Source organism: Moschus berezovskii, chromosome 3 (assembly GCF_049115385.1).
Source record: "Moschus berezovskii isolate FMDL1 chromosome 3, NW_MosBer_1.0, whole genome shotgun sequence".
Lineage (NCBI taxonomy): Eukaryota > Metazoa > Chordata > Mammalia > Artiodactyla > Moschidae > Moschus > Moschus berezovskii.
In genome coordinates, this window is record NC_142462.1 from 74,217,656 (window position 1) to 74,361,834 (window position 144,179).

At 48.5% G+C, this 144,179-nt stretch overlaps 1 protein-coding gene across 2 annotated transcripts; it reads right to left on the bottom strand.

Annotated features, from left to right (window-relative positions):
- Positions 1 to 47,339: 47,339 nt before the first annotated feature.
- On the bottom strand, positions 47,340 to 110,143 carry ADCYAP1R1 (ADCYAP receptor type I). 2 transcript variants are annotated; one of them, XM_055420922.2, is made up of 17 exons: positions 109,882 to 110,143; positions 98,116 to 98,254; positions 96,294 to 96,399; positions 79,622 to 79,729; positions 77,530 to 77,550; positions 76,260 to 76,301; positions 73,715 to 73,824; positions 72,976 to 73,073; positions 72,347 to 72,479; positions 71,304 to 71,457; positions 70,815 to 70,875; positions 70,177 to 70,246; positions 65,899 to 65,990; positions 58,397 to 58,480; positions 54,916 to 55,045; positions 53,485 to 53,526; positions 47,340 to 52,262 (listed from the first exon to the last, which is right to left on the bottom strand). In XM_055420922.2, the coding sequence occupies exons 2-17, from the start codon at positions 98,215 to 98,217 to the stop codon at positions 52,074 to 52,076; spliced, it is 1,542 nt and encodes a 513-aa protein (XP_055276897.1). In that variant the 5' UTR covers positions 98,218 to 98,254; positions 109,882 to 110,143; the 3' UTR covers positions 47,340 to 52,073. The 2 variants fall into 2 exon arrangements, with proteins under 2 accessions (XP_055276897.1, XP_088690722.1); XM_088834596.1 differs by lacking the exons at positions 58,397 to 58,480; positions 109,882 to 110,143 and having other exon boundaries at positions 98,116 to 98,287.
- Positions 110,144 to 144,179: the final 34,036 nt, after the last annotated feature.

The following is a 144,179-nucleotide window of genomic DNA, read 5'->3' on the forward strand; positions in this document are numbered from 1 at the left end:
CAATATGCATAATAGATGACTAATCTCACCCATTCATTCACTTTCTAGGCTAGCCACTATGCTAAATACCAGAAACACAAGGATGAATAAAACTTAGGCCACTTTCTTTGGTGAAAATGATCTAGCAAAACAAGATAAACTCTTGTTTACACTATATGGTAGGGGCCACAATAGAGGCATGAAAAAACGTTCTGTGTGCCAACTTAGAGAAGAAAGCAGGTAAGTCTATCTGGGGAAAAAGCAATGGTCAGGAAGGCTGCACAAAGAAAGTGACATCTGAGTAGACCTTATATGAGATTAGTTCACCTGGTTGGGCAAAATATCCTTCCCAGGACGCAAGGATGCAACAAGCTTGGAAACAGAAGGAATAGCATCTTCAGCCTGTCGCTATAACTTCACAACCTTCCTTATCAGACGACTTGTAGCTCTGATTGTTGTCCCTCCCAAAAATATGCTTTAGGTCACTCATAAGAATTATTTGGTTCATGCCAACTCTTGCAATTATTCATTTATGGGCCAGTAATGGAATGAGCAAGATATTATAAATCCTCCCTTTAACTTACAAAAGTACAAGAAAATAAACTTTTAAGGTGTGGAGCTAAAGTTTGTAGTTGTTTAGTCACTAAGTCACGTCCGACTCTTTGTGACCCCATGGACTGTAGCCCGCCAGGCTCCTCTGTCCATGATATTTTCCATGCAGGAATACTGGGGTGCATGTATTTCCTTCTCCACAGGCTCTTCCTGACCCAGGAACTGAACCCGTGTCTCCTGCATTGGCAGGCGGGTTCTTTGACACAGAGCCACCAGAGAAGCCCATGGAGTTAAAATAGTCACTGTTAAAGTCCCTTCCAGTCAGCCCTTAGATGCATCAGAAGAGAAGAAATATTTGTGGTCAACCCATGGATGGAGGAGCCTGGTAGGCTGTGGTCCGTGGGGTCGCTGGGGGTCGGACACGACTGAGTGACTTCACTTTCACTTTTCACTTTCACACATTGGAGAAGGAAATGGTGGCCCGCTCCGGTGTTCTTGCCTGGGGAATCCCTGAGTTGGGGGAGCCTGGTGGGCTTCCATCTATGGGGTCACACAGAGTCGGACATGACTGACGTGACTTAGCAGCAGCAGCAGCAGCATCAAAGGCATTTCATTAGGATTAGGGGAAATCCGAACATAAAATATAAAGCACATATCCTTCTGAACATCTCACTTCGTATTATTGCAAGAGGAAGGAGATTATCAGTAGCCAGAGTTTTCTCATTTCCCACACAAATTTCCACCTACTTTGGGCAATCAGCTTGGATTGTTCTGTCATGCCATTTTTCAGAAAAGGCTCATTACTTCCTTATCCCTTCTTGTTATGCTCCCTGAAAAATTCTATTTTTATTTTAAATGCTCATTTGGGAACTTTAAACTTTGTTTTGCTAACTCATTTGTAACTGAAGCTGAAAAACAGCATATGATCCGAATTCTATAAATTTTCCTCCTAGCTTCAAAGACATCTACTCCCAAGAGCTTGAACTCTGGCACTTTATACAGCCACGTGCTCAGAAAGCTTTGGAGAACTCAGGGTCAAACTTTCCGTCAGAATAGCATTTTGAGCTGAAATAGTCCCACAGTCACAATGGGGGCCTCCCCGCCCTTCTGTCTGGATTTTTTCTGGCCTCACCCAGCCATCCTGGTTCCCACAGTGACCCCAGTGGAAAAAAGAGCTAAAAACAGAAGTGGAATATAAAAAGACTGTGGATGTTCTCTCGTGATAGTCATGCATAGAAGCTGCCAAATAATAGGGTTTATTCACTGATCTCAGTGTGCCAAGTGTAGGGAATACCATGACAAAAAAACAACAGAGTCTGGGTGTCATGGTGTAGGCATTCCTATAAGGAAGATACCATCATGTCAGTTGCATAATGAAAAATGTAAAGCTGGCTGAGTGGGCAGAGTGATGGTGTGGGTAGAGCTTATTTTTGTTCAGATGATCAGGGACAGCTTCTTTGAAGAGCCAATATTTGAGTGTAGATGTGTCTGAAGGGAGGAAGAATCCAGATGAATATCCAAGAGAAGTTGCTGAACCACCTTCTGAGAAAGACAAGTCTAAATGCCTAAGCCCAGAGTCGAGGGATGGAGGTTAAGGGACTCTGGTTCCCATTAGTGACCTGCCCAGGCAGAAGCGCTCCTGTTAAATGGTGGTCTACTTACTGTAAGAATTCCCAGTCTGCATCGAAAAAGTGCTTTGATTGGGTCAGTGCTTAAGATGAGTAGGGTTCATGAGTGCTCAAAGCACCCAAGGGAAAGGAGTGATTCTGAGTTTCTAAAACCAATCATCTATCCCAAGGAGAGAAGACTCCATTCAAATTCAAAATGAGATAAACAAGATGGTTATCAGCATGTGTTTCCAGGTCCGTGCCTTAACCATCCCTGGACCTGTTATGGGAAAGTCAGGCTGATATTCAAATGGAAACACTGAGTCAACAGGTAGCTGTGAGTCTGGAGCCTGGAGTAAAGATCAGGGCTATGCTTATGTATTTGAAGGCACTAATATGGACATGGTATTAACAGCCAGGGAAATGCACGAGCACACCCACCATCCTGCATACAGATAGTGAAAAGAAGGCTTCTATTCTGCTGGAGCAGATTTCCAGGGCTGCACCCATCTCAGTTCAGTTCTGTCACTCAGTAGTGTCCGACTCTTTGAGACCCCATGGACTGCAGCATGCCAGGCTTCCCTGTCCATCACCAACTCCCAGAGCCTATTCAAACTCCTGTCCATTGAGTCGGTGATGCCATCCAACCATCTCATCCTCTGTCGTCCCCTTCTCCTCTCGCCTTCAATCTTTCCCAGCATCAGGGTCTTTCCAAATGAGTCAGCTCTTCACATCAGGTGGCCAAAGGATTGGAGTTTCAGCTTCAGCATCAGTCCTTCCAATGAATATTCAGGATGATTTCCTTTAGGATGGACTGGTTGGATCTCCTTGCAGTCCAAGGGACTCTCAAGAGTCTTCTCCAACACCACAGTTCAAAAGCATCAATTCTTCAGTGCTCAGTTTTCTTTATGAGAGAAAAGCTCTCACACATGACTATAGGAAGAACCATAGCTTTGACTAGACAGACCTTTATTGGTAAAGTAATGTATCTGCTTTTAAATATGCTATCTAGGTTGGTCATAGCTTTTCTTCCAAGGAGTAAGCATCTTTTAATTTCATGGTTGCAGTCACCATCTGCAGTGATTTTGGAGCCCAAAAAATAAAGTCTCTCACTGTTTCCTTATCTATTTGCCATGAAGTGATGGGACCAAATGCCATGATCTTACTTTTCTGAATGTTGAATTTTAAGACAACTTTTTCACTCTCTTCTTTCACTTTCATCAAGAGGCTCTATAGTTCTTTGCTTTCTGCTATAAGGGTGGTGTCATCTGCATGTCTGTGAAGTTGCTCAGTCGTGTCCAACTCTTTGTGACCCCATGGACTGTAGCCTACAAGGCTCCTCTGTCCATGGGATTTTCCAGGCAAGAATACTGGAGTGGGTTGCCATTTCCTTCTCCAGGGGATCTTCCCAACCCAGGGATCGAACCCGAGTCTCCCACATTGCAGGCAAACGCTTTACCCTCTGAGCCAGGTTATTGATATTTCTCCTGGCAATCTTGACTCCAGCTTGTGCTTCATCCAGCCCAGCGTTTCACATCATGTACTCTGCATATAAGTTAAACAAGCAGGGCCCCAATCTACAGGTCAGCAAAAGGCAAGGGAGAATGGGAATATGTGGCCAGTGAAGAAAGGGGAAAGTCACCTCATTTAATGGAACCAAAATGAAAAGGAATTCAAAAGGTGGGCAACGATAATTCTGACAAATGTTATTAAGGGATTTCTTAGAACTGACATTTGAATTCAGTATCATGTTCTTTGGTGATCCTGATGGCAATTCGGTTATATTTAATCAAAGTACGTACTTATTTACACACACACACACACAGAAAGTCAAGCAATTTCACTTATATTAATAGTGTGTAACCCAGAGAAGTTCTCTCATTGTCACATGGAAATGTTTATTAGGATTCTCACTGTAGCAACATTTAGGGTGAACAAGGAATTGGCAATAACAACAGGAAAGTGAATAAATAAAATAGGAGTTTAAGCAGGAGAAAATACAATATATCAGTGAGAATAATGGACTAAATTATGTATGCTCTTTGGAGAGATTTAAAAAATATTATTGAGTGAAAATAAAGTAAGAAAAAGTTATTTAAAGCAAGAAATAGTTAGATTTAGAACATGAAATACTACTAAGTAAATTTTAAAATGACAAACTCAAAACAACAGGACCTGTTTTTAAAGAATATTAGGAAAGTGTGCTGAATGGACATAGCCTGAATATACACACATATGGGTACATATGCAGTAAGAAGAAAACGATGAAGGGGGAGAAGAATATTAATAATAACCAAACCAAAGAGAGCCTTACACTGACCAATAATGTTCATTGCCACAGGAGTCTGATAAACTCAGTTCTGTTCACTTGTGGCCCTTACCTCACATCCTTGCAACAAGAGGTAACAGAGCTAGGAAACAAAGGGCAGAGTGAGAGGGTAGGTGATTTGTCACAAACTCATTCACTTCACTGGCATCACCACCCCAATCATCTCCCTCCTGTCCTCCTCCTCTTCCTGATCTTTCTAAAAGCACTTCTGGTCAACCCCCACTGCTGGCTGTGTCCCCACCTTTGCCCGCTTGGGGCCTCTTCAGAGGTTCCCAGGGGAAGCCACTCTCTTCTTAGGGCCCCCAGCACACACTCTGTATAGTGTCTTGCATTGATATTACCAGTACTCACCATACTGTAAGTGATTATCTGTTTCTACCACTACCTGCCTATTCTGGGCTGCCCCCAGAGCTTTCAGAGCCCAGTTAGGAATTTTCCCAGGGATTCATCTAACATTTCTCCACTAACTGAGAACCACATTTATTCTTTACCCTTTAGCTTTTTCACACAATGCCTGGCGCATCTGTAGCCGTAACTGAATTTTAGGTTTACGGAGTTATGGAGTTTAGGGAGTTTAGGTTTAGGTTTATGGATTCACAATATATGCCTCAGATGGATAGATTAGTAACAGTGGACAAATGATACTATATCTTTCTTTTAAAAGCCTTTATACTATTGCTTTAATAGTTTTTGAAAAGTGATTTCTGTAGGGGAAGAGACAAATTTCCCATACAAAAGAACTCCAAATCACTGATGTAGATACCTGGCCCTCAAGGAGGAGAAGCACACTCACCTGCTCCTTAGCTGTGGTCCATGCATAGTGGGTTTGGAAAATTATAACTTGACAGTACTAAAATCTGACAAACACTGAATCATCTAGTTATCAAGGTCAATGTCAGCAGTCATAAATCACGTTGATAGACTGTACCTTGGTAATGATGTAATTAAAATGGCACTTTACCTCTCTGATCTTCCTTCCAAAGCATATAATCCCAGTCTAATCACAAAGAAAACCCAAACATCTGGCAACTGTTTCTCAAAACATTCGAGGTCATCAGAAACAGGGAAAGTCTGAGAAATGGTCACAGCAAAGAGAAGCCAACAGAAACATGACACCTAAATATAATATGGTATTCTGGTTAGGATCCTAGAACAGAAAAAGGACATTAGGTAAAAACTAAGGATATCTACAAGGCGACCAAACCAGTCAATCCTAAAGGAAATCAACCCTGAGTATTCATTGGAAGAACTGCAGCTGAAGCTGAAGTTCTAATACTTTGGCCACCTAATGAGAAGAGCCGACTCACTGGGAAAGACCCCGATGCTGGTAAAGATTGAAGGCAGAAAGAGAAGGGGACAGCAGAAGACAAGATGGTTAGATAGCATCATGGACTCAATGGACATGAATTTGAACAAATCCTGGGAGATAGTGGAGGACAGAGGAGCCTGGCGTGTTACAGTCCATGAGGTTTCAAAGGGTCAGACAAGAGAACGACACAAGGAAATCTGAGTAAACTATGGATTTTAGTTAATACTAACATAAAAATATTTGTTCACTAATTAATATACCAAATGTATTTATATATAACAAATACACCATATTGATGTAAAATTTTACTAACGGGAAACTGGGTATACAGTGTATGGCAACTATGTACTATGTTGTTAGTTTTCCCATAAATCTAACACTGGTCTAAAAAAATAAAGTCTATTAAAAAATAAATTGAATTTCTTAAATCGATGCCAATACAGTAAGAAAACGGTTATGTGCTTTCCATTATTATTAGCACTGTTGGCCAATAACCATAGGCTACCCTCTCCTCACTCCTCATCCAGCCAATTCAGCCCATAGGTAATGAACATGGTCACTCATCTATAAAGCTGATACAACCAAAAAAATCGAGAAATAGATGCTGAGGAAACAAATTGACCCTCTGGCTCTTAGAATGTAGGGCAGGATCAGGACTAGGAAGCCCCCCAGCCATACAGTCAGTGTATGAGGCGAGTCTCCCCTCAGTGGAAAAGAGATCCCAGCTACTTCACTCACTAGTAGGAAAGAAATGTAATTCCAGAGAGGAGTGATAAGAGAGAGACCAGGAGAAACAGAGATAGAGTGACAGAGAATAGAGACAATGTATTAGTAAGGGTTCTCCAGAGAAAAAGAATACATATACACATATATATGTGTGTGTGTATATATATATATATATATATTTCACATTTTTGCAAAGACAATCACATGTTTCATTAGGCTTAGGGGAGATCTGATTGTGAAAGCAGTTTATAAACTGTGATAAACTATTCACAGATCAGTCAAACTGTGTGTGTATGTACTCAGACATGTCCGATTCTTTGGAACCCCATGGACTATAGCTCATCAGGCACCTCTGTCCATGAGATTTTCCAGGCAAGAATACTTGAGTGGGTTGCTGTTTCCTCCTCTAGGGGATCTTCCCAAGCTAGGGGTCAAACCCAGATCTCCTACCTTGGCAGGTGTATTCTTTAACGTTACTCCTTCCTTATTAGCATCTTAAGGTAATCAACAGAACCAGTATACACTAATCGACAGGCTCATAGCTAACAAACTTTTGCTGATAACAACTAAGAAACCTCAATTTGGGAAAGCCACACTGGGAAGCCCAAGCAAGTTACGTAAGGAGATTAAGCAAGTTAATGTAGAGTGATATTGGACACTTAGGCAAAGAGACTGTCCTTCCAAAGCAGATTTGAGAATTAAGCAAGGGGAAAAAAAGCTGAGTCAGAGTAGAAGTCATTTTTTTCATTAGTAGAAAGTGTTGATTTTATTTCTTTTTTCTGGGTCGTTTCCTGCAAGAAAATGGACTGTTAATAAAACAGCAAGATGGTACTGGTATTTTATGTAGTGTTAACAGAAATATAGAAATGTAATCATTAAATGCTCAATGTGAGACTAGTTAATAAAACCAAACCCTCCTTTTTCCCAATAGCTTTTCAGAAGTTTTCTGCCAAAAAAACAATCATAACAGATAGCACCAAGAAGTATGCAGTTACTATGCAAGGCTCACTCCTGCAGTTAGCTGACATCAAAAGCATTCAGCAGGAACGGAGAGAGTGGCTTTGGATGCTCAGAAACAGAGATGAGTTTTTGTACTTGGAAATGTGACTGCTTTTGATCTCTGTGGTTTCCATTTTGTCACCTGTTTCTGCGGCTGTGTAGGACTTGATGGTGTTAGGCCAGGATCGAAGGCGAGAGAAATGAAGCTTTGTGAAAACAGAATGATCATTCAGAGACTTCCCTGTTGAATACTGCAAAACTCTAGGGGAGGGGTGCTGGAGAAAAGCCGGTGAGGAGTCCTCATCCCTCCGTTCCAGTCAGCTGCTGTGTTCCTCCTCTCTCCTCGAGTTCCTTTAGGGAAAAGGAAACATCCACTAAGTGCCTCCTGGCAGAATCTGAAACACCTAGTAAAGTGAATCCCCAAAGGTTAGAGCTAGATGGTTCCTACAATCAGAATGAATTGGTTTAATAACTTTAATTGTTAAGGGTATTTTTGTCTTGCTTTGTTTTGTTTTTCCTTCTTAAACTAGCTGGTTCCTGTTTGTGAATGAATGTTTCTATCTGTTCCAGCTTTCTTCTCTGCACAGAAGCTGGAGGAGGTCTTAAAGCAGTATTTCATAAACTTCTGTGAGGTAATGCATCACCCTTCTGAGAACCTAAATCTCAGGACTCTTCAGATCTCTTCTTAGAGTGGTATGCACACACACACACACACACATTCCATGTAAAAAACTCTTGCTGCAAGTAATTTTCCCCAGTTCCTCATATTTTCATAGTTTCATATGTTTGGTGTGCATTCCTATAAGCTTATACAAGCTGCAACAAAATTAAACACTTTTCTAGTATCCTTGCTGGGATCGTTCCCACAGGCATACAAGTGCAGGTGTGAGCGAGAAAACGACACTAGGTGTGAGTAAATGGGGCAGCCCCGCCCAGAGGCTAATGCATGAGTCTGGGCTCCCAGGCTAGCTGACCTGCTGTGGCACCTTGGGCGAGTTACTTTGGCTGTTCCCTCAGCTATGAAAAGAAGATAAGCTAGCACAGCCTCACAGGATAGGTACTGCCCATCCCTGCCAAGCTCTCAATTAAAGTTTGCCATTATTATATATGCTTTAATTAATTCAAACTATGTTTCCTTTAATACTTGGCTACTCTATTCTCTTTCTTCTCCTAAATCTTAAGATTTGGAAACACAGATTTATGAGAAATGGAAGGGAATGGAGACTCCAGTCCAAGGACAGCCCAAACATAGGGTTGTCCTGTGTACCCAGTGTTTCCTCTAGGACAACTAAGATCTCTGGTCATGCTACCCTGCCATGAGACCCAAAACTACCCTACCAGGAGGTCACACAACAGGAAGACTTGCTGTCTATTTCCATCTTGGGAGAGGTGTGTTTATAAAGGCCCTTTTCGTTTTATTAAACTGAAATTGTCCTGTCTTTGAGCCACCAGTGTCTCTTTAGAAGCATGCAGAATCAGTCTCATTTTCCTTCCCGCATGAGAAGTGTCCAGAAAGCAGCATATGTCCATATTCATCTACCCATCTCAGGCTGCATGCACAGGATGGGCATGAGCTGGTGCTTAGATTTTTTTTTAATTCACTAAGGTTTTAAAGATTTGGAAGTAGCTATGAGGTACCTCTCTTGAGAGTCCCTTGGACTGCAAGGAGATCCAACCAGTCCATTCTAAAGGAGATCAGTCCTGGGTGTTCATTGGAAGGACTGATGCTAAAACTAAAACTTCAATACTTGGGCCACCTGATGCGAAGAGTTGACTCATTGGAAAAGACCCTGATGCTGGGAAAGATTGAGGGCAGGAGAAGAAGGGAACGACAGAGGATGAGATGGTTGGATGGCATCACCGACTCGATGGACATGAGTTTGGGTGGACTCTGGGAGTTGGTGATGGACAGGAACGCCTGGCGTGCTGTGATTCATGGGGTCGCAAAGGGTCAGACACGACTGAGCGACTGAACTGAACTGAACTGAATGAGGTACCTCCACGGCCTTAAGTATCCCTCTTGAAATCAAACTTTCCTATTTCTTCAAAATTCTTCACTAACACGGTTTCTAGACCTCCACCATCTCAGTGGTCCTATGATTTGAGCAGAACATTCCAGGTGCAGTCTGGCCAGGTCAGAGAAGGAACGTCAACATCCTTGTTCTGTTCACTTCATCCGTCCACTTGCACTTATTATTTCTGCCCCTGAGAAATTCTTGGAGTTCTAAAAATGGGAATTGTATCTAATACAGCCCAATACACTTGACTATTGATGTATCTCTGCATTCCCTTTAGGGACAAGCTCTCCTGGTTCTTTCTAAATCTGTCTTGGCATTAATTTCAGCTCACGTGGACCATCACTTCATTTGCTGCTCCTCGCTTTGGGCACTGAGCTTTTTTAACTTTCCTGATTGACCTAATATTTCTCTAAAATTAATTTTAAGAAAATAAAGTTTGATTTCTTCCTTTCACGGTTGTTTCTTATTCCTATGTCTAATTTCTTCCAGTTCTCCCATCAGTTGATGTCCAGTGTTTATCTCATCCTCCTTTTTGACCTACGTAGTGGCAGAACATGGCAGCCATTCCCAGAGGAATTTGGCCTTTGGATACTAATCACCAGGAATGACAAGGTCAGGAGAGATAAAAGGAGAAGTACCTTGCTAACTTGAAATTAAAAGAAACAAAACCCTGCTTCCATACTTTTGCAGGCAAGTCAGCTACACAAATGCCTGAAACTTTGTGATTCTCCCAAGGAAGAGCCGACAAGTTTAATTTCAGCACAATCCTTGAAAGAGCTTAGGGAGCTCAGGATAACGGGTATGCTGTAAACCCATGATACAACAGGACAGGAGGGGTGGGCATTCCCTAATAAATATTGATACTGGTCCTCAGATTTTCACATGATGATGGTTTTCAAAGAGAGAGTCTTTTATCTGAAGGATCAGATTGACAGGTAATTTTTAGAAGCTCTTTCATCAACAAAATGGGTGGAGAAACACTAGCATAATTAACTCATTTAGCTGCTGTTTTGTCTTTTTTTTTTTTTTAAGTTTTTCCACAACTCTCAGTTCGCTATTCTCTTTCTGAAGTAAGTTCCATTTCCCAGGTGGTCAAAGAAGGTCTACCTACATCTTCAAGGTCAAAGTACAAACCAGCGGGAGGTCTGAAGTCAGGCTGCTTCTGTGTGACTGTGGCTGAGTGAGAGGAACATGGGGGTGGCAGGTGTGACCCTCCATGGGGCAGTGAAGGTCTAAGGGCAGCCCAGGAGGGGGCCGGTGTGAAGACCCTGAGAAGTAAAATCGACTGTCCTACAGTCTGTGCATAAACACTTGGGAGGAAAAGTTACCGAAGCACCTCAAACCCACAGCCTCCTCTCACTTACACGATTTCACAGAGAACAAACACAAAGCTGGGAGAAATGCGGAGCGCAACCTCAGGGGATCTCAGTGGAAAACAGAAGGGAATTCAGGTGGTGTTTTCATCTCCTCCTCCCTAGAAAGTTTTGATTCTGGAAGAGAAAGGAGGCTGAGGTAAGTAACCAGCTGGACTGGATTTTAAGGTGCCTCCTACAACGCCAACATAATGACTACTGGCGGGAGTACATCTAACAGAAACTGGGAAGACATCACTGGCAAGAGAATTCTGAATAAAGGGGCTTTAAATCAAGCAAGACAGAAGAGTGCATACATGACATGGTAAAAACAGAGTTGATAGAAGACAAATTCACATTCACATATGAAAAAGAAGGGCATTTCACTTCTGCAGAGAACATAAAAATCCTAAACTCTTAATATTATTGCTCTTATGAAATCTTTGTATAAACAATTGGTAGGATGTCTTGAATGCAGCAGTGGAACAGTACATACATTTCCCCTTTCAAATGAACTTTATTTTATTTTAACAGAACCAAATGAGATAATGCATACAAAGGGCCTGTCAGCTAAAACTCTGTGTATTCACTTCTTAATTTATTGATTCTATGAAGATTGACCGCTTAGCACTCTGTGTTAGATCCTGCACTATAGACACTGCAGCTACTTAAGAAAACTAAACATAACTACTTCTTGCTCTTTTAAAGCTTACTAGCTAGTAAGATCCCCATAGTACATGTCATGTCAGAAAGAGATAGAATTGAAGTCAAAGAGGGGGGAAAATTCCTTTCTCTATTCTGAGATCCACTCCAGGATCCTCCATTAATTTATGTCCATTTATTGCCCATCAGTTTGTGATAATTCCTCAATCTTTCTTTGTCTTTCATGATCTTGGCCATTTTGAACTGGTCAGTTATTTCATCTGAAGTTTACCACTTAGGGTTTGTCTGGTAATTTCTCATGATTATACTGAGACTATCCATTTTTATAAAAACAGTTAGAAGTGATAGTATTGTCTTTTCAATGCATCATATCAAGGATTATCAAGGTGTCAGTATGTCTTATTACTTGTTTGCTAACTGATTCCCTGATTAAGTTGGTGTCTACTGGGTCAATACAAAGTCGCTCTCTTTTCCCTTTGTAATCAATAAATTTCTTGGGGAAAATACTTTGAGACTAAGCAAATATCCTGTTTCCCCTCAAAATTTCATCCACTCTTTTTAGCATCCATTGGAGACTTTGCTTACAGTAAATATTATGGTGTTTGTCTAATGGTAGCTTTCTATTGCCTTATGTCTTCTACATTTTTCAATATTTATTATTTATTTTGTCTAGTTGAGTCTTCATGGCATGCAGGCTTAGTTGCAATATGTGGGGTCTTAGTTCCTTGACCAGGGATCTAACCTGGGCCCTTTGCATTGGGAGCATGGAGTCTTGTTCATTGGACTACCAGGAAAGTCCCATCTTACTACATTTTAAAATGAGTGTTCTTCTGCAATATAAGGAAGAGCTATCCATCTTCCCATTTTTCAATTGAGCCAATGATTTATTTGTATCAGTATGAGTTAATAGTTATTCATTTTATTCTGTGGGCTATAATCCAATATGATCATTATTTACTTTGTTGCTCAAACTGTTTTGGATATTGGGAGCACCATCTGATTGGCTTTTGTGTCCCAGAAAAAAAGACTTCTTAAAAGAGACATAAACATCACTGTTAAAGAAAAGATTTAAACACCAAAAATGAAACAAACTATATTTATCAAAAGAGATCACTAAGAGAATGAAAGGTAAGCTACAGAGAAGCAGGTTTTTGCAATAACTATTACATCCAGAATAAGTAAAGGGCTCTTAAGTCAGTAAGAAAATATCAGTTGACCAAGACTGGAAGACTGGAAATGGCACTTTGAGAAGGAAGAAATTTAAGTAGCTAATAAACACATAAAAGGAGCTTAACCTCCTTAGTAATCAGGGCAGGACAAATTAAAACCACAATGAGATGTCACTACACATCTGCTAGACTGCTTTAAAATGAAGTATAACCACTTTGGGGAAATGGTTGCATTTTTCCAGTACCTACAAACTATTATGAGTTAATTCTATTCCTATACCTTACAGAAATGTATGCTTATGTGTTCTATATATATATATATGATGACATTCATAGAAACACTATTCATAATAGCCACAATAATTGTAAAGAATCAATTGTCTATCCATTTAGAATGGATAAGTTATAGTATCTTTACTTAATGGAATACCATATAGTAATGAAAATGAATAAAATATTATTACACATAACACATTGATGAATATTAAAAAAGCACTAGGCAAAAATTTTATATATATGTGTGTGTGTGTGTGTGTGTGTGTGTGCATACACACACAGAAGTAGTGATAAGTGCTATGGTGAAAAATGAACTAAATAAAAAACTTAAAAATAATAAAGATGTAGAAAAGGTAGATTAGCCATGAACCCTGAAATTATACAATTTCAAATGTTTAGTGGATTATAAAGTATAAACATGGTAGAAAATGAAATACAAATGATGTTTTTAAAAGAGAAAATATGTAGTAAAAATAAAATGATCATAAATCAATTTATTCAAGTATTTAAACATTAAAAATCATTATTCGGAGAAGGCAACGGCAAGCCACTCCAGTACTCTTGCCTGGAGAATCCCATGGATGGAGGAGCCTGGTAGGCTGCAGTCCGTGGGGTTGCTAGGGGTCGGACACGACTGAGCGACATCACTTTCACTTTTCACTTTCACACATTGGAGAAGGAAATGGCAACCCACTCCAGTGTTCTTGCCTGGAGAATCCCAGGGACGGGGGAGCCTGGTGGGCTTCCGTCTATGGGGTCACACAGAGTCGGACACGACTGAAGTGGCTTAGCAGCAGCAGCAGCATGTGTTATTACTCACAAATATTAAAATCACAAAATTAATAATCTTACAATAAGAACAAGCCCAGTAATTTCTGTATAATTTAATCTTTACTATTTTATATATTTTAGTAATGAATAAAGTCATTCCCCTTTGTCTCTCTTTACCAAATCTTTCTTGGCAATTTCCTTCCATTTATTATTATATATGATTTTTTAAGATCATGTTGTCACATTCCAAAAAAGGCACATATTTCATAAAACTTTTCAAACATATGATCATTAATCAGCTCCCCTTAAATTTGATGGCCAATATCCTTTTCTAATTTCTAACTCTGTCTCTGTGTTTTCTTTTTTCTTGACAAAATCAGCCAAAGACTTAATTATATTACTTTCTCTTTCAGTGAAATAACTGTTGGGCTTGTTTATTGGTTTTGCTTATTTTCAATAAAGAATGTTAATTTTTATATTCATGTTTATTATCATTTTCTTGTTTGCCTTAATTAACTAGCCACAAATTGGGACATCTTCATGACTCCCAATAGTAGCATGTATCTGTGCAATTCCAGTGCCTCCCCGAGATTACTGTAATTGTTCTTAATGTAAGATTATTAATTTTATGTTATTATAATAGACCCAACCCCTGGTCAGAGGACTCTGCACATAATTCAACACATCCTGTTAACTTATTCTCCTGTCCACATTGGTTAGTCCAGGAAAAGCCAGTCTGGATTCATCAGAATTCTCCCGGATTTGCTCTAGCTCTGGGGAATGAATCCTAGTCACGACAGTATTTGACTCATTTCAGTGAGGTGAGGTTATGCTATAGTGTGTGCGTGCATGCATGTTTAGTTGCTCAGTCGTGTCCGACTCTCTGCTACCCTGTGGACTATATAATCCGCCAGGCTCCTCTGTCCATGGGATTTTTCAGGTGAGAATACTATAGTGGGTTGCCATTTCTTCCTCCAGGACATCTTCCCAACCCAGGGATTGAACCCAAATCTCCTGTGTCTGCTGCACTACAGGCAGATTCTTTACCAGCTGAGTCATCAGGGAAGGGAATGCTATGGCAACAAAGCTCAAAATTCGTTTCTCATTCAGATCAAGTTTCCAGCAAGTCCATAGGGCTCAGGGAACCTCTCACAATTTGTACCTTAAGGATCCCTGTAGCTTTGCTTCTTAACAAAGCACTTCCAGGGTCACTGTGCAGGGGAGGCGAGGAAAAAAAGAGAACTCTTAAGTACCTCCAGCTAGATGTGGTTTGTGTCTCTTCCACGTAAAGCTCACTGACAACACGGCCCCAGACTAACTGCAAAGGAGGCTGGGGAATGTCATAGTCCTTTGTGCAAGGAAGAGGCCACAGAGTAGTGAGTGCATAGTGGCTTTCTCTGCTATAGCCACTGAGACGGTCCAAGCCATGTCGCCCTCCGAGAGAGAAACCCTCTGTACATTGAACCAGATTATATGGGCCCTTTCAGGTCATTTTAAGGCCTTTGGAGGATTTTAAAGAGAGGAGTGTTATAGACTGAATTATGTTCCCTCAAAATTTATATTCTGAAGCACTAAATGTGACTGTATTTGGAGATAGGGTCCTTTAGAGAGGTAATTAATATTAAAGGAAATCATAAGGATGAGACTGTAATCCGATATGACTCGTGTCCTTATAAGAAGAGGAAGAGACACCCGAGATACACACACAGAGAAAAAGCCAGGTGATGACAGAGGCAGAGGCAGCTATCTGCAAGCCAAAGAGGTGTCAAGAGAAACCAGCCCTGCCAGTACCTTAATCTTAGACTTCCAGCCTCCAGAACTCTGAGAAAACAAATTTCTGTTGTTTGAGCCAACCAGTCTGTGGTATTTTGTTACAATACCCCAAGCAAACTAACACAAGGAATGACATGACCTGACTTCCACGTTTTCTGCTGGCAATCATTTCTTTCCCACCTTCCCCTTTAATTGAGGATATCTCACTGCAGCTCTTCCAAATCTTCATCTCTTTCCTACAAGGATCTTGGGGTTTTTGGAATGGCCTAAACATGGACTGATTCTTTGTGGTCTTCTGTCAATCTGCCATTTTAAAACTTGCATAAAATTTCTTTATGTTTCTGGCATGGGAGAGCATCTTCTCTAGTTTCCAAAACTGTCATATTTCAGCCCTATTTTATGTTCAAATAGCCATTTCACTGAGAATCTGCAAATATGGTATTGTTTACACATACTTCTTCAGTTCTCCAGGAAGTCTGATGGACAGCCTATTTAAATGAATATTGGCTATAGTAACAGATTTGTTAAAGAGTTTTTGATGTAGCAAGGTTATGAATTTAATAGTCTTTCTAGTTTATGAAAATCTTCTAACCTATCTGGTAATGAAGCAGCAGACAAACAACATCTGGGCAGATATTTATCTTGTTAAGTTAAACATGCACCTGGCCCCTTAATTATCAACTGTAATTGACAACTTCATCATCGCAGAGTACTTTTCTGTCCATGCCACAGTGCTGCAAGTAATTAGGTAATAATTAATGATTCTTTAAGTGCATTATTTCCTATGAGCTCAATTTTCACTATATGTATATTTCAAGAGCAACAACTCTGTTTGTTTTACCCTTATAGATAGACGTTAAAAAGAATGAAAATCACTATGCTTATCCTAGGTATCTAGAGGATCATCTATAATCAATTCTGACATTTTATCTACTCCATGTAGTACTTATTTTATTTTCATTCAGCCCTACCAAATAACCATAAAGTATCAGAGCTAATTATAGAGTTCAAACGAATATACATTCACAAAGACACTTATTACTATGTTACACATAATAAGGAAATATGTAAATACATAGATGACCAACACTGGAGAAAAGGGATAAGCAAATTTATGGTACATGAGCTAAACAAAATATTATGCAAAATTTAAAATAATTTTGAAGACTGTAAAATATAAAAATTTTCTTAATAAATTCTGATTACAATTATATAAAATATGTATGATGAAAAGCAAATAATGAAAGGAAATAAGCAGGTCAGTAAAGCCTACAAATGAAAATGACTTTACTAGAGAATAGGAAAATGCATGCTTTATTTTTTTAAATATTTTACTTACTTTTCTGAATGGGTAATACACACTCAGAGTATAACATCCAAAACATACAGGAGGATATGTTCAATGTCTGCCTTGAATCTGTCATTCAATAACCTTGTCTCATTCCCTAGAAGGAATTTTGTAGAAAGTAGTAACTTTTAACTAGTTTTTATATGTATTCCAGACAGTTAATGCATTTATAAAAAGTATATGTACATGTTTTTTTAACACAAATTGTAGCAGTAATGTCATATTCACACCTTGATATTTTCATTCAATACATCTTGGAATAGTTCCATATCATTACATAGAAAGCCACCTAATTATTTTTAATGGCTATGATGTTTTATTATGTGAATTTATCATAATTTATTTAACCATTCTGTATTCATGTCATTTAGGTTTATTCCAATCTTTCACTATTTGAAATAAAATGTTCCAGACAAAAGCCAGTGTGATTCATTTAAAATGAAAATGAGATTAGACTTCCGATTTGAAGATAGCATTATAGAGTTAGAATTTCTTTCTTCATCTCCCCATAAGTCTTTGTAAAGTAAAAAGAACAGAAAATACAAACACAGAAACCATAAACATTTTCTTTGTAGCAGTGGATAAAGAGAAAAACCTTACAGATATCTATCAAGTTCATAGGAAAAAAGATAAAAGTAAAATGAATTTATATACCAAATCCTGGATCATAAAGAAAAATCTACTTTGATACAGAACCCATACTTATTCTCCACAGAAGTCTTATTAAAAATCCCATCCAGGAAAGTGATATATACTTCAAATATTAGTAATTAGAAGGCATTGGAAGGACTGATGCTGAAGCTTAAACTCCAATACTTTGGCCACCTCATGCGTCGAGTTGACTCACTGGAAAAGAGTCTGATGCTAGGAAGAATTGGGGGTGGGAGGAGACGGGGATGACAGAGAATGAGATGGCTGGATGGCATCACCGACTCGATGGACATGAGTTTGAGTGAACTCCGGGAATTGGTGATGGACAGGGAGGCCTGGCGTGCTATGATTCATGGGGTCACAAAGAGTCGGACATGACTGAGCAACTGAACTGAACTGAACTGAATGCTTCTGATAATTACAGAGTAACTGGTTTCAAGCCAACTTTCCCACTAAAATCAACCAAAACCAACACTTGGAAGATGCTTTTAAAATATGTATTTGAAAGTTCTTGAATAGCTACAAAACAGTGAAGATTTGCAAAAACAAATTCTGAAAAGAATGAGTTTGCAATGAGGTGAGCTTGGCATTAATTTCATAGTGGTTTTCTGATCAAGAAATTTGATGATTCACAAGTGGTGGCTAAGAACAGAGAGACTGAGCAAGTATTTCCTACACTTCCATAAGACTTGGGGCAAAACAAGTAGAGGAGGGGCCCTAATAAACACCCAAGAATTTCAGTTGAGAGCCCTAAAGGATCTGTGTTGTAGAAGTAGAGATGAACCCAGAAAATAGTCCATCCCTTACAACGACTGAAGCCTAGTTTCAAATTAACTCATTACCTGACTGGATTAAAATAATTCTATCTTACCCTGGATGCCTATCAGGGCAAAATAAACCCTTTCTAGGTATAGATAACACCATCCAGACCATTTCCAAAATATTTTTATATTCAGTGTTGGGACTTAGTTAAAACTTGCTGCTACATCAGAAAATAAAGCCAGATAGTATAAATCATGAGGGGGAAAAAAAAGAAAAACAGGTAACACACTGAGTCACAGGTGACTCAATATTGGTTTTATCAGACACTGTTTCTAAAATAAGTGATTATTGGTGTTCAAGAAATTAGGTGACAAGTTGGTAGGTTTAATTAGAGAACTGTAAACAGTACAACAGAAAAAATAGAATTTTAACTTAAAAACTAAAGTTCAAAACTCAAAAGCAACATATATATACATACATATATATGTATATATACGTATTTATGTGTTTATATTATATTAATATATTATATATTATTGTATATATGTGTGTATATATACACACATATGTGTGTGTATATGTATACATATACACATGTGTGTGTGTGTGTTCAGTAGCATCTGACTCTTTTTTGTGATCCCATGGACTGTAGCGCTCCAGGATCCTCTGTCCTTGGGATTCTCCAGGCAAGAGTACTGGAGTGTGTAACCATTCCCTCCTCCAGGGGGTCTTCCCAACCCAGGGATCCAGCCCACGTCTCTTTTATCTGCTGTATTGGCAGGTGGGTTCTTTATCACTAGCACCACCTGGGAAGCCCTGATTGCATGTAGAATACTTTAAAATTTACAGATAATTAAGTAACAAAAATTAGAAAGTAAAATTTTAAAATATTATGCCATCTTCAAAAGTATCAAAAAACTAAATACCAGAAACAAATCTAAGAAAAGATGTCATCTCTTCACAGAAAACTATAAAATTTTACTGAAAAATATTTTTTAAAAAAGAAGAAATGGCTCAATATTATCATGTTTATTTTGGGAGACTCAATATTGTTGAAGGTGTCAGCTACTCACTCCCAAATGGACCTAAAGATGCCAAGAAATTTCAGTCAAAATCCTAGCCACGGTGCTGGGTCAGCTGAATAGCCATATGGAAAGACAATGAATGTTGGCTTTGACTTCACATTATAACCAAGCGTAAACTTGAGATGACTCAAAATCTTAAATGTAAATGATTTTTAAAAGAACATTAAAAAGACATGTAGGAGAACACATTCATGAAAGTGAGATAGACTAAGATTTCTTAAATAGAACCCTGATAGTAACCAAGAAAAAGTACACAAGAGAAAAAGATTAGTAAGATGGCCTATATTAAGAAGGTCTATTCATCAAAAGATTATATTATTAAGAAAGTAAAATTGGAAGTCACATAGTTGGAGAAGATATTATCGAATATATATATAACTCTCAAGAGATTTGTATCCAGAAAATATTTTGGAAACACCTCCAAATCAATACAAGAAAGGCTGTCAACTCAATAGAAAAATAGACATAAGATTTGAGTTGGCATTTGAAAAAATATAATGTCCAAACTGTCCAACGAAATACATAAAAATATGCTTAGTGTCATTATTAAACAGAGAAATGAACATTGAAACCATAATGAAATATACTATTATATACCCACAAGAATAACTAAAATTTTAAAGATTGATGCTAAGTGTCGGTGAGCAAATTTAAATTCCATATACTGCTGGTGGGAGTGTTATGTTGTACAGCCAGCCACTTTGGAAAAGTATTTGGCAGTATCTCCTAAAATGTAACATATACATACCTTACTATGAGGCATCCCTGGTGGCTCAGTGGTTACAGAATCTACTGGCAATGCAGGAAATGCAGATTCAGTCCCTGGGTCAGGAAGATCCCCTGGAGGAGGGCATGGCAACCCACTCAAGTATTCTTGCCTGGGAAATCCCATGGACAGAGAAGCCTAGCAGGCTACAGTCCATGGGATCGCAAAGAGTTGGGTACGACTTAGGGATTAAACACCACCACCTTCCTAAATCCCTGATTTGGGAGATGACTCTTTCAAGTTCTGTGTCCTCATCTGAAAAAACAAGGATATGAAACAAAAACGTTCCTATTACATAGGGGTTGTTGGGTAGATGAAAGGTAAAAATCTTATGGAAAGCTTAGAACAGTGCTTTGGTATGTAAGTTTAATTCATCTATTTATTTGTTTAAGGAAACGAATGACTATGACTACTTCTAGTTTATTTTGGAAGGATCACAGCATATCAATATTTTTTCTACACGAGGCCTGGACAAGAAGGCCTGGTTCAAATCAGTGGCTGAAATTGGGCCTATTCACTTACTAAATATTTCTGAGCCTCCAAAGTTCTCACCATCGGCTCTCAGTGACCCTGAGAATAAAGTCTGCAGTGGCACCAGTGGCTTCGAGAATTGTCCATTAGACATGGGGACAGTCTAAACTCCTGAGTGCAGCTCTACACACTTGAGTCCCTGGCCACCTCTCCCCAGCACTCCTTCCCATCATAATAAAACCCTTCCAGTGCCTAGAAAAGCCATGTTCTCTCACCCCTCGGCTGCTGCTTCTCTCACAGGGTTCTCAGCCTCAGCACTAGTGACCTCTGAAGGTGGATAATTCTTTGTCTTGCGGACTGTCCTGTGCATCATAAAATGGTCAATAGCATCACTGGCCTCTACCCACTAGATGCCAGTACCACCTCCCCCTCCCTCCAGGATGTAACAACCAAAAATGTCTATTCAGTTCAGTTCAGTTCAGTTGCTCAGCCATGTCTATAGACATTACCAAAAGATTCCTATGCGGCAAAATCTCCCCTTGTTCCCAGCTGGGATCCATTGCTCTGTTAAGAATGCTTTTACCCACACTTGCCTCGCTAACTTCAACTCATCCTTAAGATTTCAGGTTAGACGTTACTGTTGAATCCCACACACAGGTGATCAGACAAATAGCAGCATCAATCAGTACAAACACATAGAATGGGAGGACCGAGGAGGCAAATGTGAAGTGAACGGGTGATTGGTAGCATGCTGCATAGGAGGGGAGAGGATGAGTTTGAGGTTCCTAAAATGATTGGGTTGTCAGAGTGTAATAAATCAGGAGGAAACTAGAAAGAGAAGATTGAGGTTGGAGAGGAAGGCAGAAGGAGAAAACAAGTAACGTTTTTGAAACAATAGAGGTGCCTGTGTAACAGCCCAGTGGAGATTCTCAAGAGAGGTGAGAGCAGTGAGTACTTGAAGTTTTATCTTCTTTCTTGTCCAGAGCTGCATCTATGTCCTTAGAGGGCCTACAAATTCCCTCTCCCTCCCCACAACCCCATTCCATCACACACACTTCTTTTCTGCCTTCAGAATCATTTAAAAATTGCTGCTGGAATAAACCTATATTTTAAATGGGGTTGGGATGCAGTGAGAAGATGGAGGGAAACGTAGGAGAAAGAATGACAGTGGCAGAGAGGGGAAGCTATCTTCAGATCCTGCCTTCTTTCAAAGAGGAAGGACCCGCAGAGCGGGGACCAATATAGCACTTTAATCTGAACAGCTGGTGCCATCTTGTGGCTGATTCTTATAACGAGTGGACCTGATACCTGCTGTGAGGATCAGAGCCGGCAAAGGCAGCCAGAGGGGAGGAAGGTGGGAGTTTCAGGAATCAAGGATGGGTAGTGATTGGAAAGGCAGACATGAGATATTCTTCAGGGACCCAGGATTCATACAGCCAGCTCAGAGCCGGGCATCTGAACTATATTCTGTCTGCCCACTGGGTGTCTCCCGCCTGCAGCGGTCCCTCCCTTGGGAGGCTGGCTTCTCAGAGCTATATTACTGCCCTATCGCATGAGTGCTCAGTCGCTAGCATCTGACTCTTTGCCATCCGAGGACTGTAGCCTGCCAGGCTTCTCTGTCCATGAGATTTCCCTGGCAAGAATACTGGACTGGGTAGCCATTCCCTTCTCCAGGGGCTCTTCCTGACCCAGGGATAGAACCCACGGCTCCTGCATTGCAGGCAGATTATTTACTGTCTGCACATACAGACAATAAAGAACTACCAGGGAAACCCTATCATTGCCCTATATCCTCCCCAGACCCCTGAACCCTTATCTTTGCCTGATCAGAAGATTACTCATGTCTGATTGATGTTGTCCTATTCTGATGTTTTCTTCCTGATTATTAGCAATTTTTATTACTAATGCCAGGATATAGTAGTTCTTGTTTGGATATCCAACAAGCTTTCAATTAGAGAAGCAACAGGAAGAGATATTAAGCTGTATTAATGCAACTGGAAACCCAGCACAGCTAAAAGAAAGATAATCTCATAGATAACAACACTGTTGAAAATTACAGGGAACAGCTTCCAGTAAATAACTAAATGGAAAATCCCGTAGAGGGTCAATTGTTGTTATTTAATATTTGCAGCAAAGTACAGCACTTAATAATGCAGCTGTTTCTTATCCTTGTGGAAGGCAAATAACAAGAGCTGGGATTTCCAATTTAAATTTTAACTCTAGTTCTTTTTAAGAGCCCCAGGTCCTGCAATAATGAGCGTAATAAAAGTCTGTCTTAGAAATAATCCTTTCACCATTGACTCCCAGAAAAAGGATCTCTAAGATGCTTTTCATCCCAAGAAATGCCACAAAAATGACCTTATATCAGACATCAGATAGACACTGAAATAGGTTGTCTGCAAAAATGGTCACAAGTATTCTTCTCCCTATATTCATTCCTTGAGTCCTAGCTGGTTTTGACATGTTTTGTCCCCCCAAAACTCAGTGGAAAACACTTGCCAGTTCTGAGTCTGGATCTTACAAGGCCTTGGGTGCTTCACCTCCATCTCTTGGAACCCTACCAACTGCCAAGAAAACTGCAGGCAGCCTGGTTGGAACTTGTAAGAACACACAGAGGAGAGACAATCATCCCAGCAGAACACCATGACACATGGGAGAACCCTAAGATGAACAGAGTCATTCACAAATCCATGGGAGGGCCCAGTAGAAACCAGAAGGTGAAAGTGAAGTCGTTCAGTTGTGTCCAACTCTTTGCAACCCTGTGGACTGTAGCCTGCCAGTCTCCTCTTTCCATGGACAGGCAAGAATATTGGAGTGGGTAGCCGTTCCTTTTTCAAGGGGAGTCTTCCAGACCCAGGGATTGAATCCAAGTCTTCTGCATTGTAGGCAAATTCTTTACCATCTGAGCCACCAGAGAAGCCCAGTAGAAACCAGAAGAACCACCCAGTTGATTTCAACCCAAATTGCCATTCTTCAGAATCATGAGCTAAACAAATGCTGATTGTTTTAAAAATTCTTTTGGAGTGATTTGTGATACAATTGTAGCTAAGTCATAAGTATTATTGCTAAATTACATCTTAGAAAATTTATATTTCCTGGCTGAATAGGAAATCATTAAGAAAAGACATTTGAGGGATGGACCAGATGGACTGAAGGAAGCTGGTCCTCCTCATTCTGCCTCTCAGAGGACTCCTGATTTCCCTCTGGAGTCACCCCACCCTGGCCTGGAGTAACCCTATGTAAGAAGTAGTACATTCTAGTTAAGCAGAGAGATAAAATTTTAATAAACTACAATTCCTGTTGTTCCTACACTTACCTAAATTGTTCTTTATTTCATACCTTATTTATTGTAACAGGTGATTTTTCTTAGTCTAGAATTATTTGTACTGCAATTTATATCATTGTCTACTATCAGACCAATTTTTGTTTTAATTCTCTTTTAAGATATTTCTCACCTGCACAAAATCCTTCAGAAGCCATTTCCTTCTGCACAAAATCCCTCTGAAAATAATATTAGTAAAAATAAATTTAAAGATTGATAAATTGGACTTTATAAAAATTTTTAAATGATTGTTTTTCTAAAAATGCTATTAGGAAGATAAGGACAAGCCACAGACTGGGAAATGCATTTTTAAATCATGTATCTGATGAAGGATTTGTTTGAAAAATGTGTGTTTTTACCACTCTAACAACTCAATAATAAAAAACAGAGCAATTTTAAGGGGGAAAAGATACAAACAGATTTTTTTTTTTGGTGTGTGATTCCATTTTTTTTTTAATTTTTATTTAATAAATGGTACAAAGCACAATGCCATAAACATTAACAATTAAAATTTCACCAAATGAAAAAAACACTACAGAATATACAGTTGCAAAAAGCCACATCAAGTTACCCTACAACTGCCTCAAGCTGCAAAAAGAAAAAAAACCCAAATCCATACCTAAGTTATCCCTCTCTCAAAATAATGCCATTTTTATTATAAACCACGAGCTCCCCATCAAAAAATGGGAAATGCTTTTGTTAATTCACATATATATATATATATATGACTGTATCACTTTGCTATACAACACTGAAACAAACACTGTAAATAAAATATAGTACAATATAAAATAAAAATAAGTGACAGATCTTTGGGGCTTTACACTGAGTTAGAGTTCCTATCAGAGGGATACAGCACCACAGCCGCACTGGATCCTCATGAAGGAGGCACACGAATGACTGGGTTACAAGAGTTACAGGAATGAGAGCTGCTCATTTCCCAGAAACTACAGCTCACAGAAAACCGACAAAGGCATGAGATACAGACCATTCACTTAGGAATGTGTAAAACTCAAGAAAGTCCACAACACGTCAAAAGTGCCTCAGAATTCACACCATACCAACTTTCTCATGGTTCTGGTTAAATCACATATACCAATTTGTAACAAATGGCAAAATCTGTAACTCTGTTCAAAGTTTTAAAAGATTACTTAAGAATAGTATCTTGTATTTCTATGCCACCTTTATAGTTCTGGTATCTCATTTCTTAATTAGTAAATTCAGCGTGCAGGTTCTATCCCAGGCTAATTTATACACTTCCGGAAAGAACAGCCTCTTAAATCCAGACTGTTGAGGTGGGGAGCCTCCAACCACGTCAGATTCGTTTCACATATGATAATATACATGTTTCAATCCATTCTCCCAAATTATCCCACCCTCGCCCTCTCCCACAGAGTCCAAAAGACTGCTCCACACATCCAAGTCTCTGCTGTTGTCTCGTACACAGGGTTATCGTTATCATCTTGCTATATTCAACATATATGTGTTAATATACTGTATTGGTGTTTTTGTTTCTGGCTTACTTCACTGTGTATAATAGGCTCCAGTTTCGTCCACCTCATTAGAACTAATTCAAATGTATTCTTTTTAATCGCTGAGTAGTACTCCATTGTGTAAATGTACCACAGCTTTCTTATCCATCCGTCTGCAGATGGACATCTAGGTTGCTTCCATGTCCTGGTTATTATAAACAGTGCTGCGATGAACACTGGGGTACATATGTCTCTTTCAATTCTGGTTTCCTCGGTGTGTATGCCCAGGAGTGCGATTGCTGGGTCGTATGGCAGTTCTATTTCCAGTTTTTTAAGGAATCTCTACACTGTTCTCCATAGTGGCTGTACTAGTTTGCATTCCCACCAACAGTGTAAGAGGGTTCCCTTTTCTCCACACCCTCTCCAGCATTTATTGCTTGTAGACTTTTGGATAGCAGCCATTCTGACTGGCATGATATGGTACCTCATTGTGGTTTTAATTTGCATTTCTCTAATTATGAGTGGTGTTGAGCATCTTTTCATGTGTTTGTTAGCCATCTGTATGTCTTCTTTGGAGAAATGTCTGTTTAGTTCTTTAGCCCATTTTTTGATTGGGTCATTTATTTTTCTGGAATTGAGCTGCAGGAGTTGCTTGTATATTTTTGAGATTAATCCTTTATCAGTTGCTTCATTTGCTATTATTTTCTCCCATTATGAAGGCTGTCTTTTCACCTTGCTAATAGTTTCCTTTGCTGTGCAGAAGCTTTTAATTTTAATTAGGTCCCATTTGTTTATTTTTGCTTTTATTTCCGCTTTTATTTCCAATATTCTGGGAAGTGGATCATGGAGGGTCCTGCTGTGATTTATGTCGGAGAGTGTTTTGCCTATGTTCTCCTCTAGGAGTTTTATAGTTTCTGGTCTTACATTTAGATCTTTAATCCATTTTGAGTTTATTTTTGTGTATGGTGTTAGGGAGTGTTCTAGTTTCATTCTTTTACAAGTGGTTGACCAGTTTTCCCAGCACCACTTGTTAAAGAGATTGTCTTTTCTCCATTGAGTATTCTTGCCTCCCTTGTCAAAGATAAGGTGTCCATAGGTGCATGGATTTATCTCTGGGCTTTCTATTTTGTTCCACTGATCTATATTTTTGTCTTTATGCCAGTACCATACTGTCTTGATGACTGTGGCTTTGTAGTAGAGCCTGAAGTCCGGCAGGTTGAGTCCCCCAGTTCCGTTCTTCTTTCTCAAGATTGCTTTGGCTATGCGAGGCTTTTTGTATTTCCATACAAATTGTGAAATTATTTGTTCTAGCTCTGTGAAAAACACCGTTGGTAGCTTGATAGGGATTGCATTGAACTTATAAATTACTTTAGATAATATATGCATTTTCACAATATTTATTCTTCCAATCCATGAACATGGTATGTTTCTCCATCTATTAGTGTCTTCTCTGATTTCTTTCACCAATGTTTTATAGTTTTCTATATATAGGTCTTTTATTTCTTTAGGTAGGCATATTCCTAAGTATTTTATTCTTTTCATTGCAATGGTGAATGGAATTGTTTCCTTAACTTCTCTTTCTATTTTCTCATTATTAGTGTATAGGAATGCAAGGGATTTCTGTGTGTTGATTTTATATCCTGCAACTTTACTGTATTCATTGATTAGCTCTAGTAGTTTTCTGGTAGAGTCTTTATGGTTTTATGTGTAGAGGATCATGTCATCTGCAAACAGTGAGAGTTTTACATCTTCTTTTCCTATTTGAATTCCTTTTATGTCTTTTTCTGCTCTGATTGATGTGGCCAAAACTTCCAAAACTATGTTGAATAGTAATGGTGAGAGTGGGCACCCTTGTCTTGTTCCTGACTTTAGGGGAAATGCTTTCAATTTCTCACCATTGAGGATAATGTTTGCTGTGGGTTTGTCATATATAGCTTTTATTACATTGAGGAATGTTCCTTCTATTCCTGCCTTCTGGAGGGTTTTGATCATAAATGGATGTTGAAATTTGTCAAAGGCTTTCTCTGCATCTATTGAAATAATCATATGGTTTTTATTTTCAATTTGTTAATGTGGTGTATTACATTGATTGATTTGCAGATATTGAAGAATCCTTGCATTCCTGGGATAAAGCCCACTTGGTCATGATGTATGATCTTTTTAATGTGTTGTTGGATTCTGATTGCTAAAATTTTGTTAAGGATTTTTGCATCTATGTTCATCAGTGATATTGGCCTGTAGTTCTCTTTTTTTGTGGGATCTTTGTCAGGTTTTGGTATTAGGATGATGATGGCCTCATAGAATGAGTTAGGAAGTTTACCTTCCTCTGCAATATTCTGGAAGAGTTTGAGTAGGATAGGTGTTGGCTCTTCTCTAAATTTTTGGTAGAATTCAGCTGTGAAGCCATCTGGACCTGGGCTTTTGTTTGCTGGAAGATTTCTGATTACAGTTTCAATTTCCATACTTGTGATGGGTCTATTAAGATTTTCTATATATTCCTGGTTCAGTTTTGGATAGATATATTTATCTAAGAACTTGTCCATTTCTTGCAAGTTGTCCATTTTATTGGCATATAATTGCTGATAATAGTCTCTTATGATCCTTTGTATTTCTGTATTGTCTGTTGTGATCTCTCCCTTTTCATTTCTAATTTTATTGATTTGGTTTCTCTCCCTTTGTTTCTTGATGAGTCTGGCTAGTGGTTTGTCAATTTTATTTACCCTCTCAAAGAACCAGCTTTTGGCTTTGTTGATTTTTGCTATGGTCTCTTTTGTTTCTTTTGCATTTATTTCTGCCCTAATTTTTAAAATCTCTTTCCTTCTACTGACCCTAGGGTTCTTCATTTCTTCCTTTTCTAGTTGCTTTAGGTATAGAGTTAGGTTATTTAGTTGGCTTTTTTTTTTGTTTCTTGAGGTATGCCTGTATCACTATGAACCTTCCCCTTAGCACTGCTTTTACAGTGTCCCACAGGTTTTGGGTCGTTGTGTTTTCATTTTCATTCATTTCTATGCATTTTTTGATTTCTTCAATGATTTGTTCGTTACTCAGCAGTGTGTTGTTCAGTCTCCATATGTTGGTATTTTTAATAGCTTTTCTCCTGTAACTGAGATCCAGTCTTACTGCATTATGGTCAGAAAAGATGCTTGGAATGATTTCAATTTTTTAGAATTTACCAAGGCTATATTTATGGCCCAGGATGTGATCTATCCTGGAGAAGGTTCCATGTGCACTTGAGAAGAAGGTGAAATTCACTATTTTGGGGTGAAATGTCCTATAGATATCTATTAGGTCTAACTGGTCTATTGTATCATGTAACTTTTGTGTTCCCTTGTTAATTTTCTGTTTAGTTGATCTATCCATAGGTGTGAGTGGGGTATTAAAGTCTCCCACTATTATTGTGTTAATGTTGATTTCCCCTTTCATACTTGTTAGTATTAGTCTCACATATTGTGGTGCTCCTGTATTGGGTGCATATATATTTATAATTGTTATATATTCTTCTTGGATTGAGCCTTTGATCATTATGTAGTGTCCTTCACTGTCTCTTTTCACAGCCTTTGTCTTAAAGTCTATTTTATCTGATATGAGTATTGCTACTCCTGCTTTCTTTTGATCTCTATTTGCGTGGAATATCTTTTTCCAGCCCTTTACTTTCAATCTGTATGTGTCCCTCATTTTGAGGTGGGTCTCTTGTAGACAACATATATGTGGGTCTTGTTTTGTATCCATTCAGCCAGCCTTTGTCTTTTGGTTGGGGCGTTCAACCTATTTACGTTTAAGGTAATTATTGATATGTATGATCCTGTTGCCATTTTCTTTATTGTTTTGGGTTCGAGTTTATACACTCATTCTTTGTTTCCTGTCCTTTAGCATTTGTCAGAGAGCTGGTTTGCTGATGCTGAATTCTCTCAGCTTTTGCTTGTCTGTAAAGCTTTTGATTTTGCCTTCATACTTGAATGAGATCTTTGCTGGTACAGTAATCTGGGCTATAGGTTATTTTCTTTCATCACCTTAAGTATGCCCTGCCATTCCCTCCTGGCCTGAAGAGTTTCTATTGAAAGGTCAGCTGTTATCCTTATGGGGATCCCCTTGTGTGTTATTTGTTGCTTTTCCCTTGCTGTTTTTAATATTTGTTCTTTGTGTTTGATCTTTGTTAATTTGATTAATATGTGTCTTGCAGCATTTCGCCTTGGGTTTATCCTGTTTGGGACTCTCTGGGATTCTTGGACTTGGGTGATTATTTCTTTCCCCATTTTAGGGAAATTTTCAACTATTGTCTCCTCAAGTATTTTCTCATGGTCTTTCTTCTTGTCTTCTTCTTCTGGGACTCCTATGATTCAGATATTGTGGCGTTTAAAATTGTCCCAGAGGTCTCTGAGATTGTCCTCATTTCTTTTAATTCGTTTTTCTTTTTTCCTCTCTGCTTCATTTATTACTACCATTCTATCTTCTAACTCACTTATTCTATCTTCTGCCTCTGTTATTCTACTATTGGTTCCCTCCAGAGTGTTTTTTATCTCATCTATTGCATTATTCATTGTATATTGACTCTTTATTTCTTCTAGATCCTTATTAAACCTTTCTTGCATCTTCTCCATCCTCGTCTCCAGATTATTTATCTGTAACTCCAATTTGCTTTCAAGATTTTGGATCAATTTCACTATCATTATTTGGAATTATTTATCAGGTAGATTCCCTATCTCTTCCTCTTTTGTTTGGGTTGTTGGGCATTTATCCTGTTCCTTTATTTGCTGGGTATTTCTCTGCCTCTTCATCTTGCTTATATTGCTGTGTTTGGGGTGGCCTTTCCGTCTTCTGGCAGTTTGTGGAGTTCTCTTTATTGTGGAGTTTCCTTGCTATGGGTGAGGTTGGACGGGTGGCTTGTCAAGGTTCCCTGGTTAGGGAAGCTTGTGTCAGTGTTCTGAATGGGTGGAGCTGGATTTCTTCTCTCTGGAGTGCAATGAAGTGACTAGTAATGAGTTATGAGATGTCAATAGGTTTGGAGTGACTTTGGACAACCTGTATAGTCACTTCCAAGGTGGTTCCCTCTGTTTTAGCTTCTGTTTGCTGGTCTCTTTAGTGTCTAATTTCTGCCCTGACACTAGGGTGTGGTGGTGGACACTTTTTAAAGCTCACTTGTTCAGTCCTGTTCTGGGAAGGAAGGAACACTGCAGAGAAATATCTCTGGCGTCTGTGGGGAGTGCTCGCAGTGTCCCAGCCACACTGGGTTTGCCCCCGCTCACGGAGTGTGTGCTGTCCCAGTCTACACTGCACAGGCTCTAAGTTGCTCTGCCGATAACTGTCTGAGGCCAGCGCTGGGTTGCATGCACGTCCCAGGTCTAAGCCACTCAGGTTCAGGTACTCCGGTACTCCACAAAGGCACAGACTTGGTTGGGCCTGCATTTTGTGCCTTCCCCACACCAAGCAGCTCAAGTGACCAGGTGTTTGGCGAGCACAGTCACTGCGACTTATCACCTCCCCGGTCCTTCCCGCTCGGTTTTCTGTGTATACAACTGGCGCACCTTCTCAGGCGGATGTTAACCAGCCAGAAACCCCAAAAGTATTGGTTAACACTGAAGCCTGCCTGCAGATTGGTATCGGATGCCTCTCTGGGACTGCGATTGCCCCCTTCTGGCTCTGACTGCCCTCCCCTGCCTGTCTCGGCGGGGGATGGGCCGTCCGCAGCTGGCTAGCTCTGCTCAGTCTTTTGTTCTGTGAGCAGGGCTGACAGAGTCCTAAGTTAGGGCTTTTCGCCTTTTCACGGGGTAGCTACCCTACAGTCTGCTCTGCTATCTCCAGTCAGCTCCCCCAGATGGCCCTCAAGGCATTCAGGTCCAGTCCTCCCTCTAAGCAGTTCAGCTGGCTCCTCCCTGCCCAGGCCCCGCTTGTTAATGGCGGATGCGGGCGTCTGCTCTGCTTCTCTGCTGGGAGTTACCTTTGGACTCGTAAGCTGTGAGGTTTAATTATTTATTTATTTTTCTCCCGGTTGGTTGTGTTGTCTTCTGAGGTTCCAAAGCTCGCCACAGACCCCCCTGTGAGAGTGTTTCCTGGTTTCAGAAACTTCTCTTTTATTTTTTATGCCTCCCTTCCCTGGACGGAGCTCCGTCCCTACTTCTTTTGTCTCTCTTTTTATTGTTTGTGTTTTTTCCTACCTGCTTTTGAAGATAATGGGCTGCTTTTCTGGGTGCCTGATGTCCTCTGCCAGCATTCAGAAGTTGTTTTATGGACTTTACTCATTGTTCAAATGTTCTTTTGATGAATTTGTGGGGGAGAAAGTGGTCTCACCGTCCTATTCCTCCGCCATCTTGTTTCAGCCTTCACAAACAGATATTTAACCAAAGGAAAGAGATGAATAGCAAATAAACATGTGAAAAGTTGTGTGTCAGGATAATTCATTAGGAAATACAAATCAAAGCTTCAATGGATATTACTGCTACTGCTAAGTCACTTCAGTCGTGTCCGACTCTGTGTGACCCCATAGATGGAAGCCCACCAGGCTACCCCATCCCTGGGATTCTCCAGGCAAGAATACTGGAGTGGGTCGCCATCTCCTTCTCCAGTGGATATTACTACACACCTATTAAAATGACTTCAAAATAAAACTAAAACTCAAAAGGATACATGCACCCCAGTGTTCATAGCAGCATATTTACAATAGCCAAGCGATGGAAGCAACCTAAGTGTCCATCAGCAGATGAATGGATAAAGATGTATATGTGTGTACAATCAAATACTATTTAGCCATTAAAAAAAATCAGTTCAGTTCAGTCTCTCAGTCCTGTCCGACTCTTTGCAACCCCATGAATCACAGCATGCCAGGCCTCCCTGTCCATCACCAACTCCCGGAGTTCACTCAAACTCATGTCCATCGAGTCGGTGATGCCATCCAGCCATCTCATTCTCGGTCGTCCCCTTCTCCCCCCGCCCCCAACCTTTCCCAGCATCAGAGTCTTTTCCAGTGAGTCAACTCATCGCATGAGGTGGCCAAAGTATTGCAGTTTCAGCTTTAGCATCAGTCCTTCCAATGAACACCCAGGATTGATCTCCTTTAGAATGGACTGGTTGGATCTCCTTGCAGTCCAAGGGGCTCTCATGAGTCTTCTCCAACACCACAGTTCAAAAGCATCAATTCTTCAGCGATTAGCTTTCTTCACAGTCCAACTCTCACATCCATACATGACCACGGGAAAAACCATAGCCTTGACTAAACGGACCTTTGTTGGCAAAGTAATGTCTCTGCTTTTTAATATACTATCAAGGTTGGTCATAACTTTCCTTCCAAGGAGTAAGCGTCTTTTAATTTCATGGCTGAAATCAGCATCTGCAGTGATTTTGGAGCCCATAAAAATAAAGTCTGACACTGTTTCCACTGTTTCCCCATCTATTTCCCAAGAAGTGATGGGACCAGATGCCATGATCTTTGTTTTCTGAATGTTGAACTTCAAGCCAACCTTTTCACTCTCCTCTTTCACTTTCATCAAGAGGCTTTTGAGTTCCTCTTCACTTTCTGCCATAATGGTAGTGTCATCTGCATATCTGAGGTTATTGATATTTCTCCCGGCAATCTTGATTCCAGCTTGTGCTTCTTCCAGCCCAGCGTTCCTCATGATGTACTCTGCATATAAGTTAAATAAGCAAGGTGACAATATACAGCCTTGACATACTCCTTTTCCTATTTGGAACCAGTCTGTTGTTCCATGTACAGTCCTTACTGTTGCTTCCTGACCTGCATACAGGTTTCTCAAGAGGCAGGTCAGGTGGGCTGGTATTCCCATCTCTTTCAGAATTTTCCACAGTTGATTGTGATCTACACAGTCAAAGGCTTTGGCATAGTCAATGAAGCAGAAATAGATGTTTTTCTGGAACTCTCTTTCTCCATGATCCAGCGGATGTTGGCAATTTGATTTCTGGTCAATTTTTTATAACAGCTATAAATGGAACATAATCTTTTGTGAATCACTATATTGTACCCCTGTAACTTACGTAATACTGTATATCAACTATACTTTAATTTTTTAATTAAATTTAATTTAATTTTTAAAAAAGTGGAATATTGTGGTATCCAACTATTATTACTGAATTGTCTACTTCTCCCTGAATTCTTTCAATTTTGTTTCATTTGATATTTAGTTATTAGGTTCACATACGTTTATCCTTGTTATACTTTCCTGACTGACCCTTTCTGCCTCTCCTTACATATCTATCTCGGTAGTATCAGTAGAGCCACTCCAGAATTCTTGTGGTTGCATTTGTATGGCACATCTCTTTTTTCATCCTTTTACTTTCAATCTGCTTATTTCTTAGAACCTAAACTGTGTCTCCTATAAGCAGAATATAGTTGAATCGTGTTTCACAAAGTGAAAACATGGCAGAAAATATTCTGGCCAGAGAGGAATTTAATAAACGGAGGGAGATAATACCCTCAGTTCCTTCCCACCCCTGCTGTCTGCCAGAGATAATGCCTGTTACCATCATGGAGTGCCAGTCAGACTGGTGTCTGAAGACAAGAAACAGATAAGTTCTACACTCCACCCACCAGACACAACTTTCAGAAGCAGAAATCAAGAAAGTAGTCACCCTTTCAGTTAACAAGGAGAGGGTGTGACAAACTAAGAGAGGAATATTGACAATACACACTATGTATGTATTCTCGGTCGCTCAGTCATGTCCAACCCTTTGCTACTTCCTGGACTGTAGCTCCTCTGTCCATGGAATTCTCTAGGCAAAAATATTGGAGTGGGTAGCCATTCCTTTCTCCAGCGGATCTTCCCAACCCAGGGGTCAAACCCCGGTCTTCTGCATTCACAAGCAGATTCTTTACCATCGGAGCCACCAGGGAAGCCCCAAAGGCCACAATACAGCATGATTTGTGGAACTGAAGAGCAGAGAACAGAGCTTCCAGGAATCAGATTGTCAATCAGCATTTTAGAGAATCCCAACACTAGAAAATGGGGGTCAGGATATACATATCCTCAAGAACAGCCCCTGGTTTCCAAAACCACGCCAACAGGAAGTGAGTGACTAAAGTGTAGCAGAACCTGGTGGAGGTACTCCTGAATCTCGCTCTCAAATGCAGCCATGGAAAACAAGGCAGGAGGGGGTCCCTTGGGCAAAGCTTGAGGTCAGTCAGGTATGGTGAATGGTGGGTCGCGGGGAAAAGGAAGGCACAGAGGGCCACAAGGGTCTGGGAGTGCCATCCTTTTCAGAAACATGGAAGAACATGAGCTGCCTACAATGTGCTCCTGTTTACCACAGACAACTAGTCTCAGCTGAGCCAGCCCAGCCCTAGGATCACCATCTCCTAAACCAAGTCTGACCATCTGAAACTAAGACTAATGGGAAGGCACTGAGATGGGGTGGAAACTGCAGAGATGATCATGGGAAAGGACCTGTGTGATGAACTCTAACAACCAAACGAGGAAAAGTTAGGGACACTCAGAACATCCATGGCATTTGAGGGCGTCTGCATATCCAGCCCTGAATCACAGGTCCTTTGTTGCCATCAGAGATAAAATCATGGAAAGTTAAAGTCACTCAGTCATGTCCAACTCTTTGCAATCCCATGGCCTATACAGTCCATGGAATTCTCCAGGCCAGAATACTGGAGTGGGTAGCCTTTCCCTTCTCCAGGGAGCTTCCCAACCCAGAGATCGAACTCAGGTCTCCCTCATTGCAGGTGGATTCTTTACCAACTGAGCTAGGGTCAGGTTAATCATGCAGCAGGTGCTAAGAAAGAAATCAGCTTAACAGAATCAGCTTTAAAAATCAGCTCAACAGATTTTTAAAAGAAAGCTACTTTTAACTATTAATAAATCGATGCTGGGTGGTAGCGATTCTGAAAAAGTATACAACAGAGTCCTTCTTAGAAAACATGGAGCAAAAAGCCAGCATCTGTGGGCTACTTGGAAATCTTGCGGGGGGGTGGATTTTTTATCATCATAGCAATTGGAGTTGGGGTGCAACTGGCATTTACTGGGCAGGGGCCAGGGACAGTAGGCATCCTGTAATACACAGGGCAGGTGCATACTAAAAATGAATTGTCCCATATCCTGCACAACTTTCCAATATCCTAACAGACCTTTTGCCTTCTGTTATGTAGGCAAAACATGTAGGTTTTTACTTAAAACCTGGGCCGACTGTAGGTTACATTTAAACCTGGACCAGGAACACAACTCCTGTTTATACTTAAACACAAAGTATTTGGACTGTAATTTCAAAATACGTTGCATTTTCTCAGGAAGCCAACTGCTTTGTTAATCAAGAGAGGATTAAAGTCTCATCAAAAACTTTACTGAGATTTGTTCCTATTTTTAGATAATCATGTCAACGACAGTAGTACTGCCAGTGGTGTCTGAGTCACTGGCATAGCTCTAAGAGCTTGCATTTGCAGCTGCTGTATTCCTAGTGCTAGGGTGGATAAGGACAAACATCTCCCTCTTTCTGTCAGCCAGTGTCAGCTGAGAGCATTTGCTATTGAATATACATCATTACAGTTTGCTGCTGCTGCTAAGTCGCTTCAGTCATGTCTGACTCTGTGCGACCCCAAAGACAGCAGCCCACCAAGCTCCGCCATCCCTGGGATTCTCCAGGCAAGAACACTGGAGTGGATTGCCATTTCCTTCTCCGATGCAAGAAAGTGAAAAGTGAAAGTGAAGTCACTCAGTTGTGTCCGACTGTTCGCGACCCCATGGACTGCAGCCTACCGGGCTCCTCCATCCATGGGATGTTCCAGGCAAGAGTACTGGAGTGGGGTGCCATTGCTTTCTCCATCATTACAGTTTAATGCCCCTTTATTTCACCCTCATATTTCAGTTAGACCATTATTTAACTCCTTTAAATTAAATAAATATATATGCATACTATATGTATATGTGTATGTATATGTACATAGGTATATAGGGCTTCCCTGGTAGCTCAGTCAGTAAAGAGACCACCTGCAATGCAGGAGATCCAGGTTTGATCCCTGGGTTGGGAAGATCCCCTGGAGAAGGCAATGGCAACCCACTCCAGCATTCTTGCCTGGAGAGCATGGACAGAGGAGCTCGGTGGGCTACAGTCCATGGGTCACAAAGAGTCAGACATGACTGAGCCATTAACACTTACGGGACTTGTGGATATACATATGTATAGGGGCTTCCCTGGTGACTCAGATGGTAAAGAATCCGCCTGCAATATGGGAGACCTGGGTTTGATCCCTGAGTTGGGAAGATCCCCTGGCAGAGGGCATGGCAACCCACTACAGTATTCTTGCCCGGACAATCCCATGGACAGAGGAGCGTGGCGGGCTACAGTCCATGGTGTCCCAATGAGTCAGGCACAACTGAGAAACTAAGAGCAGTACAGCACATATACATATAGACACACATGTATACTATTAATTTCATTTTAGGAGACTAAAATGGGTGCTTCAGTCATTATGAGCTACATTCTGTGGCAGAAATGAGCAACTCTGGGTTAATCCCTGTGACTTAAAACAGCCCAAGTTTATTTCCAATGCAAATTGTAGGTCCATATTGTTTGCTCCAGCAGAGGGAACACAAGATGACAAATCTTACAGGACTCTCGAATACTTCAGTGGCAAGGTGGCCGAGCTCCCTTCTGCTACAGTTCATTAGCCAGTGTGTGTCACATGCCTATGCCTGACTTCAAGGACTTTGCAGTTGGCATCCAACTCTGTTCTTAGAAACAGAAGGATCAGGATACTCAGGAAAGTCTAACAGCCATGCATTATGTAAAAGGAATATTGAATTTCACAGGAGTATTTGCCACAGCATTGGGAAGAGCCAGTCCCATGCAAACTAGAGAAAAAAGCAGCAGCAGCAACTGGTCCAAAGGTCAGTCTATGTCACAGCAATCATGGGAGCCTTTTCGAAGGGGGTGAGATTTGAAAGGTAGATGCTGTTTGGTTATGAAAATAGAGGACATTTCAAAAGGAGACTGGGTAGAAGATGGACGAGCTGGAGAAAGACATACATTGAGTGCCTACTATGAACAGGCAGGAGTGGACACTGTGTATAAGGTATCTGTAGGAGTCATCTGCTCTAAGTCATACACTTGGGGATTCCAGTGCAGGCCTGGCTACCCTAAAAGCCCAGAGGTTTCTTTCAGTGACCCAGTTAGCCACTGAGCAGGAGAGTAGGCTGCACAAAGGCACAGTGGCTTAGAAAGGGCTTGAGATTTGTCGAATGGAGAAAGGATAATGGCCTGGCTATAAGAGACCATGGATAGTAAGGCATGGATTTAAAAGGGGCCTGGAAATCATGTTTTTCCACAAATGTCACTGGTTAAGCTGTGCAACAGGCTTTATTTGTGCCCTTGGGACACAGGAAAATGAATCAAACACTCTCTACCTGCGGAGACCCCACAGGCCAGAAAGAGGCGATGTTAGCGCCTAAGGCTTGGAGAAGGAAATGGCAACCCACTCCAGTACTCTTGCCTGGAAACTCCCATGGACGGAGGAGCCTGGTAGGCTTCAGTCCATGGGGGTCACTAAGGGTCAGACATGACTGAGCGACTTCACTTTCACTTTTCACTTTCATGCATTGGAGAAGGAAATGGCAACCCACTCCAGTGTTCTTGCCTGGAGAATCCCAGGGACGGGGAGCCTGGTGGGCTGCCATCTATGGGGTCGTACAGAGTCGGACACGACTGAAACGACTTAGCAGCAGCAGCAGCGCCTAAGACTACAGGCCTTGGGAAGGCACACTGGATCAAAGGTGGTCCTGGAACAATGCTGAAGAGAAGGGACCTGAGTCATGCAGGACAAGTCAAGCCTGAACTCCCAGGAAAGCCAACTCCTCATCCCCAGAACCATCTGTCAGGCAGTTACATGTATTCATCTCCAGCAATACCAGGGGCTTGCCTCCTACAGTTTACAGCATTCCCAGTCCTCTAGAGGGACTCTCTACTCTGAAATCAGACTAAATGAAATTCTTCAAGGCTTCAATTATGGAAAGCCAAAAGAATGCTCCCAGACCCCAAATTCAAGCTTTGGAAGTGTTTGAAAAAATGTTTGGGGTCAATGCTAAGGTTTAAAATAGCCATCTACAATAGGAACTCAGTGGGAGTTGACATTGACTGAAATCTGAACCACTGGATGTAAAGAATTAGAATTGCTAAGAGAAAGGTTGGATTACCTGTTCCCATAGGTTTTATTTTTACTACAGGACTTACCTGAATTCATCTAACCGTCCATTATTTGTGTTCTTATTTCTTTCCTTCCCCATAGAATGTAAGTGCCAGTGATAACAAGACTGTCATGTTTGCTGTTGTGTCCCCAAGGTCTGGACGAGAGCCCAGATCATAGAAGGCACTTGTCAATATGTGTTTGTGGAATGAATGAACGGCTCAAGTGTGCTCAAATCTCAACTAATCTTCAAGGCACATTTTCCCTGATCCTGACACTAGACATCATCTTTCCTGGGCCTCTTTGATAGCACATGTTTTTGTCTGGATTCCCAAGAAGTCGAGTCTGAAACAGTTTCTTCAGCAAGTGACTCATGGAGGGCCGGCCTGGGGAGAAACTAGAGAGGATGAGGAAAGCAGGGAGGGGAAGAGGAAGGAGGCAGGCAAGGACATTGTTTCAGGAGCATCAGCCTCCTCCCGACCCTGCAGTGCACACTGCACCACAGAGGCTGTTCCACCCAGGGGCCTGGGCCACAGAACCCCTATGTGAATCAGTTTCCCGCCACAGGCAACCATGGATAGGAAGTATGGTGTGGGGTTAGTGTCACCCCTCAGGCATGCCCCAGTGAGCATCTGGAGAGGGGACAGATGCGTGCCATTAGCAGCCCACACCTGCAGCAGCTGGACTGGCCAGGAGCCCAGCCGGGCACCAGTAGCGTCTGGACAGACGTCTCTGCTTGCCTTCTTTTAGATAGTTCTTAACTTCCCTGCAAACAACATGCTCCTCGACACCAGCATCTTTATCTTTTTCACTTTTGTGCTCCCCAGAGCATTGCGGGGAGGACATGTCAAACATCTCATTGAAAATCTGAGGAAGGAATGAAAGGATATACGCGACCACTCATGCTTACAATGAAATGTGAAAATTCTTAGACACATATTCATTTCCTAAATGACACCGAACATATGTTTCTTATATTTATGTGACCTTCAGAAATAAATAATAAATTTTCTGTATGATCAGGAAAAAAAAATATAAGGGTATGCTTCATCTACTTCCCTGGTGGCTCACTGGTAAAGAATCTGACTGCAATACAGGAGACCAGACAACTTGGCAACTCATTCCAGTATTCTTGGAGAATTACAAGGACAGAGGAGCCTGGAAGGCTACAGTCCATAGGGTTGCAAAGAATCAGACACGGCTGAAGCAACTAAGCAGCAGCAGCATGCTTCATCCACAGGGAATGCAGAGGGTTAAACCCATTTCAGAAATCTCTCTAGGCCACATTCTTTCCACAGGAGACTTAAGATATAAGTTTTTCCACCCAATGTTAATTATAGTAAATATTTTAACTTGCTCTTGCCCACATGATCTCATTTATGAGTCACTGTATGGAAACAAGCCTGGTGAGCAGAACACTCGGTGCTGGGAAGAGTTCCTGCATTTTCCAGGTTAGGGCAAGGCTGCCCATGCCAATAACCAAGTGACCGACAGAGGGCAGCACAGACCTATGCACCGATTTTTTTTACCAGGACAAATCAAGATGGGAGATCTCACCCACAGACATTTTGGTTGGCGTGGGGAAGGATTGGCTCTTGGTTCCCAGGCCTTTTATGTTTGCTGCTGCCTCGCCTAATTTAGGTAAAATGACTGGTTGTGTCAGGACCTGTTTTCAGTTTTTCTGTGCTTGTGATGCAAATGAAAGACAAGGCAGGACCACTGGCTGTCTGCAGAGCCCAGGATGCCTATCTTCTCCCCTCTGTGTGCTTCCACGTGGCCTACCTGTGGACCAGGGCCCAGCCTCAGGTCTTGGGTTGCTGGGAGGCCTGGTGCAGCCTGGGCATCACATAGGCCCTCAGAGCAGAAACCTTGGTGTGTGGTTGCATTCAGGGATGGGGCTCTGGCTGGTCTTGGGATACTGGTCAAAGCTAAAGAGGCAGACATCTGGGGCCAGGGCTGGATCCAGTGTTCTAAGTGCTTGAGCTGGCCACATAAGGCACCATTTCCTTGCATTTGCCTAAAGACAAAACCCATTGAATCTTCAACTCATCTGTTACCCTGCATCCCTTTCACTCCAGCAAAAGGATTGCTTTCCAGCAAAGTTCCTTCCTGGGAGAAAATAAGGACCGAAAAAAGACCAGTCCCTTTGCCAGCAGGGCCTTTCCACCACCATCCCCACTGGTTCATCCAGAGCTTGGTTCTCAACCTGGCAGTCTCCCCTCCTTCCTTCAAGAAACAAGGATGCGGAGTGGACTCTCCATTGTTTCTACCAACACTAGGCCTGACCCAATCCATCCTGGAGGAAGATAAGACTTCTAGCTGAGCCCTTCCCTAAGCCAGCTGCCAATTCTTCCTACCCAGCCCTTTCTGCTGCATGGACTCAGCTCTCTAAGAGGGCAGGCTAGGACAAGTCCTGCATTTTGGTGAGAGAAGCTCATGGTTCCTAAAGGTACTGGAAACTGCCCATAATAACCAGGGTCAATAAGGACTGCAAAGTGATCAGCTGCCTGTCCTGCCACCATCAGGTGACTTTTAGGTCACAAACCCCTGGGAGGCTGGGATGAGCTCTCATGTGAAGAGACCGCTTGCCACCTGCCCTGTGGAGCATGGGGTGAGGGGTGCTTCCTAACAGACCCCTCCTTCTCCCAGTCGGCCTTTGGTGTCTGTTCTAAATCGCATGCATAGTAACAGTTTAGGGACATATTTGTTTGCCTATGTATTTTCTGCTTTCTTGATTAGAATGTATTCCCTGTACGAAAAAAGTCTTACCTCTAACTCACAGTTTTAGTCCCAGGCATCTAAAACACATAGACCCAAGTAGATAACCCATTAACATTTCTTGTATAAATGCTCAGAATTCAATGTGGCTTCAGTACAGAATTTTATGGGAAAACATCAAAAAGGCATTTAACCAGATTTAAGCTCATGAAAAGCTATTTGGAAGAAAGTGAAGAAATCTTTGCTATAATTTCTCTGCCTCTAATTTTTTTTTCTTTTTCTCTCTTTTTTCCCCCCATCATTAATACTCAAGCCTAAGAGCAAAGTCTCATGGAAAGGTTTACTTGCCAAACCCCTCCTGCAGCTGCATCAGACGTCTCTAACAGTCAAGACACAATATGCTACAAGAGACCAAACACGGAACACCATCTCACATGTGTGGGAATGTTGGACTGACCATGAGCACTTGGGAGATCTGCTAAGGGGAAGTTATGTTGGAGGTAAACTTTAGGTTACAATTAAGTAGTATACTATTACTTCATCATATAGACTATTAACATCCTATATTCCACTTAGCATTACATACAAAGATAGGTCAGAGATCATATCATAATGTGGAATATTCTACAGTGTATGGCACTCTGAGTAATGGTAGAGACACAAATGTTGACATATATAGAGCCAGGCTTTGGAAAAATTTTCCATTCATCAGATATGTAAAATTTTAAGTGAAGGAGTCTGTTCTTGATGCTGAGTCAAAGCTATGAACAATAAAACACATATTTTGATTAATCATATGACTGAATTATATTTCAATTATCTGTCTAGAAAACAATATAAAAACTTTTGTCCAATGAGGATGGAGTCAAAGAATATACTGCCAAAAAGTAGGTTAAAACTGTCATAATTAATACAAATATTATTTTCCTGGATTTTGTAATATTTATGATAGCTGTCAAATTTTCTCTTTCTAAAAAAATTCATTTTAACACCTAATCCTGAATTTTAAATTCTACATTTTTTTATTAAAGAAGACCTCCCCAAATTACATGTTTCAGGCCCCATAAAACTTAGATGTGTCTTTGTTCACATAAGATAAATCGGCCACAATATGCACTCAAGTAGGTACAGTGTCCTGGAACTGTCTGTGGTGCTGGAGCCAAGTTCACTCAGCTCTCTCCATGGTACTAACTGCACCGGCCCCTGCCTGTGCCAGTAGCTTGTGCTGGGAAATAAAGAGTCAGCATTACCAACTGAGATCAAGGTTAATGCATAGGAACGGATGTTTCTGCCCATGGAGAGAGTGTCTAAAGAGAATAAGGTTGAGGATAAAACCACAGAAAATTCCCAAGTGTCAGGGAAACTCAAAAGACAGGAGCTCCAAAAAGTATCAGCTCAAGGAAAACATTGACCACCCAGCCATGCCTGAGTCTAGATCAAGTGCAGAGATGAGGGACCCAGGATGAGGGAGGAAGGGATGTCTGAAAGGGGAAGAGAGAAGAGAGTGACTGAGTGGGGTGGGCTGGGAGAAAGCCCTGAGCTCCAGAACAAAGATGCTTCCCACTGAGTTTGTGGGGGATTAGCCAACTAAAGCTGAGGCATCACTCCCAACCCCTAAGAGAGTCTATGTGAGTCAGAATAAAAGATGTGAATGACGATTTTATTTGCGTCTTCTGGCACCCACGAGTGCATGTGGCTATTGGAACACTGTTTTGGTTTGCTTTTGTTTCTGCTTGGAAATGCGCTGTCAGTTTCTTTGACAGTTGGGGTTGTTTGATCAGTGAGAAGTGTGAAGAAGACTGATCGCCGAAGAAATGATGCTTTTGAACTGTGGTGTTGGAGAAGACTCTTGAGAGTCCCTTATACTGCAAAGAGATCCAACCAGTCCATTCTAAAGGAGATCAACCCTGGGTGTTCATTGGAAGGACTGATGCTAAAGCTGAAACTGCAATACTTTGGCCACCTCATGCGACGAGTTGACTCACTGGAAAAGACTGTGATGCTGGGAAAGGTTGGGGGCGGGAGGAGAAGGGGACAACGGAGAATGAGATGGCTGGATGGCATCACCGACTCTGTGGACATGAGTTTGACTGTACTCCGGGAGTTGGTGATGGACAGGGAGGCCTGGCGTGCTGTGATTCATGGGGTCGCGGAGAGTCGGACACGACTGAGCGACTGAACTGAACTGAACTGAATTGATCAGTGAGAGAAAGTCGGTGTTCAGCCTGCTTGAATGAGCTTCTTCCAGCTTCACCAGCTGAGACTTAGCCCTCTAAAGATCTGGATGCTGCTGTGTAGCTTGTGATCTAGCAGGTGATGGAATATTAGGAGCCAGTCAATTTCCATGAGAAATACTCAAAAAGGGACCAAATCAGGACCAGGGTGAGTTAGGGCTGATATATGTTTTTCCTTTTTATTATTATTATTATTAAAACCCATCAGTGGTGCCAGGAAGTGACTGTGGGTGAGAAGAGGCTGTCACTCTATCTTGTCCCACATATCCATCATCAACTCCCATCTCTTCCATATAATCTCAGTCAAAGCATTGTGAAGTTTGTGAAGCTTCAGACTCTCTTTCCCTTCACTGGGCACTGAACTGTGTTCCCACCCTCAACCCCCAAAGACACACTGAAGTCCTAACTCTAGGTACCAATCAATGTGACATTATTTGGAAATAGGGATTTTGAAGATGTAATGAGTCAACATGAGGTCATATTGGATTAGGGTGGGTCCTAGCTTTATTTTCTTCATAACATTTTCCTCTATCTGAAACTGTCTCTTTTCTTCTCTACTTAGAATGTAAGTTCCTGAGAACAGGGACCTCACCTCACTGGTGATGCTCACCAGTGACAGAACAGCTCCTGGCACATGGCAGACTGTCAAGGAATAATTGGTGAATGAAAAGTTAGATGCTCAACAGGTTTTTGTTGAATAAATGAAAGGTACAAGCCTTATTGCCACCATCCTCCTTCTAAAAATATTGACACCCCAAGCCTATGCTTTATAAAAGTTTAGGAAACAACAATTTCAAGAGGCCAAGAAAAACTATCTTCATATGAGCATTTACAAGACTACATCCTAAAAGTTAGAAGAACTCTTGGTGACTGAGTTTCACGCATCAAATTCTTAATCTCATATCTAGGATTGGGCTGGGGAGGGAGGAAGGGGACATTGATCAGAAGAATGGCTATGACAGGCATCCACCAAGGGGCAGTCTAAGATAGTTGAGAAGTCCAGAAGCTCCTAAGTTGGGTTCACTTGAGGACAACTGACAAAAATTAAAAGACCGAAAAAAAAAAAACAAACAGAACTACATCACCACTCTGATGATCCTCCAAATTAAAAAGAGATGAAATAATGTAGAAGCCACAAGGGAGCAGAATCCACGCAGGAAATGCAGGCGTGGGAGAGAAAGAAGGATGGAGGAAACCAGAAGTGACGCAAACATACCCTCATACCTCCCACTTCACACCAGAGTAGGTTCCTGTGAGTGCGTGTAAGCAGCTCCCTCAATTCTGACTGGGGACCCTCTCTAGGTATTCTCTGGTCCAGGTTGGAGACTGCATCCTCCAGTTTGTTCTCAGTGGTATATCAGTGTCATCAGTTAGCCTCCAGTTTCCCCCAAGTGTAGATAAGCTCAGTGACCACCACCTAAATTCTGAAAGACCTGGGGTTTTGAGACTACAGTACAAACTATTGTTTGCCAGCCAGTATCCATTCTCTCTCCCAGTTTTCCCTAGGCGGGGGGGCATACCATCACCTGTGTTGAAATATGGCCATGTGATTAACTGTGAGCCAATGAGATGTAAGCAGATCTGAGGCTTCTTCCAAAAAGAAAATTTTAAAAACTAGAAGGAAAGACCTTTTGCCTTCTTCCACTTTCCCCTGAGTCTGGAGGCATCCAGATCTCCAGGAGACATTCTTGAACCATGAGGTGACCTTGACCCTGGAAGTCATATGCTAAGGATGGAGGAGCAGAAAGGGAGAAGCTTGAGTCCTTGGAGAGACCACACGGCTACCATACAATTCTGGAATGTCTCTTCTGGACTTCTCTGATGTGAGAAAAAGTAAATTATATGTTCTGGAAGTCACTTTTCATTGGAGTTTTTCATCTATAGCATATTGAACTCGATCCTAGTTGAGTCAGAGATGGTTTTATACTTACTTTAATTGAAAATAAATGGGGAAAAAGAAAATAAATGGACATCCATGGGCTGATTTTCTCTTGAAGCTTTCTGCTTTTGGTCCCTAAAACAGTGGCCTGGGAAGAAAAAGTCAATTAAAGTTCACATTGTGGATGTTCCTGTTTGTCCTCCCCATAGGGGGGAGTTAATCACTGTCAAGCTCCAAGGTTTCCTAAAAGGGGCTAAGATGCCCAGCTCCTGTCCTCAGATATAATAGGTAGAATGTCTAGGAACTTCTTACAGTTGCAAATTATCATGTCCTACCTCAGACTTGGATCAGAAGTTCTGGAGGTGGGCCCAACAATCTGTATTTTATTAACCTCCTGGATGATTCTGATACACGCTAATACTTGAGAACCACTGAGTTCCCAAAGGGAATTGCTTATACTACTCACAGCAGAGAGCATCATCAGGAATAACTAGGGTTGAAGGTACATTTTATGGGGTCTGGGAGAAAAGAGAGCTGGAAAAGTTGATCAATTGTGGGGAATGGATAAAGGAAACAGGATTTAATAAGTACTCATCGGTACTAAGTCTTTGGGTGATCTTCACAATTGCCAAGAAATTCAAGTCTAAGATGGAATTCAAGATTATCTTTATTTCTTGAGTGTGACCTCTCTCTGAGAACAAAACATATAGAGTCTCAATGTATCATGGTCACATCGGTGAGAATATTTTTCTAAGCTCTAGGAGAATGAAATAGCAGCAGCCTGGAGAAGAAGGAGCAGGGGTGACTCCAAACAGCAGAACCAGCCTGCACCCCAGCTGGGAGACCTGGGAGCTTTCAGTGAGTAGCCTGTCCGGTTGTAGGAACCACATGTAGGTGGGTTGGGATTCATCCTCAAATTGACTTGACTTCTTCAGAGTGGCCCACCTGAACACTGGAGGGAGCTGGCTCTGCAATTGCCATAGATCTCAGGCCTGTGGTGGTAGGCATTTATTATTTCAGGAATTTTAAACACTATTGGTAAATCTAGAAATTCTCCAGATACATGAGGCTGATTTCCCCAAGGTAGAACCCAGAAAAGTCAAATGTCCAGCCTCACTGTGGAGAGAATGCAGCCAGTCTGATGAACTCATGTGAGACTTTGATTCAGACGTGAGCAACTGGAGGCAAAGGGGCTGCATGGGGAATTGAACTTGCTGGTGACAGTGACAGCAAAGCTATTTGCTATCAAAAATGGTCACTGGGAGGTTGGCTCCCTAGCATGGAACAGCCATCCCTTGGTTGAGAGCAGCAATAGCCGTCAACAGCTCTGTCATCATATCCAGAAGACAGTAAGGCTTGAGACACCTTTTCTGGTTTCTCCAGCCTCAAAAGAATTCTACGAGCTGCCCAATATTTTCTCTCCTAAACTGTTTTTCTGATCTATCAGCCAAAATGATCTCCTGTTGTTAGAAACTAAAAAGTCTAATATAACTATGGGCATTAGAAGTTGTGGAAATTAATAGAAGCTCAAGGAAAAGGGGGTTCCATGGATTGCTTATCTGTTCTGGTGGGGCTGATGATTTGAAGCGCCCAGAAACATTAGGGGTTGGGACTCTGGCAACCTGTGGTTACCTATAGTGCTAATGAAGCGCTCAGTGCAGGCAATCTTTGGAGATATTCGGGGGCCACTCACATAAAAAAAATATACATATAAAGGCCATGAGGCAAGGAGGACTGTGAGGTGAGCAGGTTCCATTTCCAGGAGCCCCCAAAACATCCAAGTGACCTCAATTCCACTCAGGTGGCATGATCCTTGCAGGTCCTTTTGAGGTCAGGACTTTACTTTTCCAAGTCCATTCTAAGCCCGCTGGAAAAGGCCACAGGACCTTGAAGACTGGATTCCTCTGGGGGATCAGACTTCCTCCCCTTCCACCTCCCCTCCTCTCAGCCCTCCACATCTGCCAAATAACAGCCACCAGGAAAAATGATAAGACATTTATTGAGTCATCTACAGCAGTTTGACATCCTTAAAATCCCGGACAAGGTTGTGAGCACAGCAGTAGCAGTGAGGTCCATGGGGCTTATCTTTACTGTGGGAGATGAGACCCAGGCAGGTGCAACTCCCACAGTGAGCCTGAAGTCTGTGGTGCCAGTGGCATCCCCACTCCAGCCCTCACAGGGGCAAAGCTACAGAAGACAGACATAAGACAAGACGCACAAGGCCAAGCATGGACACACCCCAGGATGTCGAGTTCAGGGGAAGGAGAAAGGCAGGCACACAGCCTGCTTGAAGGATGTCCCAGATCCTTGAAGGATTCTCATGGGGGTGGCATGGAAAACACTGACATCACCCATATGGGAGTCTCCTCATTCTATCTCCAGAACAACCAACCAGCTGATGGGAATAAACCTGGAATTCTGTGTCCATCGGAGCCCACTGGCCTTCCCCTACTCCCCAAGTGCTGGTGGTTTTACAAATGAGGCAAAGGTTAATCCAGGAGGGCTCAAAGCAGCTGACAAACAGCATGGGGTCCCCCTTTCAGAGGTCTTCACCCCAGAAACAGCTCACATCTGTGCAGTTTCCCTTTTACACACCAAGGCATCTCACTTGAATCTCACTCCCAACTTGTGGGTCAGACTGAAAATCAGGTCCTCCTGTTTCTCAGATCAAGAAGCAGAGGCCCAGAGAGGATCAGCGCTGGAGCACAGAGCAGGTGGTGAAGCCAGGCCGGAACACAGGTCTCCCGTCATGACCCCGACTCCACGCTCCTCCTGCAGTCTGGAGTCCTGACCACCTCCATGGCCAGAGGCCCTCTCCTGTGCAAGGCTGAATGTTTTCTGGTCGGAAGCTTTACTGGGTGTCTTGTTCTGGCTCACGTGCAGGGCAGGCACACACATCAGCAGGCCCATTTCCCCATTCAGGTCTGTAAAGCATCCTGGGTCCCAACATGTCACAGGCACCATGTTAAGCCCACCTGTCAGTGTTTTCTCAGTAGCCCGAGGGGGAGGCTTGACCTGTAGATCACCAAGTTCCCTCCCAGCTCTAGTGTTCTGTAAGTTTCCCCAGAGATACATGAGGAAGGAGTCCAGGCCAAACAGCAGATCAACGGCAGAGCCAGGAGATGGCCAGGTCCCCTATTCCCGGCTCAGAGCTCTTCCAGCAGGCATCCATGGTCACTGGGCCCCAAGCAGGAATTTATGAAGATGAAGCACTCCCTGCTTTGACTCTAGGGTGGCCTTGAGTGGGTCAAGAGTACTCAGAGAATTACAAAGAAAGCCTCTTCAAGCTTTCCTCAAAGGAAGGGCGCGTGTCAGGTGAAGGCGGTGAGTCAGCACTCTTGGTGGGTGATGATGGACTTGGGAGTATTTCAAGCCTTGAGCCTGGCTCTAGCTCTCTGGTCCTGTCCCCCAGGGAAGTCTGTTCAGGGAGGGGTGGGGGCTAGAGATGGAATGACTGCGGGCCACTGGGTGTGTCGAGTAGGGTCACAGAGCTGCCCACGGAGACAGAGAAGGTGGCTTGGCCTCAGGCATGGTGGGTAGTCATGAAGTCTGTCATGCTGGGAAACACCAGAGAGGCCCTGAACGCCTATACCCATACTCCAGCCCCTCACAGGCTCCCTGACAGGCTCAGCATCCTTTACTTGGTGACCCATCTCCCCACGGCTGGAGTCTCTCTCCTAACACTGCCTGTTCCTTGATGGGACAGACATGACTGAGGATGAGAGATTTCTTCATCCCAAGGAAAACTCAGGCTCCCCTGGATGAGTTCTGTCCTTCAGGATTGCATAGAACAATAAACAGCCCCCTTCTAGAGACGTGGAGTCAGACAACTCTGCTCCTCTCCAGCCTGGCCCTTCCCAAGGTCCTTTAGTCCCTCATCCTTCTCCATGATTCCGACCTGTCCCAGGCAAGGCAAACACCACAGTCTTTACCTGGAGCCATTCCCAGTAGATAGCTGGTATTTTGACAAGAATTTCAGAGATCCAGTGGGCTACACAAACTGTCTAGTCTTTTGGCCCATTACACAAATTTGAAAAAAAAAAAAAGGTCAGAGGGAAGGGTTATACCCAGACCTTACACTATCCCCCTAACTGCCGTGACCCTGAAGGACAGCTGCCTACCCTCCTGGAGCATTCAAAATACATCAACTGCCTCTGCTCACAAGGCTGGCAATCATTTGTTCAGAGAGAAAAACCAACCAACAGGAACCTGGAGCCTCTACAAGGATATGGGCTCAGAGCTCAGGTGGCAGCATGGCATGGGGATTCGGGGTGGATTTTGTTTTTGCTGTTTTGTGATGATAGATGTATAAAATCAAAGCCTCCTCTTCCATGGTGAAGCAGACCTGCTGGTGGGTGTGAGGATGAAGAAACAGGGTCCATACTCAGGGGACTGCTCCTAGGATCTGGGGGTAGCTGGTGCCCACCCAGTCGTGGCACCCTGACCCGGCCGGGACACGGAGGAGTCTGCACATGGTGCTGAAGGCACCTGGCTGACTGTCCCTGGCCTGAGCCTTCCCTCCAGCCCACCAGCTTCCACTGTGGGGTCCAAAGGGAAGGGACACGTGTCCCTTTTCTAAGAAAGAGAAATATACAGAACTCCTCCCTCCCTCCACACATACACAAACACAGACACTCCAGAACCATAGGCGATAACACACAACAATGATGAGTCCCCTTCTACCCGCCTTGGCTTTGAACCGGAGAATTACTGGAGCACAAAGCCTGGAGAAGCCCTGGGAGGTGCCTCATCTCACAAATGCAGAAACTGAGGCCCAGAACAGGGAGTGCTGTGTCCACCATGTCAGCCGTCTGAGCCCAACTGGGACAGATGCTGTGTCTCTGAATTGAAGCCTGTGAATCCTTCCAACCTGCCAGGAACAGGTCTCCCAACAGGGCCCTAAATGCAAGATGACCAGAAGACAGCCCCTCAGGTAATACACGAGGCACCCAGACAGAGGGAATGGCGTCACGAGGCAGGTGCAGGATGGAAGGGCCACCACATACCCCATGCCAGACTGAGTTGCCAAGTATGCCTGGGCAGGGCAAGCAGGCCGGTTCTCCCTCTTTACATGGGGCTCATCTCTAAAGCAAGCACTAAGCCCTTCCCCAGTCACTTCACAGGCCTTGAGGAACAGGTCTCTAAGTCCCCTGGGCCCCTTCCTCTTCAAAAAGCCAAGCAAAGCAACATTCCCCATGCCCCCGAACTCTCCAAGCATTCCAGAACGCAACCACAAAACAAACCCACAAAACACTTGGACAGCAACAGCACGAGCTGATGCAAATGAAGCGGGTCCCACAGAGAGGCCATGGCACTCTAGCCCTTTCCTCCGCCTTCCCTGAACCTGCTCTACGCCGTTTGAAATTCTCAGGCTGTGGTCCGGTAACTTCCGACTAGACAGTCAGGACAGGAGTCGGGGTGCAGTCACCCCTCCCATCAGCAGTTTCTGCTAACAGGCATGGTGGGTGAGTTTTTTCACCTCCCCCCAAGCCCTAGAACATATTGGCATCCATGCTGACTCAACGTCCAGAGGGAAGTCTCTGCAGAGGTCTCAGATTTCAGTAGCTAAACCCAAGCCAGAGGTTAACTAGGGCTCCTCATGGTCCATGAGGGTGAGGGGGCATGAAAGGGAGCCCCAGTCCCTGGACTTGGGCACACGGAGGTGTAAGGTGCTTCAGGATTCACAGGAAGGCGGCTGGTTCATCCTAATAATGGCTTTGACTTCAAGGGAAATGGGAAAAGGGAGGGCTTAGGGGCTCTGTGTGGTAGGTATGGTTGGGGAGCAGTTTCTCTGAGGCACCCATCTCTCAAACTTCTGCAAGTGATGCCTGGGGACAGGAGGGGAAGAGGGAAACTTCCAGAAGAGCCCTTGCCTACCTTGAGTTGGGGTAAAATAATGAAGGTGGGGAATGTCTTCTTTCATGGATCCCTCCAAGCTCTTTGCATCTAAATTCCACCCATATCCACTTTTCTGGATCTTGGCAATTTTTTCTTGGGCCAGATGAAAAGCATCAGAACTTTTCTCTGGCCTTAGCCCTACATCCAAACTGAAGTCTCTGAATGGTAGATCCCTGGAGCTTTCCTACTGTCTGATGCCCAGGAGCTAGGCACCTGGGCACCAGGACACCAAGATGGCTGAACATGGGTCTGCCTGCACCAAAAAGCTGTCTGGCCATCCAAGCTGGACTTCTGGTAACCTCGGGGACTGGACTAGGCCTGAAAAGGGCCATGGGGTGGCAAGTAGACTCAAAGAGTCCACACTGAGAGTTAGACATTGCAGGGGAGCTGTCAGGCAGGCCCCAGCCCAAGGCCCCCAAAGCCAGGTCCACAGCCTCAGCCCATGGGAGGCCTCCCACACAGGGTCAGGTGATCACTGAGGCTGGTGGGGCTGGGGTGGGGATGGGGTGGGGTAGATCTGGGGACCTGCTTGAGGTGAGCAGGGACCCTGGGGCAGGGGGAGGGATGGGTTGACTTTCCCAAAATTAAGGAGTATTTACATGTCTGGGGTCAGGGCCAGGGGCCCACGGTGGGTGGGGCCAGTGCCAAAACAGGGAGGCTAGACACCTGCCTGTGCCCCTCATCCTTCTCCCACCTCAGAGGGCCAGGCACCCAGCCCAGGGCCTGCCCGAAGGGAGAGAAGAGGCACAACATGCTTGGGCCGGCGCCCGACCGCAGCCCCAGCCTGTGTACAGAGGCGAGGAGACAGCAGGGTGGGCTCAGGTGGCCAGGTTGTCGGCCGGGAGGCCAGACATGCGGATCTGGGAGCTGCTCTTGCTCAGGATGGAGAGCTGGGTACCCCCGTTCACCCCGCTGCTGGCCAGGGACGGGTGCCGGTGCTTGAAGTCCATGGTGAAGTAGCGGTTCACCTTCCAGCTCCGCCACTTGCGCTTGATCTCCGCCTGCACCTGCGGGTGGCAACTCAAGCAATCACTTCCGGGTGGACACCCTCTCGCACCTCAACCGCCCATCTTGGCACCCTGGGGCCCCTCCCAGGAGGGCACGCCCATTAACAACGGCTGCGGATGAGGATCTCCTGGAGAGCTTTAACAACCCAGATGCCCAGACCATTCCCCTGAAACCATGACACCTAGATCTCTGGGGTAGGGCTCCCACATGTTTTAAGGCTTTTTAGGGTATTCCAATATGCTATTAGGGTTGAGGATCACCAAATAAAGCACCCTTCTGTGTGAACTCCCAACACATTGCTCTCAGTACGGGGCATGCAGGGCATGCCCAGTTTCAGAGTCCACATGCCAACCTCCTCCACCCAGCACCTTTGTGTGGCACCAGTATTCACAGCCTCCAGTTCCAGCTCCCCCTTCCACCACTGGCCCTGACAAGCTGCTTGGACTTCTACTTCTTGTTTCTCGCAGTATCTACCTGCAGAAACCTGTCTGCCTCCCTTTATCCTTATCTAACCCCTCTGTAGGTTGTCTGAGAAAGTCTTCTTATTTCTCAGATACCAAATCAGGGGAAGCCTGCCACAGTCATGCAGCCAAGACCCAAGCACTTGGTGCAATGACTTCTGCCCACTCTCCAAAGCCACCCACCCACTCAGCGCCCTCTCCCATCTCAGCATCTCTGTTCTGGGTTCTGCTCAAAACATCATCCTAATAGGCTAAAGCAGGAAGCCTGGCAAGGGAGTATTACTAGAAGATTCCAGGACTCTCCCCAGGATCAATCAAGTCCACTCTACAAGGGACAGGTCTGAGCAGGCAGGCTGGTGTGCTGGGGCAGTGTCGAGCATTGGACGGCTCCCTGCTCGGCAGCCCTGCCCAAGAGCAGCCTCATGAACGGTAGGTACCACTTCCTCACTTTCGGTTCACCTTTTCTAAGGTTTGTCTTATGGTGAGCCCTCCCAGGCGAGTTTGCACTCAGAAGTTGATGCCCTTATGGGAGGATCTCTGCTCCTGAGGCTGGGCCTAAGCAAAGCGGGAGGTAATCTGGCACCAGGAAAGGTGGCTGGGTTGGGGGGAGGCTGTCATCCTCCTCCTGTAGGTGCTGGGAGCCTGCAGAGCCCTGGTCTGGAGGATCAACCCAGTGTGGCCAGCCGGTCACACCCCTGTCTGCTCCCCAGCAAGCTGCACCTCCACCCTCCACCACTAAGAAAGCCGGGATCTTACTTACCTCTCCATTCAGAAAACAGTAGAGAACAGCCACCACAAAGCCCTAAGGATAAAGAACAAACAGAACCTGAGAATTCTAGCAAGGAACCTCCCACGTGGGGTGTGTGCTAGCCAGCAGGAGCGGGGAGTGACACCAGAAAGCAGAAAAATAAGCTGACTGCCCAGGAGCCTGCAGTAAAACAGTCAAAGTTCTGCTCCACGGAGATGGCCACACCCCTGAAGCCAAGTGGCTGGTGGCGACATTCCCCCCTACCCACAGCCCTAGCTTTGGATCCCACATTCCCTTGGTCAAATCCTTCCCATTCCCAAGGGCCAGCTCTGTCCCCCTTTCTAGAAGAGGCCTTCCCCACATACCCCAAAGTGTTCTCCAGGCTCCCAAGCCAGCCTGCAGGCCTCCTGAGGGCAGCCACTCCTTCAGGACAGAATAGCCCTGACTTTATCCACCACCACCTCCCCACTCCGTTGGCCAGACAGCTTCATACATGGAACGCACAGACCACCAGGTGGTTCCTGGTATCTAGTAGGTGTTTGGCTCTTCTACATACATTCTTGACTTATATTCTGTCCATTTAGAATTCCTGCGCTGAGAGATAGGAACCCAGGCTCTGACTCCCAGTCTGGGGCTTTGCCAATAAACCCCTCAGCCTTGCCAAGCTAAGAACCTGATCAGGTAAAGCAACTGAGTTAAAAATGGGAGGAGGGAGAGAATCAAGTCAGATACACAGAATAACTTTTCAACCATCAAGGTTAAATGCTCCTCTAACGAGCTGGGCTTGGGAGAGGCAGTGCATCCTAGGGACGTGCAAGTGAGCCAGCCTTGCCTTCACTGACCCGCTCCTGCACCCACCCGTCCACGTGCTCACCGTGCACCCTCGCACTGACTCACTCTGCTTCACTCACTCGTTTAGAGCCCTGTCTGCTGATTCCTTCAAGAACGGACTTACGAGTCCTCCAGTTTTCTCATTCCCTGGATCACTTATTAACATGACTGTTTGTTCATCCCCCTGTTCAGCTCATTCAGCTCCCTGGGACCAGATCCTGTGCTGGGGATCTCAACCTGGGTAACTCAGAGCTCCGGCACTCACAGGAAGTCAGATGTGGACAGAGAGGTCTCTTGAGGACACTCCACCCATCCCCAGGGCTAATGCTGAGGGAGAGGGAGCCGCTGTCCGCTGTCTCTGATGGCCCTAGGGAGGCCTGGCTCAGGACTCCCAGATGCACCAGCAACATGAAAGCACTGACTTGTCTTCTCATAGAAGACTAGAGGGCGGACAGCACGAAGGGCCCGCCCGGGTGGCCTCTAATCTCGTACTGTTATTCCAGAAGCTGAGTTTAGGTTAACGACTGAGGACCACCAACAAGGTAGAGGCCAGGGGCCTGGCCCCCCACAAGCTCTTCCCTCTCCCCCCCGCCACAAACACACCACGCCTACCTGGAAGGAGCCCAGACCCAGCTCAAACACGAGTCTCTCCCTCTTGCTGACGTTCTCCGGGGAGAAAGCAAAGATCGTGTAGTGGATTCCAAAGAGTGGGATGAGCAGCAGGGTGGACCTGGCAAGCCGTCTGTCGGGAGAGAGCAAGCCATCTGCTCCAGGGGCCGCCAGGGCTTGAGGCCGGAACCATGCAGGGCAGAGAACCGCAGTCTCAGCCCCTCCATTCCCCCAGCACTGGAGCTCCTGCCCGTGGACGCCCTCAGGATTCTCTCCCAGGGCGTGGGTCCGAGGGGAGATGGTCAACAGAGCCCCAGCTTCCAGAACTCCCTGGGAAGTTCTGGGGAGACCTCCCTCAGTCTGCGGGGTGCCCATCCCTCTAGGCCATACTGGTGTCCCATGGAATCACTGCACGTGCACAGGTGAGTATGTGATTGACAGAAACCTCTCTGAGGAGGTATGAAGCCCTCTGGAAAAATGAAGTCAGGGCAAAATCCTGCGGTGGGATTTGGACAGACAATGTGATGCATCCTCAAGCAAAACAAACGTTTTTCAGCTCTGAAAGTAAACAGGGCTGCCTGGAAAGAGCAGCCCTAGGGGATCACAGAGACAGTCAGCTTCTCTGAGTCTGGGGCTAGCCAGGGATGCTCATGGAGAGTGGTGGGGAGGTGCTGACCATGGGAAGGGGGTGGGCCCAGAGGGTAGAACACAGAAGGTGACTCATGGGAGGGATACTAGGAAGGATTTACTGACTCTGAACGTAAACAACCACCATCCAGCAGAAGGAACCTGCCACCTGGGAAACTGAGTCAGATGTTGTGAAGAAGGCTATCCACAAGGGTGGGAGTGGAACACGGAAGAGAGAAATGGCCCTAGGGACCTCACTACCCCCCTGCGGACAGCTCTCTTCGGGTTCCTCTGACTGCATCTGGCTTCTGGGCCCAGTGGTTTGGAACTGTGATCTGAGAGGGTAGGGCGCAGAAGCCACAGGGAAACATCAAGAGGAGGCATGGTGACGTGTGCTCCTGTGGGTCCTGCTCAGGGCAGGGGGGCACCCAGAGGGTCTCTAAGAGTGGGACCCCATATCTGCCCACCCCAGCAGACTGGCTCTCTTTGGACCTCCTAGAAGAGCCAGCGAAACCCTGTAGGTGCAGTCTGCCCGTTGGGGCTCTCTGAGCTTCAGCCTCACCCTCTCCTGGCAGAGCTCAGTCCATGAGGTGGGCAGCAGAAGATGGGGGCAGCCTTTCAATCTGGGGCAGTTACACTAGTTGCCCCTCCCTCTTCCCGACCCCAGCCTTTCTGGGAGAGACTATTCCACTGAATGTGAGGGCTCCAGATTTTCAGGAGAAGCAGAGTCCATAGAGTCTGAGTGACGCCTACTCAGAGGGAAAGGATGGGGAAGGGGAAAAAGAGAAGCGGAGGAGGTACACTAAGGGGAAGGAATAGCCTGGGGAGACCTCCAGGTAGGTCACGGCTCAGTCCTGGAAAAAAGCCCTCGACTGCCCAGCACCCACCAATCTTCCACATGCTCACAGGTGGCCGGTTCTACAGGACCTGGGGGTGCCTGGACCAGAGCGGAGGCCAGCAGGACCCCACTCAGAGCCCGGCTGTGGTCTCGGAGTGCCTGAGCCTCTCTCCTCTCCTCTAGCCTCTGTCTGTCCTCTCTCAGAAGTGGCTCCTCGATGGCAGGCGTGGTGCCTCACTTATCTGTCATCTACCCTGGCCAGCACCTGCCAGGCATGGGGCCCGTGCTCAGAAAGTATGCATCCATGAAGGTACAACCACACGGGCCTGGGATGATACACCTCAGAGCCCTGGACACTGGGCATGACCTGGGAGCCCGGGTCCCGCTCATCAACAGGCACCCAGAGTCTCACCCCAGAGGACAGCAGGGAGTGTTGGCTGAAGAATGGAAAGAAAGCTATCTGGAAACACAGGAGCATGGACATTTGTGACCCTGACTAATGAGGTTACTTTAAAGAGCAGCTTAATTGAAGCAGTTGAGGAGAGAAGGCAGCCCGGCCTCCTGCGGTCCCTTTCTCCTCTCCCCAAATGGGTCTGTTTCCAGGGATCTGTCTGTGCAGTTTGACAAGTGAAAGTGTTAGTCTCTCAGTCATATCTGACTCTTGTGACCCCATGGACTCTTGTGTAGCCTGCCCAGTTCTTCTGTCCCTGGGATTCTCCAGGCAAGAATACTGGAGTGGGTTGCCATTCTGTTCTCCAGGGGAACTTGCCGACGCAGGAATTGAACCTGGGTCTCCTGCACTGCAGGCAAATCCTTTACCATCTGAGCCACCAGCAAAGTCCTGGAAATCAAAAGGCCAACCCTCTCCAGCATGTGGTGGCAGTGGATGGGATGGGTTCAATATGTGAGAAACACAAGCCTTCGGGCGCTTCCCAGCCTCTAGCATCCCAGAGTGCAACCCAAGGACCCTGCCCTCCCTCCCCCGCAGCCCTGCGATGGCCCAGAAAGAATGAGGGACTTCTGCCAGGGATCCAGGCGTCCCAATGACTCCTTCTGATAGATGCAGCAGTGGACGTGGATGAGGAAGGCACTGGGTCTCAGAGTTTGAGGACCTCTGTCCCTCAGAGTGGGGACCAGAGGCCTTGGAATGGGGACATAAGGCTTGAACCTTAGAACGCCTCCTTGGGGAGTCACAGAATCGCCCTATGATCTGACTAAGCCAGAGAGACAGTGACACAAGCCTTTAGCCTCTGTCCTCCTGCCCAAGGAGGCATCGATGGGCAGAAGGGGCCTAAAGAAACACAAGGGACAGCTTCCTACAGCCAGAGATGCCCAAATGACAGTGGGATCCCCCACTTAAAGGGCTTTCCAAACAGGGGCTGGAGCTCCAGCTCGAGATGCCTCAGGGTCTAGTGCTTAGGACTCCCTGGGTTCAGTTCCTCGCCCTGCCAACTGCTGGCCTTGAGTGAGTCATTTCATCTCTCTGTACTTCAGTTTCCTCACCTGTAAATAGAGTCCCCAGCTCAAAGGCTTGTGTGGGGAGTGTCACTCTGCACGTGAAGTGTGCGTGAGGCACCTGGATGAGGGCCCCCCCGCCTCTGCAGGGGAACAGTCTAAGTGAATTCAAGCTCAAGGCTCTTAGAAATCATCTGACAGCTGCAAAGGCTGAAACCCAGAGAAGTGAGGGGTGGGGCGAAGTCCACACGTCGAAGCAGCATCTGCAGAGGCTTCCAAGCTGCCTCCTCCTCAGAACCAGCCGCACCCCGGCTGCTCCCACGACGTCCATAGCCCCATCCCCGCCACCGCCCCTCATACCCCAGGCCACGGGGTTGCAGAGAACTCACAAGACGTACAGATGTCAACATGCAACAGCCGGGCAAGGGCTCGGGGCTGGAGGCACAGGCTCACTCCCGGCTCTCCTCCAGCCTGGGCAGACGGGAGCTCCAGGTGGAGGCAGCAGCAGCATGCGTCCCCCTCCCAGCCAGCACACCCGGCCACAGCCACGCCACGCACACTTACAGAGTAATGGTGGACAGTTCTGACATCTTGCAAGAGTGCTGCTGAGCCCGCTGTGGCTTGCAGTAGCATTTCTGCACGCAGCTGCTGGGTGTGACAAGATCAGCATTTCTGTCAGCTGGGGGCATTGGGCCACGAGAAACTGAGGTGGGAACTTAGAGTGACATGGCTCACAGGGAAGGTCGAGCAGCTCGGGGTGTAGAGACGGAGCAGGGGCATCACATGGAGGAAGCTGAGGGCCGAGATGCAGTCAGCTCTGGACAGAAATACACACACCCCTACATACACACGTGTGCACACAGACACACAGGCATACGTGAGCACTCACACTGGGAAACCAAAAGGTGGTGGTGGGTTCACGGGAGAACTTGTGTGTTATAAGTGGGGCCTGGCTGGGTCTCAACAAGGGACCAGGAGCTGTCTCCAGAGTTAGCTCCAGGCTTGGGGCATGGCTCTGCCAGAGATCCCAAGGCAAGAGGGCCAGCTGGAAACCCCTGGAATCAGGCCAGTTGTGGGCGTGCTTGTGAAAACCAACTGGAACATCCACTGGTCATCCCCCACCCTCTCCCTCCTCTGCCCGCACCTTCCTCTGACCGAACCCCGAGCACCTCAGTGTGGCCCTGAGAGGAAAAGAGGCAGGTTGGATGGAGCAGATGGGTGTGATAAACACTACACATCCACCACATAAGTTGAAATGAAATGAAAAATCCACTTTCTGAGTGGCCTGAGTCACACCGCAGCAGCTCAACAGCCACAGGGAGGTAGTGGTTCCCAGACTGGAGGCATTGCCAACACTGCTGAGGGTTCTACTGCACAACGCTGGCTAGACTTCTTCATGAAAATTCAACGGGCAGGAACTGAGGGCTGAGGGGACGCTCTGCTCCACTGACTGCAGAAATGAGTCACCTTAAGGAGCCATCCACAGGTGGGTCCAGGATGCCTGTCCAGCTCTGCCTGTCCCTGGGGGAGACACAGAGCTCTGTCTCCTCAGAGACATTTCCCCAGAAAGGCTCAACTTCCATCTCTTCTAGCCCCTCTCAGTCCTGCTTACCCTGGGGCTGGCACTACCCATTTTTTTCCCATCCCTGACAAACATGTAAAAGATGGAGTAAGAGCCGTGTCATCTTGTCAGATTGCAAAGGAGAGGCCCATTTCACACACCCTCGTCAGGCACCGTGAGGCAGAGCTCCTAGCAGCTGCTGGTGAACTGGCAGACCTGCGGGGGTCTGATGAAAATGAGAATGGATACGCCCAAAGAGCCCAGACCTCTGGCATTCACGGATTCGAAATGTGTGATCCCAGCTCTGTAAGAGTATGTCTGAAGGTCCCTGACGTTCAGTGACATATCATTTAGCTGAGGCAGATATCTGAATCACACACGTCATAGACAGGGCGAGCTGAGGTCCACCCAGCATCCTTGCCTCAGTTAGGTGTGTGGTTCTCCTTTAATTAACATCTTTCACTCCATGCCAGACTCTGAGGCGGGTGCTACTAGATCCTTCTACAGATGAGGGATGATATGAGGCTCTGCTACCCAGACCCAGCATCAGTACCACCTGAGAACTTCTTAGAAATGCAGAAATTCAGAGTTTCAGACCTACTGCTTCAGAATCTGCATTTCAACAAAATTCTTAGGTGATCCGCCTGCAAATCAAAGTTCCAGAACACTGCTGGTAGGAAGTCATGTATCCGAGAAGTTTCTTCATGTGCCTCAATGAATATCAAAGGTCTATTTCGTGTACAAAGAGACAGATGGACACATAATTATGTTTTCTCAATAATTAAAAGAGTTTAATTGGATATTCAGAAATGGAAGCCATTCTAGTCTTCAAATTGATTCTCTACCTTGCCCAGATTGAAACATTGACTACTCTCTCCTACGGCAAGTGGCCTCACCCCTCAACCTTGGTCTAGGTGTGCCACAAAAATCAGAGTCAGGGAGCCTGAAAGCCCAAACCTCACAGGTCACTTCATACATACCAGGCTTAAACTCTCACCCCGAACTATAAAGCTTCAGCTGTTCTCCTCCAAGACCTCTTCTCTTTGCGTTTCCAAGTTGTCCCTATTCTTTCTGGGCCCTGGATACAGTAAATATAGGCCTTCTGATTTTTTTCAAATATTGCTAAAGGCCATTTAGCAACAAGTAAGCTGGGAAATCACAGCCCAGTAAAGATGTGTGTCTCGACATCGGAGGCAGGGAGGGAGGATCAAAGGGGACACCTGATGCCTGGGAGGGCTCCTGGGAGAAGGGATGAAGTTAAAGGACCTTCTTCCCAAACACCCTCCTTCCCCCAAACCTCCAATGACTGTTTAAAAGAATCCAATGAAAAGAAACCAAAAGGAAAGAGGGTGGCAGAAAAGCCAGAGACAGGCAGGAGAAAAATGTCGAAATCACTGAAAAGTCACTACAATTAGTGGGAAAAAACGAAAAGAAATTCAATCAAGAGGAAGAGATTAACCTGGGTGGGCTGATCAGCTCAGTTTTGATTTGGATCCAAGGGAGAATAAGCAACTCAGTCAAGGATACTGGGTGGAGGCTGCATGGAGAGCAGCATCATCGGCCTAAATCAGAAGGCGGCAGACCCCTACAGCGGGTGCAAGGCTAACACCCACATCTGGAAGTCAGGGAGCCCTGGCTCCCAGGCCTGGTTCTGCCACAGCTTTGCTGGGTGTCTGCAGGAAGTTCAAGCACTGCCACCTATAACTCAGGGATGCAGCACATGGGTTCTTCTGACCTTGCTTTAAGTTCAGTTCAGTTCAGTCGCTCAGTCGTGTCCGACTCTCTGCGACCCCATGAATCACAGCACGCCAGGCCTCTTGGTCTCAAGCTAAATAAACTCCACGCATGTTGTAGTGCCTTTTGTATGTAAGGCTGCCTGGACTATAGTCCCCAGATATTAGACAGTGACCCCTGCAGGGGAACTTTTTGTAGGCAGGATCCTTGTCTATCTCACCCTGATTCTACTGGTCAGCATAACGCTAGACACACAGCAGGCCCACAGAATGTCGTGACCTGAAGTGAACGTTCTCCATAGGGTTCCTCCTGCTGCTAAGATGCTATGTCCCCTCAAAGCCTGGCCCAGTCCCCAGAGAAGCACTCCCCACCACCCTGGTACTCCAACTAGAAGCCCAGCTTAGCAGATCTTGGAGTTTCCCTGCCCTCCCTCGTTCCCCCCCACCACTGAGGACATGCCAGCCCCCTGTGCCTCGTTCCTAACCTGTGGCTTGGGGACCTGAATTTAAGACTTTGTTTGGCCACTGACTTGCTGATCTTAGGTGTTGCCACTTTCCTTCTCTGGACCTCAGTTTCTCCACCTGCAAAATGGGGGCAACCACTCCCTATTGACAATCCCTAACAGGAGTTGTTAGGACAGGGCACTCCTAGACAGAGGATGGGGAGAGGGTGTTTTGGAAGGAGAAGACAGAGCCCCATGTGAACTGGGAGCCTCAGGCTGTGGGCTGAGTTCCTGGACTAAGAGCTTCCTGGCTGCACTTCTGCCTAGACAGGGAAGAGTCTGTCTTCAGAGGCGAATGTTGTCTCTCCAACACTGGGTAGGTCACAGCCCTGCTGAGCGATGTACTACATCACAATGTCTGTTCTCTTTCCTTTACCCTAAGGGGCCATGGAGATCTGCTCTGTGGGGTCCCTGAGGGGAATAAAGACGAGGTTTCCCTCCCTGACCCAGACTCAAGAGGCTGCTCCAATGCCCATCTTGCAACGGGGAGACCGCTGGGAATAAAGCCAGCTCCCCACAGAGACAGGCCTGAGATGCTCTCAGCACAGAAACCTCACCCTCCTTTTTCTGAGCCAGTCAGCTTCTCACAGAGGTAAACTCTGGTCCCAAGAAAAGGCAGGTTAACCCTGATCCCAGAATGGGGCTGAGCCCTAACCCCTGGCTTCAAACCGCATTGAGCCTAAGCACAGGCTTAACCCGGACCCAGACCCACACTCCACGCCTGGCCACTGCCCAAGTTCTGAGCCCAGCCACTCCTTCTCCCAGCAGCCAGTGAGAGTGGAGGTGGCTCAGGGCTGCTGCCCCCTGCAGGAACCCCAGCCCCCAACAGGTCCTCTGAGTTGTGTCTGGAACACCATCTTGGTCTATAGAGGAGGGCAAACCTCATCATCTGAGAAGCTGGAACAAACCTACAAGAAAAGGAGTAAGTGCGGGTCTGTGGGCACAGACAGGAGGTCCTCTCGGTCTCTCCTGGGGACTCCCAGGCTTAAATTTGTTCTGGGAACAGAGCGAAAAACCAGAAAATTGTTGTGGGCAGATCTGAAAGGATCTCAGCCCAACACACAACCAAGGGGATTCAGACACAGCTCTGAAATCTCCCTCTCCCATCACATCCTGCCGCTTTTTTAATTCCCCCATCACATCCTGCCCCTTTCTGAATTCCCCCATTGTCTCCTCCTCTCCCCACCCTGCAGAAGACACCTTCCAGCTCAAAGCACTCCAGGTAGGGCAGTTTTGTACAAGGCTGGAACCCGCTGGGCCCTTTTCTTTCAGGAAGCCTTACTTAATATTATCATCTTGCCTGTAAATTCCTTGAGGGGAGGAATGATGGTGCAAGAAATCTCAGAGTCAAGGGCCTGCCTGCCTGCACTGTAGCTACGGCTTCATTCTTTCCCACTGGATTCATCCCACTTCATTGATAGTTCCCTCAGCTGTAAAATGGGGATTATATTTAATCCAGATTTGCTGGGTGTCTGTGGGCATTAAATGAATGGCAAGTGTTTTTAAATGCCCCGCCGTTCTTGGCAGCATGGCCGCTTTGATTGCCCCTTACATTCACCAACAGACTCTCCTTGACCCTGGCAACACTCAAACATGCAGCTGCACTTAAAACTGATCCCCCTTGTCCCGTGTCAGCCCTCCCACCTGGTTTACAGACCACATCCTCCTGAGGTTTAATCTTTGGGGCTTGAGATGAGCTCAAGCTTAGATTTCTCTAAAAAAATTTAAAAGAATTTGCTGAGATTCAAGGGCATTTTTGACACAATAAGAGCAAACCAACTATAGGCGTACCCCTGATTTATCGCGGGTTCAGTTCAGACCACAGCAATAAAGTGAATATTGCAATAAAGTCACATCAATTTTGTGGCTTCCCAGGTTATATTTACATTATCCTATAGCCTGTTAAGTGTGCAATAGCAAAATGTCTAAGAAAATGTACATCTTTTAATTTAAAAACACCTTATTGCTAAAAAACACTAATGATCGGAACCTCCCGTGAATCACAGCAGTAACAAAGATCACTAATCACCACAACAAATATAATTTTTTAAAAAAGCTTGAAACATTACCAAAATATGACACAGAGACACCAAGTAAGAAAATGCTATTGGAAAGGTGGGGCCGACAGACTTGTTCAACACAGCGCCAGGTTGCCAGAGGCCTTTAATCTGTAATAAAGGCAGTATCTGCGAGGCACAGTAAAATGAGGTATGCTTGCAGCTGGTTATTTAAGCATTTGGACTGAAATGTATAAACCCTGTGTTAATTATAGACAGTTCTGATCTATGCATTCGGAAGGTCTTATAGGACTCCACAGCTCCGAGTCTGCAATACATCTTCAAAACCCTGGCCCCACACTTCCCTCCCTCTGCACTCTGGGTTTCTTGCTGCCTGGGGCAAGATGTCCAAGCTGATAAAGAATGTTCTGGGGTCAGCAGAGTGTCCTTACTCAGGCTGTGGCTGAGTCCCTGTGTGTCCCCGCACAGACAGAGAGGAAGCTATGGGAGCCCCAGGAGGACAAGTCCCAGGGACTTCCAAAGAAGAAACAGATCCCATTAGGAATCAAGGTGGCAAGGAGGCGGGAAGGGGAGCTAGGGTTGCTTAGAGCTCAAAGGAGAGATGACGCTGACTTAGTTAGCTACCTGACAGCTTCAGAGGACATTTGAGATAACTAACTGCTAATGCAGGAGCAAAACCACCCTCAAGGGGGAGAAACAGGCCAGACACAAGGGCGTGGTCTCTGGCACTGGACAAGAAGGTAGCGGGAGCAGCAGGGCCCTGTTTTGTGGTTCCAGGAGACAAAGGCAGGAATGATCTTTCCAGGTCAGTTATCTGCAGAGAGCTGGCCCCCGCAGCCCCTCAGTGCAGGGGACTTTATATGGATGAACAATTTTCTGCTACATAATGCGCACATATAAGCAAAGGTTGGTAAATGTTCACAAAAACATGAAAAAATAAAAGACAATAAATGGATAGCCAGAAAAAGGAGAGGAAGCAGCGGTCAGCGTAATCATCCTACATGCAGAGAAAACAAGCCTAACTGAGCCAGGCCCTGCGCTGATCCCCACTCCCAGGGTAGGGCTGCCACGGAAGAGGTACCAGACTGACTACAGGGACCAAGGACAAGCTCCACTGACCCAGGGAAGTCTCAAGGAGGCTGAGGGAAGGATCCGGGGCTGGTTCACAAGCACTCCTGCCTCTCCTTCTCTCCAGGAGAATGGCTGGGTGGGGGAACCCTCTGTTGGAGTCTCTCTGCTGTCCCACTTGTCCTCTGGGCAGCCATCAAGGTTATGAACCCCAGGTTGGGGTCTCTGACGAAGTTCCTTCTAGCCTGTTCTCTTCTCAAACTGACGAAGCAACACAGAGGGCTTCCACCTCACAGACTGTTCTCAGTCTGTCCCTCTCTGGCCCCTCCAGCCAACCACAGGGGACCAAACTGCATCAGAAGTACCCTCACAGCCCATACACCAAGCTGGTCATGATTGCAAGGCAAGAAGGGTGAGATGGAAGATGCTTGGTCTGATTCAGCATAGATGGAGGGCTGGGAGAAGAGTGGGACAGAGCTAGCAGGGATAAGCTATGAGGGACCTGGCTGCAGAGACACTGGGAAGAAAACCGAATGGCCGTGGAAGTGGAGAAACCCTACACTCAGTGGTAAGAAGTTGCCCCCGAACACTATCATTCCCAAACATGTTAGATGTCCCTCTGCCCAGGGAGGAGGGAGTTGCAGGAAGACGACCAGACCTAGAAGTAGAGTTGCCCTGAGAGAAGGTGCGAAGACAATTTCTCTTCCAGTACTCAGACCAGGGAGACTGTCGGCCCGACTCACTCACTAGTGGGGACTGAGCAACTTGTACCCACTGACCTGGGAATGGGGACTTCAGGCAACACTGTATCCAGCAGCAGTCATGAGCTCCCCTGAGAACCAAGACCCCTAAAAGAACTCCAATTTCTAATCCACCAAGACCCACCCTGACTACCTTAAGGAATCTGCCTTTTCCATCTTGATGTTCCTAGCAAGACACAGGATCTGTCCACCTTTTTCTCACTCGTTTCCATGTTATCACTATATGGATTAGGGGCTCCTGGGTTGGCTGAAGCATAGATGGGCAACTATATTTTCAAGTCACTTTAATCCAAAGGAAGTCCTGCCAATGCCCATGCTAGGGTACCCAATTAGCGATGCCCAGGCCTCTCCTCCTGTGTCCTGAGTGCAGGCTCCACCCAGCTGCTGGAATTTAACCATGGCATTCACCCAGTAGTACTTACAAGTAGATGCTGGACTCATTGCCTCCCATGTCTGGAGACTGAAGTTTCTGCACGAGGATGACAATGATTCCGATGAAGAGCACAAAGTTAACCTGGGAAGCAAAGAAAAAGCAGTGAAAATAGTTCTGAGCAAAGACTTTCCACACCCCTGCCACTACACTGGCTGTTACTCCCTCAACAAGGCCCTCTTCCCATCAGTCAAGATACCGTCCAGACATCGAATGGCAGCATTGTAAGTACACACAAGAAGGGAGCATGAGAACACTCATTCACGCCCCCAGCCTCTCTCCCTATCACTGGAACCACAGAAGGGAGTGGTGAAAAGAATTTCATGAGAGTACTGAGAAACAGCAAAACTGTCATGAGTGAGCCAGAAAAGCAAGCGATTTCTGGAAAAGACGGAACAAACAGCGTCAGCGTGATGGAAAAACGACAATGCAAAACAGAGAAGAGGCTATCGCGGAGGTGAGAGCTGCCCTCTGGAGAAACTCCAAGTTCAGAGTCATTGAATACGGAGAACCAGAATGGAGAACAATAAGGATTATTAATTAAAGGACTGTCTTTGAAAAGCAATAGCATTTGCCTTCAGACAAAGGTCAGGGACAGAAGTTCTCTAAACAAAGTAGGAGGCTGTGTGGATGGTGAGAAAGCAGGAGGGAGGGGAGTAAATAAATAGAGACAGTGGGCTTCCCTGGTGGCTCAGATGGTAAAGAATCTGCCTGTAAAGAATGTGGGAGACCTGGGTTCGATCCCTGGGTTGGGAAGATCCCCTGGAGAAAGGAGTGGCAACCCACTCCAGCATTCTTGCCTGGAAAATCCTCATAAACAGAGGAGACTGGCAGGCTACAGCCTAAGGGATTGCAGAGTCGGACATGACTGTGTAACTAACACGAAGATAACAGTGGGGACCACACAGTGACGCCTGGCTGAAGTGAAGCAGGGCTCAAGGAAGAAAGGTAGACACTAACACTAACCTATGAAAAGATAAGAAATATTGAAAATAAAATAACTGAGCATTCAAATCAAAATTTAGGGAAAGAGTACCACAAATTAAATTTCTACTTCCTTTAAAGAAGGAAGTTAAAGATAAAAATTCATTAAAGAAATATTAAAAAAAGTAGATCATCGATAAATATAAAATTTTGGGGGGTTTGCTTTGCTTTCACAGATCAAGCAGAATGACAAAGGACCTTCCTGGAGGGCAGCTTCGGTCAGTTTTGCCTTCTACTACATGCCCAGTGTCTAATCAGCACTTGGAATTTAGGACAGTCAATACTGTTAACTGCATACGTTAGTCCCTCCAAAAGGAGAAAATGCAATTAAACAAATCTAAGGATGAGAAAGAGGACAAGACAACAGATGAGTAGAGTATTTTGAATCACCACAAGGAAAAAGATCAGACAACCCGGTAAAATATAAATTAATCAAGTGAAATCAAGACATAGAAATCAGAATAGCACAATGACCTCAGGAAAAATTCAAAAAGTAATCAAAGATGCGTGTATTAAAAAGCACCAGCCCAGATCATTTGACCAGCCAGTTTCATAAGACCTTTAGGGAAGATGGAATTTACACGCTACATCATTATTTAAAAGCAAATAAAAAGAAAACCTCCCAAATTACCTATAAGGTGAACAAAACCCTGCTACAAAACCCAGACAAGGACAGAAACCATGCTCACACATATGATCAGGCACATGTCTAAAACCAGAGAACTTACAAAGAACAATGCAAAAGCTATAAACTGAATATTAACAAACAAAAAATTTAGCAGTGCATTAAAAGGACAAACAGATCAGGGCCATAAAGGTTTTATGCCAAGAGGGAAAAAAAAAAAATCCAGTAACACTTGTTGCTGCTGTTTAGTCACTAAGTCATGTCTGACTCTGCCATCAAATGGAGCCTGCCAGGCTTCTCTGTCCATGGAATTTCCCAGACAAGAATACTGGAGTGGGTTGCCATTTCCTTCTCCAGGGCATCTTCCCAACTCAGGGACTGAACCCACATCTCCTGCACTGGCAGGCAGATTCTTTACCACTTGGCCATCAGGGAAGCCCAATATTTGTTACACTAACAGATTAAAACAATGAGCTATCTTTATCCCCATAAGATTGGTGAATAGTTCAGTGATCAAAACACCAATGAAAACATGAGAAATGGGCACTTTTATACTCCACATGTGGAGGGCAATCTGATATCCATGAAAATATTAAATGTATATATCCTTTGTCCCAGAAATTCTACTCTTGGAGATATATTCTAAAGACACATTCATACATACTCAGGGTATGCACAAATATATCCACAGAAGCATTGTTCATCATGAAGATAAACTGGAATATTATCAATGTTCATCACTAAAGGAATGAACAATTCTTGTCTCCAAAACACATTTGATAAAAGTTGATATCTATTCCTTATTTTAAAAAGTACACACTGAAAAAAGTCAGAAATAGTAACTTTCCTAATCCAGTGACGGGTAGCTGCCCAAAACTGTAGCAAACATCATGCTCAACAAAACCAAGGAATAAACAGTATACATATTGGAAATGAAGGAGAACAAATACTTTCATTTATAGGTTATATAATTTTCCATGAGAACCAACTGAAAAGGGATAAGAACCAATAAAAGAGCTTCAAAGGTAACCAAGAAAGGAAAAAATACACAAAAACTAATAGGTTCCCTAAACACCAGCACAAATACACCCACTAGAAAATACAACAAAAGAATAATTCCTACATACGAGCACAAACTGAAAGACACCATAAAGGAAAACTTACCAAAACAACTTAAAAAACACTACACAAAATGACTCTGTGAGAAAGACTAAATAAACAGAGAATCATGCCATATTCTTGGAAAGGAAGACTCAGTATTTTAAGAAAACCACTTCTCCAAATTTGCTTATAAATTCAGTGGCATTCCTATTAAAAAAATCTCAACCAGTCTTTTTCCTTCAACTTGACAAATGTGCAAGTCCATGTGAAAAAGTAAATGTACAAGAAAATTCTGAAGGGAAAAAGTAAGGAAAGGAATATTAGCCACAGCAGATATCAAAACATGCTGCCAGATTATGGTAACCAGCACTATGGGGTACTTGCCACAAGAATAGCAAGATAGACTAGTAACATGGAGTAGCAAGTCTGGAGCTAAACACGAGTACATTGAGTGTTTATAATAAAGTTCCATTTACACATAATGGAGAAAGGATGACCTATTCAATAAAAACATTTAGAGGGTGGGATGTCTATCCACTGGGGAAAAGAACAACTTGATAAGATTATTTATCATTTCAGATCAGAGAAATAAAATTTCAGATGGATTAAAGACATACATGTAATGAAAGTGGAAGTGTTAGTGACTCAGTTGTGTCCAGCTCTTTGTGACCCCATGGACTGTAGTCCGCCAGGCTCCTCTGTCCATGGAATTCTCCAGGCAAGAATACTGGAGTGGGTTGCTGTGCCCTCCTCCAGGGGATCTTCCCAATCTAGGAATCGAACCCAGGTCTCCAGCATTGGCAGGCAGATTCTTTACCATCTGAGCCACCAGGGAAACCCATCACACATGTAATAATCCAATTTATAAAATCATTATAAAACAATTAAGAATACTTTTATATTCTCAAGTTGGGAAAGACTTCCAGAAACAAGACATAAACCTCAGAATTCATGATGAAAAGGCCTGATGGTCTGACTGTATAAAACCATGCAATGTCAGAATTATATTTACAATATGTGTAACATATGAAGCATTACTATCTATCAAACAGTAAGAAAGATAACAACTGGGCTAGAAAAAATGAGCAAAGACATAAACAGATAGTAACCAGAAAAAAAGCAAATTGTCAATAAAGTGTTAAAAAATTGCTTTGCTGCACAACCAATGTGGAGAAATTAAAACAATGAGCTACATTATCTCCCATAAAGCTGTGCAAAAATTTAATTGATTGAAATCACAAGTGCGTACAATGATATGGGATGCCCTTTTTGACCTAGCAATTCTACTTCTAGGGATTAATTCTGAAGAAATATTCACACATTCTCAAAACTATGCACAGAACTCTTTATAGTAGCATCTTTCATAATGAGGTAAAATGGAATAAAGACAAATGTCCAACACTAGTGGAATAGCTAAATAACTTGTACGTCCATGTTGCAATATAACACAGCCGTGAAAAAGGAGGTTGGTTTGTGCGGTGACCATTTTACTTCTCCTCCCCCAGACGTTTCAGCCCAGACCTCTATCTCTCTCCTGCTTCTTGTCCCAAGCACACTCACCATTATGGAGCCAACTACAGGGCCTTTGATCACCCACCACAGAGCCGTGTTGTCATTCATATCCCAGCAGCTGTGAGACAGACAGAAAGAAGAGAGATGACGCTTGGGAGCTGGGAGCCCTGCAAGACAACGGGGTGGCACTTCTTCCCCTGTGGCTCTGAAGGGGGGCTGGCTGAAAGGAGAGCTGATGGACTGCACCCCCAAGCCCAATCCTGGTCCCAGTGCTTTGGTCCTCTCTTCTGCTCCACTGTCAAGGCAGTGATTGGAGCCCAGGAGCCAGGGCACTGCTGGGCTCCTGGGCAAGGGCCACGTTCCCCCTTGAGACCTCAGGTTCTTGGGGATGCTATCTCAGCCTCAATGTTCCTCCCCTCCTCCCTGAAAGGAGAGCAGTCACTCAGAGCTGAGCCCAGAGGCAGAGTAGGGCTCTGAAACCTTGTGCACTCCCTCACTGGGTCCCAGTTGAGATGTGGCAGGATGGGTTCACCCACAGTGGGTTCAGGGCATAGTCAGTGCCCAGGGCTGGTGGTATAGCCAGGCCCGGCATCGGATGGTTTGTCTGAGACAGTCAACATGAAGTTCCGGGCCTTAATTGACAGCCTACCTGGGGCTCCGGCCCTGGCTCTTGAGCATGTACTCACCCTGTGTCATCGAAGTAGAGCCTCAGCATAGCCCAAACGGACACACACACAGTCGGTGTTCCTGGATACAAAGAAAAGGAGCCCCAAGACAATAGGAAAACTAATAGGCCCAGTATCCCCCTCAGACCTGGGGCTTCTGAGGGCCAATGGACCCCTCAGACATGGGGTTCTGATCCATGGGGAATATCTCCCTCTCAGACCTGGTGTCCTGGGGACCCTAACTGTCCCTCATACCCAGGACTTCTGGAGGTCCATGTCTCCCTCAGACCCTGGGCTACCTTGCCTCCCTGAGCATATCCCCTCCCTCAGCCGGTAGGCTTTCTACAAGAAGAGCAAGAAAGTATCCAAGATCCAGCAGTATGCCATAGCTGTGAGGCCAGGCAGCACCTCCCTCTGCCTCCCTCCTCTGACTGATACTCCCGGATGGCAGGACAAAGGACATCATGGTTATGGGGCCTAAACCTGTCCAGGCCACAATCAGAGACCTACCCCAGCCAATGATGATGTACCAGTAGAAATATCTCCTCTCGGGGAAGAAGGTCTCCACCAGCAGAGTGAAGAGATACAGGCCCTCGATGAACAGCCAGAAGTAGTTGGATACGACGCAGTAGTGGAAGAAAACCATCACAGCCTTGCATTCCACCTGAGGGTGAGTGAGCAAGAGAAGGGAGGCGCAAGCCCCCACCGAACCTTGAAAACCCAGCCCAGCAGGACCTGGGGGAATCCTGAGGGCCCTTAGCTTAGGCATCTCCGGCTTAAACACCCCATGGGTCTGAAAGACTCAACATTCCTGGCTTCAGAGTCTAAAGTTGCAGCACCCTATGAGTCTGAATCAAAGTTGCCCATGGAGGCAGCTCTGCATATGTAAGAAACGGATGGGGATGGGGTGGGGTCAGGGGTGCACACAGAACTCTTTCTTCTTCTCCGGCTCACTCTCCCCCACTTTCTGCCCCTTCCCCAGCCCCCACAGAAGAGGAGAATAAAGAGGATACTGAAGGAGCCTCCTTGGCACAATAAAGGGTTCAGATATCACACAGGTAAATAGGATACCCTTGGCACCCCCAGAAGTCTCATAGACACCCGCCTCCAAGTGTGCACTCTCAGGTCAAGGCGTTTACTCTGGGCTGTTCTCTCATCCTGCCCCCATCAAAGCCTGTCCTTTCTGCTTACTTCCAAAGCTATCAGAACTGGGTAGGTGGTGCAGAGGAAACCCCAGTCAATCAGCCCCTTGGCTCCGTCTTGGGCTAAAGCACCAATGAACAGGCCAGTCCTCTCTCCGAGCCAAGTTCCCTCCTTAGTCAAGTGGGACTTGACATCTCTACCCGACCTGCCTCAACTGCTCTGCCAAGTATACCCACAGGCCAAGGAACAGGACGTGATGTCAAGCCGGGGTATCACAGGCTGCTAGTAAACCTCATGGTCATCCCTGGGTTTCTGTGCTCACTGGGGTCAACAACTCAACCTGCAGGAAAACACCTGGACAGCGGGGCGTTGCAGGGAGGACCAATCGTGGCAGGGCTCAGCGCACTCACAGTGGAGACAAAGCAGTGATTGCTGTCCTGCTCAGCGTAGAGGATCCAGTCTTTGATGAAGACGGAGATGGCCCTCAGCATAAACGACACGAAGAGGTTCATGTGGATGAAGTTGCGGGTGCAGTGCAGCTTCCTACACCCACGGGCGGGGAAGACAGATGCCTTGAAGTAAGGAACCCCACAGCCTTCCACTCTCCACCCTGGGCTGGGCTGACTCCACAGCTTTGTCTCAAGGGGATCATCCGCCTAGACCACCCCTTCTTCCCAGCTCTCTAAACCCTCACTCCCTCCCAGGATTTACCACCTGGCCCCACTACTGGGGGCCACACTGCTTCCTCCAGTGAGGGAGGGAGGCCATACTGCTCCCTCCTGTGACCTCGCTCCGTCTAGACCAGGAAGATAAAGTGAGGGGCGTAGGTCTACTGCCCATGGTCTGCCTGCCGCTGAGCTGCTGTGTGTGGCCCTGGAGAAGTCAGTTGTCCTCTCTGGGGCCCTATCTCTCATTGTAGGTCTCTTTCAAGAGACCTCCAGGGCTGACATCCAGGGCAGGAGTCGGGGGTGGGAGCCACAGAGCAAGGGCTCTGTACTGGGGTGGGCTGCAATCACTTGAAGGCTGTCAGGAATCTCACCGGAAACGACACAGGATGACCATGGCGGTGGTGAGGGTGACGAGGGACGTGCTGTAGCCAACTGTGTACAGAGCCTTCACCGACAGGTAGTAGTAATCCTGGAGCAGAGAACAGACATGCAGGGCTTCACGTGGGGCCTGCCCCTAGCCCCCTTGGGATGGCACCAAGTCTCCCAGGCCAGGCCTGCCCACCTCTGGGCATGCTACCCAGCTCCTCCTTCCCCTATTCGCTAGTTGATCACATCTCCTCCCCTCCCCCATCAGTTCCTCCACCACCCCAAGCTCCCCAAGCCCCTTCCCACTGAGCCACCTCCTACTTCTGTCCATCTGCACTGCGCAGAAGTTAAATGCTGGTAGAGTGCAGAAGCCCTGACCAGCCAGAACGGAGCCAGCCTTTAGCCTGGAGAAGGATCCAGGGGGCCCCCTGCTGGCCCCACATTAACCCTACAATGGCTGGACCACAGAAAGGCAGGTGTCCTGGAAAAGCCACCAGGGAGGTGGTGGACACGTGGTAGGGGCCGGAGGATCTCAGGCAGCAAGACAGTTGTTTCTGAGCCTAGAATGAGTGAGTCAAAGTCCTGCCCTGCGTGCATCTGGCTACACAGCAGGCACTCATGAATGCTGGCTAGGGACTCGAGTTTCTGCAGTTCCATCAGGAGTCGGGGCCCCTGGCGGACACGTGCTTCCACCTGCCTCCTCGGCTCCATCCCTCCACCTTCAGGAGGGCAGCAGATACTCACCTGGTCCCCAGTCTCAGATTCGTACTCCTCAAACCCACAGGCATCGAAATAATGAGGGAATGGCTCCGACCATCCATCCTCCGTGCAATTCCGGCTCACCACCCTCATGTCTGCAGCAGGACAAAAATGCAGTGAGGCATAGAATAATGGCCTATTTCCCCTTAAGTAGAAATTCCTGGAAATCCACATGTCCATCTGAGAAGCATGGCAGCTGCAGGCTCATGAGATCTTCCAGTGTCCAAGCGAAAATAATAATTGCTTAGCCTTTATACTAAGAACGTGGGGTGCGGGGGGCCCAATGAAAGCTGATCTCTAAACAAGGAGTGAGAGGACTGAGCCAGAATGAATCCAGCCTCCTTCCCTCTAGGAAAAGGCCTGAGCCCCTCCTGGAGGCCCCGGAACAGCCCAAGAATAACCTGGGACCACAAATGAAGATTCCAGGCCCAGAGTTCCTGGCCCAGGAATCACACTGGGCAGCGGCGTGGCAGGAGCTCTCGTCATATCTGGAGAAGCTCCAGGTGAGGCTTTTACCGGGAGTTCTGGGCCTTCCAGCAGCTTCCACGGTGTCCAGGGGGCACGTGGCTTGCTTAATTAACAAGGACCAGACCTCCATTAACAGAGCATCAGATCTTATTAAGATACATACTCAGGTTAAAAAAAAAAAAAGACTTCTGCCTTTTCAAGTTTAGACGTCTGTTTCCTATCACTAATGTACTTTAATTTTCTTTAGCTTGACTTTAAAGGCCATTTTGTAGGACACCAGAGCAGGCAGGAGTCATTTGCTGGCTGCAGAGTGGAGTCCAATCTGGTTTTCACCCCGCCTTGGGCCTTTTAGCCTTTAATGATTGCTCATTTTATCCTCTCTGCTCCTGACTGTCTAAGTGGAAACCACGATGTCTAGGGGAGGGGAAAAGGCAGCAGCCCCCTCTGCCTCCAGCCCAGCCCCTGAGTGTGGCCCCAGGCTGACCCCTCTTCCCCGACTGGCTTTCTGGGAGTTCACCTGGTGTATTAGGACACCTGGAGGGTGGCTCTTCCTTTCACAGGATTCAGGAGCCATGAAATCATAAACAAAAGACATCTGCATAAAAGGGGCTCCAGCATCCATGCTGCTGGAAGAACCCCTGCACAGAGGCCAAGGCCATCTCTGGGGAGCTCGGTCAGGGACAAGGGCAGCAGCCAACACAGGAGATACCAACATTTTTCCAACCTCGTGTCCTGCTGATTGAGTTGAAAGATCCAAGGCCAGTTCTTTTCAACCAAGAGTCAGAAATGCACTTCCAGGGGCTTTGGGAAGCAGCAGAGGGTAGGTGATCCTGCCATAAAGACAGCTCTGCCCAGAGCGGGGAGACTGGTCTCTTATCGCAGCTCAGATTGTGAGTCGTATGTGACCCAGGACAAAGAGGATGTCTGGCAGGCCCAGGAGAGACGAGGTCACTTCTGTCCCACAGTTTGATGCCAAATGGTTTTTTCTTCCAGCAAATCTGTTTCAGGCTGCTATTGGTACCCTCTTTCCAAGTCCCTCTGAACGTTTCTTTCAGAAAGTCTGCACGTCCTAGGGGACCATGGCAGTGGCCAAGCCCTTCCCTTCCCTGGGTCTCCTCTCTGCTCTGCCCATATCAGGGTGGTGGGAAGAGGAAAGGGAAGCTGCGCTGAAAAACATTTTTTTTAAAAATGTATCCTGGAGATACAAGCCATTTCCTTTCTTTTATTTTCCTTCTTACCCTTTTCAAAATATAGTGTGGGCTCAGAAAAGTATAAACCTTTTTGTTTAGAACTATTCCATGAATCTGCTAGTCTATTGTTCTGATAGAAATCTCCGGAAGATGGAGTACTCTCCAGACTGCCAACACCCTGCAGTGGCTGCGCCTACTTCATGAGGCTGTTTTGCTCCAGCAGCTTCACAGAAGCACAGATCTTAGGGCAGAGGTTCTCAAAGTGGGTGCCCTCCCTAGACGGGCCCATTAGCATCACCAGGGAGACTGGCCAAAATGCACATTCTCAGGCCCTACCCAGACTGCTCTATCAGAGACTCTGGGGGCGAGGTCCAAGAATCTGTTTTAACAAGCCCACTAGGTAACTGTGCTAGAGAAGGGAATGGCAACCCACTCCAATATTCCTGCCTGGAGAATCCCACGGACAGAAGAGCCTGGTGGGCTACAGTCCACAGGGTCACAAAGAGTCAGACACGATTGAAGTGACTTAGCACGCAGGTGACTGTGATCACAAAGTATGAGAACCACTGTTCTACTTGTGGGAGCTCCGAGCTATCACAGGCCATTTAATCCAGAAGTTCTTTTACTGAGATCTGTCCTTCCCTGAAATTATATTAAGTGTCCTGTCTAAGCACTTGCATGCAAATTTCCATGGAGAAAATCCACCACTTCATCAGAGAAGGAAAGTGAGCTACCAAAGATCACAGAGCCACAGAAGGGCATAGCCCAGCCTGGAAGGGGGTCCCCAAGCTCACAGGTTAGCTCCCTGTGACCTCACATGTTAGACGTCCTCCCTCTAGCCAGCCTATGGTCAATTTTAGCTCATCCCTTACCTGAGAGATCCAAGGATTTACTGTCTGCAAAACCGAACTCTCCTGCAAAACAGACGTGGGTATGAGTCAGGACACCTGACTATCAGCTTGCCAGGGCTATCCACTGCTTACTCTGCTCCCTGGAAAGTCAAGGCTGCCCCTGGTCTAGAGAAGAGGGGGCTGGGAGGAGGCGGGGTCTCAGCCAAGAGAAAGCATCGCACACAGCAGCCACATACACACTGCACCTTCCAGGGCCATCCCATTTGCTTTGTATTTCTATGAAGCTAATGGTGGCTCATGACTCAGTTCTCCCCACTGGACGACAGGGTATGGAAATGAGACATTGTCGGGAGGAGAGGAGGGCCTCTGGAGTAAGAGAGGACTGAAAGAGGGTGACTGGCCTTTTTTCTTTTTCGTCTGTCCTTGATGTTTGTCTAACTTGCATATATGTTCGTGGAAAACTCCTAATTTACCTCTACCTCCACCTCCGCTTTCCTCTTTGATAGTCATAAGTTTGTTTTCTATCTCTGAGTCTATTTCTGTTTTGTAAACAAGCTCATTAATCGGCTCTTTTCAGGAAAAAGGACACAGAATAGTCATATGGGTCCTGCACTTGGGTTTTTTGTTTGGTGTTCAACCCTCCATCTCAGCTCACAAACTGCTCCCATCAAAGGAACCCCAGAACTCCAAAGATTTCCTCCTCAGACATATTTTTATCTTTCTCTCCCAATCTTTAGTTCTACCCCCATCTTTTTTTAGGCTGAATCCTCTGCTAGCAATGAACCCCCATTTCCCTCTACTTTTCAAAATTCTGTTTTCAAGGTCCAACTGACATGTCACCTCCTCCAGGAAGCCTTCCCTGACACCATCATTAGTTTGCCTGCACCTGCAGGCTCTTCTGTTCCACAGCCTGCCATACATTCCAACTCCATGGCCCCGGGGGTGTCAGTATCGGCATGGGCTCACACACACAGGCAGGCCTGTATGTGTACAGAAGCTCGTGCCAAAGCACACAGGTGTCTTTGCTTGCTGACCCCTCTATAGGCGAGTCCCATCTTCCCAAACAAGCCCATGAGCACCCTGAGACCAAGGGCTGCATCTTTTAGTCTCCCTGCGTCTCTCCAGGCTCCAGGTGGCCAAGGGGGGAGGGGAGGGAAAGGAGGGATGAGCCCAGCCCCTGATGAGCCTCTCATGCCACCCCCACCCACTCCTAACAGTCAGAGCTGGGCTTCTGCTGGACGGACAGATGGACAGATGATCAGCGGTCTGTCCTCCCCAAGGTTCCTCTTACCGATGGCTTCCGTCTCCCAGACTGAAACAGAGAGAGAGAAAACGCAGAGGTGAGGAGGTTGGCTAAAGTCAGTCTGCTCCCTGAGCCCTGCTGATGGTGCACTCCTCCTTCCCACTCCCAGACCCTGAAGAGAGGCTGTGCTGGGGCCCCAGAGGCCTGAGAACTACCAGCTGGGATTCTACCGTTCTACTAGAGACTTCTACCATTCCTGCAAGAGCAGGGCACAGTTACTGAGAAAGAAAGGCATTCCAAAGGAGGAGCGAGATCGCGTTCCTGCATCTCCAACAGTTGCAAAGCAGCGGCTATTACAATAAGTATGAGTGAGATTCAGCCCTGGGAACCAGGAAATAAAAGGATAACTGCGGTTCTCAGCTTTCTAAGTATTTAAGTCAAGTCTAACTTTGTGAATGGAGATGCTAAAAGGCCCTGTCTTAATGAACCATTAAGAAGCAGGTGTAAATAACACATTCATTGCGCAATCGCCAGAGGGAGGCATAGAATCTGAAAGAAAGCATATCTTAAGAAATTTTTATTTTACTGCTGATTCATTTTCCCTTTTCTGTGCGTGGTGGAAAAGTAGTCCTGCCACGGCACCTGACCCAGAGTAGATGTTCTGTCAACTTTAAATAAATGACTGAATGAAAGGAGTACGTGAATGGAGGAAGTGATTAAGTTGGTTTCTATAGGAATGAATTAGAAATTGGGGCTGAATCACTGGGCTGCCACCCCGCTTGACAAACCACCATTCACACTGTGCCTCTCCTTTCAGCACTTCCCGTTCTGCTCTGGGTTGCATCCAGTCCTCACGCCATTATCAGGATGGGAGAGTTCACTGCTCGACTGGCCTGAACTGCGATTCTGGAGGTGGGAGGTAATGGCTAACGGGCCCAAGCAGAAAGTCGGGGAGGCGAGATGGGGGCAGCATAGCTAGACTCTGCCTTCTCTAGTCGTGGGCAGGGAGCCAAAGACGGGGCCGGGCATCCCCAACACACTGCCTCTATCTCCCTGCACCACCTCCTCCAAGCAGACTCCCCTGCAGGCAGAAACAAGGTTGCTGGACTTTCAGGTGTGAAAAAATTTGCCTCTGCCTCTGACACATGGGCTAGAGGACAGTGGAGTGAAGCGCAGCTTGAAGACTCTCTACTTCTAGAGGGACGCTGGCCGAGGCCTTAGGCACATGAGGGAGGAAGCTGAGGACCAGGTCTCAAGGGACTCATGCAAGGCTACACAAGTGTCTCAGACCCTGTAAGGATCCCTACCCTCCTTCCTCAAACCAAGGCCCCAACCTAGGACTCAGCGGTCCATGTGTGGTTCTCAGTGCATCACCTGCCTGGAGCCCAGTCCCTCCATCTCCCTCTGCCCAGCCTAACTCAGCAACCCCCAGCTTGCCACCCTGCTCCCTGGGATATCCACAGAGTTGGGGGTGGAGGGCCAGTCTGGCTCCAGGCCCCTCCCAGTGTCAATGTTCACTAAAAGCAGACACCAACCTTCTTTTGGAGTCCATGAGTCTCTGCTAAGGCAGAAATAGGCCTGGAGAGCCCACCAGACTCACATGCAAAGGAGAGATCCCTCGGAACCCTTTCCCCTCAGGCCCCTCCCCATGGAGAGCAGTCATCTGGGCTTCCCTATATGAGTGATCATGGTGATAACATCAGCTCACACTTACGGCTGACCATCAAGCTGCACCCAGTCCTGCTAAGGGACTGCCACCAGCATCTTCCACTTAAATTCTCCCAGTCACCATTCCACATTCCCATCTGATAGACTAGGAAATGGGCGGACAGAGGGGTGACTGCCCTGCTCAAGGTCCCCAGCTGGGTTACGTGATGGAGCCCACATCCGAGAGCCTAGCCTTGCCCCACCATGATGACGCATCTCTGCGGGGCCTTGCTGTGTGTGAGGGGTGCTTCTGTGTCCCTTTGTGCACGGGGGTCCCTGATTTCATCTCACCAGCACAGAGCTCCAAAATGGGAACCACCTCCGTGCAGGGAGCTCCCGGTCTTTGGTGCTTGTCTCCCAGGAATGCCTGGGGTCCAACGGGGGGAACAGGCTGGACTGAGTGTAGCCTGAAGAAGCCCTGGGGGAAACCCACCTTGGTCTGGGTTGAAGATTCGGAAGAGTTCAGGGCAACTGACGAGGACCATCTCACCCACATGGGCGGGCTTCCAACACGTGATGTTGTCCCACATCCCAGGGCAGCCTGTGGGGATGAAAAACACGGTGAGAGGGCATCCAGTAGTCCCCCCACACACACACACTCACAGAGCACACACTCACATAGCACACACAGAGCACACAATCACAGAGCACACACACACAGCACACACACAGCGCACACACACACAGCACACACACAGTGCACACACACACAGAGTACACACTCACAGAGCGTACACACAGAGCACACACAGAGCACACACACAGAGCACGGACACAGCACACACACAAAGCACACACACAGAGCACACACACACACAGAGCACACACCACACACAGAGCACACACTCACAGAGCACACACACACAGAGTACACACACAGAGCACACACACACAGAGCACACACACTCACAGAGCACACACCACACACAGAGCACACACACACAGAGCACACACACTCACAGAGCATACAGACAGAGCACACACACACAGTACAAACACACACACAGAGCACACACCACACAGAGCACACACTCACAGAGCACACACACAGAGCACACACACTCACAGAGCTCACACACACAGCACACACACAAAGCACACACACACACAGAGCACATATACTCACAGAGCACACACTCACACAGCACACACAGAGAACACACTCACAGAGCATACACACAGAGCACACACACACAGTACAAACACACACACAGAGCACACGCCACACACAGAGCACACACTAACAGAGCACACACAGAGCACACACACACAGTACAAACACACACACAGAGCACATACCACACACAGAGCACACACACACAGAGCACACACACAGAGCACACACACTCACAGAGCACACACACACACAGAGGACACATACTCACAGAGCACACACTCACACAGCACACATTCACACAGCACACACACAGGACACACACACAGAGCACATACAAAGCTCACACACACAGCGCACACACACATAGAGCACACACTCACAGAGCACACACACAGTACAAACACACACACAGAGCACACACACAAACACAGAGCACACACCACACACAGAGCACAAACACTCACAGAGCACACACACTCACAGAGCACACACACAGCATACACATACAGAGCACATACAGAGCTCACACACACAGCGCACACACACACATAGAGCGCACACTCACAGAGCACACACACACAGCACACACACACAGAGCACACACTCACAGTACACACACAAAGAGCACACACTCACAGAGCACACACAGAGCTCACACACAGCACACACACAGCGCACACACACCTAGAGCACACACTTACAGAGCACACACACACGGCACACACACACAGAACACACACTCACAGAGCATACACAGAGCACACACAGAGCACACACACACACAGCACACAATCACAGAGCACACACACTAACAGAGCACACACACACAGCACACACATACAGAGCACATACAGAGCTCACACACAGTGCACACACACATAGAGCACACACTCACTAAGCACACTCACAGAGCACACACACACAGAGCACACACTCACAGCACACACACAAAGAGCACACACTCACAGAGCACACACACAGAGCACACACTCACAGAGCATACACAGAGCACACACACACACAGCACACAATCACAGAGCACACACACTAACAGAGCACACACTCACAGCATACACACAGAGCACACACACAGCACACACACAAACCGCGGACACAGCACACACACAAAGCAAACACATAGAGCACACACACACAGACAGCACACACTCATAGAGCACACACTCACTGAGCACACACACACACAGCACACATTCACAGAGCACACACACATAGAGCACACACAGAGCACACACACACAGAGCACACACACTAAAGGAGCACACAATCACAGATCATACACACAGAGCACACACAGAGCACACACACACAGAGCACACACTCACTAAGCACACACACAGAGCGCACACACTCACAGAGCATACACAGAGAGCACACACACTAACAGAGCACACACTCACAGAGCACACACACACAGAGCACACACACTAAAGGAGCACACAATCACAGAGCATACACACAGAGCACACACACACAGAGCACACACTCACTAAGCACACACACAGAGTGCACACACTCACAGAGCATACACACACAGAGAGCACACACACTAACAGAGCACATACACAGAGCACACACTCACAGAGCATACACACACAGAGAGCACACACACTAACAGAGCACACACTCACAGAGCACACACACACACAGAGCACACACTCACAGAGCATACACACAGAGCGCACACACAGAGTGCACACACAGAGCACACACACAGAGCACACACAGAGCACACACACTCACAGAGCACACAAAGAGCATACACACAGAGCGCGTACACACACAGAGCAAACACAGAGCACACACACACACAACACACAAACACATAACTCACAGACACACACAGCACACACACAGCACAGACACAAAGCACACAGAGCACACAACACAGCACACACAAACACAAAGCACAGACACACACAGCACACAGAGCACAGACACATGCAGAGCACACATGGAGCACACATGCGGCACGCACACACACAGCACCCTGCACGAGCTCTTCCACATCCCCAGGCTCCACATCACTGTGAGGTCCAGCTTCAGATCAACCTCCTGGGTGGAGGGAGAGGCAGGAACTGGCTGGCCTGAGGATGCTCCATTGCCACCACTACCCCATGCCCCGGCCACCCACTGCCTTTCGGGACAGGCCTGGAGCGGAGAGATGGAGTGAAAATGAAGGAGGAACCTGAAGGAGGAGCACAAACTGGTCAGATGGGGGTGGGGAGGAGGGCAGAGTCAGCCAGGCAGAGACCTACACAGCCAAGCCCCAGGACTATGAAAGGACTCAGAGCACAAAGGGACGGGAGGCAGGGACCCCCTCAGAGGCCACCATGGTGGGGACGCATGCCCAGATCAGGTGAGCACCGAGGGATGGAGAGGAGTGAGGACAAACTGAGAGCTATTTAGGGATCATTGAGACAGTGACGCACGGCACGTGAGCTGCCAGCAGGAGGATGAGGTCAAGTCTGAAGACCAGACTTTCAGATTTGGGGCGCTCAGTAGACCCTCCAACCCCTGTGCCCACTCTCCTCCCAGCCCCTACCGGCCTCCTGGTGTTGTTCTCTGCACTCCTTGTCACTCCATCCTCACCTCCCCCTCATGCTTCACCCTCATCTGACGTCATACCCCTCTCCACGAGGGGCCTCTTGACCTTACTGACCTCATCACCCCTACTTGACCTTACTGGCCCTCGTCACTGGGCCCCACCTGATAGGATGCAGGGGCTCGCATCTTCCCTGCCCTCAGCCCTTTGCTCCACTCATCTTAGACGAGATCAACAGACCCAAAACTTTTCTTCCAAGGAGCAAGTAAAATTAAAAGACACTTGCTTCTTGGAAGAAAAGCTATGACAAATCTAGACAGCATATTAAGAAGCAGAGACATTCCCGACAAAGGTCTGTATAGTTAAAGCTATGTTTTTTCCAGTAGTCATATATATGAGAGACCATAAAGAAAGCTGAGCACCAAGGAATTGATGCTTTTGAACTGTGGTGTTGGAAAAGACTCTTGAGAGTCCCTCGGACTGCGAGGAGATCCAACCAGTCCATCATAAAGGAAATCAGTCCTGAATATTCATTGGAAGAACTGATGCTGAAGCTGAAGCTCCAATACTTTGGCCACTTGATGGGAAAAACTGACTCATTAGAAAAGACCCTGATGCTGGGAAAGATTGAAGGCAGGAGGAGAAGGGGACAACAAAGGATGAGATGGCTGGATGGCATCACTGGCTCGATGGACATGAATTTGAGCAAGCTCCAGGAGTTGGTGATGGACGGGGAAGCCTGGCATGCTGCAGTCCACGGGGTTGCAAAGAGTCAGACATGCCTGAATCAGTGAACTGAACTGAACTGAACCAGGCTTAAGGGCTTCCTGACAGAATTATATACACAACTCCCAAGCCTGTCCCTGCACAACCTGAAGGCTGCCTCTCACAGTCAGGTGCCTGCTGGATATCCCCACCTTGAAAGGTCCAGGACAATCCACACCCAGCCTGTCCAAGACTCAACTGAGCATCTCCTACAAAACCTGATTTCCTGCCTCAGCCCCAGTTGGAGCCCTGGAATCACTCTCACTTCATCACCTTCTCCTTCATGCTCCATAGCCAACTGGTCACCAAGTCCTGCTGGTCTAACAGTCCAATATTTGTAGAATCCTTACCCTACTCTCTATCCTAGGACCTCCACCTGGTCAAGAGCAGACCACTTTTCCCTGGGACCCTGGTTACAGCTTCCCCACTGGTCTCCTCACTCATCCCCACACACCTGTGACCGCAAGCTCTTCCAAAGAAAGATGTGACCAGGTCACACAGCCACCACTATGGGTAAGCACCAGCCAGTGGCCCTACCACCTCAGCTTCTTAACATGGTCCCTGAAGCCTGGTCCTTGCTTTATACTCCAGCACAAGGGGCGTGGGCGAGGCCACAGGATGAGAGGCCATCCAGGGAAAGGCCACAAGACAAGAGGAGCAGGAAACTCCACGCGCTGCAGGTGGGGAGAGGAAGTGCATTTAGTGATATAATCATGACAGAGGGGCAAAGGCAGAGACGGGAGGTAGTATGCAGCATGTCCAAAGGCAGAGTGCAGACTTCCAGGAAAGGGATCTCACTTGGCTGGTGGAGGACTTTGGAGGGCTCCTCTGCCAGGCACAAGACAGCCTGTGCCTGTCCCACCCCCAGGGCTGCAGGAAGGATTACTGAGTTCATACATGAAAAGTTGTCGGAAGAAAGGCAGACTGACTCAGGGCCTGGCCACCATTGTTCTTACCACTAATCTCATTATTTCACTTAGGTATCCCTGGGAATCATTTCCCTGAGACAGACCTAGGCAGAGAGATGAAAGAGAGCCCAAGCAGGTGAGAAAGGCCGGTGCAGGGCCACTGGGCAGACACAGAGGAAGCCCGGCAGGCTTTGGGCAGGGGTGGGGGGCTGGGGTGGGCCTCCTGAGCTCACAGCCACTCTGTTGGGGCCCACAGTTTCGGGTCATGTTTAGATCAGAAAGCGTCCAAAGTTGCCATATGCAAAAAACCCTCTCTCTGAGCATTCAGACCTGGCTACTTTAGAATGGTTAGATAGCATCACTGACTCGATGGACATGAGTTTGAGCAAACCCCGGGAGACAGTGGAGGACAGAGGAGCTTGTCATGCTGCAGTCCATGGGGTCATAAAGAGTTGGACACGACTTAGCGACTGAACAGCAACTTTAGAATTCACATGCAGTCACATGAACCGATAGTATCCTGCTTCCAGAATGACTGCGTTTGGGAGCGAGAAGCATCACAGAAAGCTCTGAGGATAACAAACCAAGATGATGAGGATTCTTGGGGCCACATGAAGGGAGATGGGTCCCAAGCCTGTTACTGATGACTCTTGTCTGCCCATGACAGTCCCCCCTACACAGCTAGTCATGACAACGAGTCCTTGAAAGAGACCTAACAGTACATCTTTGGCTGACGTGGCCCGTGCTGACCATAGAATGGCCATGGAGTGTGGCTATGTCTGGCCCACACCCTGGGAGCCCTTGCCAACAGATGTTCCTTAATGTGGAACATTAGGCCCTGGCACAGCCAGCTGCTTCTGCCAGCTGACATTCCCGAGGCCCAGAACTTGCTAGATGAGTGAGGGAACATAGTCACAAGGGCCGAGGAGCCCAGGTTGAAGGTCAGAGACACGGAGGCAGTGAGGGATCCAACCTTCCAACAAATGTTTACTGAGCAGCTAGCATGTGCCAGAGCCCATCAGACCCAGGGCTACAGTGCTAGAGAAAACAAATTTGAGAAGTTCACATTTGAGGGCAGCAGGAGGGAAAGGACAGGGTGCCCCCTCCACATCGGCAGGGCGTCAGTGACTCGAGTTTTGCCAAGGGCTCACAGCATGATTCTGGCAAGTCTCCACACCCTCCAGCCTGACTCAGTGTCCCATTGAGCACATCAAGGGCTGGGTGACTCTGAGCGGTCTCCTAGCTCCTTGAGTGATTAGAGCTCAGATCTGGAAAAGAGTCATTCAGGACCTGCTGGGATCTGGAAGGATGGCCAGGAGCCTGGGGCTGCCCTCCCTGGCCCCACTGCCAGGACAGACATCCTCAACAGGGCATCTGCCAAGGTTCCCCCACCTGCCCCATGGCCCATCACACTCTACAAGCCCTCCTGGCTTCTGGCCTACCTCCCCTCCACAGACTAAAGATCCTAGTAGGATAATTCCTGTAGCATCAGAGCAGGTAGGAAGCCTAAAAGTAGAACCCAAACCTCAGGGCCCAAGTCTAGTGTCTGGGTTTAGGAGACTATGATATTGTGACAAAATAAATTCGATATCATGATACAATAAATCATAATGACTCTGATATTGTGAGACTATGATATTGTGATATAATAAGAATTACACATTTGGTCTTCATCCCAGATTCCTGACTGTTTGGTGCTGTTCAGTCAGTAAGTTGTATCCGACTCTTTGTGACGCCATGGACTATAGCACACCAGGTTCCTTTGTCCTTCATGATCTCCCAGAGTTTGCTCAAACTCATGTCTATTGAGTCAGTGATACTATCTAATCATCTCATCCTCTGCTGGCCCTTTCTCTTTTCACCTTTAATCTTTCCCAGCATCAGGGTCTTTTCCAATGAGTCAGTTATTTGCATCGAGTGGCAAAGTACTGGAGTTTCAGCTTTAGCATTAGTCCTTCCAATGAATATTCAGGGTTGATTTCCTTTAGGATTGATTGGTTTGAGCTCCTTGCCATGCAAGGGACTCTCAAGAGTCTTCTCCAGCACCGCAGTTCAAAAGCATCAATTCTTCGGCACTCGGGCATAGAGCTCCTAAAACCCTAGGAACAGCCTGGGTAATGGTGTCAGAGGAGCAGCTTTCATTATTCATAAGCACCTTTCAGCCATACCTGAGTGTATGCTCATGACATGGCTCTTGGAGGATAGGGACTTGTCCACAGGGTAACCAACTGTGGGATTAAGGAACTGGAACTTTCAGCCCCACCTCTCACCTTGGGGCCAGAAATGAAATTAATCATCAAAGGCCAACAATTTAACCCATTGTGCCTACGTAATGGAACATCCATAAGCCCCTAAACAATGGGATCTGGAGAGTTTCTGGGTTGGTGAACACACCCACATGGCGGAGAGTGGCACATTCCACGAAGAAGCTCCCGTACTTGGGATTCTATTGGACCTCACCCTATGGACCTCTTCATCTGGCTGTTCGTTTACAAAATCCTTTATAGTAAACTAGTAAATGTGTTCTATAAGTCATTATAGCAAATTATTGAGCGTGAGAAGGAGGCCATGGAAACCCCTGATCGGTAGCCAAGTCAGATTGAAATGTGGGTTACCTGAGAACCCACAATGTGAAACTAGCGTCTGAAATGAGGGAGCAGTCTCCTGAAGCTGACCCTTCACCTGTAGGGTCTGTGCTAACTCTAGGTAGTCAGGGTCAGATTTGAATTAAATTGTAGGGACATCCACTAGGTGTCCATAGAAAACTGGAGAATTGCTTGGTATGGAAAACGCACACATCTGATGTCAGAAATGTTGTGAATAGATAAACAGTTTTGCTTTATGGGACAATGTCCCTGATCCCACAGGGAGCTCTCAGCCCTCCACCCACCCCTCTGGCTGGCATCACTGGGGTCAAAGGAGACGCAGGTCTCCTCAGGGCTTCCCAGGAGGCCTCGTGCACATTTTTCCTACAGTTATCACCTCTCAGCTGGACCCGGATGAGAAGGGAGGTGGGGTCTGTCTTCTCTCCCATTCTCAATGGGTTGGCTCTGGCCTCGGGAGCCTCAGAGCCGAATGTTCCTAAGAACACTTTCCAGGGAGATGAGAACTGGGTCTGGGCTCCTGAGAGCACCGTGGGTTTTTTGTTTTTTTTTTTAAACTAAGGACGACGACTCATCTTCCTTCCACACCCACGCAATACGTCCAGCTTCTCTCTCCCTATGTGTTCCAGACTCCAGCCCCAACAAAGCTTAGTGCTGTTGGGGCTGGAAGATTTCAAGATGCCTTTTCTCCTCCTCCCTCTCCTCCTTTTGCCTTTTTTTCATCTTTTCATTTTCTCCTTCCCTCCCTCTTCTTCACTCACATATTCAAGAAATATTAAGTGTCTGTTAAGAGTCAGATACTGAAAAGCAAAAGCGGGATGAATAAGCACCCCTGGTCTCAGCTCGCCCAGGGCTTATAGTGTGTGATCACGGGAATAAATCTGGATTTAATGCCAAATGCTGAAGAAGACCTTGGATGGTGTATTACTTTCCCATTGCTGCTATAATACAGAAAACTACGTGGCTTACAACGACCTGATTTCTTATCTCACGGTTCTGGAGGTCAGAAGCCAGAAAGGGGCCAAAGTCAAGGTGTCAGCATTTCTTCTGCAGGCTCTAGTGAAGAATCTGTTTTCTTCTCTTTTCCAGACTCAGGAGCCCACCCACATCCCTTGCCCTGTGGCCCCTTTCTCCATCTTCCAAGCCAGTAGCACAGCATCTTCAAATCTCTCTCCTCTGACCCTCCTGCTGCCTCCTGTCACTTATAAGGATGCTTGTGAATATACTGAATAATCCAGGCTACTCACCCATCTTAACGTAAATATACTTGCCAAGTCCCTTCTGTCTTTTAAGGCAACACAGTCCACAGGCTTTGGGGGATGAGAATGTGGGCATCTTTGGTGGGGACATTATTCTGCCTCCCCCAGAGGGTTGTTAAGACAAGGAGGCACGTGGCCTGATTCGGCCGTGTGGGAAGGTAATACATTTCAAGAGCAGGAAAGCAAACACGAAGACACGTCCATCGGGATGTGGCAGCAGTTGGGAGGAGGGTGGTGGGGCTCAACGAAGAGCCATGGCAGCCGAGACAGAATGGAGTGCTGTGCAGGAGGGTCTGGAGGCAGGACTTGGTGGCAGACTGGCTGGACACAACTGGGGAGTGTGCCAGGGACCATTCACGCTCATCCAGCTCATGTGACCTAGTGCTCACTCATGGTGAGGGGGCGGGGGATGACTAATGGGTCTCAGAAACACCCCTTGCAGACTGCGCAGCCTTTCTCTCTCAGCCCTCTCTGCAGCATCCCTGGAGGCCACATGTGCAGGGTGGCAGTGTTCCGAGACGGATCTCTGAAGGACCAAGTGGAGTCAAACTCACCTCCCCACTCTTCCCACCACACTGACCTGTGATGTGCAAGCAATAAACGTTACAGTACTAAGTCTCCGAGATGTTGAGGTTCATTTGCTACTGCACCAGGGTCTAGGCTACCCTGACTTATGCAGTGAAGGGGAGAGAGGCACCAAGGATGGTGTCTGGGTTTGAGTGTCCGGATGGCTAGCTGACTGAGCCACCAGCCATGGCGGGGAGGGCTGGATGAGAAGCAGGTGGTGGAGGGAATCAGCAAGCTGGAGCTCAAGGGTGTCATCTGGGGTATGTTTAGTTTGAGATGATGCAAAGAGCCAAGCAGAACTAGATTTCAAATAGGTAGTTAGATAAAATTCTAGTGTTCAGAGGGGAAGTTTCCACTGGGGGAAGAGAACAAGAAGCGGTCAGCACAAGGAAGTTATGTAGGGCTATGGGCCCAGATAATATGTCCAATGAGAGGGTGTAGATTTGAGAGGAAAAAAAAAAAACAGAGAAGAGACTAGGGCCTGGCCCCAACAAAAGGAAGGTCACCACTCAGAAGAGAAGTTGGCAGAGAAGACTTGGCAGACTGGCCAGAAACACAAGGAAAACTGGGAGATACTGATGACACAGCTGCAGCGAACTCTGCTTCAAGGAGGAGACGGTAAAGTGCATCAGACGTGGCTTCAGGGTCAAGAGAGTTCCCGTCCTCTTCTTCCCCGTGCAGAGGAAGTCAGAACCAGTGTTCTTCCCTGGGAGAACTCTCCACTCTGACACCCCAAGCCTCCCGACTCTCCATGAAGCCTGCCTACGCCTTCCTGGCCCAGTGTATCCCACTAAAAGCCTCGGTGGGGACTCGGTGAGAGGAATTCAGGCCCAGGGGGATTTCTGCTGGGGTGAGAGGTGATGGTGGGCACACTCTCTGGGGCTGCTCCCACTGAGACACTGATACTCACAGCAGCCAAGGAGATGCAGTGCCTTGTGACAGCAGGAGGGGGAAAGACCACTTGGGCAGGTTGAATGGAGAGAGACTGCAAGAGCCATTAGCCCCGACTGGAACAAAATAAGGAGCTAATCTCGGGTTGTCATGGCAATGATTCCGTCCAGTTCCACACAGCGTTCCACACTCGTGAGACCAGGGGGACTCACACAAAAGCACAGTCCCCTCTTTAGAGAAGCTGCCCGAGGGCGCCTGGGTATTGTCGGAACAAGTCCCTCATCTCGGCACATGATTCAAGGGTAAAAAATGATTCAACATACTGAAATTTACTTTACAGCCAATGTTTCTGATCCATAAAATGCAGACCAGCTGTGAATTCGGTGCTAGGGGAAGGGAGGGAGGGCTAAAGACGCAGCCCTTCTCTGTGGGAGTCAATGGTCCTGCAGGAGTGCCACAGGGAGCTTGCCAGAGGTATGGACACTCGGGCCCCATCAGATCCACTGGGTCAGAAACTGGGGTTCGGCCCAGCAATCTGGGTTTTAACAAGCCTTCCAGCAAGTTCTGATACAGGATTATGTCTGAGAACTACGGGACCAAAGGAAAACAGGTTTGGACAGAAACTGAACCCTTTGTCAGATCTGGGAAGTGAGTTCCTCAGAGGGAGGGTCCCTGCAGACCCCCATGCTGGGGGTCTGTTCATTCTCAGAGCCGCTGGGAGGCACAGACAAGAAGCTGAGCTTGCTCCAAGGATGGCGAGCCTGGGCCCAGCCTTGCGGAGGTTCTCCCTCCCTCCTTCAGGCCCCTCTCCTGGTGAGAGTGGAGCTGGGGGCTGGGATATGCACTCTGCACCCTGGACAGGCCTCAGCGGCTGGGTCAGAATAGCAATGAGCAGGCTGCTGTGTCTCCTCCAAGCCGCTTTCCTCCTGCTCGTGCCAAAGCCACTGCTGGCCTCCCTCTTCCATCTCCTCCAGAGTATGGGGTGGAGGACCCCCAAGGAGGACCACACCTGATCAGCCCACTTAAATGCAGGGAAGGCCTCCAGACTGAGGCAAACCCGCAGCCCCACAAAGAAGAGGTGCTGGCAGGACTCACCAGGGCTGGCAGGGCTGCCTGGGCTAAACCGAGAGAACAAAGCGGCCAGCCCAGCGGGCGGTGCCTGTGCCCTGCGTGGGCCTGGGGACGCTTCAGAGAGGCAGCTCTGGTTCCCACGCACAGGAGTCCTTTCTCCTTGTCTCTTGTCTCCTTGTTTCCTAGCGCTCCCCGGCTGGGACAGCAGACCTGGGGCCTGTCCCAGAGCTGGCTCCGGCCCTCGGTGTGACTTGGCCAGTGATGGCCACCTCTGGCCTCAGCCTCTCCGTGCGTCACAGCGATGAAGCCAGACTTGGTGTTGTCTCAAGATCTAGTTCGCATGCAGGGGTTTGGAATGAGGGACAAAACCACTAAATATATCGCCTCAACAATGGTCCCAATAAACATCCTTAAAACCTGCCAAGGATGGTGCAGAGGAAACCACCCAGTCAGAAACTTGCTTTCACTCTCCATGATCTTCCCTGTATTTTCTACTCGCTTAAGCCCCCTGCCAAGCTCCAGTGCCCCTCCCCAGCCTATCACTGTCCCTCGGCTTCCACTCTGAAGGCCACTATATACATTACCATCCCACATTCTCTATGGGGGTGGGGGGTGGGTATCCCAGGATCAGTGAGGAGTAAGGATTTAAGCGGATGCAGGTGCCCTCCTGGGAGCCCCCCACCTACAGTTACACAGCTACAACATGCCACAGACAAATCTCGTCTCTAACAGACCAGTGTCCTCATTCTAATGCACTCACTTTACTGGATATAAAAGATCATGGGATGTACAAGTAATATGCTATGCTGTGCTTAGTCGCTCAGTCATGTCCAACTCTTTGAGACCCCATGGACTGTAGCCTGCCAGGCTCCTTTGTCCACTGGGATTCTCCAGGCAAGAATGCTAGAGTAGGTTGCCTTGCCCTTCTCTGGAGGATCTTCCCAACCTAGGGATCGAACCTAGGTCTCCCACATTGCAGGCAGATTCTGTACCGTCTGAGCCACCATGGAAGCCCAATAATGCTGGAGAGGGTAACCAATCCCTTCTCCAGGGGATGTTTCTGAACCAGGAATTGAACCAGGGTCTCCTGCATTGCAGGTGGATTCTTTACCAGCTGAGCTACCAAGGAAGCCCACAAGTAGTAAATATATAAATATTAGTACATGCTCATACTCAATTGCTTAGTCATGTCCAGTCAATTTTGTGACCTTTTGGGCTGTAGCCCACCAGGCTGCTCTGTCCATGGGATTCTCCAGGCAAGAATACTGGAGTGGGTTGCCATTTCCTCCTCCAGGGGATCTTCCTGATCCAGGATTGAACCCACATCTCCTATATTGCAGGCGGATTCTTCACTGCTGAGCCATCAGCATAAAAATATATATAAAAATGTTGTCGTGAATTCACACTCACAGTCACTGGAACAGGCTGACAGATTTCCTTGTTCAGGTGTATTTCAGTGACACTGGCTGACCCTTGACCAATATTCCATGCATAGCGCGTGTGCTTGGGACAGAAGGGCAGGGGAGGTGCAGAGAAGGGGTGTAGCAGGAGAGCTGGTCCCTCTCCATTCGCCCCAGGCACAGATATCAATACCAGAACGCACAACTGCTGACTCTTGGTTACTGTCAGATGGGACTCTTGCCTCCCAGCTGGGTTTGCCTGGACCCTGAGCACTGCTCTCTGGCCTGAGCTGACATGAGCACCCTGGAGGATGGTCTTCTCTGACCAAACCAGTGGTTCTAAAACTTGGATATACTCTAGAATCATTGAGAGGCTTTTAACACACACTCTCAACAAGTGCCACCCTGCCCAAATTCTCCCCACATTGCTTTGAGAAAGGCCTGACCATCATCATCTTTAAATGCTCCTCGAAGTTCTACAAAGCGCGATGGGATGAATGGCTACCCATGGTTCATAAGTGTGTTAAACCTGAAGCCAAGGATGCTCCGAGGACCCAGCCTGAGTCTTGAGTCAAGCCCAAGCCCTGGCAGCTGACAGGATGGCAGATATCTCCCAGGACATCTGCACTGGAGTACCCAGAGGTCCCCTGCTCTGAAGGACCCTCAAGGTGGGGCTCCTCCAACCTCAGCCAGCAGGAAGGAACCCTGAAGTAAGCTGAGCTGGACACTCACGCCTCCCCTCTACCTGCCCCTCTCCTTCCATAAGGCTGAAGCTGGGGCCTGGGAGACCTAGCCAAGCAGGTCACTAGAGGCTGAGGCCTCCAGCCAGCCCGGCCCTTGGAAACACAAACACCCTCTGGCCTTTAGTAGCCAAGAAAATTGCAGGCCTTCAGGAGGGTGGGCGGCAGGGGGTGCAGATGTAAGCCTCTCCTCTCTCCCAAGTCCTCTCTCCAGCCTCATTTCAACTTCCTCTGCCCTGTGACCTTTCACTGCAGCCAGGGGGAGGCGGGGGTGGGGCTGTCTCCTCCCTCCTTTCTGAGCCAAAATGCAGTCTAGTGATCAGAGAGCACGAACTCTTGAAGGATCAAAGGCATGTCCTGGCTCCACCCTTCCAGGCTGTATAACTTACCAGGTAACAGGTAGTGACCTACCCTCTGTGAGTCTGTACAGCCTCATCCAGAAAATGGGAGGAAAATGCTGACTGGCTCGTAGGTCGGTGAGGTTTAAATGAGCTGTGCTATGCAATTGTGAATGTGTAATGATTTAGAACCTGGCCCCTAGTATCTGAGTGCCAGCTGTCACAATTCCCTCCGACCATACTCACTGCCTCCTTCCTACTTTTACTAGGGTCAGCCCCAACCTGAAACTTCCCTGGCTTCCCCATCTGCCCTCCAAAGCGCAAATCTGGTCCCTGACCCCTCTCTGCTCTTCCAGAAAGCCTTCCCAGATGGTCTGAACTGCACTGACCTATTCCCCAGAGATGTCTCCACACTCCCCAGGAGAACTCTACAGGTAGGGTTCTCTCTCGGCAGGCCCTCATCCTTCCTCTGACCTTGATCGCACTCCACAGGCAGGGCCCAAGATGCCAGCTTGTTGTGAGAGCTGAATGAGTGAGAGGGCAAGGGGATGAGTGAGTGAGTGAGTGAATGAGCCAGTGGGTGGGTCAGTGGAATTCTCCCACAGGCTTGAGATCAGGCTGGAGGGTGACCTGACTCACAGGGTCCTCGAGGCAGGGTTAGAGGAGCGAGGTCCAGGTGGTGTCCTAGGAAAAGCTGGAGAGATAGCAGCTTGGGGGAAGAAGCCCCCAGTGCCATCCCCTCCTACCTCCAGCTCCAGTGGCAGTGGACACACAGATACCGGCTCCCTGGCCCTCAGCCATGCCTCCCTCTAGCTCACCCCACCGACTCCAATTCAGGGTTCCAGATATAGGGACTGACCCACTCCCCTTCCCCATCTGCCTCTTGCTGCTGTGGTTCCCTCAGCCTAGAACGTTCTCCCCAATCATCCACCCCTCAGTTCTCACCTACCATCAAGAGCTACCCCTCCCCAGGGCCTAACTCAGCCTAGCTTCTCATCAGAATCGCCTGGGGAGCCTTTAAAAGTCATGGCGACTAGGACAGACTGAGGTTCTGGTTGAACTGGTTTGGACTGGGTCTTGGCTACATTTTCCTAAAAGCTGCCTGGCCTGAGGCACACGCAGCCAGGTGTGAGGACCAAGGATCTGGTTTAAATGCCATCTTCTCCATGAATCCTTCCCCACAGAGAATTCCTTTCCTCCGTCCTCTCCTGAGAACACCTGGGGGTGAGAGCCCCTCCCAGTGGTTCTGGCCTGCCCCCTTGGGTGGTACCCATCATTACACCCGCCTCGCCCACGTCACACTTCTGCCAGCATACCCTTGCAGCCGGGGCCTCTTGTCATCCTCCTGCTCAGGGCTCCATGGGCGCGATCTACTTGCACACCTGTGGGCCTGTCCCCATCTCTACCTGTCCCTACCTGACGCTCCCTACCACTCAGTCCCGAGTATGTCTGAGACCTGGGATTCAGGAACAATGGCCTCGGGCTGGGAGGCAGGGTGTTTGGGTTCCAGGCCCAACTGAGTCTGACACTCCCTCTTCCCATGGTTCCAAAGAATTGCTGCCCTCTGGACTCCATGTTCCCATCCTCTAGACAAGAGGCCTGGATCAGCTATTCTTTGAGTTCCTTGCAAACGTGTGCCCATCTGGGCCCCCGGCCTTGGTTGCCCTGGCTGGTGGGGCCTCAGATACACTTTTGGCCTCAGGTTAGGGCTGAACAAGAGCATGGCTGGGGGGAAAGGCCAGCATGGCTGAGAAGGACTCCATTACTAGTTAATGTTCGCTGAGCTGACTGGCTAGGGAGTTCAGCCCAGAGGGACCATTGCAATTAAGTGATCTGCAGCCTGGCGTGCTGTGATTCATGGGGTCGTGGAGAGTCGGACACGACTGAGCGACTGAACTGAACTGAACTGAACACTAACCAAGTATTTAAATAAATGGTACTCAGAACTCCCTGAGAATGGGGAGGACCAAAGAGAAAAGCAGATCCCTCTAGACGGGGCAGAGAGTCCCACCTTCCAGTGACTGAGACATGCGAAAGTCTAAGGCGTTCTCCAGTGATACCCCCTACCCTCAAGTCCCCAGCTTCCCATGCAGACCCTCCTCCTGGCTCTGCTGGGGTCAGGGTGCCCTTGCTCTATGGGCCTCAGTGTCCCATAGGAGGAAAGGGTACACAGGGCCACTGGTTAGCAGCCAGGGGCCATGCCACTCCCTTGCGACATCTGGTAATGTGAGGTTTGGGGGGCTGTCACTGAGATTAGGGGGTGGTACAGGCATCTAATGGGAGAGCTAGGGACACTAAATGTCCTGCAATGTGTGGCACCATTCAGCCTAAGGAAGCAGCCTCCTGCCCCCCATGCTCATAGCAGCCCCAGGAGAACAGCAGCACCAGACACACACAGGGCTGGGTTTCCTGCTGCCACCCTGTTCTCTGCCCTCTGATGAGTGAGCAGCGGAGATGGGTGTGATCCCACACCTCATGCTCTCAGTTGACCAGGTGCTCTCTAGCTTGGCCACCAGCAACAGCTGTGTCCCTCCTGCCACGAGACCCAGGCTGCCTGCTAATGAGCTCTCTGACAGCCGTTGGCTGCCCAACCCAGATACCAGCTCATTCTCGGCCCCCATGGGAGTGAAGGCAGCCACGTGCAGTCACCTGGAATAGCCCCTTTCAGAGGGAGGCATCTAGGCAGGCCATCCCCACGGAGGGCAATCCCAGCATCACTGCCCAGAGCAGATCCAGGGCTCCATCGCCCCAAAGGGCTTTCTGAAGGACCCAGGGACCTGTATCCTCCACCACTTTCTGTAGATGGCCAGAGGCGGGGACATCAGTTCTAAGGCTGATCCTAGGTGTGCCGGAGGTGGTGGCCCTCCCCACCACCATCCTCACCTGGGGAGGAGTCATTCAAGCCCATCAGGTCATTCACCCTCTGGATCTTCTCCAGGCACATGGCTTGCTCCTTCTTGAAGATGCAGTCGGAGTGCATGGTGGTGGCCTGCAGGGGACACAGGGGATAAATGGTAGGGAGGAGCAGGGAGGTTCACTGACAAGCCCGGCTACTTAAGCCTCAGGGGCAGTGGAGGTGGGAAGCAAAAGCAGAAGAGGACAGTGACCGAGAGATTTCAGAAGTAGCAGCACCTCCGCTTCGTCACAAATGCCATGAGGACTCTTCCACTTCACCAGCTCAGTGTGGGACCCAGGCAGATCCCACCCGCCTCCTTGGCTCTCAGTTTCCACGTTTTACCATAACATTAGCAAATACATAGATAGCACCGTACTAAAGTGCGTGCATTACCCTGTCCTACCCGTGCACACATGTATATCAAGGGTACTACAAAGTAGGCACTATTTTTATCATTTCCCATTCGACAGATGTGAAACCTAAGCACAGAGATGTTAAGAAACTTGCTCAGAGTCACACAGCTTAGTAGACTGAACAGCCAGAATTCAAATTCGTGCAGTCCAGCTCCAGAGACCCCGAGCTGCACTTTAGGGAAGCAAGCAGCGGGTGAGAGAGAGGAGAGAGTTGGTTGAGAGAGTTCATCCTTTCTCTCCTCTGGGGGCCCAGGAGCCACAGGCGAAGGACAGTGATAGCACTGCATGGTGCTTACTAACCGTGCTCATTTACTCCTGCCCCATTTTACAAAAGAGGAAAACTGAGGCTCAAAGAAGTTAAAAACAACTCCTGCTCAAGGTCATACTGCCTGCTGGTTAGCAGCAGATACTGGATTAAGTGTAGGATCAAATAACTTCAAAGCCCATGCATGCTGTCACTTCTGCTTAAAACCCCAGGGCAGGGATAGTTTCACAAGGGGATGTTGGTAGGTGTGGAGGCAGGTTCCAGGCATCACAGGCTGCCAAGAGCAGGGCTCAGGGATCCAGTCTAGCGCTGACTGTTCACAGATGTGTAGGGAAAGGGCTGGGCTTGTCTGCAGTCACACAGTAAGGCGAGCCAGAGGCAGGACTGGCATCCAGGGCTCTGAATAGAGCTGCATCTACGCTGGTCAGAATTCCCAGATAGAGGAGCGGGGCGGCAATGCCTGGAAACCCTCCACCCTATCCCTCCTGGTCAGGGAGAGGCTTCTGAGCTCTAGCCTGCCAGAGACTAGTAACCTGGGAATTAGGATCAAAATTCCCTAATGAGGGCCCCTGAATACAGCTGAGCAGGTTGTATACTGCACAACTCTAAAGGCTGCCACACGTGTGTGTGTGTTAGTCACTCAATCATGTCTGACTCTTTGTGACCCCATGGACTATTAGCCTGCTAGGTGTCTCTGTCCATGGATTTCTCCAGGCAGGAATACTGGAGTGGGTAGCCATTCTCTTCTCCAGAGAATCTTCCTGAACCTGGATGTCTTCTGCATTGCAGGTAGATTCTTTACCTTCTGAGTCACCAGGGAAGCCCACATATATTACTATCATAATCAATTTGTAAATTATGTAACAATTTCTTGTCAAACCGGTACAAGGTCTTCAGGAAGAAGCACCCTTTTCAATGCACACAATGGTGCGGGATGGTCCAGTGGGGACAGAGATACCAGCATCTCTACAGGCAGAGATACCAGCCATGTGAACTGAGCCTGGCTGAGAGCACACAAAAGACACAGGTTATCTGGGGTGGGAGCTTGAGTGAGCCTGGGGCTCTGGCTGGTCATGGCGTTGGTTGGGGGGGGCACAGGCGCGGGGGGCGGCGCGGGTCCTGGGTCCTCACCATAGGCAGCAGGAGGAGAGCAGCCAGGGAGGCCTGCGCGATGCTGGCCATGACGCTTCTCAGCCTGGAAGGCGGCTCAGGCCAGTGCCGCCCACCTCTCATTCACAGCTGCCACTGCTCAACCCCACGTGTCTATAGGCTAGAAAGAAAGGAAAAGCATGAGTCCTGCAGGTTCAGTGGCACAGGAGGGGCAGGGACAGTCCCTCTCCCCAATGCACAGCAAAGCCTCTAAGGGTACCCCCGTCCATGCCTTTGTATGTGCGGTTCTTTATTCTTCTAACACACAAGCATCTGCTGAGCACCTGCTCAGTACCAGGCACTGAGGCCACAGCAGGGAACCCGCTGGCCCCGGTGCCCATCGGACTACAAGAATGGTCTGGATGGCTTTCTCCTCCGCAGCAGATGACTGTGTCCCTGGATCTCCCTCCACAGGGGTAAAGTTTTAGCTGGCACATACATGCCCACCCGGAGGGGATATTTCCGGGTCCCTCCTGCTCTTGAGGGCAAGAATGTGATGAATTTCCCACATATGGAATGTGGGTGACATGACGTGTGCCACCTCAATACCACCTATCCCTAAGGCAGCACGTGTTTGCCCCTGCTGCTCTTTCCCCTCCCCAGACCCAGTTTGGACGGAGCAGTCAGGATAACACCTGAGGGATGGGGAACAACTCGCCAGGGGCAGCCAGGATGACAGAGTGGGCCCTGGGGCGCTGAGCCTCCCTGCCAGCCTGAAGGCCCACCTAGCTGCCGGCTGCTATGTGACAAGGAGCTGCTCTTCTCTCCAACTCATACAGGGCCGCTTTATTCCAGCAGCCGAGCCTGGTCCCCAACAAACATAACATCCTTTCACCCTGCCTCAGCCCACTCCGCCTCCAGGATAAAACCATCACCAATGCAACAGACAAAACGTGATGCTGCGGAGGATGTGCTCAGACCTCAAGGATCTCCCCTTCAGAGCTCCCAGGGACCAGACAGGGCAAAGGGAGTCAAGTGAGGAGGTTGAGGGAGCCCCAGCACCTGCCCAGAGGAACAGTTCGGTCTACTTCTAAAATCAATCAGTAATTGATATGCCTCCACGCCAGCAATTCAGCATCTGGGTATCTATCCCAGGGAGATATCTGCACTTGTACAGAAAGAAGCATATGCAAGAATGTTCACTGCAGCATCATTTAAAATAGCACCAACAGCAAAAAATAAAAATAAAAATGGGGCAGCCAACCATTCATCAGGCAGGCACTGTTAATAGACCCCAGCATAGCCATACAATGAAGTACTAAACAGTAATTAAAAGTTATTATTACTATTAAATTATTACAAAAATATTGACTAGGCCCATATCAGGGCCACCACTAACCCATAGGTGCCGGCGCTGCATCCATGGGGAGACCCAAGAGGCTGCATCCCAACCATGAGTCCTTGTACACCCCCTTCAATGGGCAGAGCAGCCATCACTCCAGGGCCCTCTGTGCCCCCGGAATTTCTGCCTCCTCATGCCTCCCTCCTCTCCTCACCTCTTCAAGCTCAATCTGGTGACAAATAAGCACCCAAAAGAAGAAAGAAAAACAATTTTAGGAACATTCAAGGAAAGGGGGACCTTCTCTACCTACCTGCTGTTCTGCCTTTTAGGGGCCACTTGGAAATACTGAGGGGGCCCTGGGTATCCCCAAGAGATGCTCTGAGAAGGCCAGGGGGCCCTCAGGGATGCTGGCCCCTTCTCTCCCCTGCAGGTCAAGAAGGACTGGGCAGGCTGGGGAAACACTGGCCCCAGCACCCCGGGCACCCCAGGCACAGGCTTTATCCTCTGTATCCCCTCCCAGAACCCTCCACACCCATGGGGCCACAGGCTGCCTCTGGCACAACTTGGCACTGGTGGTCCCCAGGGGAATCCGTTATCTCCACTAACCCTAGGGAGGCCAAGGCCCTGTCTTCAGAGAGCTGGTGCTCCCTACACACCTGGCTGGAAGGGCCCACAGTGCCTCAAAAGATGCTGGAGACTAAGGACTCAGAAAAGCTACTAAGGCAGGAAGCCTCCGATATCTGGGCTAATTCTCCCACACGTGCTGCAATGCAGAGCAAAGGCTGATGGGGCCTGGGGTCAGAGAAGCTTCCACCCAGGACAAGGCTGGTGCCCCCCACACCTCCGTCGACCACCCTGGCAGTCCTCAACTTGGGCTGTCCAGCAGAATCACTGCTGCTGCTGCTGCTAAGTCACTTCAGTCGTGTCCGACTCTGTGCGACCCCATAGACAGCAGCCCACCAGGCTCCCCCATCCCTGGGATTCTCCAGGAAAGAACACTGGAGTGGGTTGCCATTTCCTTCTCCAATGTGTGAAAGTGAAAAATGAAAATGAAGTCGCTCAGTCATGTCCGACTCTTCGCAACCCCATGGACTGCAGCCTGCCAGGCTCCTTTGTCCATTGGATTTTCCAGGCAAGAGTACTGGATTGGGTTGCCATTGCCTTCTCCGGCAGAGTCACTGAGGAGCATTTAAAAATACCCCCACCCAACTGAGTCAGAATCCCTTAGGCTGGGCCCAGGTACCAGTGTTGTTTAAATTCTCATGGAGAGACAGCATTATAAAGCCTTTGCTTTAACCTTAACTTAATAGAACCAAGAGAATTAGCCTGGAAGAGCAAGTGTCTGGCCCCGTTGTGGTTGTTCTAGGAGGCAAGTGGGTGGCAGCAGGCAAGCAGAAGGAGTTTGTTTTTGAGGACTGGTGCTCTTTTTTTCTCTCTCTCAGACACACACACACACACACACAGGTCTACAGAGAAGAGCATAACGACACATCATTTCCACAGAGAGAGACTTTACCCCCAGAGCGCCCACCTGAAGGCATCAATACAAACACCCAAGTGTGGAATAATGAAGGTGGAAACTCCTTCGGGGATTGACAGACAACTCCACACACCTTCACATAAATGCCAAGGCACCCTCACAGAGCGCAGAACAAAGGTATGCACAGATGCATCACACAGAGATTTACATCTTCAGGTACATTTATCGGATTATTAGTGCATATAACCATACACGCACTCATTCTGCAAAACGCATTTAGGTATTTAGAGGCAGCAGGTTTATCTGGATTTGGATGGGGCTGCAGGTACACACACATATGAGCATGCACACACAGACACACAGACAAACACATCCATACACACACACACACGATGCCCTGACTTGCAGGATGCTTATCCCTGCAGTGGATTAAAAACAAGCTGGAGCAGAGGCCCCAGCCTAACTGCCTAACCATCCCCCAGCTCTCTGCTTTGTCACCAGGCTGCTCAGACAATGATGAGAACCAAGAGAGCGGTGTAACCCCCACCCCACCCCCACCCTGTGCCGGATGGTAGAGGGGATGCTCTCAATACGGGGCCTCCTCTGGAACTAGAGCCAGGTTCCTGATCCCCATATTTGCCCTCTCTAGTTCACCTTCCCCAACTACAGTCTGCCCTCTGCCCAACAGGACACAGACATCACTCACCAAGGCATGGAGAGAGGGAACCTGCAGGCTCCAAGGCCTTGATCATCCCCCTCTCCAACCTCAGCTGGGAACCTGGTCTCAGGATGTAATCTCAGGCTCACCTCTTTTCCCAGACCCCCACCCCAAGACCACTGTACAACACTTAGAGCTTACAGTCTGAGGCCACCTGCCCCAAACCTCATGTACATCTGGACCACATGGGGGGTCCTCTGTCCCAGGAAAGCCCTTCCAAACGTAACCCCTGGGTCTGCCACTCCCAGCCCTGTCCCCTGCTCCCTGCCAAGGCTGCCTCCCTCTTCTGTACTCCCCCAAGCTGTCAGTGACCCTCATAAGGGCCACGGTCAGGCCTGGCCACTGCAGCCTGGGGTTGGACTCTCCTCTCCCTCAGGATGGATGCTAGGCTCTTTCATCCCCACCACACGTGTGGCTCAGGATGACCAGCTCACCAATATTCCCAGGCTCTGTCTCCTGGGTCCAGGCTCTGCTGAGATAAACCAGTTTTTGCAACTGCTCTGAAGGCAATTAAACTACATACCGGCATTTAGTATGGTGGACTTGAGAACCATTTTGCTAGAGTTTTAAGCTTAAAGACCTCAAGCAAGCCACTTAACTTTTCTTTTCCTTAATTCAATTATATGTAAAATGAGAATAATAATACCTACTTCATAGACGTTCCTAGGAGGCATCATGGAGAAGGCAATGGCACCCCACTCCAGTACTTTTGCCTGGAAAATCCCATGGATGGAGGAGCCTGGTGGGCTGCAGTCCATGGGGTTGCTAAGAGTCGGACACGACTGAGTGACTTCACTTTTACTTTTCACTGTCATGCATTGGAGAAGGAAATGGCAACCCACTCCAGTGTTCTTGCCTGGAGAATCCCAGGGATGGGGGAGCCTGGTGGGCTGCCGTCTATGGGGTCGCACAGAGTCGGACACGACTGAAGCGACTTAGCAGCAGCAGCAGCAGGAGGCGTCAACCAATTCATGTAAGTGAACTACAGACAGGGCTTCCCTGGTGGCTCAGTGACAAAGAATCCACCTGCACTGGCACCCGCGTTCAATCCCTGGGTCGGGAAGATCCCCTGGAGAAGGAAACCGCAACCGACTCCAGTATTCTTGCCTGGGAAATTCCATGGAGAGAGGAGCCTGGTGGGCTATAGTCCATGGTGTCCCGAAAGAGTTGAACATGAGTTAGCGATTAATAAACCACACAACAATACAAACAACAAACAATACAAACAAAACCAAACAATACAAACAAAACCAAACAATAAAACAAACAAAACAAACAACAAACAATACAAACCAAACCAAATAACAATAAACCATAGACAGTAGAGTATATCCTGGCTCCCAATAAGGACTATCCATATCTTAACTATTATTATCTTACCACCTTGTGTTCAGGCTTTTTTTTTTATCATCCTACCCCCATAAGTGTTATTCCCTCAGTCATGTCTGACTCTTTACAACCCCATGAACTGTATGGGGCCCACCAGGCTCCTGTGTCCATGAAATTCTCCAGGCAAGAATACTAGAGTGGGTTGTCATTCCCTTCTCCAGGGGATCTTCCCGACCCAGGGGTTGAACCTGGGTCTCCTGCATTGCAGACAGACTCTTCACCATCTGAGCCACCAGGGAAGCTCTCTGTCATACTCAAAATGGGAACATCAGGTCTGCTGCACTTTTATTCACTAATGGCTAACATTTATTAAACACTCAGTACGTGCCAGGCACTCTTCCTAACAATAAATATACATCAACTCATTTCACCTGCCCCAAACCTACGTCGTCATTACTAGCATTATCCTCGTTCTTCAGCTGAGGAGGCTGAGACACAGAGGGGTAGGTGACTGCCCAAAGGCCACACAGCACGTGGCAGAGCCGGGGAGTGAACCGAAAGAGCCTGGCTTCAAAGCCTGTGCACCGCATCCCTATGCTCCCCACTCTCTGTTATCGCTAAAAGGAAGGCCAGCTCAGAATCCACTGGTATCCTAATAGCAATCCCTCTCACATCCCCTGGGACTAGTGAGGCCGTCTGCTACCCCTCTACCCACAGTTCTAGTCTGAAGCACCCTCCTTAGGAAGAGTTCACGACAGACGTAGCATTTCAGACCTGAAATGGACTTTGAAGGCCACCTCCCCATGGTACTGAGCTTCCCGTGGGGAAACTGAGTCCAGAGTAGGGGAGACACTTCCCAAGGTCACCCAAAAGAGAGTCCCAGAGCCTTGCCTGGCAGGAATGGATGTGTGACAAATTTGCGGACTACAGGGGAGCCGGCTCCCCCCTCCAGACTTGGGACGGCCTGCCCTTCTCAGGACCCACAAGCCCAGCGACTGGCCTGGGTCAGGAACAGAAAGAGCAGCCGCGTCCTGCAGCGAGCCACTGCGCCAGGCACACAGGAAGACAGCATCATCAGTCAGCACACCGGAGCCAGCGGCGACTCGCTGGGCTCTGCATGGAGTGGGAGGGGACCTGGAGACGATGCAGCACCTCCCACGCTGCCCCACACCCTGCGGGACCCTCTCTGTAGCCCTCCCTGCTGAGATGGTCCAGCTCCTGCGCTCGGGACCTCAGCCCTCTCTACGGCCCTCAGGGGAAGCTTTGCTGTCTTTCCACCACATCCTTCCAGGCGGGCCCTGAGCAGCACAGGTTCCTCTGCCTCCTGGGAGCGCCCACTGGAGGAGGGCAGCATCTCACTCTTCCTCTCCATGCAGCCGCATAGCTCTGGGTCCCCCCTCTGTCCTCATGGAGTCGAGGCATCTCCTATTGGCATCCATCTCCTCTGGCCGTTCAGCATTCGTCCCCATCACGGAGCAGTGCCAAGCCTGGACACCAGATCAAAGACGACCTGGAGAAAGCGGACCATTCATCTCCCTTACTCAACACATGCTCCCTTTACTCATGAAACCTGAGCAGCACCCACCCCCCACTTCCTCCTCTCCCTCCTAGTACAGGGGACCAGAGAGGGAAGGCTGAAAGATGAAACACTGCCCCTCCAACTCACCCCCCAAATGGAGGGAACTTTACTTGTTTCTGGGAAAGAAGAACCTCTTTTCTCACCAATAAGGTCAGAGCTGATAAAGGTCAGTGCCCAGTGCTGCAGTGAGGGGTGTTCTGGCAATGGACAGATTAATCATTAATGCGAATGTTCTTCTTTGATGTTCAAATGTTCCCCTTTCAAAGTCTGGTTCCTGGAGGCCTATGCACAGCAGGAAACAGAAGTCATGTCCCTGAAAGGGTCTCCTACGATTCTTACACATAGGGAGCCTGGGCTCAGGAAAGGCTGGGCACACATGGGCACCAGTAGTGTGTGTGAGTGTGTATGTTCGTCACTCAGTCATATCCAACTCTTTGCAACCCCATAGATTGTAGCCCGCCAGGCTCTTCTGTCCACGGGATTCACTAGGCAAGAATACTGGAATGGGCTGCCATTCCCATCTCCAGGGGATCTTCCCAACTCAGGGACTGAACCTGGGTTTCCTGCATCGCAGGCGGATTCTTCTCAGCCACCAGGGAAGCCCGCCCATTGTTAGTAATGTTCCATTTCATAGGTGAGGGTTTGAGGCCCAAAGTGACCCAGAGTCTTTCCCAAGGTCACGCTCCCAAACCATTCCACACTAGGTAGTCCAGACGCATCTCCTATCCCTGAAGGGTCCTAGGAATCCTCTGTCAGGGACAGCCCCCCAGGGCCTGGAAAAGGAAGAAGGGAGAAGGATGGAAATAAGGAAAGAGAAGATAAAAGAAAGGGGAAAGCATGAGGAGGGGTGGGAAGTGATGGAAGGCAGTGGGAGGTGTGGGGTGGGGAGGAGAGTGCAGCAGTGGGGGAGCAGGAACAGGAAGCAGACACTGGTTTGTGGATGGGTGACTGTGCACCTCCCAGGCAGGGGCTGAGGCTAGGGGCAGCTGGCATGGAAAGCGTAGCCATCTGCACTGACCCTCTTGCACTGCCCCCCTTTGGAGTGGATGTTGACCTCTGGAAGAGAGGGCCAGCTCTGCCTGGCACCTGGCACAAGTAGGGCACTCGGTGGGGACCCTAAAACTCTGAGGGGTGCCTGGTGATGAGTTTAGAAAGGTGACTGAAGGGTGTTGAAGGACCCAGCAAGGTGGGGGGTGGTGAGACGGTGGAAGGTTGGTGCCAGTCTGGGGTGCCAGGGTCGCAGCAGCCTAGTTACAGGAGAGAGGGCTGGGGCACTGAAGAGTTTCAGGCAGGGGACTGAAGTGCTAAGCTTCTCATTTAGGGTATATTCTTCAGAAGGCTGGTGAGCTGGGTGGAAGGAGAAAACACAAGCAGAAAACCTGGAATCCACGTAGAGGAGACGGGAGTCTGGGCAGGGAAGGGCAGCGGAATGGGAAGTGGAAGAGAGAATCCAGAGACTTGAGAAAGTGGGGAGAGATCTCCCAGGCCTCTCCTCCGGGGAAAGGGCAGGAAAGAAATGTCAGAAGGGGACAGGAGGATAAGAAGAAACAGCAGGACCCAGTCCACCATACAGCCTTAAATCAGAAGCTGGAACGTTCAGAGATATCCGCAAAGGAACTCTGTTTTATTCCCCAGCCACCCCTCTGTGGTGCCCATTTGCCATGGGAGAAAAGTGACAGCTAAGGCAACGCATGGAGCTGGGATGAGAGAGTCCAGGTATTCCACAAGGCCAATACAACCTCCTATCACCACCTCCAGGAAGCCCAGCCTGGCTGCACCCACCTCCTCTGGCCTCACCCTCCTCTGACAACTACCAGACCTAGATGAGGAAACCCCTCACCCCTCCCTGCCTGGGCTGTTTCAGGTCTCATCCTTGTCTTTGTGAGTTTGAAGTCTTGTCTGAAAACAAGGGGCATGTTTAGGTTTCCCCGCGGGTTTTTGTCCTGGTGGAGCTGGGCATGTCCTTGGCCAACAGGGTGAATGGGAGAGGGGCTCAGGACCTGTTTGGTGAGTCCAGTGACGTGCTAGCCTTTCATTTCCAGGCATGAACACTGCCTCCAGGTGTCCTTAGTGTGGGAGATGCATAACATGAACCCAGCAGAAGCTTGTCTAGGATAGGATGCTGACGTCAGGCATTAAATAGACGGGTACCCTGAGCTCCAGGCAGGGTGAAGATAGGCATCCAGGGCCCCTAGAGCAATGTGGGCCCCCAGGACTAAAGTTCCTCCCTTCTTCCACCCCTTAAACCACTTCTCTTTGCTAACCTATAGCCCAGGAGATCACAAACCCTTCTAGCAGGTTGGATCCAGCCTGTCACCTATTTTTATACAGTCAGGGAGCCAAAAATGGTTTTTACATTTTCAAATGGTCAGGAAAAAAAAATCAAAAGGCTCATATTTCATGACACAGGAAAACTGTGTGAAAATCAAATTTGTGGCCATAAATAAAGCTCATCAGAACACAGCTCTGCTCATTTGCATAAGTAGCATCTATGGCTGCTTTTACGTTATGACAGCAGAATGAAGCAGTTGCAACGGAGTGTACAGCCAGCAAAAGCCTAAAATAATTTACTATCTGGCCCTTTGCAGAAAAAGCCTGCCAACCCTGGTTCCAGCCTCACGCAACACACACACACCTTCCCCATTCACTGTCAAAGTCGTGCACATGGACACTCATTAAGGAAGACTTTGTGATCTTCGTGAACAGACAGCTCAGTCCCCGGGCGTGTCCAGATTTGTGTGAGAGGGTGTGTCTCCATGTCCATGTGCGTGTCCCCATGTCCCTACGTATGCTGCTCTCGGCTGTATGTTTGCCCTGGCTTTCTGGCAGGTGTCACAGGAAGCCTTGATGCCACCCCAGCGGTGTGTCACTCCCTCTCTGTGTGTCACTGTGGGGGTGGCTGTCACCATGTGCCTCTGACAGCATCCAGGGCTCAGTACAAGCATGCTGCAGCCGATGAGTTTCCAGACTGCACGTTGCCAGGCAGCCAGACCACTAGTCCCAGCCCATTCAGACCCCAGACTCATAGATTCCTCCATTCCCCCATTCAGGCTTCCAGGGGCTCTAGGCCTACCTGTCTGGGGCATGGGATCTCTGCTCACATACCACCCCAGACAGGAAACCCACTGTCACCCCCAAATGTTGGCTCCACACTGGGGTGGCTCCTGGGGACGCGAGGCCTCTCTGGCACTGAGCTGAGCTTGTGCTTTGTGCTTGGCACTCCTTGGTTCTGCCCTCCAGCAGACAGCACAAAGTGCCCTCCACTTAGTGCCAGCTCTGGTCAGGGAAATCTATGACACCGAATACCTGGGACACATAACCTGAGGCCACATCCCCAGGAAGAAAGCCACTTTGCGGCCTTAAGTCTTGTCTTCCCCAGCCTTCTAGGTGTATATGTTGATCTGTAAATCCCCATTTTGTTTTATTTGGATTATTCAACACGAATCGAGGGAGTTTCCCAAAGTAGGGACATGGCAGAGAGGGGTGGCCGCGTAAAAAGGGTGGCCACCCTTTTTATGGGTTGTTTCTCTAATCAACTCCCTGCCCGCCTGAACCTGACATAAAACAGGACTTAATGGATCTTTCAGCCTGATTAGTTCCCAGAACATAGGCAAAAGTCCTTCAGGAATCTCCCCATAGACATTCCCTCTCATTGCAAACGGAGTAAACAGAGTCATCCATCCTGTCCCAGGCACAGAATCATGGACGAATGACCCACGGCAGGGGCGGGAAGGCACTGGGTTTGCCTCCCTGGTCACCCCACACACACTTGTTGATGAACTGTTTAAAAGATCTGGCCAGGGCCTGCCCCAGTGTGTTCTATTTCTAATTTATAAACTCAAATTTTGACTGGTGTCCAGGCTGGCACCTCTGCTTGTCCTCCCCAAGGTCAGAAGGGAGCAGGATCCCCAGATTCATCTGGGTAGGTACTGCCAGGTTCTGCCAACCCCACCAGCACCCAACACCAACTCAGGCTGGCCTTCTGAGATAATCTGAGTGCTGCTCCTCCCCACCCCACCCCAACCCCTCAAAGGTTCATATAGTTTTTTTAACCCCTCCAGAGGCCCACAGCCACTCAAAAGCCTCTAGCCCAACCTTCAGAACCCTTTTCTGCCTTTCTCCAGGGAAAGTTGCCCGCCTCTGACTGTGTGTGTAGTCCCCTCTCACTCCCCAGCTGCCCCCCACCCCCCACAGGGCTGCTCACTGGAAAAGCCAAATGCCATGGCTTTTCTTTTGGTAGTGGGGAGGAGGGTGCTGGAGGAGATAAAGGAGACTGATGCACCTGTACTAAAAGCATAGAAATCCTCTGGAGAATTGGCAAGGGTCCACCCTCCCTCCCCCAGCAGCTTTCAAAGGGGGTCTCAGCACCTTCCAGGGGTGAGCTTCCACTCCCAGCTCCACATGAAATACAATCAATTTGTGGCTGGGCTCCCTCCTGAGTGTCTAGCTCCATCCAGAGGCACTCTGGATGCTTCTAACCCACCACCCCCGCTTCCGGCCCCCGAACCCCCTCCTGCCAACCTGCACAGGTCCTGCCTGCCCAGGTTGCGAGCCCCTGCCTCCCACAGCTGCAGCGGGAGCCTGTGCCTTTAAGGAAGCGGGCAGGGGTCGCATCTCAGGCGGGCCCACTTCAGCCAGGGGAGACCGACACGTTTCTCCCACAGGCCCCCGTGGGCCGTTTCCTCGCGGAACCGCAGAAACCCAGGCATCCCGATCCCTGCCTCTGCACCGCGGGAAACCCAGAGACAACGCTCTTTCGAACCACTGCGAAGGTGTCACTACTCGGGAACGTTATATACGCTGGCCCGTACTTCACCCTCTACACAGCATGTCCCGAGCCCACCCCTCAAACCCCATGAAGACTGCGGTACCCAGCCCCCAGGGAACCCTCCAGCGTTGCCTTCCCGATCGGATCCGCGTAGCTGCGTCCGTCTGCTTCAGGAGTAGGTAGACAGGTTCCTCTGCGTCCCTCCGGTCGCAGTGCCTTCCTGCCCCGAGTCCTCCCTTCTGGCACAAGGAGGGGCGCCCGGGAGCTAGCGGATCCCACCCCCTGCGGGTTGCAGGGATCGGTCCCTCCGGAGCGCGATCCCAGATACTGGGTGTGGAGGGGGGGATGGTTCGGGACGGAGGGTGGCAGAGTGTCGCGCAGGAAGGAAGCTGCGGCGGGAGAGGGCTTCATTTCGGTTTCGGGAGGTTGGCCCCGCTCTGGCTCTGGCCGGGTCTCCGTCGGTGAAGGACGCGACTGGCGGAGACAGCTGAGCTGGAGGAGGGGGTCCCGTGGCCCCGGAGGGGCGAAGGTTCTGGAGTCGGGGGAGGGCGGACGAGGCGTAGAGGGGCAAGGGCGGCGGGGCGGCGCTTACCTGCTCACCCAAGGGCCTCGCGGCGGGGCTGCGGGCTGCCGGTCTGCCCGGGGAGACTCCGCGGGGAGGGCGCGCAGCGGCGAGTCCGCGCCCCGCTCCGCCCCGGGATGGGGAGCTCGTGCGCTGAGTAGCGCGCGTAGAGCCGGATCTCCGCGTCCGTGTGTCCGCCGGGCGCCGGTGGCCGTGGGTCCCTGCGCGGCGGCGTTTGATTGTGCGCACGCGGGGACCACGCTCGCCCCGAGCCGCCGCCGCTGGCAGTCGCCGCCCGGGGCCCGAGCGCGGGGCCCCCGGCCTGCCCTAGCCCGCCCCGCGCCGCGCGTCCGCCCAGCCTGGTCTGCCTTGCCGGAGAGGCGCCGCCTCCACCGCGCAGCCAGGCCGGGGGCAGGAGGGAGGCGACCGACCACCGCCTCCCCCCGTGCTTCGCAGGCTCGGGGGTGGGGTGCAGGCCAATGGGCGCCCGGGGGAGGGGTTAGGGGAGCCGGACCCCGCCCGCCGCAGACCAGAGCAGGAGCTTTGGCGCGGAGACCTGGGGGCGAGGATGCGGAGGAGACAACCCCCCTCTGTCGCCCGGCTTCCGGGACTCAGTCCCGGGGCTCACCTCCCTCCTTTTAACCCTCCCGAAATACCCAGAGCGAGAAACCATCCGTCTTCTCCCTCCCACATCCTTCTGATTCCCTGTCAGAACCAGTTCCTCCTCCTCCAGGAAGCCTTCCTTACAGGGCAAGTGCCAGACTTCCCTTGGGATTTTTCTTTGCCCCCATAGCCCTGGCCTGGGAAAGTCAGCTAGCTTCCGGGAGCCTGTCCGAATGTCTTCAAATGTGATCCCCTCTATGGCCAGAAAAGGGAGGTGGGGGTGCCTTACAGGGGCGCCCTACAGCAGCTTAAAACAACAGTGCTCTGGGGTCAGATTGCCTGGCTCCAGTCGAGGCTGTGGCAGGGTTAGCTCTGTGAGCTGCGGCAGGTGACTGGGTGTCTCTGAGCCTCGCTCTTTCCCTGTACAGGGGCGTCTCAGTGCCCCCCTCCCCCACCTCTTGTCAACAGCATTAAACAAGACTAGGACCAAGTAGGTTTTCACTGATTTTATTTCCTCACTAATGAATTAATCACTATTGCTACACGAACTCAATGGACATGAGTTTGAGCAAAACCCAGGAGACAGTGAGGGACAGGAAAGCGTGGCTTGCTGCTGTCTGTGGGGTCATGAAGAGTCGGACATGACGTAGAGCCTGAACAACTATTATTGTACTGCTCAACCTCCTCCTGGTACAGATGGATAAGCTGAGGCTTAGTGAGGGGAACTGACTGACCCTTTGCAACCCTAAGGACTACAGCCTGCCAGGCTCCTCTCCATGGCAGTCTCCAGGCAAAAATACTGGAGTAGGTTGCCATGCCCTCCTCCAGGGAATCTTCCCAACCCTGGGATAGAACCTGTGTCTCTTGTGTCACCTGCATTGGCAGATGGGTTCTTTACCACTGGTGCAACCTGGGACGCCCCAAACAGGTCAAGGTCAGGTAGCCACTTGGTGGCAAAGCCAAAGCCCAACCTAGAACAGTTAGTTACATACTCCCATGCCAAGCACTTACCCTCTGCCCACCCCCACCAACCAACCCACTGCTCCTATCTGCCCCTGCTCATGGTTTCTTGGTCCCATCCCAGATGTCAGCATCTGAAGAGCTCCCTCCATACCCCAACCCACAGCTCTGCAACCAGGCTCTGGCTTTCCATATTCAAATAAGTTATTGTTCACCTTCCAAGTGGGTTTGAGTTTTGGGTATGCCACCTTGTTGAGGAAGCTTCAAGAAGGAGGAGGAGGGAGAGACTTGAGCCTTTCCTTGGGAATTCTTACCCAACTGAGGAGGAGAGGACTAGGAGCAGGACTCCATAAGGGAAACTTAAAGGAGTATCTGAGAGTCCAGGAAGTCTGCTCAGTGAATTGATGGTTTCTCTCTACAACACAGTGAGCCCCCTCTGGCACACCACACTGTTGGTCTGCATGGATCACATTTCTTTCAGTCCAGGAAAGCTTCTTGGAAGAGGAGGATGTTAGTTCTTATCTGTATCAGTAAAGAGTGAGACCCCTCTGGAGAGAAGAGGGCTCGGTGCCTTGGTCAAGTCAGGCAGACAAGACCGGCAGGACTTCCCTCCAGACCTGAGTAGACCCCTTTCTAGATTGTTGCCTGACCCCTGGCAACTTCCTTTCATGGGTTTCCAACCTGGGTGTTTGAAGATCAAATGAGATTTTGTGTGTGAAAGTGCTCTGTAAACTGTGAAACCTTGTGAGGAGAAAGGAGGGGCTACAGCAGTCTCAGAGTCAGGCGGGAACCTTGGAACTCAGGACATTGGAGGCACGAAGTGTCAGGAAGGTCACCTGCAGCAGGCCAGCTGTCCCTGGAAATGTCCATGGTCAGGAGGCTAGATGAGGACCCTTGGCTCAGAGTCAGCCTTCATTTCCATGTTTACTCTCTCTTCATACGCCAGGTACCCCTCTGGACTCTGGAACACCTGCTCTCTGTTTTGTGTCCCAGATGTGTGTCTAGATTGGTGTGGGCAGTGAGCAGGTTGAGCATCCCTTCCCCCCTCTGCTTGGGAAGCCAGTGGACAGGAATTAACCTGCAGTCCTCCGCTCACATCCCTTCCCTTCACCTCTTCTCCCTTTGCTGTCAGGCTCCTAGACAGAGGGCAGGCTCCTAGCTGACCACAGCTAGGGGTCAGCCAGGGCTCCGGGTCCCATTGTGCCATCCACGCCCAGCATGGAGCAGGTAGGGGCAGAAATCCTGCTCCTGCTCTGCCTGCTGCGCACTAAGCCAGGCACACAGAGTCCACCATAAGGGACATTTCTTATAGTTGGTTCTGGGCAGGGCACCTTTCTACTCTCTCCAAGGTGTTGCAGTCCTTATAGACGGCTTCTAATCCCTGCTGTACCTAATAACATCCGCCTAGATGAGCCACAGGAATGAGCATCATCAGAGCTGGGATCCAGGAAGGCTGACTAGTTCCCTTCTCTATGAATGAATCATCCAAGCCTGGAGGGGCCACAGGACTGGCCCAAGGACGCACTTAGACTGAGGACTAAAGTTTGTCTCCATGTGCCCAGTTTGGTGTTCTTTGACCTAGCTAACAGCCCCAATCATTCTGAAGCAGGCTGGCCTCTCATGCCCTAGACTGTTCACCCATGCAGGCATACAGCTCTGATCTCTCCAGACAAGCCTGGTTCTCCTTCAGCAGGAGCTATGCCAATTCTGGTCTCCCAGCTGGGCCTCCCCAAGGACAGGACCAGACTTCCTTCTTTATCCTCTCACCCTGCCTGCCTGGCTTCATTCAGGGAGACTAGAGGCCGAGGGGCCACCCGTGGGATGATCCGCTCCTCCCAGAGGACCCCTGGAGTTTCCTTCTCTCCCCTGGGGGGGAGACTGGGGTCTCCTCAATAGTTTTTCCATCCCCCGAGGTGCTCATTGCCTCAGCTCCCTTCCACAAGCCAGCCAGCCAGCCAGGCGGGCAGCAGCCGAAAAAGATGGATTTTAATTCAATTTTCTGAGATGTGGCAGAGGGAGATGGATGCCAGGCTGCCCTACCCAGCATTCATCTCTCCTGAGCACCGGTTCCCTCCGTGACTCTCAGCCCCTACCCACCCCACCCCACGCCAGCCACACCAGTCCAGCTGTGCAGGCAGGGAGAACAGCACGTTCAAGGACACCGAGGCATTTTTATTGTACAATAAACAGCTGACATTTACTATGCTCACCTTATCTTGAGCCAGTGCTTCTCAACCCTCCGGTGCTACAGAATCCTTGGGGAACTTTAAAAATGTCCCCATGTCTAGGTCTCACCACCAAGATCAGTAGACAGTCTGTGGTAAGGCCTGAGCAAAAGGATTTTTTTAAAACCTCCCCAGTGGATTGTAATGTGCAGTCAAGGCTCAGAACCACTGTCATAAGCCCTCTGTTAAATGCCTTCCTTGTGCATGTCACAAGGTGGCATGCTCACATGTCTGGAACCCTGAGAGGTGTGTCGAGGGACCATCCCTCAGTGCCCTCAGCAACCATCAGCAGCCTCTTTTACTTCCTCTGGGAACTATTCACATACATATGTTTTTGTTTTCTACATGCTCTGGGCAATGAAAAGGATGGGAAAGTAACTGCCTTCCGTGCATTTGCCCATCTAATTCCTATTTGGGGAATGTGCTGGGCCCTGTATGGCAGGCTATGGAGTCTGGGTTTCTTTCTATGAAGGAGCAAAATGCTGACCCTGGGTCACTTCTCACACAAGCCAGTGCACAGTTCCAGAGGCAGTTTGATTCTGAAGGGCCTCTGGTCCCCCCCTGCATCTGTGCTGGAGTCAGACAGCCAGGGAGGCTCTGAGTCGACCCAAGTGCATCCGGGAGTGGCCCCTGGAAGGCCCAGAAACAAAGTGGGGTGAGCAGGGAGGCTCTGGAAGGTCAGTCCCATGATGGTGCGTAGGCAGGTCCAGTGCCTCTAAAGCTCCCCTCTCCAGCAGATAGACAGTCTGTAGCAACATCCAGGTAGCAGGCCTGGGCTCCCTGGGGAGAGCACCATTCCAGAAGCAGGCTTTCTGCCCTCTCACCCAGGGGGCAGCATCCTCAGCGGATAAACCAGTACCCTCCAGAGCCTTTTCAGCTACCCCAGGGACCCTTGAAATTTTCTAAGAAACCAAGGCAATAAACACCAGGCTACTTAGACCCATGGTTTGCAGACTGTTCTCCAGGAACTGTAGAATACTTGAAGCTGCCTCACCAGAAACCTGGCGCACAGACGGAAGGAAGGCATGTCCTCAGAGCCTCCTGGGAGCTCCTCAGAGCTCAGGAGTTCTGCGTCCTCTCTGTTCCATGCCCACAGGGCACGGTGATGGATGAGGGTGAGCAAGGGGAGGACTGTCAGAGGGGGAGAAAGAGACCAGGGGTCACCGATTTGGGAATCCTAAATTCTAAGTGCAGACTTGACTGGTTAAGCACCCCATTTCACAGAGAAAGCAAATGAGGCTCAACAGGAATGATTGGCTCAAAGTCATAAAAGCTAATTAGTATCAGAGATGGGGCCACATACCAGCTCTCTGGATTTCAAGTCCTGAGTTCTGTCCCCTGAACCATAACACTTAGAAAGGAAGAGGTGCTTCTTGGAAGGTGGAAAGTGTAGCTAACTGTGAGTAGGCATCAAAAGAGGTAAAAGTGAAATGGAATATTACTCAGCCATTAAAAAGAAATGAAATAATGCCATCTGCAGCAACATGGATGGACCTAGAGATTGTCATACTGAGTAAAGTAAGTCAGATGGAGAAGGAGAGATATTGTATGACTTCTCTTATATGTAGAATCTAAAAAGAAACGATACAAGTGAACTTACAAAACAGAAAGAGACTCTCAGAGGATGAACTTACAGTTGCTGGGAGGGAAAGATGGGACATGGGATAATTAGGGAGCTTGGGATGGACATGATACACTGCCATATGTAAAATGGATAGCCAACCAGGACCTACTGTGTAGCACATGGAACTCTGAGCAGTGTTATGTGGCAGCCTGGATGGGAGGGGAGTTTGGGGGAGAATGGATCCATGTATATGCATGGCTGAGTCCCTTCACTGTTCATGTGAAACCATCACATTGTTTGTTAATCGGCTATATCCCAATACAAAATAAAAAGTTTTTTAAAAAGAGGCAAAAGTGAGAGATACATATGAACAGCGAAATGTCTCATCTCCGTCCTCCATGTACATAAGTACCCAACTGCAGCCTCTGGCCTGGAGAAGGATTCTTTACTAGCTGAGCTACAAGGGAAGCCTCCCACACACCCACATATACTTATTGCTGCATGGAGAGGGTGGTTCCCAGGTGGCGCTAGTGGTAAAGAACCCGCCTGCCAATGCAAGAGACATGAGACACGGGTTCGATCTTTGGGTGGGGAAGGCACCCAAGGCACGGGTTCGATCTTTCGGTCCTTCTCCCCTGGAGAAGGACATAGAAACCCACTCCAGTATTCTTGCTTGGAGATTCCCATGGACAAAGGAGCCTAGCAGGTTACAGTCCATAGGGGTTGCAAAGAGATAAAGCGACAGAAGCTACTTAGCGCGCATTGCTGCATGGGAGTATTCGCCGCGCAGGCGCACATGCGGTTCTCTGTCCATTAGGTATGCCAGAGGTGCATTCGCCTAGGGTCCAAACATGCTCTCACGCACACACACGGGCACCATCCACAGATCTGCCGGGCGAAAGTACACCGTCTCTACCAAGAGAGGCCTTTTCTCTCTTGTAGAATTGAGCCAGGCAGTGGGCCACTCTGCAGAGGCAGAGCTTCATCACTGTCAGGCAGTTCTCCTCGTAAAGCAGAGTTTCCCATTCACCTTCCGTAGTCCCCTCCCCAGGGACTCAGCTGTTTACCCATGAGAGCCAAATACCCTGCGGGAACTCTGGTGGAAGGAGAATGCGTATTTCCAGTCCATCTCCAATTCTCTATTCACTGGACTTTCTTTTCTTCCCTGTACCTCCATCCTCCCCATCTTCACTGGCACATTCTGGAGTTGGTGTGAGGTCTTCCACTGCGAGAAAGACCCCCTCCTGGGCACTCTACAAACGGGCCTCACTGCAGGTGTTCAAGAGCCACGCTGCTCACGCCTTGCCCTCTGCTAGGTGCTTGCTCACTGCCCTCAGTCTGGCTCCAGCTCCTGCTGGGTTGGGCACCCACACCCCTTGCTGGCCCTCCCGACCCCCTTGCAGGTCCCACAGAAAAAGCCTGGTCCTACTTGCTGTTGTTCCAGTTTCCTCAGAGCCTGACTTGGCTGCCTGGAAAATAACGGTGCATCTGGCCCAGCACAAGTCCTGGCTTTCACGCGGGACCCCAGCAAGCAAGCACGGAGGTGTGGAAATTACAGATAATTCATGTGGGAGGAGGCAGCAAGCGTGAGGCATGGATCCAGCCGTTCCCAGAAAAGCAACTTGGGATAATAGGGGGCCTGTGACGGGCTGAGCCCTGACTCGATGTCGTGCAAACGATGCTGATAATTATATTAAAAGTAGGGCAAATAGAATGTTCTTTGACAACCAACTTTGGGAGCAGGTTGGCAGCTGATGAAACAATTCTTTGCCACGACTGATAGGAGCATTGTCTGCTGGGAAGTCACTGGGGGTGCTGGGGGCTCTGGGCCCTGAGTGGGGGCTGGGAAGATAGAGCTGGCAGGATGACTTTGACCCAAGACCTTGTAGGCACTCAGGGGCGGGGTATGTAGATCAGGCTTCTACTGCAGGGTAACACGTTCCCTCCGACTTGGCAGTTTAAAATAATGCACATTGATTATGTCATGGTTTCCCTAGGGCAGGAGTACAGGTGGAGTCCCCTGCTCAGGGTGTCATAAGACTGCAATCAGAGTGTCAGTCAGGTCTGGGGTCTCATCTGAGGCTCACGGTCTTCTTCCAAGCTTGTCAATAGAATCTATTCCATATGGTTGAGGGGCTAAGCAGTCAGCTTCCGGGTCCTCTCTACAACATGACAGTTTGCTTCTTGAAGGCCAACAGGAGAGAGACTGATGCCTCCATCTTTGAAGTCTAGACTCTCTCTTAAAGGGCTCATCTGATTATCTCAAATTGTCTTGGGCTAATCATCCTGGGTGTTCACTGGAAGGACTGATGCTAAAGCTGAAACTGCAATACTTTGGCCACCTCATGCGACGAGTTGACTCACTGGAAAAGACTCTTATGCTGGGAAAGGTTGGGGGCGGGAGGAGAAGGGGACGACAGAGAATGAGATGGCTGGATGGCATCACGAACTCTGTGGACATGAGTTTGAGTGAACTCCGGGAGTTGGTGATGGACAGGGAGGCCTGGCATGCTGTGGTTCATGGCGTCGCAGAGAGTCGGACACGACTGAGCAACTGAACTGAACTGAACTGAACTGAATCTCCCTTTTGACAAATTTAAAGTCAAAGCATCATGTGTGTGTGCTTAGTTACTCCATCGTGTCTGACTCTTTGCAATCCCATGAACCCACCAGGCTCCTATGTCCATGGAATTCTCCAGGCAAGAATACTGCAGTGGGTAGCCATTCCCTTCTACAGGGGATCTTCCTGAACCAGGGAGCAAACCCAAGTCTCCTGCATTGCAGGCGGATTCTTTACCATCTGAGCCACCAGGGAAGCCCAACAACCTCTACAAAATCCTCCCCCCTTTGCCATGTAACTAGCCTAACCAGGAAAGTAAAATTCATTATATTTCTACATCCTGTCCACATCTGAGAGAAGGGAACGTGTACGGGCTTGTGTCCCAGGGCACCTTACAAGCCTGTCTACTGAGGTCCCTGTCATCTAGAGACTGAATGTGAGAGATGGGGTGGGAACAACCTATTGACCAAAGATCTCTGAGGTCACAACCCATGTTAGTCTTGTTGCATCCAAGTGTTTGGCATGAAATCAGTGCTCAGGAAATATTGTTCAATTGAATAAGTGAGTCACCAACTCCTACCTCCAATGTACAGGTGGGGAAGCCAAGACTAGAGAAGGGAAAGTACTTTTTCAAGTCTTCCAAGGCAACCGATGGCAAAGTCAGAACAACAACAAGCACTGCCATTAATTGAGGGGTTACTGTGTGCCAGACATCACATTTGGTTATTTTACCAGCTCCTTGAATTGTCATAAAGCTGTGTGATTAGGGATGATGAATACCCCAGCTTTACAGATGAAGAGACCAAGTCTCAGGGAGGAGAAGTAATTTTTCCAAAGATGCTGCTGGCACCATCACAAATCAGGACTCAACCTCGCTCAACTTGATCCCCATGTCCCTGGGGCTCCCTTTTGCATGCCGAGTTGTCTGTGTCTGCAGGTGGGACAGACTGAGAGCAGCATGAGGAGGCCGTGTGTGTGGAGATGCTTGGGGATGCTTGGTCACCTTCCCCCGTGACTCTGCCCGGTGCTCCCTCTTCCTTCCCGTGGGGATTAAGTCATCACTCTGTTTCACACTGGGCCTCCCAGAGCCTGACAAGGCAGGGAGGTCTTTCTAATTACTCATAATTAGCAAGCTGATTAGTCCTGTCACATGGGACTGTCTCTGTTAGCTCTCTCCTTTGTGTTCTGGGGACACTTCTCTGGAAAGGAGGGGACCCGTCTGCATGACCAGGTAGAAGAGAATGGAGGGGAATCTGACTGGGATTGGGCAATCAGGTCATTCATGACCACAGAGACAAGTATCTCACCAAGCCTACCCCTCCCATCAGATCCCCGTGGGAGCCTTTTTTTTTTTCCAGAGCACAGAGAACACATGTCGAACATCATGGGAGACAGGACCTGCCTTACTCCACAGGGGAGCATCCTTTCCCAGAGATCCTCACACATCACTGCCTCTGCTTCTGTAAGTGAAAGTTGCTCAGTCGTTTCTGACTCTTTGAAACCCCATGGACTATACAGTCCTTGGAATTCTCCAGGCCAGAATACTGGAGTGGGTAGCCTTTCCCTTCTCCAGGCGATCTTCCCAACCCAGGGATCGAACCCAGGTCTCCCGCATTGCTGGCAGATTCTTTATCAGCTGAGCCACAAGGAAAGCCCCTCCTTCTGTAAGGCTCTGGTCAAATGTCACTGCATTCATCATTGTCTGCTCCTAACCCCAAGTTATAACACAGTGGGTAAGCACAGATTTTGGAGCCAGACCACTGGGTTCCCACCCTGGCTCTGCCACTTGGACAAATTATTAACCTTCTGTGCCTCAGTTCCCTCATCTATCAAGTGGGACTAAACAGTGGCATCACATTATTATGACTGTAAATAAGTTAATATATGTAACTCATTAGACTTCCCTGGAGGTCCAGTGGTTAAGATTCCATGCTTCCACTGCAGGGGACCTGGGTTAAACTACTGGTCAAGAAACTAAGATCTCCCATGCCACACAGTGTAGCCAAAAATAAATAATAACTGAAGGGCTTCAGTTCAGATGTATTCCTGCTCCAACATGAGCTCTTTCCAACATGAGAATAAATAAGTGCTTTTTCTTTATAGCACTTATCACTATCTGCTATGCAACAAATAATGTGTTGCATGTTATTTGTCTATTTGTTGAATATTTGTCTCCCCCAAGAGGATGGAAGCTGCTTGAGGGGAGGGCTTTTCTTGCTCATTGCTTTATTCCAACACCTGTTGAATCAGTGAGTGAATCCCACCTTCTCTCTTCTCTGGCAGAGGTTTCATTTCTCTCTGTGCTCTTCAGAAATTCTCAAAGAGAATAAAGAAGCAAATTCCATGCCCTCATCTTCTAACCTCTGTCACCCTGATTCATGAGCACAGAGTTCACTTCTGGAACCACAAGGCGACTCTGTCCCACAATAAACAAATTCTACCCTGTGATGAAATCGTCTGAAACCTATGTCATAAAATCCTGGAAGTCTAGAATTCATGGATTCCTAGAATGGACTCCAGGACTTGGAGAATTCCAGAATGGAACTCTGGAAGCTCAGAATGAAATGAGATTTGTTGATAGAACCTAGGAGTCTTGGAGAGGACACCCAGAATTTCAGAAGAGGCTCTCAGAACCGGGTCTTTGAGAGAACCTGGTGAGACCAGGTGGCCCGGCGTTGTTGGTTTCTTTGCAGTGATAAAAACAAACATAAGTTGTGCTGGTGTTCAGAGCTGAGGGGCAGGGAGAGGGGCCAGGACAGTGGTGGCAAAGGGCTCCCCTGGGAGGGCTGCTAGGCGCTGGCACTGGCTGAGACAATGAGGCTGGCTGGGTAGGTGGAGCCTAAGACTGCATCCTAATGAGGATGCAGGAGGAGAAAGGGAGGGAGGGGACTGGAGCAGCATGCAGAGCATGGGCATGGCCAGCTCTAATCCCCTTACAACTGGCCATCCAGCTGCCAGGGCCCGCTGGGCCCCAGATCTGGCTCTGCCCTCCCTTCCAAAGGCAGGCTCGGGCTGCACAGTGCTGGGGATTCAGCCAGGTGCCCTATCCTGTTCTGAAGTCCACACCCTAGAGCAGGAGTGTGGTTAGGTTATGAGTCCCAGGAGACAGAAGACTCAGGGCTAAAAGGGGGAGGTGGCCAGGGGGCAGAGAATGGAGGAATCCCTCAAGAAAATGGATTGCCCTAGGGTAGAATGGTGGTACTTGATGAGAAATTCTGCATATTAAACAGAGGTTCAATTGACGGGCCCCTGACACTACTTCTACCCTGAATATTAACTCAATCCCAGCCGGCCCTTTGACCTGGGCTAGACACTGAACCCTGAACTTCTCTCAAATTAGGCCCCAGTCCCAGTCCCATAGGAAACCCTTATCCCAGCTATAGATTAACCTCTAGATTGAGCCCTGATCCCAGCTACGTGCGTTCATGCTAAATCGCTCCAGTCTTGTCCGATTCTTTGCAACCCTATGGATTGTAGTTCTCCGGGCCCCTCTGCCCATGGGGTTCTCCAGGCAAGAATACTGGAGTGGGTTGCCATGCCCTCCTCCAGGGGATCTTCCCAACACAGGGATGGAACCTGCATCTCTTTATGTCTTCTGCATTGGCAGGCGGGTTCTTCACCACTAGTGCCACCTGGAAACTCCGATCCCAGCTACACTTTCCTCCAAACAACGTTTCATGAGTCCACAGATCTCTGAAAATAGAATTCAACTCAAAGAATCCGAAGGCCAGTTAGTATTCCTTAAACCGTCAAATAGCCCCACACCTCTAAAGCATGCTGGCTTCTAGAAACAGCTACAAAGACCCAGCCTGATCTCCCTCTCAAAGCACAGAGCAAATGGACTCTCCCTTCCCTGCTGTGAGAAGGGCTTCAGTTCAGATGTATTCCTGCTCTAACCTGAGCTCCTTCCAACATGAGAAAGAGAACCAGGAAGGAGGTCTGTGGACCAGAACCCGTCAAGACACTGCTGGTGATGGAGATGCAAACTGCAGCATGAGAGCCGAAGGAGCGTCGGCAGAGGTGGCCCTGGTGGTATTGGAGGTGGAGATAGCTGTGGTGATGCTTGCCTGGGTGGTCTTGACAAATGAAGTTGGTGATATCAATGAACATTTGTACGCCTGGTGATAGACACAGGCCTCAGGCAGGTCTCCCAACCTCTCTGCTCTTCCCTCAACTGCACTCCTTTCTGCCCTTCTGCCACTCACCATTTTGGCTTTGATTGGCCTGGTTTTAGTGTCTTGGAATAGGGCACTGTTTTTCCTTAATGAGCCCAGCAGTTTGGGGTGAGGAACTCTGTGATAATCCAAATAGCAAATAAATTGGAGTCTTTGTGTATTCCCTGTTTCTGCTTGTAGCATCTCCAAGGTGAAAGGACAGCTGCCTTCTTCCCATCAATATGGTGCCGAGCACATCTGGAGGCTCCCCGCCTTAGGCACTTTAAAATGTCTGACACACACACTGCTCACTTCCAGGAAGATAAGGCAGTGAACGGACAAATGAACCCACCAACCTCTTGGAGCTGCAGTCACCTGACGAAGAAGCGAGAAACTGTCACCCATATTCCAGGGCTGCAGCAGTTCCTCTACTAAGGTCCAGCCTTACTTGGCTCAGATGACCACAAGATATGAGGGTCACAGGGAAAACCCTCTATCTTCTGGGCAGTCTTCCCTGTTCAGTGCTGCACAAAAATCTCTCCACTGAGACTCATTTTCTTCTGGAAGACAGAGGAAATATGCAGTGCAAAGAGCTCTGGTCTGATGAGGAGAGACCTTGCATTCTAATCTGGGTCACAGTACTGCTCCTGAACCATACTTCTGCCATATAACCTCACATGGTAAGCATCCTGGTTAAGCTACTTCTTCTTTATTGCCAGACTTTGCCTTGCCATGCACACCATTAAGCATTAGTCCAGTCCCCAGTTCTAAATGCTAACAGCATTGCCCAGTTATTGTGACATTAAAAACCCTCCCATGCATACCCACCACTATCCACTCTCTACCCACTTGAGAACTATTCAGAGACATCGTCTATGCAGTAACTGCAAAGGGAAGAGCCTCAAACCTATTTAACCAACATCAACCCACCACCACCTCCAAGCTATATGAGAGAAGATGAGGAAGACATGTTAAAACTACCGAGGATGTGTTTGTGGTGGGGGCTCCCGAAGGAAGGCACATAGAAGAGGGCACTTGCCCTCATCCCAGCCCCATGAAAGGAGCTTGAAAAGACTCTCTTGGAGAGCTTGGCAGTTTTTGCTGAAATTGGGTGACACAGAGACTGACAACTGACTGCCCAGAGACATGTCCCAGCCCAGTGTGTAGGAAGAATTACACCAAGAGCTTGACCTTATTTATGGAGGATATAGAGTCAGGGAAGGGCTTAAAGCAAGGCATGCTAAACAGAATCATTTGGACAGCAGGATGGAGAATGCGTGAGAGGCAGGGAAACAGTTAAGAACCTATTGAGGTAGTCCTTAGGACAGATGATGGAGGGCTGAATTGGACTACGACAGTGGCCATAGATGTGAAAGGATGGGTAGATCTGAGAGAAAAAATGAATCAATAGGAACTGTTTGTGAAGACTCCAAGGGGCATGACCCATAAGAGGAGCTTTTGTTATCATTATTGTCTTAAAATATAAAACTTTCTGGAGAGGGAATGGCTGAGTGCCATTATCAGTCATTAACACTTTAGTATGAATTAACCATTCATCCATGGATCTGTTGAGATTTATCAAAAGTGGGTTTTAAGAAAACCTGGTAGGGAAAGGCAAAAGAAAAATGTATCACAGGAAAATGAAAGACACAAGTGGGAATGAAGCTGGACATCTGGAGAAAGTGATGCAGACAGAACAGACTGCTCTGGACAGAAAGTCTGGGGAACAGAGTTTACGTCTCTAATGGATCCACAACTTACCAGCCTTACGGTCCTGGCAAGTCACCTAACTTCTTGGAGTCATATGTGCCTTGTAGACGATAGTATGTATTTCACAAGATTGAGTTCTATAAAGGACCTTTTAAATTGCCAAGTTCTGTGAAGGATTACTAGCCCAGCAGGTTGCTGAAAGTTAACTTTGCCATGATCACCCATCACCTTTCACTGAAATGCAGACAGCCCACCAGCTATCTTCTTAAAACTAGTTTTTTAAGTGGTCATAATGGGTGCAAAAGGGAAAGGGCCAGAGAAAGGCGGAGAGAATTAGTACAACTAGAAAGTGTTCCAGGCACCAGATCTTCTTCCCCATCTACCTAAGGGGAGTGATAATAGCTAGCCTCACTGTATAAGATAATCCCACGTCTCTAAGCATTTTTAAACAAAGGGGCTATAGTTGTTCTTCTTTTTTTCTACTAAGTAGCTGTGATCTTGTTTTGACTTTTTTTATTGCCTTGGTTTCCCCTGGGCTTCCCAGGTGGCTCAGTGGTAAAGAATCCACCTGCCAATGCAGGAGACACAGGAGACAGACTGTGGGTTCGATCCCTGGGTCAAGGAGATCCCCTAGAGAAGAAAATGGCAACCCACTCCTGTATTCTGGCCTGGGAAAGCTGATGGACAGAGGAGCCTGGAGGGCTGCAGTCCATGGGGTCGCCAAGAGTCAGACACAACTGAGCAACTGAGCACAGTTTCCCCAGCTGCAAAATGTGAATCATGGCACATGGAGCTGTTTTAAGGATCAAATGTGTTTCTATGCCTAGTGCCTAGGGTGATATCTGATATGAGTGAGGCTCTATAAATAGCAGCTATACTCTGCTGCCACTGCCACTATCTTGATTGGTCCCCAGGCCTCTGGCATTCAGTAGACATCCCATATGTGTTTGCTGAACAAGGCTGCTCATGGGTGTAGAGAGTGGCGAGAAGTGTGCCCTGTCACCACCACTCCAGCCCTTCTGTGCTCACTGTGCTTGCTACCCAGACCCTCAGCTTCCCTGACAATCTGAGGCCTTGAACAGGCCTTTTGGAGAATACAATTCAGTAGAGAAAATTGCATTAAGGAGTTCTTCTGGTACCCCTTTCAAAATTCCTCTTGTCTAAAGTTGGACACAAGACCAGGACCCCTATTCTTACCACCCCCCGCCCCCGCCAAGTGATTGCCTTTGTGGCAGCCTTGATCCATGATAACCTTGAACCAAGAGGAGAAGCCAATGTCAGTTGATTCAAGTTATACATCTTCCTGGAAGTCCAAGGTCACTATCCAACAGCCTAGTTGACATCCCTGGCCCACCATTTCCAACACTGCACACAGGATCCTACTCCAATCTGCACCCACCTCCCTGGGCCCTGACTGCATGTTTGGCATTCAGTGTGAGCCAGAAACCTGGGAGTCATTCTCCACACTTTGCCACGCCTCACAGTTCACCCAGGCAGCCAACGTTTAGTGAGGACCATTGTGGGCCAGGCAACTTGCCAGGCATGGGGGTCACAACAGTCCCTGCCCTCCTGGAGCTTTGGGTCAGATGAGGGGCACCAAAGTTATGCAACGATCACACAAGTAATATTCAGTTCAGTTCAGTTCAGTTCAGTCGCTCAGTCATGTCCAATTCTTTGCGACCCCATGAATCACAGCACACCAGGCCTCCCTGTCTATCACCAACTCCCAGAGTTCACTCAAACTCATGCCCATCGAGTCGGTGATACCATCCAGCCATCTCATTCTCTGTCGTCCCCTTCTCCTCCTTCCCCCAATCCCTCCCAGCATCAGAGTCTTTTCCAGTGAGTCAACTCGTCCCATAAGGTGGCCAAAGTATTGGAGTTTCAACTTTAGCATCAGTCCTTCCAATGAACACCCAGGACTGGTCTCCTTTAGAATGGACTGGTTGGAGCTCCTTGCAGTCCAAGGGGCTCTCAAGAGTCTTCTCCAGCACCACAGTTCAAAAGCATCAATTCTTCGGCGCTCAGCTTTCTTCACAGTCCAACTCTCACATCCATACATGACCACTGAAAAAACCATAGCCTTGACTAGACGGACCTTTGCTGGCAAAGTAATGACTCTGCTTTTTAATATACTATCTAGGTTGGTCATAACTTTCCTTCCAAGGAGTAAGCATCACATAATTTCATGGCTACAATCAGCATCTACAGTGATTTTGGAGCCCAAAAAAATGAAGTCTGACACTGTTTCCACTGTTTCCCCATCTATTTGCCACGAAGTGATGAGACCAGATGCCATGATCTTAGTTTTCTGAATGTTGAGCTTCAAGCCAACCTTTTCACTCTCCTCTTTCACTTTCATCAAGAGGCTTTTGAGTTCCTCTTCACTTTCTGCCATAAGGGTGGTGTCATCTGCATATCTGAGGTTATTGATATCTCTCCCAGCAATCTGATTCCAGCTTGTGCTTCTTCCAGCCCAGTGTTTCTCATGATGTACTCTGCATATAAGTTAAATAAGTAGGGTGACAATATACAGCCTTGACATACTCCTTTTCCCTTTTGGAACCAGTCTGTTGTTCCATGTCCAGTTCTAACTGTTGCTTCCTGACTTGCATACAGGTTTCTCAAGAGGCAGGTCAGGTGGTCTGGTATTCCCATCTCTTTCAGAATTTTCCACAGTTTATTGTGATCCACACAGTCAAAGGCTTTGACATAGTCAATAAAGCAGAAATAGATGGTTTTCTGGATCTCTCTTGCTTTCTCCATGATCCAGCGGATGTTGGCAATTTGATCTCTGGTTCCTCTGCCTTTTCAAAAACCAGCTTGAACATCTGACAGTTCGCGGTTCACGTATTGCTGAAGTCGGCTTGGAGAATTTTGAGCATGACTTTACTAGTGTGTGAGATGAGTGCAATTGTGCGGTAGTTTGAGCATTCTTTGGCATTGCCTTTCTTTGGGATTGGAATGAAGACTGACCTTTTCCAGTCCTGTGGCCACTGCTGAGTTTTCCAAATTTGCTGGCATATTGAGTGCAGCACTTTCACAGCATCATCTTTCAGGATTTGAAATAGCTCAACTATCCAACCTTTAACACTGAAATGAAAGAAAAGGGTACAGTAAGCCTAAGTAACAGATGGCCTGATCTTATCCATGCAGTCCAAGAGGCTTTCCAGAGAAACGGTCCACTTGTCTTGGTTCTAAAGGACAAGGTCTGATGGGGCTGGGAGTGGGGGGAGGTAGGGGGTCAGGGTGGGGAGAAAATACTGCAGCAGAGAAAGCAACAAGAACCAGGACCATGAACAGAGAGATGGAGCCATTGCTCTCAACCCACTGGACTGAGACCAGTATGGCTGGAAGACAGACAGCAAGGGAGAGAGGCTTGATCTGAGGCCAGAGGACCAGGTGAGATCCTGAGGGCCTCTGGGACTTATCCTGAGAGCAATGGGAAGCTGCTGAACAGATGATCTGGTCTTGTTTGCTTTTAAACCATATCACCCATTTGCATTTAAAACCAGGCCGGAGGTTGTGGGCAGACCCACTAGAAGGCTCTTGCAGTAGATGAGACAGGAAATTATGGGTTGGACTAAGGGGATGGTGGAAGAGGAAGTGGAGGAGCCAGAGCAAATGAAATCATGAAGATACAATTCCCACTTTTCCTTGCAGCCAGGTGTGGGCCTCTGTCTAGATTCAGGTCAATGGGATGTGAGCAGAAATGATGTGAATGACATCCAACTTGTGCCCTAAAGGGCCGTGACCTCCCCTTCCCCCTCACCCCTTCCCGATGGCTGGAATTGGGACATGACAGTGGGAACTAAAGAAACCATCTTGGACAAAGAGAAGAAACCTGCTTATGCTGGAGAGCAAAGACACTATTAAGAGGGAGACCAGGCCTCCAGTGATTATGGAGTGGCCATGCCAGTCCTAAATTTTCCACCCACCCTTTTATGTAAGCTTCATTTTGTCTGGGCATTGCTATTTGGGTCTCTCTGTTACAGCTGCTGAATCATATCTTCATAGAACGACAGGTTGGACATGAAGAATATGGACAAGAGAGACAGGACTGCCATCTGGTCACTGGCTTACACCACTGGATGGTGCGGGTCAAGCTCACTAAGACAGGGATCCTGGGGGAGAAACAGGCTTCACGGTGGCACGAGGTGGGATTCATCCATATTGTGAATGTAACTTGGGCAAGTTGTTTCCCGGAAGGAAACAGAAAGAGATGTCCAGGGAGCAGGTGGGAAACTTAGAAGAAAGATTGGAGTTGGAAGAAAGTATTATCAGAGAATGAATGTGTGGTTCTCAGCCCTTACCGCACAAGGGCATTTAACAAATTCAGACACCCGGGCCCAACCCCAGAGATTCTGATTTGTTCAGTCTGGGACAGGGCTTGGTATCAGCATCTTTAAAAATCCCCTCTGGTGGTACTAACATGCAGCCAGAGATGAGAACCAGTAGTGTGGATGGTGATGAAGCTGTGGGAATGGATGAGATGACCAAGGGAAGGAGCAGAGAATGACAAAAGAATCCATCTTCCAGTCCCATCAATTCCAGGCCCTCTCACACCACCTGGACCCACTGGGAGAGGCAAAAGAGCGGATAACATAGAGCAACTGCCCAGTCATCTCCACACCAGTTCTTACACGACACAAGGCAAGGAGAGGCAAAGAGACGACTTACCCTGAGATAAGTTCCAGGAGAGGCAAAGAGAGCAATAGCCCTCTAGACGTCACGAGGCTCTGGAGTGACAAAACAGATTCTCCTCTCTCCCTTCCTCCCTCCCTCCTGGGGTTGCCTGGCCGCCACTCGGGAAGCTGCTCCAGTCCTCACAGCTGAGCTGGCCAGAAGCTGCAAGGGAGGAAATTCCACCTTCCCTGCTGGGTTGGAGGCCCTGCCCCGGGGAACTCCACCAAGGCTGTCACCAGAGCTGGGCTCCCTGTCTGCAGGGCCCAGCTGCCTTTGCTGTGAGCTCACACACAGGGAGCACTCCGGGTATCTACTGCTCCCTTTCTTTCCAGCCTTTTTGTTTTTCTGAACCTCCGATTTCTCTCCTATGAAATAGCCTAGTTCTACTCATTCCTACCAAGACGGTAAGTTTTTGGTGAGCATCAGAGTGGCCAGTAATGAAATTATAAGGATTTATGAACACCTTTTATCTTCCCTACCTCTGCTGCTCTCCAGGTTTGGTGAAAGACAGAGCGGGGGAGGGAGAGAAAGAGAGGAAGGGGACCCCTATGCTTACAGAAGAATGCACCTGACTTCAGTGAAAGCCATGAAGGGGAAAAGCCCTTCGCATTTGGTCAGGAGGAGCCTGCAGTTCAGGAGGGCAGAGGTCACGATAGGAAGTCCCCCAGCAGGATGTCCCAGCTGCAGCATTGTCTTGAAATCAAACATGTTTTTCCCTCGTCTGGGTCCCCCACAGCATGTGACCCATGTCTGTCCTGGGAAGTCAGGGTGGAAGGTGGCAAGGATCACCAGACCCGTTTGAATATCAGCACTACCAACCTTTGATTATGTGACACTAAGCAAGTTACGAAGCACTTATCCTTCTGAAGATGCTTCATCTACAAATCACCTCGCAGAAAGCTTAGACCATCACAGTAGCCAATAGTAAATATTAGCTATTTTTGCTGTTGACAGATTACACAAACATCAGGAAATTGTGAGTGAATCAGGAAAAGGCCTGACCCAGAGTAGCTGCCTATTGGTTCATCTTTTTCCTTTATATTAATCAAGTAACACTTGTAAGTGTTCAGTGTGGTACGAATGTGAAGTCTGAGGACTATGAGTTCCCTGTAACCAGGAGATTTCTGGTAATATTATGGGCTGGCAGGAAGAGGACTTACTGATCCAGCACCTGAAATGACCATCTCCAAGGTGAGAAATCAGTTACTCCACCTGGGGTGTCCAGAGAAAATGTGAAAAGTCAGACACACAACCAGGAAGTATTGCCTGACACAAGGGAGGGTTCACGGGGAATAGCATCGACAGCTTGTGAGTGGGGAAGGAGCCCCTTGGGCAAGAGGCAGTGGGGATGAGGCTGGTGGTGGCAAAAGCAGGGCAACTAGGAAATGTTCCCCGGATGAGTCAGTAGACAAATGAATGGGATGGTGGAGCCCATGTCTGGCTGGGACTAAAAGACCTGATAGGCTTGGACAGCTGATGCTGAGCCCCTACCCTGATGCTAACAGGTTGTCTGTCTTTGATCGTTGCTGCACCCCTGGGGCTGCGTGGCCTGTCCTGCCCTGTGGGCGTTGCTTTCCCCGTGCCTGGACTGGGCCGCTCCCTGGAACCCTGAGTTGGGAGGCTCTCCCAGAGCCAGCTGCAACCCCAGCCCCCAGTCCCCACACTCAACCCGTGGCAGGGCCTGAGTGACCTAAAGGAGTGCTCCCTGCGTCATACTCCAGATTCTGCTCTGCTTGCCCTCTCCATTCATTGCTCCTCTTTCTGCTCCCAGAGATGGTGAGTTAGGGTCCTGGATGTAGGTCGTGTCTCCTTGCCCTCTGCCTCCACCCTGCAGGGCATCCCCTGCTTCCATCACTCTGCACCTGGTCTGCCTTCTCAGTGACCCTGTCTCCTCTGAGTGCAGAGCCCAGCCACAGTGAAGTGCCTTGGTGGAATCTCGGGGGTTCTCAGAGAAGACACCCAATACCCACCTGAGTCCAGTGTCCCTGAGGCCCCCTGGTATTGCGGGCACTTCCAAAGGTCTGGGCCAGTGAGCTTGTGAGCTGAGCAGCAAGTTGAATCTGGTCTCCGCAGTGGCCGGACTCAGGAGGTGAGGGGAGGCCGCTACTGCCTGGTTGACTTGAAGCCCTGGGAGCTGTTGATTGAGGTTCCTGAAAGTTCTGGCACGTGGACAGAGCTCAACTAGCATTTGTTGCATCAATTATATACCCAAAGGACCTTAAACACCATCAATCCAAACTCCCTCATTTTACAGATTGAACCGTGGAGTCACAGAGCAGCACTAACCCACTGGGACTGGGAGGTAGGGCCGTGGTCCCCTCGCATCCCTGGAGAAGGCAGTTCCCCTCATACTTAACACTCAGAGTCACAAAGCTCTCCTCTGGCAGGACATGTTCTTTCCCAGCTGGCCATGGGTAGATCCACTCTAGGTGTGAGCTCTGATGGTGCCCTGAAGGCTCCCTCCTGCCCAGGACATCCTGCTGACCAAGTGACCAGCCCTATAGCCCTAGCAGCATGGACATGGATGGTGGAATCTCAGACAGAGCCCTGCTCTCCTGGCGATATCACCTACTCTGGCCAGGCCCCTTGGGTGTGAGCTCCAACCAGGAGATCCTAGCCACTCAGCAGAAGCCAAAGCAATCAGACTGCAGAAATCTATGAAAAAGAATGGATTTTCTTACTGCACTCAGAGTCTTTAATTTCCTGTGTTTGCCCCCAAAGGAGTTTTTCATCGACAAAGCACTTGGTTCTGTGGGCAATGCGGTTGAAGAGAAGCTGCTGATGAAGAGATTAGTGACTGGGGACATGCAGGGGCTAGTGCACTGGGGAGATGGCTCTGATGAAGCCACGGGAGAGCCCAGACTAGGCGTGGGCTCCAGGCAGGGGCTGCCCGAAATGTCCAGGGTGGGCACACTGAGAACAGAAGCCAGGTTGGGCTGTGGTCAGGAGCCAGATGCCAGCGAGGAGGTTGCCAAAGCAGAAACAAGTGCTCTTGAGAACAGATTCCTAGACACAGAGAACTTTCAAATCAACTTAGAGCCAGTGGGAAATAAGGCTGGGGGCCAGAAGCTTCTAGAAGAAGAGACAGAACGCTGGAAGCTCAGATCCGTTTCTACCTATAAATCCCCAGGTATCCTGAACTACAAACTCTGAGCTCTGAGCTGAATTTATGGGCTACTGCAAAGAGGAGCAAAAGAAGCAGGAGTAGCCCAGGAGAGAAGGACTGATGGATTTATGAGAAGGTGGAGGGGAAAAGAAGCATCTTCTGTCTCCAACCATAAAAAGGTTGTGTATGAGGGCATCTGCTCAGCTTAGCTACCAAGAACTGTTAGGCTAGTCAGTCATATGGGAGGACTTCTGGGTCCCACTCCCACACCCCAGGGCCTGCCTCTCACTTTAGCTGGGTGCACTTGGTGTGGCCCCTCCCTGATCTTTTCAGGAACCAGGGATGTCTAGTTCTGGAACTCACCATGGGTCTGGCCATCCTGCAGGGCTCCAGCTCATGGGTGAGCCCAGTCCCCCAGATGTCCTACCTTGGGCCAGTGAGTTCTCCTCCTGTCTTGCTCCAACCGACCGGAGGCTCCCAGGCCCCCAGATCAGCCTGATAACACTCTTTCTTGAGGCATCTTCTTTTCCTGCCTAGTTTTCCTCTTGCCTCACTTGCTTCTCTGTCTCAGCCTCCTGTTGCGGCTCCTTCTCCACGCCTCTCCCTCCAATGTTGGTGTGCTCCAGGCTCCATCCTAAGAAACCCTCTCTATGGGGTCACATTGCCCTCTATGGCTTTAAATTCCATTTTTCGCCTGCTGACCCCCAGTTGTGTATCTCTACCTCAAATGTCTCCCTGTAAACTCCCTGCCTTCTTGATATCTCCGGTTGGATGTCTGCAGTCATCTCAAGCTTAGCAGGACCACTCAGAACACATGAGTCCACTTCCATGCCTGCTTCCTCCCCCAACTTTCCCAACTCAGTAATCAGCATCACCCTCCACCTGCTGTTCAAAGCAAACCCAGTGAATCAGCTCTACACTTACTCCCTGTGTGCCCTTGGGCAAGTTAATTGACCTATCTGAGCCACAGCTGTCTCACATAGAAAGTGAAAATAATAGCAATATATCCCTGATGAAGTCATTATGAAAATTAAGTCAAACGATGTATGTAAAAAAGAATAGTGCTTGGCATATAGGAAGTAGTTAATATCATCACTGTCCAACTCAGCACCATCCAGTAGAAACATAATAACCTGAGCTACAAACAGAAGTTGTACATATGATTTAAAATTTTCTACTAGCCACATTATAAAAGATAAAAAGAAGTGGAATTAGTTTTAATGTTTTATTCAACCCACTATATGTAAAACATTATGATTTTAACATATAATCAATTTAAAAAGATAAATATTTTACATTATTTTTTGTACTATTTCTTAAATCCAGTGTGTGTTTTATACTCCCAGCACATCTCAGCTGGGACTACCCCATTTCAATGCTCTAAAGCCCCATATGGCCTGTGGCTGCTATGTAGGCCCGTGCAGGTCTAACTATTCTCAAAGCTTCCACTCTTCCTCTAGAACAGTTTTTCGGCCTCTACACCATTGGTAACTTTTGGGCAAGTGGTGGAGACAGAATCTGAACCCAGAGTATATATAGAAAATGCTGGAAATGTGAGTACAGGGGCCCTGGATTATCCAATAAGAACAGCAGCCCTGGGGAGCACAACCTCAGCACTACTGAAATTTGGGGGCAGACAGTTCTTGGTTGTGGGGACTGTCCTGTGCCTTGTGGGATTTTTAACAGCATCCCTGACCTCTACTGGGGCTTCCCCAGTGGCTCCAATGATAAAGAATCTGCCTGGAATGCGGAAGACACGGGTTCGATCCCTGGGTGCGGAAGATCCCCTGGAGAAGGGAATGGCAACCCATTCCAGTATTCTTGCCTGGGAAATCCCATAGACAGAGGAGCCTGGTAGGCTACAGTCCATGGGGTCACAGAGTCGGACATGACTAAGCAACTACACTTTGTTTCTTTTCTGACCTCTACTCCCTAGAGGCCAGAAGTAACCCCACTGAGCTCAGGCCTCAGTGTACGGCTCTATGGAGACTGTCAGATATCTCTACCCACCTCCAAGCTCCCACTGCTCTTCACTCACTCCCCATCCCCGGAGTGTAAGTCTTTAAACGCTGCCTGACGTTTTCCTGGGTTACTGTTGCCTGTTTCTTTACTCTGAAACGTAAGCTTCGGGACCACAGGGACCTTGTCTGTCTGGATGACCACTGTCCTCCCAGCATCCTGAGGGGAGCCAGGCAGAGTAAGTGCTCTCAGCTAGGACTGAAGGAACCAAGGCCCTTTCTGACCCAGCCTCCAGGCCTCACTCCAAGTCCCCAGCCCTTCCCCACACAGCTGTGCCAGGAACCACCCTTGACTCTCCAGGGGGTTGGTCGAAGCGTCACTGCCTCTCCAACTGCTGCTTGGCCAGCTGCTCTGGATGGCAATTCAGGTTCAGCCCTGAGCAATGACCACCTGCGCGTGTGGCAAAGGGAGAAATCCATGCACTGCAGGGCTAGGTCTGCCGACAGAAGGAGTCTTTCTCTAACTCACACCAAGGGGCCACAGGGGCTGGCAGTAGCTTGACCTAATGCTGTCAGCTGCCCAGTCCCAGTGGAACTCTCCATAACAGCAATGGTTCCTTCTAGTGCCCCAGGTCTGGCCCAGGACCCAGGGAACTCAGCCTGGGCGGGGAATGCCTGCCTCTGTGCTCTGAACCTGGCAGTCTGCTGCGGGGGGCGGGGGGGGGGTTGGCACCTCTTTTCCCTGTCCTTCTCTTGTGGGTGCTGGGAGGTCGCTGCTCCCACCGCCCCAGCTATTCATATACCAAGACAACCATCTGCAGGACTCTCTGCTCTCTGTCCATCCCCCTCTGATCCCAACTCCCTGCGCCAGCTCTAACTTCCACACCTCCCAGAATGCTAGTGGGAGAGTGGCCTTATGCAGGAGTGACTCTAAGAAACAAGTATCTGGTCCCCAGAGACTGCCAGTCCTGGGAGTGGCAGCTAGGAGAAGGCTCGTCACCAGGGGTGTTGAGTGAGGAGCAGAGGGTAGCTTCCGGACCTTGGAGCAAATGCTCCTGGAGACTTTGTCTAGCAAATGCCATGGAGAGATACACCCTCTGATGTCCTGCTGGGGCAACTGTCCAGAGACTGTTCAGGGTCCACTCCCTAGACCTCTGACATTCCAACTGGGCTCTTGTCTCAGGCCATTAATGTCTGAAGGGCTACAGATTGGCCCCCACCCCTTTGATATATGGGGAAACTGAGATTCCAAACGGAGTGTTCTAGAAAGCAGGGGTCACTGAGAGGGCAGTGTTAGGAGGATGAGGTAGGCGGAGGGCAGCCCAGCCTCTGAGTGGCTTTCCCAGGCCCCCTGCCCCGGCGCCGCCCCCCTTGACCCCACTCAGCCTTTGTCCGATTTGCTCCTGTGACAGCTGGGGAGGCTGGGCCTCGCCCTGGCTCCTGCCATCAGCCATCTCAGTGAGGCACTAAAGATGCGTGCGAGAGCCAACCCTCGGCAGCGAGCTTGGCAGGCAGCTCGGCGTTGCCTTGGAGACCACGGAGAAGGACAGCTGCTTCACACGGCTCCCGAGGGCCAGTGGCTGCTGGTCCCCAAGGTGCCTCTCCAGGGGGCCACGGCTGCAGGGACGCCGTTCAGGTCCCTCCTCCACGTGCGGGAGGCAGATGGGGAAACTGAGGCGCCGACAGTGGAGGACCTGACAGGTCGACACCCTGAGGGTCACTGGTGGGGGAACCAGGACAGAGCAAGGGGCCCTGCCCCTCAGCCTTGGACTCCACAGACCCGCAGGGGCCACAACCCAGCAACACACAGCCGGGGGGCATACTGGTCTCCACGGCCAGGTCTCCCATCTGCATCCTCGGGAAAGACCTCCCGCTTTGTTAAAGGTCCCCCACTAAACCTTGCTCCCTGGGACTGCCGGCATGTGCAGCCACAGAGTCTGAGGAAATCTCCCGGCTCTGGATGCCCTGGAAGTGAATAAGCAAACACTGAGAGATGGAAGCTGGGCCCCGAGAGGGGAGCCGGAGAAGGGGTGGTGAGATGGGGGCAGCGGGACCCTGGAGCCGGTGAAGTCCACCCCCTTCCTTCCACACAGGAGGAAATCAAAGGGTATGTTGTGTTGAGGAGAAAGTGCAAGCCTCTGAGAAAGGCCATATGGCCAGGCTTGCCTTCTCAAAGCTGGTGAAGCAGCTATGGGTCCTCCCACAGACCTGCAGACACAAGGTCTAGGTTGCCATCCTCAGGGTACACATGGTTGTTTTGCGAAGGCGATTCTAAGATAGCCTTCCTCAGCCCTGCTGTGTTCAGTACTCAAGCTCTCCAGTCAAGTGCTTGGCTGTGATGAACAGGACAAGGGCTTGGAGCTGACCCTCAAGCAGAAGAGTGGCTCATCGGTGGCCTGTCCATGGAGACCCCAAGGCTGGCAGGTGCCCCCATTCCCAAGTTCATGGGTCCATGAAAATTCCTGTCTGGGCTGGAGTCTGAGGCTGGGCCTCTCAGGGTTGTGGGGGCATGTGGGTGGGGCCGTCAGCAAGGTAGGTTTTCCCAGAGAAAGGGAGGGAGAGTGGGCATCAGGTCCTTCCCTGCAGGAGGTGTGAAAAGACCTGCCATAGCTCCAAGCATAGATCTTGATGGGTGTCTTTTCTTGGAGGAAGAGGTGGCAGGACTCAGGCATGAGACGGCCAGGTAGGGTCTGGGGTTCACATAACTGAGCTCATTGCCCTGCAGCCTACTCCTCCGTGGTGCAAACAGAAATCCCCTCCTGCTCCAGGTTGTCACCCAGACAGCAGCATCATTTGGTTCCCTCAGAGCTGCCTGCAGCCCAGGGCCTCCCGCCCCCAGCCCCTGCCTGCTGCCTGAGCTGTCAGCCTGACTCCCAAACAAGCTGATTATCCTCATCTGGGGAAAACAGAACTGCCATGCCTGAAAAGAGGCCTGTCTTCTTAGTGAGAAGTAATCTGAGGGAAACAGCTCTGATATGCAGTACGAAGTAAATGATCATCTGTTTAGCTTGGCTTTCTCCTGACACAAGGGCAGGTTTCCATATACATTACCTCCTCCAAGAAGACTTCCAGGCCTAGTCTGACCCTACCCAGGCTCACCACAGCCTTCTCTGGACCCTCCCAAGGCCTTGATGAACTTGCAGTCCATATTCCCCTGTACAGTCCTACAGCTTTGGTCTGTATATTGAGAAATTCCTCCAGGAAGAATTCTGATCCAGTTGAATAGGGTGATCTAAGCAACCGGTGGGGATGGAGCAGAGTTTCAGGCTTGCCTCCTTTTGGGGAAGAAAACTTCGCAATTTAGACCTTCATTCAGTCTACCAAACACCCTGCATAATTCCCCAACCCTCCCCTTGCCCATGAGCTCCCTGCGCCAGGCATGCCCTTCAACCTACCTGTCCTACCAAAATGTCTTCTATCAAAGCTTTCTCTCAAACCCCAACCAACCAAAACAAAACAAAACCCCCACCATCTCCGGCTTAAAGGGCCCTCAGCCCCCATTAATAGTTACACTTGACATGGCATTCAGTTAAGGGGACATCTTCACCCGGCTTTCTCCAGCCCGGGAGCTCTCACAGGCAGAGATTGTATCTGCCCAGGACCCAGCCCAGGCGCCAGACACAGTTCTTGTCCAGGTGCTCAGTGAATGAAAATGAAAGTTTCCAATGTCTCACCGGATTTCTCCACTTGCTCCCATCTCTGTTAGCTCCTGGTGCTGCCACTGCCAACTTCTCCCCAAACTCTAAAGAGGAAACTTATGTGATGCATTACCCAGGGTTCTCCTACCTATTCTCTTTGGGAGGGGAACTAATATTTTCCAAAGGCCTCTTCCAGCATGCCAGGTAAAGTGATAAGCATTTCACACATTGATCTGATCTAACATTCACAGCACCATGGTGTGTTTGGTATAACGCTCCCCATCTTACAGATGCAAAAACTGAGGCTCAGGAAAGAAAAAGACCCGCCCCAGTGGCAGAGTAAGGATCTGAGTTCCAAGCGTCTTGCTTCTGGGGCCAGCACACTCTCCTCTATATTCAATCAAGGTTCTAATGACCAAGCCTCGGGCAAGAAGTGCTGCCCCTGGAACAGCTCACCCCATAGCCCCTCCTTCAGGGTAGACGCCCCACCTGAGCCCACGGGAACCCAGTCATATCACCATCATCGGCTGGCTGTTAGCGGCATTTACCACCTGCCAAGTGCAGCGCCAAGTGTTTTGCATGAACTGATACATGATAAATTTCATAATAGCTCTTTGAGGCTTGTGCTTTTATAATCTTTACACTCAGATGAGGAAACTGAGGCAGAAAGATGTGAACAAACTTGTCTGAGGTCATAGCTATTAAGTGGCAGAATCCACATTCTTAATAGCATTCGGGCCAAAGACAGAAGAACTATGATTATGTCTCTGCTCTGCAGCTAGCCAGAATGATGCCCTTGTGGTGTCTGCCGTACTGCCCCCCTCCCCAGTTTGTCTGCAGCTTCTGAGGGTGGACCCAGAATCTGCCACCCTCTCTCCCCTAACACCCCACCCAGACTGTGAGCTTAGCAAGGGCAGGGACCAGATTCATTCTTTTATTGCTTCCCACGGGGGAAAAAAAGGAGCATAATGATTTTACATATGCATTGACAACCTTCACTCTGCCTGCTTCCAAAGCAGATGTAAGATGGTTTAGAATATTGAGATGCATAATTAGGACAATAAAATTATTCTTTAAAACAGAGCTGTTGGAATCCAATCAGCAGTCAGGAAGATGGAGTTCTCTCAGGCAGCTGGGAGGCCCCAGGCTGGGATGCAGGAACGGGGGTTCATGTCCTCGGCTTTGCCACAAACAACCTCATGTAGATCGTTCCTCCTCCTCAAGTCTCAGCGTGCCTATCTGTAAACCAGGGAGGCTGAATCTATCACGCAGAGATTGAAGCTGATACATATGGCTTTTCAGACTGTGCCACCTAGAGTTGCAGGTATTAATCACAGACACTCCAGGGGCTTCTGTGGGGTCAACAGGGACCCCAGCCCCTCACCCCCCAGGGCAGTCACTGTGACTACTTTCATGTACTTGAGCCACTGCTAAAAATGTTTGGAAACCCACACCAGGCAAGACATTCTCCAAGTCTCCATATTTAAACCTCTCGACCTCTTTCTATGTTGCCAGACCACCTACCCACAGTAAGCCTCCATTCTGGGCATAGCTAGGTTTTTCTGATCTTGTTGAGCCCAGGGCGGGAGATATGAGGGTCCCTTAGGGAAGCAGCTACAGTTTGGAGCTACCTGGCAGGGGTTGCTGAAATAGAAGCAAAGGGACTTTGAATCTCTTTGGATAAGAACTCACCCTGTGCCTCTAAGACCCGAGTCCTATGTGTTGGTCCTGGGCCACGGGTTTCAGGGGCCTCCTCACCACCTCTGCCCAGCTCTGCAAGGCCTCCATGCTACAGACCAGTGCCAGGGACACAGTCTCCTCCAGGAGATCACGTCAGACACAGGCCGGCAGCGGGTGGCCCAGATAAGCTCCTGTCCACCAGTGGGCACTGGATGTTCCAGCCATGGCAGCTTTAGAGATGACTCAGCTGCTGCCCAGACCTCCAGGCGCCCCCTATGTGGACATCAGGGTGTGTGCCTTCAGCTGCCCAATGCCCCCGGTGCTGGCTGCCTCCCTCAGCCATCAGGTGGGTGGCAGAGACCATCCGCTCTCCCAGCCAGGTCCCAGTGGCCAACTTACTGGTACACTTCATCACCTCAGAACTGGGCCCAGTCCATGCCTCCCCCCAAAGTCTGTTCACTCCCTCACAAGACCAGGAATGGCTTGTTCACGCCACAGGAGGTCAGAACTGCAGCATAAAATTCGGGTTCAGTCTGGGTGGTGCTTCTGCCCTGTTGGAAAGGGGGAGCTCTGGGGCCCTGGAGTCGGGTGCAGGAACTGGTAACACACTCAGGCCCGGGGTGGCCTAGTCTTCTGGCTCTGAAAGTGTGAGGCAGGGAGGAGAGGGACTAGGAGGGCCGAGAAGACAGATGGCCGAGACCCGGGACAAATGGTCTAGGAGAGGGAGAGAGGTTGGCTAGTCAGCTGCCTCTTCCCATGAGCACAAGCTGGAGGGCATCCCTGGGGCTTTGGGGGCCCACAGTAGTGCACCCCACATTCCTTCCAGGACAATTTTCAGAACCAGTGGGAGTCAGCCACAGCAGGAGTGACTTGGCTTCTGAAACATGGGCTCTGCCATCAGCTGACCTCATGCTGTAACCCACACCTCACTGCACTCCCCTTGGCAACACAGACACCTATGACTCTGACCCTGAACTTCCTAACCCCACCCAGTGCCACTCCTCCTCTGCTCCCGCATTAAATGATGGTGGTCCTGGGCTGTGTCCCCACCCTCTTCTCACTCTGCAGTAGCACTTTTAGTCATAGCACTGTCTCTGTGGGAGCGGGTAGAGATGTCCCCCGTGGACTCTGATACTCCTACCATACACCTGCACCCACCCCACTGAGCACCACCCTGTATCCCAATCTATTTACCAGTGAGAACAAATCCATCATTTAAGCCCCACTCCTATCTATCCAACTATCTATTGGGGCATCTCCACCTTGATGCCCCACAGATACTTGGCAGTCAGCCAGTCCAAAATCCAGCTCATCTCTGCATTCTCAGTCCTTGTAAATGACCTAATTGCCCAAATCAGAAACCTAGTTAAGAATTAGCCTCTTCTACATAGATCACTCCTATTCTGATCTAATCCAACCAGTCCTGTCCCTCATTTACATTAGAAAGGCATTTTGTTTCTCTTTTCTGACCATAAGGAATTGCGCAAGCCAGGGACTGTTACATTCTACCAGTTGCAACATCTTCCCCACAGGTACCAGGCCTCTACTCTCCGCCAGTGTCCCACCAGGAATTGAATGAGTTTTGCCACCTGTTAATCTGACCAAGCCATTCCCTTGCTCTAAAGTCCTCAGTGGCTCCCTATTTCCCATTGCATCACACCTAACTCTCTCTGCCATTAGCTTCCAGGTCTGTTTTCTCTTTCCTGACTTACTCTCCACACCAAACTTCCTTGATCCAATCAGGTGGAGTTCTCCTTCACCTTCCCCCATCCTTTCTTGGTTTATTCTCAACTTTTGCCCCAACTCATGTTGCAAGATGATAGCCTCCAATGAGGCTCTTCTGCCTCAGTTCTCATGTCCAAGTCTTGAAAGACCAGCTCTATCCACCCTCCCAGAGGAGTTTCCCAACAGCCTCAACCCCCAAGGACCTCCCTTCTCTGAACTCCCATGTCCCAAAGGGTTGAGCTCTCCCCTCCAGCCTGGCTCTCACTTCAGCCTGGGCTCTTCTCTGACTGACAAGCTGGTAAGGCTGGTCTCCCTACCAGCCAGGGGCTTCCTGAAGGATAGGTCACAGGTCTCCATCCCAGTGTTTCCAGGAGGCCAATAAAGTAAAGACCAGGACTTAGGGGTCAGAGTGTAGAGCAGGGTCTCCTTCAACATTCAGAGGGACCACTCATGCCCTCCACCTTTCCTTGGCCTGGATAGCTACATTTACTGTTCTCAGAGGAAAACGCTGGGATCCCAGTGGTCTTGGATGGGTTTTACACCACATCTTCTTGGGGGAGCAGTTTGGGAGCTCAGGCAGTTAGGAGCCTGGGTCTAAGTCCTCTGACTCCTGGCATTTACCTCCTCCCCAACTGTGGACCTGAGCCTGGGACTGCTACCTTCTGAGGCCCTGGCAGTGCAAACATCAATTCAGAAGCTGCTCTCTTCCTCCCTGATCCTGATCATCCCTCCCCGCCCTCCCTTCTCCTAAACTGTAGGCTGAATGGTCCAGACCATTTTAGTCTAATTTTCTCCTCAAATAGACAGGTGATTGTGGCGGGAGATCGGAGGCCTGCTGTTCAGAATCAGCAGGGAGCAGTGTGTGGGACACATGAAGAGGGTTACTGGACAGGGATGAAGCAGAAACCCCTCCTCCTCCTCCTGCCCTCACCCTGGACACACCAGCCCCATCCCTAGGTGGGAATCTAGAGGAGCCCTCCCTGCTGTCCCCAGCAGGGCCTGTGACCCTGGGCAAACCACCTACCTTCCCCAAGCCTCAGTCTCTTCATCTATATAATGGGCATTTACATCTTCTTCAAAGGATTAGATGAAGATTGAAAATAATGTAAAAAACCAAGGAGGAGGCCATTGGAATTATTGGAAATTATTACTTTTCCCATCCATCATCAGCTTGAGTTCTCTCACCATCCTTGGCAGGCAGTCTGAGCCAGGGTCATTCCCTTCCTTTTGGTGGATATGATCACCAGCATGAGGATGTTAAATGTTTGCCTTTTGCCCCAAATCCATTGAGAGCCCCAAGTAATAATAGCACATATTAACGGAGACCTTATGCTGTCCCAGGCTCAGTGCTCTACTTGAATTATCTCATTCAACTCTCATAACACCACCATGAAATGAAATGATCTGATTATTGCCTCCAGTTTACAGATAGGCAAACTTAGGCAGATTGTGCTTAAGCAACTGGCCCATAGAGGCACCTAGTGAACAACAATCAGGGATTAGAACCCAGGACCTCTGATCTCTAAGCATGCCACGCTCTTCCCTACCTCGGCCCCCTTGAGTCTAAGGACTAAGAGGGTGAGCTTGAATGGCTCTGGTCAGCCATCCTCCAGGCATGGATCAGTGCCTTCCTCAGAGCCCACAGCCTACGGAAGGCACTGTGGTAGTCCTCACCCATCTGCAGAGGAGATGACCGGAGTCAGTGAACCAGGAAGTGGTTCCTGAAGGAGATACAGAAACAGGTAGATTTTGCTTGGTCAATCAAGACATTAGGGCCCGGAGAGGAAACCCCTCCAGATTCCCCATCCCTGCTTCAGCCTCCCTCCTTCTGAGTCTCTTTCTCTTCCTCTGGTCTCCACGCCCACCTGGTCCTCCCGCTGGCTTCCTCCACGTGTCCCCCTTTCTCCCCAAAGCAACCCCTGCCCCCCACCCCTAGACCTGGGCAGGCTGAGAGGAGTGGGGTTGAGCTGTCGCCCTCACACTAGCAGCAGAGCTGTCAGCCTGGGGCAAGCCCCGCACACTAGAGCAGGGAGCCTTATCCTCAGAGCCCACCACCACCCCCATATTTCCCGCCAGGCAGAAATGAACCCAGCTGGACAGAACTGGCGCTCACACCCAGCCCTTCCTCCAGGGCTCCCGCCCCTCCCGTCTCTCCTCCGCTCATCCTACCGGATGTATTCACTCGTTCAGCAATGAGTGGTCGAATGGCCGCTCTGTGCCAGGTAGGAGACCCAGCGCTGGAGTCTAGGGCGGGAAATGGATACAGCCCAGCCCTAGGCCTCAAAGAAAGGTGACCGTCCCTAGAGTGCTCAAAGGGCTGGACCAGAGGCCCCAGCAGGGAGGCCTGCAGGAGCCTAGGTAACAGAGCTGGTCTCTGGGGGCTGGGGCAAAAGTGTCAGGGGGATTATTTTTTGTTTCCGGGTTAATCTGACCTGACCCATCTCATCTGAGAATCCGTGTGACTTCCTGACCTCAATGGCACAGCTGTTGAGTCCTGGGGGAGGAGCAGGGACTCCTGGTGATGAACCCAGCCCCCTACCCTGTCCCTGTGCCCACTCCCCCACCTTACACCTCTGTACCTCACATCCAAGCACTGATTCGGCCCCTTGGGGTCCTCACCTTCCTCCATGGCCAATTTACCAAGAGCAGGGTCTTGTGCCTGGGGACAGGGTGGGGTCAAGAGATGGAGGGCAAGAAGAAGAAGCAGTCCAGAGACCCACCAGGCATCAACTCCTGCCCCTTCCTTACCCCACCACAGTCAGCAGCTTCTCTTGCTCCGCTGTTGGTACCGGGGAGGAAGTGTGGGTGAGGCCAGGAGCCCCCCAGTGCTTGGAGGGGCAGGGGAGACCTCAGAGATTGGTAGGGGTCCCCCAGGCAGGCAGCGGAGATTCTCGTGGGGACTGGAACTCAGAGTCCTTGTGAAGGGGATACCCAGGTAGGAGCCAGGAAAAGAGGCTTCCTCTCTCGCCCATGCCCTGCAGAGGACCCGGCTGCTCCTCACCAGCAGGAAGGCAAGGTATGGACCTTTTTATGTTACAGATGAGGACAACTAAGACCAAAAGAGATTACCCAAGGTCTTTAACAAGGTCATGCAGTGGGGAAGTGGTCCTGCCATAAAACATTGACACAGACTAAGTTACTGGGGATGGTCCAATTGATGGGGAGACCCCTGTGGCTAGATGGTGAGCTGTGGGGTGGGCATTGCTACCCACCGTGATTGGTGCCATCTCTTTCCCTGGGCCACAGTATAGAGATGGCCCCTACCCAGGGACTGCAAAGGAGGAACTGGCTTTACCCATCTGCTGCGCTCAGAGAATACAAGGTCAGTTCATGGTGGTGCCAGCTCCAGCAAGACTTTTCCTCTCCTTGTCAGCCCCACCTCCCCTGTGTCCTCCCACACCCAGGAGGAGTCAGAAACTGGCTAGCAAGCTGGACAGGGGCTGAAGGAGGGGAGAAGCACTAGCATAAGAACAAATTCTCTCTTCCCATGGCACATTCCATACCTGAGTTGGGCCAGGGGGAATGTGCTGTTAAATCAATTTCAGAGTTTTAATTCATGTCTCCTCTGTGGCCTAAGAGTGAGTGGAAAATGCATGGGACCAGCCTGAGTTTTCACTGGAGCAAGAGAAGACCGCCTTAAAAATACATTTTAAAGAGCCTATGAGATCCGAAAATAAATTTATTTTCAATAGGCAAGTCCTGCTCGTTCAACATATATATGTAAAGAACCAAGACGGATGCCTGTCCTAATAAATATGA

Bases quoted from the DNA above. Each gene is read 5' to 3' on its own strand.
- ADCYAP1R1 (XM_055420922.2), bottom strand. From the start codon at position 98,217: ATGAGAGGTGGGCGGCACTGGCCTGAGCCGCCTTCCAGGCTGAGAAGC. The intron at 70,247-70,814 runs GTGAGTACATGC...TCTGTCTCACAG, and splicing joins CTCTACTTCGATGACACAGG to CTGCTGGGATATGAATGACA. The intron at 52,263-53,484 runs GTAAGTAAGATC...TGCCACCCGCAG, and splicing joins ACTGTTTTCTGAATGGAGAG to GTGCAGGCGGAGATCAAGCG.